The sequence below is a fragment of the Phlebotomus argentipes genome, unplaced genomic scaffold, assembly GCF_947086385.1.
Source record: "Phlebotomus argentipes unplaced genomic scaffold, Phlebotomus argentipes genome assembly contig_15, whole genome shotgun sequence".
NCBI lineage: Eukaryota > Metazoa > Arthropoda > Insecta > Diptera > Psychodidae > Phlebotomus > Phlebotomus argentipes.
The window spans coordinates 13948323-14086135 of record NW_026776181.1 but is presented as its reverse complement, the minus strand read 5'-3'; the positions used below and the strand labels follow the sequence as shown (position 1 = coordinate 14086135).

At 42.7% G+C, this 137813-nt stretch overlaps 9 protein-coding genes across 11 annotated transcripts; 4 read left to right on the top strand and 5 right to left on the bottom strand.

Annotated features, from left to right (window-relative positions):
• Positions 1 to 27899: 27899 nt before the first annotated feature.
• Positions 27900 to 116404, bottom strand: LOC132263250 (transcription factor SOX-1). Its single transcript, XM_059762922.1, has 4 exons — positions 116190 to 116404; positions 88158 to 88264; positions 33938 to 34131; positions 27900 to 31127 (listed from the first exon to the last, which is right to left on the bottom strand). The coding sequence occupies exons 3-4, from the start codon at positions 34126 to 34128 to the stop codon at positions 29636 to 29638; spliced, it is 1683 nt and encodes a 560-aa protein (XP_059618905.1). The 5' UTR covers positions 34129 to 34131; positions 88158 to 88264; positions 116190 to 116404; the 3' UTR covers positions 27900 to 29635.
• On the top strand, positions 96667 to 103265 carry LOC132262088 (uncharacterized). Its single transcript, XM_059761226.1, has 3 exons — positions 96667 to 96832; positions 98858 to 99061; positions 99130 to 103265. The coding sequence occupies exons 2-3, from the start codon at positions 98864 to 98866 to the stop codon at positions 99658 to 99660; spliced, it is 729 nt and encodes a 242-aa protein (XP_059617209.1). The 5' UTR covers positions 96667 to 96832; positions 98858 to 98863; the 3' UTR covers positions 99661 to 103265.
• Positions 116405 to 118297: 1893 nt separating the features above from the next.
• LOC132263245 (tetratricopeptide repeat protein 14 homolog) lies at positions 118298 to 124149 on the bottom strand. Of its 3 annotated transcripts, none has more exons than XM_059762912.1 (13): positions 124033 to 124149; positions 123569 to 123771; positions 122689 to 123026; positions 122527 to 122603; positions 122337 to 122459; positions 122049 to 122260; positions 121080 to 121292; positions 120607 to 121013; positions 120325 to 120537; positions 120104 to 120250; positions 119713 to 120037; positions 119548 to 119643; positions 118298 to 119480 (listed from the first exon to the last, which is right to left on the bottom strand). In XM_059762912.1, exons 3-13 carry the CDS (start codon positions 122981 to 122983, stop codon positions 118481 to 118483), a joined length of 3108 nt encoding a protein of 1035 aa, XP_059618895.1. In that variant the 5' UTR covers positions 122984 to 123026; positions 123569 to 123771; positions 124033 to 124149; the 3' UTR covers positions 118298 to 118480. The 3 variants fall into 3 exon arrangements, with proteins under 3 accessions (XP_059618895.1, XP_059618896.1, XP_059618897.1); XM_059762913.1 differs by having other exon boundaries at positions 120104 to 120235; XM_059762914.1 differs by having other exon boundaries at positions 120104 to 120196; positions 124033 to 124148.
• Positions 124150 to 124217: 68 nt separating this feature from the next.
• LOC132263257 (GTP:AMP phosphotransferase AK3, mitochondrial) lies at positions 124218 to 125221 on the top strand. Its single transcript, XM_059762930.1, has 2 exons — positions 124218 to 124333; positions 124477 to 125221. Exon 2 carries the CDS (start codon positions 124537 to 124539, stop codon positions 125206 to 125208), a length of 672 nt encoding a protein of 223 aa, XP_059618913.1. The 5' UTR covers positions 124218 to 124333; positions 124477 to 124536; the 3' UTR covers positions 125209 to 125221.
• Positions 125222 to 125250: 29 nt separating this feature from the next.
• Positions 125251 to 126686, bottom strand: LOC132263254 (lanC-like protein 3 homolog). Its single transcript, XM_059762927.1, has 2 exons — positions 125902 to 126686; positions 125251 to 125839 (listed from the first exon to the last, which is right to left on the bottom strand). The coding sequence occupies exons 1-2, from the start codon at positions 126674 to 126676 to the stop codon at positions 125388 to 125390; spliced, it is 1227 nt and encodes a 408-aa protein (XP_059618910.1). The 5' UTR covers positions 126677 to 126686; the 3' UTR covers positions 125251 to 125387.
• A 66-nt stretch (positions 126687 to 126752) lies between these two features.
• Positions 126753 to 127905, bottom strand: LOC132263255 (uncharacterized). Its single transcript, XM_059762928.1, has 3 exons — positions 127782 to 127905; positions 127144 to 127715; positions 126753 to 127074 (listed from the first exon to the last, which is right to left on the bottom strand). Exons 2-3 carry the CDS (start codon positions 127660 to 127662, stop codon positions 126829 to 126831), a joined length of 765 nt encoding a protein of 254 aa, XP_059618911.1. The 5' UTR covers positions 127663 to 127715; positions 127782 to 127905; the 3' UTR covers positions 126753 to 126828.
• An 84-nt stretch (positions 127906 to 127989) lies between these two features.
• On the top strand, positions 127990 to 130796 carry LOC132263253 (interferon-related developmental regulator 2). Its single transcript, XM_059762926.1, has 3 exons — positions 127990 to 128408; positions 128724 to 129175; positions 129570 to 130796. The coding sequence occupies exons 1-3, from the start codon at positions 128378 to 128380 to the stop codon at positions 130359 to 130361; spliced, it is 1275 nt and encodes a 424-aa protein (XP_059618909.1). The 5' UTR covers positions 127990 to 128377; the 3' UTR covers positions 130362 to 130796.
• Positions 130778 to 131551, bottom strand: LOC132263258 (phosphomevalonate kinase). The gene is made up of 3 exons (XM_059762931.1): positions 131390 to 131551; positions 131120 to 131319; positions 130778 to 131058 (listed from the first exon to the last, which is right to left on the bottom strand). The coding sequence occupies exons 1-3, from the start codon at positions 131470 to 131472 to the stop codon at positions 130778 to 130780; spliced, it is 564 nt and encodes a 187-aa protein (XP_059618914.1). The 5' UTR covers positions 131473 to 131551.
• Positions 131552 to 131642: 91 nt separating this feature from the next.
• Positions 131643 to 134012, top strand: LOC132263252 (protein transport protein Sec61 subunit alpha). Its single transcript, XM_059762925.1, has 4 exons — positions 131643 to 131769; positions 131993 to 132060; positions 132242 to 133333; positions 133396 to 134012. Exons 1-4 carry the CDS (start codon positions 131763 to 131765, stop codon positions 133657 to 133659), a joined length of 1431 nt encoding a protein of 476 aa, XP_059618908.1. The 5' UTR covers positions 131643 to 131762; the 3' UTR covers positions 133660 to 134012.
• The last annotated feature ends 3801 nt before the right edge of the window (positions 134013 to 137813 follow it).

Genomic DNA, 137813 nt, shown 5'->3' with positions numbered 1-137813 from the left:
AGCAATTTTGACGCTGGCAGCAGGTGATGATGATATAATTTGGGTGAAAAATGAGCATCAGTAATGGATGGTTCGCACATTTATCACTGACGCTCATTCTGTAATTTTTAAATTAACACACCAATGATGCTGTTTTTTTCCCTCTACAATTGCGCGCTCTCCAAGGAATTCAGATTGACTGAGAGTGTGTCCTCTGAGGAATCCCCTAAGGATGTAACCACAAATGTCTTGTGTTGAAAACCAGGAAATTCCCTGACTTGTCAACCACTTTTGAAATTCAACCTCTTGGCCTTCGCGCATGACTGTTCAATGCAAAAAGTCAAGGACCAAGATGCTCAATTAGACAGTCTCGAGAGAGGTAATTAAGAGATCACACAGTGTCAGTCAATAAAATAGCTCAATCAGTGGAAATAAGCTCCTTCTGACATGGTTTTATTCTATTGACAGACACAGTACATCGAAGAAGCTTTGTGGCAGGCATTAGAAGTATCATTTTCTGGAGCAAATGTTTCATCTTCTCCATGCACAATTTCAAAGCAAACTTCCATTAGGAAATTATGCCATCTTTTGCCAATTATTCTGTTCGAATGCCTGCCCAGAAATTGACACTCTGACATGAAGAGGAGAGTGTAATCGATGGTATTCTGAGAAGATTCACATGCCTTTTTTTACCCCCGGTATCCGTCTCAGGAGTTTCCCATGGTGTGTTTTCCGCGCGCAAGTAATTTGTCTAATCAGAAGCCACCGCGGTGGCAGAAGGGGTATAAGAAACAATTAATTACTGTTCACTCCCTCGAGTGCTTGGCGGGTTTGAGAGTCGCTGTGTGTAGGAATCAGTGAGCATAAATTGCAGTGTGGCAGCAATTTCTTCATGGAGACGCGGCAGAGTGTGAAGAAATGCAACGCCATTAGCGGCGCGCGAAAGACGTGCAATTAAATGGGAGGCGGGCGCACTCGCGGTGGATGGTTTTCTCAGGCAGAGCCTCAAGAGTGGTAGCTTGATGACCCACTAATAAATTACAGTAATTATCGGTGTGTGATTGAGTGAATGTGTCTCGTGTGAGATGCACTTTTCTGGCCGATTTTCCCGCCACTGCGCAATGAACAATCGCACTCTTCCATGAGACAGTGAAATTCGCATGTCTTTTTCCAGTCAACTGATTGCACAGGCGAGACAGCGAGACTTTGGGTGACGATCCAGCATAAAGCATGTCATAGCTTAATCATCATTTTAGCATTCTTTGTCTGAGCAATGATACTCTTCACCACATCTTGCCAACCATCCGTATAGAAGTCACAACAAACAATGAAAAAATGATGTCTTCGGACGTCTTTCTTCCTCTTGCGAAATCACGCACACGTGCTTTCCCTCGGGCACAGGGACAAGGCGCACATTATCTCATTGACTTCACTTTGCATTTCCTCTGAGACGAATTATTATTAGTGTAATTTTTCCTCGCAAAGATGCAAAAAACAATTTGGAATTGTATAAAAGCATACAATGTTGCTGGATGGTGTTTTGCGCCTGGAAAAATTCCCTCATTTCGCCATACATAATTCCTCGCAAAAAGCTCTCAAGATGCGAAAATACCATCCACCGAAAATTGCCACTCACGAGACCCAAAGTGACTCCGTGAGTGAGACAAGTATGAATGGGACATGAATATCGCTAATCCCCCATAAATTTTTTGCCGGACTTTCTACCATCTGCGAGCAGGGATTCGCGATTGAATCACCACGAGAGGGAATCATCAAAGTGGAATTAGATCGTAAATGCTCACAAGTCTCTGATGGCCCACCGCGACGTGTGAAGGCGTCTGATGGATCTTTCTCTCTGGTGATCGTAAAGTGCAAAAATTCCAACTTGCTGTTTTTATGGGTGGATTTTCGAGCGCGCACTCGCATTGGGGCCCCATATAATGCGAAAACAGCTGGACACCACTTTAAGTCATTCCTCATCACCCATCACATCCATCCATGTCGCCGTCCGCGCTGGAGACCACTGCAATTAGTTGATAATTCTAATGCCTAATGTCTTTTTTTCCTATATGCTCACTCCCCTGATAAATTGTCTCGCGGGATGGAACTTTAATTTATATGGAGAGCTTTCGACACAAATTGATATCCACGCTTCGAATAAATTAATACCATTTATCGGGAATGCGGTATTAACTCTACTTCTCTCCTCTCGCGCTTCGGTTGTTAAATTAAGACGCGCGGTCGAGCTTAGAGGCTCTTTTTTTGTCCTTTCCACTCAATAAATTTGTCAGTGAAATTGAGAAAAAATCAATCAATGATAAATGACTTGACGATAAGACGGAGAAATATTCACTAGAACCGTGTAACGTGTTTTATGCAAAATCCGTGTAAATTATTTTACATAAAATGATCGTTAAATTTCCGGGATCGAAGAGACATCTTCATCACCTCAGCTTGGACTTCTTCTTCATCTTTCAGCCTCTTTCACTGATAAATAAGGCCACAGCGAGTGTTTCCAAGTTGCCGCAAGTTTAATCACCATCACGGAAGAAAAAAAAAACACCGTGACCTTCTAATGTATTCCGAAAAAATTTATTGGTTTTCCACCCATAAAAATTTGTCATGAGACATTTTGAGGGGAACTATAAATTATTATTAAATTTCACCCATTCCCCCCTGCCGGCGTGTTCAACATCGTGGCAAACATCGGAAAATGCAATTGAATGTGAAATTTCCGCTCGTGCTCCCCAAAATATTATTTGCGCAGCTCAATTTCTCGTGAAGAAAAATCAAGCGGCGAAAGACGGAAAGGCGTTCAGAGAAACATTGGCTGGGTAAAAGCAATTTGAATTTATAAATATGGCAAGAGCCAATTTCATAAATGGCTCAACATGAAGACTCAAATACACTATGAGGAAATCCTCTTGTCCTCCCACCTCTTCCATGCAATCCCGCTCAGCCAACAGCCCTGAGCTTTCAACATCATCATGATGTACCCGGGAAGTAAATGCTGAATAACCATCATGCAAAATGAATGGATGCTGTGAAAGCTACTTAGCAATGCATTTCATATGCAGCCCAGCCGAGGGTGAGGGCGAAGGCCCAAATGTTGGGGCAACACATACTTATAGCCGCTTGTTCGGTGAGTTCGCCTCAAGCGATTTCCTGCTCAAATTCAAAATTCATCCAGCCATGTTTACAAGAGACTGCTCCGTGTGCTTCCACGGGCTTCCATGTGGGTGGAAAATTGTAGGTGGGAGCGACCCAGACTTTCCCATCGCATCATAAAGGTGCAACCTCACCCAGAATATCCATCGCATTCCTGAGAATTTCAAATTAGCTCAAATATTAATTTACATCTCGAGACAATCGTACATTTTTCCCACCTTTGCCATCACTGTCGTCTGCCAAATAGCTAATTCAGACGCGAATCACCACTCTCTCTCGTGTGCAATGTGTTAAAATGCATTTTCTCACATCCCCTGTGACACCCATCATACCTTTTTCGTCATTCTTGTGCAGTCACCCGGAAGACTTTTCACATTTTCCAAGCGAATTCCTCCGCCAACAGAGGAGACTTCTCTCTCTCTCTGTGTTTTTTTTCCCAGCAAATGGCAGATGTTGCGAGAGTGCAAAATAATAGCGCTTCAGCTGAAACACCCACCATTTGATTCCCAGTAATGAATTGCAAGGGATTCGCTTATTTGTCATCTTGAGTGCATTTTACGAGATGAATTTTCATCGCTCTCACGGGACATTCCCTCGTCAACCCTCCGTCATTCCGGCTCTCGCACAAAAGCGCCCTCCGAATGAGTAGTAAAATGCGAAAAATAGCCTTGTTGAATTGCTAAGTAGGGCACATTAAAAATGGCAGTGACGGAGGGTGGAGAGATACGAGCGTAAAACTAATAATTAAAATAGTACAATAAAGTTTTTATTGCTTATCACTCCATTAAATGCGGCAATTGTTTCACCAAAATTGCCAATAAAATGTTTAAATATCTCAACTGTGGTTTTTCCATCTCAAAAGAATTCAGCTTTTCCTCACACGTGCCATTTGGTAGTTTTAGCAATCAATTACTCAAAATAATTTCTAGCAATTCCTTGAAATTTTGAAGAATCGAAAATAATTATTATTTAAGGCGAATTCTGTCATGCCTGCTTCTTAGATCCATTAAGAATTGTTCCCTAAGGTCCCTCTGGTCCTTTTCAATACCACGAGAAGCAGATTTCACTCAGATTTCACACTGTCTGTGATTCACATAGATTTTCTGACTATTAAGCACATGAACTTGTTGGATAGTTCATAAAGTATCCCCACTTGAGATAAAATTGCATACTAATTTAATAGCGCGCGTTGCACCCCAATTTGATGGCTCTATTCACGCGGATTGTGTGTTAATTGTCAAGGCAGATGAGGTGAGACGATGCGGACATGGCGTGAAAAACTCTTCCATTGGCGAGGCCACAAACATTGGCGGGCACAAAAGGCGACAAGATGAACGACACACATTTGTCAACGCTTCAGAGTGATTTTTCATCGTCATTGATGTGTGTGATTAACACCGTGAGGAATTCACGGATGACAGAATGAATCTATAGCGCTCCACCAGACACCACTCATCACCATTCAGCCCATACTCCCCCGGACCTGGCAGACGGACGCAAATGTGGAGTTGTTGGCGGCAATTTCCCCATACGTGTTCGCGCCCAGCGTCATTTTCCTGAGACCCAAAGACATCTTCATTGTTCCGCGCAGCTCATCGCGGATGGACAGAGATCCATGAGACGACCGAGAGTCATCCCAGTGACATGATGGGCGACAGTGAAAAATATGAATTTAAATGAGACGAATTGTGAGATTTATAGCACTGTCGCCTTATTCTCCGCATAGTCCATCATGCACGTGGAGAGTGAGAGATTCTTCAGAGCCGAAAGGAGTGACAGGGAAATTAATTACAATTAGGAAGTCTTAGGGATTCCTCCTGAGAAACCCACAGCATCAACCCAGAGCTCTCAACACTCTGCCAAAGAGTTCTTTTGCTCGAGTTTCCACGCAGCCGCCAAGAGATCAAACTCCATCCGAATGACCAGGAAGAAACAGAGTCATCATGAGTGAATATGTGGAGAAAAAAAAACACTTGGCCATCAAATGCTGATTAAAGGCAACAGAGCTATAATTAAGACACTAATTTGTAATTTTCACAGAGGAAACCATCAACTCTGATCTCGCTGACCACTCTTCATCTGGGCGAGCGAAGAATTACAAATTGATGTCTGAAATGAGTCAATCACAATGATAAATGCAATTTAATTTATTCATGGCGAGCCAGGAATGCTCTTTTTTCACCTTCACACTCTCTTGGCACCGCGCGATCGAGCTCACAAGGAAGATCTATGGTCGTCTTGTTTTTTTTTTTTCTTCACCTCACAACACCCAACTCTACCCTCAATTTTCAGCCGTTCACGGCATCGCCAGTGTTTTTTTTCACCTCAACTGCGGGCAATGGATAAGTGCGACACCAAATTCAACATCAGCACCGACCGCCCATATATCATCAGTTCCAGTTCGGAATGAATTCATTTATCCGGAATTCTATTTGAGCCTCACGTACGAAATTCCTCTTTCGCTCTCTCGAGGATTACTTTAATGAGCACTTTTTGGAGGCTGGGGCTCACCGAGAGACTTGGCTACACCCGGAAAAAATTTCAACGCAATACTTGTGTGTGATTTTTTGCTGCCATCTCCCCTTTGATCGCATTTTTTTCCTCTAGCTCACCTCCTGGCATTGCCGTGTGCTCTTCCCGAGCGGCGCGGATTTGGGCAGAATGCTCAGATGGAAATTAGTCACTCATGCCCGAGCTGAGGTGTGAGTTTTTGAGCAGCCATTTAGACAACTATACGCACACTGCCTTTTTTTCTTGTGCTTCGGCCACCTTTTGCATTGCCCATAGAGAGTCTAATCACTCATAATCACTCAATTAGACATTGCCATATGAGAAGCAATCTTTCTCACTAATTTCTGGGGTGTTGCCACTATATCAAATTAATAAGCGGCAATGTCTTCATCGTCGACTCAAGTTCACGCGGTGCGTGGACAATTTTCTGGCCTTTAGCGTCAAAGGGAAAGGCGCGAGATGGTGTTTGATTAGTTTGGGAGGAATTTTAATATGATGGATAAGTGCATTCTTGGACCGCCAAAAATATGAGCAAGACGCGCGCTCCTCGAAGATTCTGGGCCCATCATCGCGAGAGCTGCGCAATGATGCTGCGGTGAGATGATCATGAATCGACAGAAATGTCAGACAGGTCGAATTCTTCACACGTCAAACTGTGGCATTTCGCTTTAATATAAATATAATTTATATATCCAAGGCTCCGGAGGTATCGCATACAGTCGGCCAACAAAAATGCCGCCTCACCACAGATCCGTCACTCAATTTTTATTATTTATCTCTCCTTCTCCTCGGGAATCATACATCACCGAGATGTGTAGCTCTTGACCATCAGCTCGGCACACCCCATCATCCCCCGCGTGTGTGGTATGCCAGAGGGTGGTATTGAGCCGAGGGATTAATCATAAGTGAGTGAACTTATCGGAAAATTAAGTAAATTCCATCCACTGACAATCCATATCTCTCCAGAGCTCCGGCGCGTATTGAAAATGCATTAGCGTGCCACTTGGTCTCACATCAGCGAAATTCTCTCGCTCTCCCGTTCTTGATGGACTTCCCGTTTCCGTTTCCGGCATGCATCACCCACACAATTGACGACTGATGTCACACTGATAGAAACTCCCCTCGCCTGGATGCCAAAAGACCGTGAAAAATTCCCCGATGCCACAGTCCAGTGATACTGGAAAGCATCACGGGAGAGCCTTTGGCAGTGCGGAGAAATTCTAATGAGAGGCGGTATCGCCCCAAATCCGCGTCCCTCACAGTCGGAAGTCACCCATTTGATTCTGTTTTAATTGCACCTCTCTGTCGGTGTGTTAATTTCCATCGCCAACAAGGAGACAAGACGCTAATAATCACCAGGCAATGGTTGAACAATTAAATCCATTTCTTGATTGTGCGTCTCATCAGGGAGTGATTTAAGACGAAATTGCCATTTTCTTTCCAGAAAGTACGCTCCATTGGACTGGAATTGATCAATGAGGAAATCCGATAATTTACAGAGGGAAAATCTTTCGCCCCGAGGGAACTTCGCCCTCATGGTGGCCCTCAGAACATTGACTATTGACCTGCAACACTATCTTAGGGATCATTATTCAATCTAATTTGTAACCACTCTCCAAATTGTCAGTTTCGGATGTCACAACAAATTTACTCCGTCTCTCTTCACCACAGTGTATCGGTATCAATTTTCAACATCAACACTCCTGGGATACACCAATCGTCCCTCACTTTTTGCCGCCCTCAGCGAACACATGTTTTGTCTTAAGTGACAACTCTCTCTCTCCCCTCGCGCTCGGGCCTCGTGAACATCACATGATGACCGCCGAGACAGATCCATAATTCACCGGGCTGGCTGGGATTTGTGATGAATTGTGATTTCACTGCAATTGCCTCTTTTTCTCGAGATGTGGGCCTGCCGGACACCCTCTGGTTCCGGGTTTCGTCACGCTCGCCATTTGGGACACAGCGTCTCGGCTCGACCCCCGCGGCTCAGGCGCTGGACCCCGTGCTGACTTCCCCGAGTGAGAGAGAGTCGGGATTGGGATTGCGCGGCCGGAATTCATGGGCAGAACTCCATCGTAAAGCATCAAGTGGTGCTGTGGGGGTGGAAACTACACGCGGGAGATCGACATGGTGGCACAGCCATTGTAAATCTTTCACACATCCTCCTCGGAGCACTCTTTCTCTCGCACACCACCACGTGAGATGATGAGCCGAAGCCAGTGTGCGATGGAAATTGGACAAGCAGCCTTCGCGACTCTTGCGAGCACTGCCTTTGGCTGCACGGAATTCCTGGGCAAGGACACACCGAGTGAAATGTGTGTACATAATTGCAATGGTGAGGGAGAGAAGAACGTTAGAGTCGTTCCATGGTGATATTTTTTTTACCAGCGCGCGCGCGTCTCTTAAACTTTATAATATTAATTAATGTGTGGCTGGAGTGTTGGGAGGATTGCGCAAAAGTGCCTGTCATGCAGTGATGAAACAAGAATTATTATTTTGATTACCTTGCTACAAATGTGGCTTCGGCGATGGCCTTTCGTTGCGCCGCCACAAACATCATTTTGTTCCAGCCACTCTTTTTTGGTCATCAAACACATACTTCAAGAGTAATTAGATAGACACTCGTTGGATTTATTGCGACGCTCCATCTTGTTGATCTCCAGCTAGATTGACACCGAGGGGGTGGAGGAGGACTTGAGAGATTTTTTGGAGGCACTCGAGACACTACACTCAATCAGCCTTGCCTCAATCTGCGACTCCTCGCGATGTGACTCAGAAGAAGCTGAGCCTCCACGCTTCTTCTCCCATCGAGAAGGTGATAAGTGTTTTTTGAGAGATGTTTGATAAAAATTCACGCAGTTGACGTCGAAGATCTGGCGAGTGGAAAGTACAAAAATTCACGACATTATAAAATGCACGAGAAAATGCAAGTAATTTAGTCAATATTAATTTGTTAACAGCCTCACTTTTACACACATTCGTGCTAATTGTAAATTACACTTCTCGCGAGACAACATGTTGGGAGAATTTATGGATTTTGCGCACTCATGTCCGCAATATTTACGACTCCTGAGGTCATTTGCAAGCACACCATTTTATGCAACCTCGGGAAATTCCATTGCCACAGAGATCCATCACACTGGGCCGAGACACACGACTATGGTCACACAGATGAAAGGCCCTACGGCGGAGTTTACGGCACATATTCGGAAAAATTCTCGAAAATCCGCATCAGTCGCTAGCCGGTGACCATTTGCTGTCCAAGAATGACCAACATTAGCCTCAATGACGATGAAAACAGCGCTGCGAGTGGATTTATGCCTCCTGCCTCACTTTCATTTGCTAACCTTCACGCCCCGCTCAAAATAAAGATATTACTCTTCTCTGAATAATTGTTTTCAACGGTCACTTTGCACATGACAACTCAACTCGACGGCACATCGGTGCGGCGAGAAAAGAGAGATCTCTCAATTAATTTGTGCTAATTGGAGGAATTTTTGCTTCGTCTCTCTTGCAACAGTTAATAATTTTTGACTAAATTAAATTTAAAGCATTTTTCCATGGCGCGCGAATTTTTTTCTCTCTCCACACTTGCGACACTGGCTTGATAAATGTAAATAACCATTTTTCATTCCACGATAAAATTCGCGATTTTTCCCATCCAGTGAATGCCGAACCCATAAATAATGCCGCCTGTTTGGAGTCATCGATAAAATTCTCGCGACTCAATAAATGGAAATGGAATCCGAGTGAAATATTTAGTGAAATTTATGAGTGGAAATTCAACCTCGCAAACATATTTATAACTCCACAATAGAGTTACATTTCCATTTATGTTACTGCGAAACAAATTAATTGTTTCAAAAGACAATTTTCAGCACAAAATTCATCGATATTCCTGGCAAATTGCTCCTGAATTGACACGCATTGCGAGTGGTTGGAGGAAATGTGTGTGGCGAGAGGATTCTTTTCACCAAGGATTCTTTCCACTGATCGGCATAAATGTGAAACGAATTGTGGAGGAATGCTGAACTAAATTGGGATTTCTAGGCTCCTTTTTTTCCTTACTATCCACCTTCGCAAGGATTACCAATAGATGTGGGACTTGAAACCATGCCGCCAATCAGTCTGGACAATAGAGAATCATTTCCTTTCCCTCAACCTACACACTTTGGCGTCGCTTCTCGGCATTGAGAGATGCGAGAGAGAAATCTCAAATCCACATTTTCCATTTCAAACACCAAATTGAGTTGTATTCTGCTGGAAAGTTGCTTTTTTCTCCCACTCACGAGCCTCACAAAATTAATTTCTTTGCCCTCTATTAGACGCCATCGCAAGAAGGGTGGCTTTTCTACCTATGCAGGCGTTCTTGGAAGCAGAGGAGAGAGAGAGAGTCATATTTGCTGTGGACAGTCAAGTTTTGTGAAATATTGTTGGCAAGTTATGTAAATTTGGACAGGAGGGCAAATGAAATCACCACAATTTCCATCTTGGCAGACAACAAAGCCTGTCACGTGAAATTAGTGATGATTGGATTTGTATTTGGTTATTTGACGATGTGAAATCGAAAGGGTTTGTTGGTTTGTCGGGTGAGGAACAATGAAAAAGTTTGTCTCTCTTATGCATTGAGCAAACATCAGGGAGGAACACGGATGGCGGATGGGGCTCTGGTGGTATTACAAATTTATGTACAATAAACATACACTTCAATCATGCTCTATCTCCTCCATCGCACGAATAATTGTGGGATATCATTGCGTGTTCCCCGTGATTTAATAATGGATAGTTGAGTGGCAAAGTCCTTTGCCGCTCCCTATTCGCATTCACTCTGTTTGTTTCCATATCACAAATATTTATTGACGCTAAATGAACGATAAATAATTTCATTTTGTACACCACTCTGCATTTTGATTGCTTGAGAAAATACGACGAGATGAGCCACAATTGATATGCAGAGTCTCATGGAGAGAGATAATTTTCCTCAATCGCGATCAAAACTGATTAGGATTTCAACTCATGCATTCACATTCTCTTGTAAAATGCGGTAAACTACCCCTCATTAGGCATCCTCCAATTATTTGTCTTCATTGAAATGTAAAAATGCCGAGCGAGAAGCGCACCTTTTGGCTCCCATGTGCGCCTCCTCTACCTGACCGCATCTCTCTCTCATTATTGATACAAAGCTGCCATGAAGTCTACTGAATTCAAAGGTGGCTGATGGAAGAATCCACACCAAGTGGCGGCTTTCTGTTGGCCCCGAGAGCCCGAGAAAAAATGCTGCGCCCGAGAGATGAGAAAAGAAAGAAAACAAGGAGCAAAAATTATTAGAAACATCCTTTTGAGATTGCCGTAAAATTAGGATTTATTATCACAGCGTGTTTTTTTCTCCGTCTCCTTCTGGCTCACCCTCAACCACCTCAATGGCTTCTTTTTTTCCCCGATCACTTCGTCCGGGTGCCCCTAATCGACTAACGAAGGAGCAACACCTCTTGTCAATGAGCCAGAACAATTTATTGTGCATCCATAATTTATGGGCTGAATGAAATTATTGGCAGCTGCGGGGTGCAAATTGTGTTAAATTGGTCTCGAATTTTAATTAATTGTATAAATCTCGCCACGAAGGAGCACTCAGGAGTGACTTAAATGGCAAATTAATGTGCGCACAACACTTTTTCATCCCTCCAATCGCGCCACAGCATCCATTGCGACTCTTCCACAGACTTTTTCCCAGAGCGCGTTGTGGTTTTTTGAAAAAAATACAATTTAGAAATAAGCCCACGACGCCAAAAACAGCTCGAAACATCAATTTTGATTAATAATTCTTCAGGATTTCTCATTAATTTGCCTCTCTGCTCATCTCTTGACGCGTCTTCGGCGAACTTTGTGGGCCTTTTATTGCACTTTAAATACTGGCGGGACACTTCAAATGGGATTTATCACACAATGTTGTGTGTGTTGCTGCTAAGCTAATTGTTACACTGACATCGACAACCCCATCGTGCATAAATTACATGGCAGCTGATTAGATAATGTTGTTTTCGTGTTTTGTTGTTGAGTGATTTCTGATCTTATTTTCTCCTGTTGTTCATCCAGAGGTGGGCTTTGTTCGCCATCCCTCGTTCTCACATCGCCTCTCTTTGACTGACTGCAAACTGCCTGATCTGGGCGTTGAGCTCCTGTATGGCAAACTTCTCTAATATGCACTTTAGGGTCATTTGGATTAGAGTGAGAGAGAAATGATCTCCTCTGAATTCTGAGAAAACAAATTTGAGTTTGCGACTTTTTTACCTCGAATTCCTCAATATTCCACACTGCAAATGTGCGGCCAAGCCTAGAGATTTGTACTTTTTTGTGGTCCATCTCATCTCTCCGTCGAATCTTTAGGCTAAATTCTTGTCACTTTTGGCACTTTTATGGATTAAACGCTAAAGTCTTGCTGCCCTCCTAAGACTCCTTTCTCAGCACGAGAAAAGGCACACAAGCAAATTCATGGAATGGAGACTTCGAGAGAGTGTCTGTATGACTTCACCCTGACACAGGCGACGCATAATTAACTGATCAACCAAATTGAGAACGTGATGAGGTGTGATCCGTGTCGATTCCCAAAATTTATCTCACGTTTTTCCTCAGCAAATCCCAATTCCAAATCCAATGTGCAAATGAATTCTCTCAATTCACAACAGCTTCGTTCACGCATTTCGTGGCTCAAATCGCCATGGTGGATATTTTTGGAGGAACAAAAAGCCCACCTCATTCAATCCTCTTGACGCTCCGATAGCTCTCCATTCAGCGACCACTTCTTCTGCGCGCTCACCCAATCTTGGACACGTCTAGCACGCTATCATAATGCACTGAATCCGAACGCGAGAATCATATCAATGGTGGAGGCAATTGAGAAAAATTGAGAGTACCGGAGGAGTAATTTTATAATTTCCACCTATAACATTACAATGCGAAAATTGTGTGTGTGTGCCTAACGTGTTGGGTTAATAATGTTGAGATGAGTCAGGAGATTTTGTGCGCCGCTCGCGGAAAACTCAATTATTCCAATGAACCAGAACGACACTGGCGAACAAGAACTCGAACTCCTGAACCAAGAGAGCGCGCTCTTTGTTTCAAATGATGCACACAAAAGCCCGTGCACACCCCGCGAGGCGAAATTGTCTCCTGTGCGACACAAATAAGTACTTAATGCACAGCCAGATATTAATATTATGCCTCTGTCTCCCGTTAGTTATGTGAAAATAAATGCTCGAAAAGTGCTCCGGGTGGAAAAAGAATCATTCACCGCGTCATTTGGACACGTGACACGTAATCAATGCACGATGGCTCGGATGGGCTTGAAAAAAAAAGTTACGGCATTCCATTGTTAATTTCACAAACTATTTATTATTGCGACCATACGAGGGAAAAAATATTGCCAGTGAGGTGAATGGCTCCGATGGCCATTTCTGCCCCAAATTTTCATTTTACTCGATACAATTTCCGGAGTGAAACCAAATTTCGCGGCGCGCTGGAAAAAAAAATTCACTGTTCCTTTGTCTCGAAGCCCATGGGTGAAAAATACCAATTTGAAATTGAGGCGAAATCATGTTGGAAAAACAACACTTTCTCGCCCACCTCCCCCATAATCTCCGTATTTTCCACCACATTTCCCCGCACTCAGCCAACACCTGACAGACGACGCCAAGAAATGCGTATTGATTAAATAATGATTATTATTTGAGGTGACTCGACTAAATATTCGGTTTGCCACGCGACATCCCATCATTTATCGCCGCCACCCTCGCACCGGATCACTTTCTTGCCACCTCACCTGGTTCTGGAAGGTGTTTCGCGGCCCAAAGTGCCCCTCGGCAATTTTCTGCATGGCTGTTGTGCTGCGTGAAATCATTAAATCTTGCTGCAAAATTATTTCACGCACACAATCGTTCACCATCGGAGTTTATTGAGAATTTCTGATTTTAATTGGCCAAACTCATCAATATACATTTTGTAGGGAATTATTAAAATGCCATGCAATTACCATCAGCTTAAGTTCTGTGTGTGAATTTTAGCATACAGAGCAGCAGGAATTTATTTTTAAAAAAAATCCTCTCCGGATGTTTGCGAAGCTCTCAAGAAATTATCACAGATATTTTCTGCAGATATGCCTGATTTGTGCCACAGACAATTTACCATGTGCACCATCGGAATTACCGATTCGTTTTGTGCCACAGTGCATTGCTAATTGAATAGCATGAGCACACATTTGCTGTATTCTGGAAAGACTTTCCGCTTCATAAATTTTGCATCGAACCGGAATTAACTGAAAATTGTAGCGAAGGTAATTAATTGAAAATTTTCAATTTTCATCCAATATCCCCCACGCGGTGGCACAATGTAGGCGTGCGGGGAGGCGGAGTGGGGGCAAAAGTTGATTTTCATCGCGAAGAATTTAGATGAGAAAAGGTCGACGGAGGCTCTCTCTGTGTACGCGATGAAATTTATTTATTGCTTGTTTATATACAAAAAATCATCAATCAATTTATTCACCGCATCCCATCGCCATCATTTTGTATTAACACAGAACTCCAATTCCATCAAATGCGCCAGCGCTCATTACACGAGACGTCCGATTAGGAACATCATTAATTTTCCATCTCATCATCATCCCAACGCCCCAGCGTTGCATGATCTTTCGCAGATCGCCTCCAAGAGCAAATCACCCGAAGTGACTCGATGGCTTTCCTAATGACAAACAATTTTCATCCGCACAAGGTTCTCGAGCGCGGCTTTAGCACACGCCACGGACATTTAAATGCCTTTCGCGCCACGCTCTATAAAATGTAAAAAAATACTCTTTTTAATTGCACGCCAGCCGCGCACATTTGCTCCTGTACTCTTTTGCTTTATTGCCGCAATCTCTAGGATGTGCGCCTATTCTTCGCAAAAATTCACGAGGGACACTTTCCAGGGCGAGTAATTGAAAAATTTCTGCGGTTGCCCACTTGCACACGCGTAATTTCAACATTTTTATATGTTTCTCAAGTGGGCGCACAGGGGCTGATGAGTGGCGGGATATGCTGCTCACCACTTCCCAACATGGGTGTTGATGATGCTCGAGTTCACTGTGAAATGGCCGTTGAATAATTATTTCACGACTCTCACATGATGTCGGGGAGGAGATTTCCAGCGAAAAAAATGCCCTCGAGTGGCTTCTCTCTCCTCACGTGCAGTGCTCAAAATAAATCCTCAACGGTCCTCTTCAGCGGCAGCAAGAAAATTCCTTTCCAATTAGCCGTTCATTTTTTGAAAATCATCTCAACAAGAACCTCTTTCTTCCTTTCCAAGCGATGAATTTGCCACACAAGACATGAATTTCAGTTGTGGTTTCCCAGAGAGGCTCGCAATTGAATTCAGTGACATCCCCCGAAGGCATGCATCCTTCAAAAGGACACCGCTGGAAATAGATTTGTAATTGTTATTTCAAGCTAATCCTTTAGATTTCCACTCTCTTCTCTCTCCATCCAGTCAGGCATCTTCAAACAATCCACAATTGCTGATTATTTTCCCATCTGAGCATGCCCTGGAGAAGACACAAAAATTGATCTTGTGGAAGTAATTGAATCAGCCGGGCTTGAAGGAGTGAACACTGGGCGGCCTTTCACATTTCCCAGATCCATGTGAATGTCCCTCGGACTGTGTCGTGTGTGGACATTTGAGAATGAAAGCCACAGCTTCCGATATCACCGGTATTTTGCAATACATTTGCTCGTCGTCACTGTTTTGTTTCCAATTTCATTTACTCCCGAAGGAGACCCTCATCCCGCCACAGAATATGTGCCATGCATTGCATCATGAGACACTTCTTCCCAGTTGTATCGAGTTACACAAATGACAATGCACATAAAGAGATGGCTGCAAATGGGGTGGGAAAGGCAGGACAGTTCTTGAATAGTCGCACTCTCATTTTCTCTTTCTCTCTCTCTGTGTGACAACCAAGAAAAAAGTAGGGTTGAGCCATCACCCTATTCACGATGCCAATTGACATTTGCTTAAATATAGAGCGTCTATAATTGGCAGGAGAGAGAGAAGGTAGAGTTGTATTGATGAAGAGGAATTTGCACGGTCGTCCAAATAATCAAAATTGTGTCACACAAGGCGAGCGAGAGATTAGAAGGGAAGGCTTTCAATTCCCCAATTGACTCTTGTGCCTTCTCGTGATGTCACGCAAAATCCGGCAAATAAATTTTCCTGCCCGAAAATTGCACAGAACTCCAGCTGGAATTAGCGGTATAACTTCCGTGTGGACAGCGAACAGTGGCCTCTTTTCCGGTCAGCGGAAGTATTAATTCGTAATTTCATTAAACAATCTTTTTTCCGCAACCTGTAACTCGTCGCCCCCGTCATTTGCCATCTCTTCGCTTCAACGAGTACCAAATTCACCTCCAGCACTCGCTGACAAGGGGGAGATAATATGGTCAGAAGTGGTGTACAACTCAGTGGGAGTGTTAGGAAGTGGAAGTAAGCAAAAAATTACAATATTCCTTTCCTGAATCTTTCTTTTACTGACAAATTATCCCAATGTCTTGGATTTTCTTTGATTTTTACGTAGAAATAATCATATTACTCGTTTTCTAGGTTATGTAACAAATCAAGAACAGAGTCTAGAACGTCAGTCTTTATGCTATTGGCAGAATAAAGCATTTTCATGCAATAAAAATAGCTTTTGTGAACATTTGATGCCCAAAAACCATTGAAAATTGTGCCTATATCGAACATAACCTCAAAAATATTGATTTGAACTTGAAGATTGATTATTCAGAAAACTTTCTAGACGATTTTGCGTCTGAATCAGCAATTTCAATTTCAGGCAAATCATAATAGTTGATTTGTGATCTAGAAAGCTTCTAAATTTTGAGGTTATGGTCAAAAAGAACGTTAAAAAAATAGTTTTTCACTGGATTCTTACACAAATATCGGATAGAAACTTGAGAGATTTGCTGTAATTTGTGAATTAGTAAGGAAACAGTCGAAAAACTTGAAATTCTGGAAGTGTTTAGGAAGTGGTGTACAGATTAAGAGCACATTATCCTCCCCTTGCTCGTCAACAATCCACGGAGAGCATTTTTTCCCCGCAGTAAGGTGTGTACTGACCAGCAGAGGACAAAAAAAGCCGTTCTCATTTTCCATATACAACATTCACGACAAAAGGTACAAATTATTATAACTCTCAGTATGGAATTGATTTAGATAAGATCTGAAAAAAAAGAATTTAGATGCGAGACCGCAAGTTCAGGCCACACGAGAGGGTGTAGCATTTTTGCAGAGTTGCTGAACAAAGAACTTCAATCACAGACATGATATTAATTGATTGTAAATAGACAATATATTCTCTACAGGTTGCGATGAGGAGACAAAATATTTTTCACCGGAATTCAAACTTCATCAGTGAGTCACCCTATGGCGTGGTGTAGGAAATTTAATTTTGTGCAAAAAGTATTTCAATTTAGATTCTATGCGGGTGGGATCAGCGGTATTTATTTAGCAAAATCCACTCCCGAGAGTGACACTGATTTTTAATCACAGCCACGGACGAGGTGTGGCTGCGATTCATTGAAAAACCACCGCCCAATTTTCCGTAATTTTCCAATTAGTTGTGCATTTCAAGTGCCGCATGTGAGCATGACTTACAGGAAAAAAGTGAAACTACAAGTTTCCTAAAATTATAAATTTTAGAAATCGCGTCGAAAACTGCCACACACGTGATGTACAATCAATTTAGATGTCACACACCTGCGATATGGGGACATTTGGTGGTTTGAGATGAAATCACTGGCTATAAATGACATTTTAATTAAATTCCCCAAATCACAATTTCCAGCGTACAACATAATTATGATGTGTGGCCTGATGAGTGGGCGCCCAGTGCTCAGTGGCGGTGAAACCACCCCTCGAGTGAGGGTGGAAGAGAGCGTGAGGGAGTCAACAAAATTGACTCCATGCGCTTTGGCTGTTAAACAAGGAGGAAGTGTGATAGCATCGCAGTGACACCCCAAATGCACTTTTGGAACCTCACTTCTGGGTCACGGAACCTTTCCTCATTTTTCACCCCTTTCTCCTTCCCGTCTCCGAGAGAAATTGAGTCATTTCTCATAATTATTCAATTCTTGTAGCACGCTGAAAATTTAATATTCCAAATAAAAAATATCGGTGGTGATTTCTCTCCGTGCGGTTGGAATAAAATAATTAATGACCGTAAAAACAGTACAAAACGGAAATCCTTTTCAACCATTAATTCTCTGGTTGGGTGTCTCTCCGCTTCCCCGGCAAGATCGTAAATTTTCCCTGAAAATGTGGAAAAATATGAGCAAGCGCCACCGAACCTCACACCCTGCGGGACCTCCTCAAGTGTGGTCATCTGGAGAAGGAGGAGCTCAGCCACCGTAATCGTGGCTGAATGAAAAATTATTAAAATAATAATGGCACAAGTGTTGGGGAGTGTGAGGATATCATGAGCATACAAAAAAATTGATTGCGTGCCAACAAGCAATTTCGTGTTAAGCCAAACTGTCGTGAAAATTCCGCCACCTCGATGGAGGCAAGACTGAGGGGTGGCTCAGGAACCCCCGTAATTAGATCTCCGACCCACAAATGACATTTTCCCATTGTTTCAGCGTCCCTCCGCTCACCCGGCGTGGCGGTGAAAAATGCTTTCCCACGATTCCGATATGGCGTAAAAAAAAATCATCAAACGAATACCTCACCAAGGGTGTATCGCCCCTTGGTCGTGTCTTGGAACACATATTAGGTTTGTTTTACGAGATTTCGATCGCGGCAGGAATTGAATTAATTTGATTACACGTCCTTGCCGTGGTCAGAAGGGGAGAAACAGAGGAAATGCTTCATATTGCGTGGAATCAGAGGCGTGAGAGTCAGATCGGCGTCAACAATTGGGAACTGCATGAGGTTTTTCTTCTTCGCGCTGTGACATTTTTCCTCAACTCTTAAACTGTTTGGTGTAAATTTGGGAAGAGAATCTTATAAAGCAATTTATATTCTTCGGATTGACACTCTTGAGTGGCCCATAAAAAGTTCCCAAAGACACACAGAAAAAAGGCGCGCATTGAGCAATATTGCTAAACCCCCTGAGATTGTTTAGTTTCTCAATGTCTGTCCCTCACTCTTGCCCAACATAATCATGCGTGGATTTAGTGGCAAACAAGAGCACACGGAGTTGATTGAATGAAAAGGGTCTCTGGGAGGAGATTTGAGTCGTGAAAAATTGCACTGTGCGCGGCGTTTTGTGGGAGAGGCGAAATCGATTGGCGAAAAAAGTCGTCAATTGGCATCGGAGGATGTGAAATCCATTTGGCCTGCTTGAAACAGAGCGTCGCATATCAAAAGTGAAGCATGAAGGCTGGGTGAGAAAACCGCCACCGAGTGGAAGTTTTTCGCGGGGCACTTCGCCCATCAAATGCTCGCCGCCGCGGAGCGCTTGCACACCTGGGCTGAGCAACAGCGTGAGCTGGTAGGAGAGCATGTTCCATGGCGCGATACCGTGAGATGGGGAGAGATATCGAGGAGAGAGAGAGCATTGAGTTACCGGATCGAATGCGTATCTGAGTCGTGGAGGCCGGAAATTTGAATGGTTGTGTATCACGTATCGTTTGGCCGCTTGTTGGTTGGCTGCTCGTTGGCGTTCATTACATAGCCATGTAAGTATGTGTCGCCCGTGGAGCACATAAGGTATTCGGCGCGCGGTAAATTATAGGCGCAGTAATCACGACATTAACTGATGTTTTGGGCTCTGCCTTGATTATATACCTCCGATGATGACAATGATTTTGGCGCAAAGATGCAGGAAGATCGAAATGGGTGGAACGGTCAGAACTCCATCAATTCCTCCATCGGCACACAAATTGTGTGTGCGTCTCGCCCGGATTGCAGTGGAAGTGGCATCCAGCGAGTAATGAATGTCCCGAGATTGACAGAATAATTAATTGCTGGGCAAAACCGGAACCGGAAATATTAACGTCTCTGTGGAGCACGGACGGAATAGATAGAATTCTGATGAACGACAATTATCGGAGTAGATGCCCATATAGCTACACAATGTGCCTCATGGGAGGACAGCTGAATTGGATGGGGCGGTGTGGGAGGCTAGAAGGAGATTATGCAATCTCAGAGTGACGCAAGTGATTGGATTTGAGAGCGCGCGGGGAAAAAGCGGCGGATCGCATCGGCAGAACATTTATTACAATTACCCATTTGGCAGTTGGAGTGCTGCAATTTTTTCGGACAATATTATGCAATTATGGGTGACCGGAGAGATCACGCGGCATCGCTGAAAAAGAGGTCCATTGCCACACAACTAGAAATGCCACACTTTCGCCTAAAGTGTGTTTGCATGAATGGAACAAATTCCTCGGTGCGGGCTTCAAGTTGAACCCTCACTCTTCACTTATTTCCTCTGCAATGTGCACAAAATGCTTCCATATGCACACAGTATGGCCAGGACCCTGTGTTGTGGTGTGCAAATAATAACCTGGAAGCTAGCACTAATTTTTAATTAATTTAGCCGTAATTTTCTACAATATCGTTATTGTTTCCAAGATTTCTTAAGATCAAAGAGGTGTAAATCACTGCAGACGGGATTCAGATATTTAGAACTCAAGATTTAATGTAGTTATCCCACTAAATATTGCTAAAATATCATATTTGTCACAATAACAGGGATTTTCTTTTAATAAAAATAAAATATCCTAATTTCCCTTGATTCCTCAGATAATTACTGAGAATTTTAAAGTATCCACACCTGGTCTGGGACATCCCGTGCTCATGCATCGCATTAATAAACTCGCTTAACTATCGTAATACTGAATTTGCTCGCTGTCGCTCCTGGGCCTCAATGACACCTGGCAAGGGCCTCGTCGGAAGAGGGATGAAAGTGCCATAAATTCAATGCAGTTGGGGGTTGGTAATTTCGTACCCGAACCCATAAAGCAGAGAGAAAAAAAATCACTACAAATCTCATCAGCTGCTCTCGCTCTCCTCCCGACAATTTCCCGGCGACGTCGTCCTCACCCATATCCTAGATTGCAGCGGAGGGTTCAACGCATCGTGGAGTTGAATGGGTATGTACATAGCGTGCATGGCCTCTGAAGGCAACCCTAATGAAACATTTTCAGCGATCGCTTCTTCAAAATCATCCTCACCGTCTGACTGCAGCAATTTTTCATTTTATCCCACTCTGATTGCGACTCACTCGTCAATTCAAATCGAAGGCATATATGCGTGAGTATAGCGAAATGGAATAAATTACAATTAAAATTGATTACCTCATAAATCTGACCATCGGCAATCGTGATTAAAACAGATGCCGCCGCTGAGATAGAGACACCTCTCCTTTTCTACATAACTCTATAAGCATTTATTTGACCTTTCGATGAATTCTCCGAACCCCGGGATTCACCACGGGAATTGACAAATTTCTCAGCTCTCTCTCTGATCAACATCAGAGATAGAAACTGATATGTTTTCCAGAGGAAATCAACCCCCGGCCGAATCAATGATACCAGCGCGCGCTTGCCATTTGATATGCGAAGAAATGTCAGAGGGTATGAATTTCCCTCCGATGAGGTGGCGGGAATCGATATATTTGAATGTCTCGGTCCGATTAGAGGGCAATAATTTCCCAATGTGCTTCTGCGATGTGATATCAATCAGGTATTTTACCATTCAACACACAGCCAACCACAATATGTGGCTCTGTATTGCTGTAATTATGAATCGATATCCATTTGGAGACATAATTGAGGCCATAAAATTATAGATAGCCCCACGATGATGATTCTCGATAATATGCACAAGCTATGTGTTTGAAATCACATTTACACTGCCAGAGGACCTTTTAAAGCCCAACAAATGCACAATGGAATTAAAGCTGCGCTCGCCGTGAATTTCCCAGGAATCTGTAAGGGATGGGAACAAGGGAAGGATTCTACTTAAAATTTAATTTTAGAACTCTGTCAATTCCAGTATTTCATCGTCATTTTGCCTCTCTGGCCTGGTTGGAAATAAAGTTGCGGTGTATTTTTCTCAAATTCTCTCTCTATCTCTGTTTCCGAGAACTCAACAATATACCTTTATCGCTTTGGCCCAAAATATCTCATGTATATGCCGAGATGTGTTCACCGAAAAGGATATAAAATGCACAAATCCGATGCACAGCTTCTCTCTCGCAATCATACCGAGAGATTTATTATCCCGACCGACTTTAAAAATGCCTCGCAACACAGCATAGAAGCTCAACCAGGAAGAAACATTCCAAAATCCCCGGCCAAAAGAGAATGTCTCAAGTTACTGGGCCAGCTTTACAGGTAGATTGAGAAATTGATGTTGCAAAGATAGTCAAGTGATAAGAGTTTCTCACCAACTAGACAAATCGGCGCTTCTCGGGAAATGCGAACCGGAGAGGGAGAGAGGAAAAAATGGGTGAATAGCACAAACCAAATGGTCGAGATTTTGAGAAAAAGCAAGAAAGGAATCTATTAATGCACACACGGGGCGTCCCCAAAGTGTCTAACCAGGTCGATTTTGTCTCTCTCCACTCCGCAACGGCCGTCACGGGAGACGTGTGAGAAGGAAAAACAGAGGAGAAACCATCCCTTGAGAGTGCATCGGAATGCGGAATGCATATTTCATCTGGGTGTCAAATGATTTTTGGACCAAAAATTTTCTGAGACGAGAGGAAAAAAAATCGCCGCTGGAGTTTACCTAAAAATGCATAAATCGCCCTTTTTCGGTGTTCTTTGGAATAGAAGAAAACACATAAATTATTTGCTCAATGGAATTTGGGTGTAGAATTTCATATATTGAAAAATGTCACCTCATGTCCAAGTGATGGATTCTTCTGCGTTGCCTATTTTTCACCTCACTTCTTCCCATTGCAACTCTCCTCTTGTGCTGCCCTTCCTATTCACTCAGCCTCAAGACGAGCATTGTATCCCACAAAATAAGTAACGAGTCATTGCGGGTTCATTAAAATCTTCTTACACTGCATCGCGCTGAAGACTTCATTGGACCAAAATTGCTCTTCTCGCCTCTCCTCTCGACACAAATTTACATAAACTAATAGTGAAACGAAACGAAAAGCTATACAAATTCCGCATCAGAAAAACATTTGACTTTTTTCCCCCCACATTTAACACTTTTCCAATTTCTCAGAGACAAATTGTACAATGAAAGACACTTTTTTGCGGAAATAATGTTGCAAAATAACTCAATTTTCGGTGGAATTGTTGCTATTCAATCAGAGAAATAAATCACTTCCGGAGAATTGCTCAAAGGCACACAATTGAACGAAAGACATCATTGGGTGATAAGCGACGAACTCGCTATTCTCAACTCCAAATCATCTGTGATTTCCGTAGAGTGCTTTAAGAGTAGATTCTCAAGTGTTATTCCAGGGTCGCTTGGCAACTTCACATGATGAGATTCCAATAGTTCCAAATGCAAACGATTTACGACTTGAGCCACACCTGCCATCCAAATTAAATATTAAATATTCCAGCCACAAGAGATTTCCACTGTGCATCGCATGGAAAGATCGTCTACTGCGCCAGATAGAGTAGCGTTTTTTTGTCATCTGAATAATTAAGCTAACGTGCGTCATAATATAATTTTCATATTTTTATGACAGAATTATGCCTTCGATGCCGCTCCAAATCCCAAGAAAAATGTCCATGGAGGAATGCCGAGTGCCCCCTAAATTTAACGATATGATTCCATATCATAAATATAAATTTAGTAATTAATAACAGATTAATTGGGGGTATATGACAATCTGCATGCGCGTGATGGCGTAGAAGTTGGTCATAGTGTGCATTAAAAATTGATAAATACATGTGTAATTTTAATCCCCATCTGGAAAGTTGATGTCCCAATCAGTCTCTGTCGTGTTGATTCCATCTTCTTCCTCTTCAATTTCACCTCAATCAATAATCCCCGCCATCAGATGAAATTAGGATATTTTTTCCTCACTCAACTTAATTAATTTTATATGACAGCCTCATCTGCAGGAGGAGAAATATATAATGCTAAAGAGAATTCTCTATGATAGTGGACTGATGGAAATGACCACAAATTCCAATTCTGATTATCATAAATTTCTAATCATTTTCACATTTCTTCGCAACATGTCTCAGCGCGATTTTGGCAAGAATTGCTTTCTTTTATGGCAACCACAAGCGATAGAAGTGTTCGCGCGACGCCAACGTTTGTCTCTCATTATAATTAAATCAATTTTTCAATAATACAAACACATTCATTTGAAATTCACATTTAATTTACAGTTCTGGCGGCAAAAACAAAAAACATTTCTGCCTTGATGCTCGACTGAAAAAAACAACACAGCACAATTTCAGCTCGTTGTTTTCTAATGCACTCGAGTAATGTGAAATTTTTTAAAGTGGCAGAATTTTGCTCACATGAATGTGAAATTATGTTAATAACACGATTATTGTAGTGCACTTGGCTATATATGTATTTTTTCTCTCCTTTCGTCCCATTGCGTTCGGCTCTTTTTTTTTCCTCCAACATTTTCATCTACGCGTCACTCTTGCATTTGTGGGAGTTCCACTTGGACAAAATGATATTCACAAAATGAGTAATTATCGAAGCGTAACTTTTCACGACTACAATACAGTTTGTAGAGCAACTTGGCGAGTAATTATGCACTTGAATGTTCAAACAATCACCTTCGTGCATAATTTGAATTAATGCCAAATCACTGGGGGTGATTGCTCTGCCACTCTTCATCCCCCGCGAGAAGCTCTAACCAATCGCGTTGCACACACTGATCGAGGTTCTTTGATAAATTTTGGAAAAAGGGTGAACGGAAAATCTCCGTCTCGCCCATGGATTGAAATTAATTTGTCCCAAACGAATCGCTCTGAGGCGATTAAATCTCAATCAATTATGTGGTTAAGTCTTCACAATCATAACAATCACTCAGCAGAGTCGATATGAAATGAGCTGCATTGTTGACTGAATAGGAACATCAATGCGCTCAGTTGAGTGTTCTCTGGAGTTGCGGAAGGGTTAAGAGACTTTCGCCTGCACTCAATTAATGTCACTGAGATTTTGAGACATTGTGGATGGCGAAGAGGGTGGGAAACACTGGGGATTTGCGTGTCCAAACAAAGCAATAAATATGGTCCGGGATTTGCAACATGGTGGTCCTCTTCAAGGGGGAGATAATACAGTTAGAAGTGGTGTACAGCTCATCAGAGGTACTTAAGAAGTGAAAGCGTTCAAAAGTTTACAGTATTCAATTCCTGAGTACTTATTTTACTGACAAATTAACCCAATTCTTTAGATTTCCTTCGATTTTCACGCAGAATCAATAATCCAAATCTTTTTTCTAGGTTATGTAGTGAATCTCAGACATATTCAGTGAATAATCCGCATTCTAGCACATGAATTGTGCTAATCCTCGGCAGAATTAGGCATTTACATGCAATAAACATAGTGCTTTTCTGAACCTTTGATGCTAAGAAACACCGCAAATTGTAATGAACTCAAACATAACCTCTAAAATACTGATTTAAACTTGAAAAATGTTTATTTAAAAAGCTTTTTAGACAATTTTGACCCTGAATCTGCCTGAATCTGATCATTTTGTGATCTAGAAAGCTTTGAAATGGAGTTTTTCAAGATCTCTTAGTTATATTTTGAGGTTATGGTCGGCAGAAGGTGCCCAAAAATGCGTTTTTAAGTAAATTATTACAGAAATATCGGATGAAAATAGTCTATAAACTTCAAGCTCTAGAAATGTCAGGCAAATTTGGAAGTATTTGAAAGTGATGTACAGATTAAGGGCATATTATCTCCCCCTTGGTTCTCTTCTATTTGGCTGGACAAAAGGAGCAAACAGGAAGGTTTATATTGAAGTGGTAAGAGAGTTGAGAGATTTCTCAAGAGGGATGATTCCATGGTGTGAAAAGACACGCGACTTTATGACTACGACAGAATGCGTCAATTTCTTCAATTATCCCCATTTGTGGATGCGCGCGCGATTCTCATGGCGCGAGAGCGAATCTCTTGGCCAGCAAAAGCCCAAGTGGACGCAGCCAAGAGGCCCCAGACAGCCTAACACGATGTTGCTAATTTTAATCTCTATTTATATACGAATTTAAACGTCACCTCTTAACATTAACACATGCTTTTTATGCTTGATAATAAATAAATTTAGCGCGTTGCCCGCAGCAGAAAAGTCACACAATGTGTAAATTGGAAGGCTAAAGGGGGAGAGATTTAAAGTGTGCGCCACGGCATAATATCTTTGACTTAATGTTTCACATTGAGTATAAATTGCTCCCACGCTTTGATTGTGCGCTCCGTTCGAGATTCGCAGCGGCATTTCGCGGGCAACACTCTGTCTTTCTCCGCATTCGCAAGATAGAAGTGTACATATGGATTTTTTGTCCTCTTGTTCACATTGTAAATAAAATTTATATTGCCATGTTTATTGCAGTCACTTTTAATTCCGCATCCACAGTGGCCGCGGAGCCGGAGAGTCAAGTTATGGGCTGGCAAAAGAGGCATAAGAAATGACAATTTCGGTGAATTATGGTATTGACTTCTGTCTTTCTTCGTGAGTATAATGAAATGAAATTGTCACACACACTTTGAGCTAAAAAACATCACCGATCAATTGATGTCACAATGAGGATGCATTAATTGAGCATATGCGAAATCCCGCGTTGAAACTCTCTGTCAGCAAAATCATACACTCAACATAGAGAGAGACTGAGGAGATCATCCAATAAGCAGAAATTGCAGGAACTTAGAGGCGGCGTCTGGCAAGAAGTCGTGAATGAAGTTGATGAGAAGGCAGTGGGGCGGAATATGTTGATTTGAGGAGAAGAAATCAAACAGTGCTTGCGTGTGTTTATTCCATCTGTTCGGCGACTTCATTGAGAAATGGTAACACTTGGCTGAGCATCTCAAAAATACTTGATTTGACACCGAAATGCCATTCATGTCTCCTGGATGGCATGGAACACACCTCATTAGTGACTCCATGGAGCGCTTCCAACGAGGTCTATGGAGAAAAAGACGACACACACACACACACCATCCGCGATGAAATTCTCTCCCCGAAAAACACGGAGAAACGGAAAGAATTCACGCGCGGCGTGAATTGAGAAAGTGTTGTTTCTCGCGCCCATCGGAAAAACTTGTAAGTATATGGCCGGAGATATTATCATCAGTGCTGGGCATAGTGAAAAAGATTGGCGATAAAAAAGCAACAAAGAAGAAACTAAACGCCGAGCAAACAAATGAGGTTCTAGCTGAAAAAATAGACTCGCACGCTCAAATGTGTGCACACAAGACACACTCACACAATTGAGTAATGACTCAATAATGGGGAGAAAAGAAGTCAATCTCCCCGTGAGCAATTAATTGCCTCATTGGCTAATTGTGTGAGAGCGTATGGACATTCTGAAGGAGCTGCATCATCTGCAACTTTCGCGAAACTCTCCCGAAAGGCCGCGCAGCAACTGCACTGCTTGCAAAATTATTGCAATGCAATTGATTTTAATTGGCAATTATTTGCAATGACTCGATATTGAATGCACCACTCACACAAGTACCTCTCGTGATCAAATTACAACGCAAATTGACCACGAGCATTAATCCAAATTTCACTCAATAAATCGCGCGCGCTCTAAAGAGAGAAATGTAGGGCTAGAGAGAATGAAAGATCTCAGGCATTTAATTGATGTCTTTTATATTTGCAGTTGAAGAGTTTACTGATTCTGTCAATTTATATTACTCACTAACATTATTTTTTTTCCTTATTTATATCCTCTCCTCTCTCTCTCTCACTCTCCCTATCAGCATCAATAGTAATTACACTGAAGTTTTTCCGATTTTATCTCCATTTTTCTATCATATTTTCTTCTCCAGTAATTTTGTACACAGTTTCATCAGCTATATAGTATGTCTCTCGTACATCCTTTTTTTCTTTCTATAATTAATGTAATCACTATAAGAGTTGTTAAAGTGGAAAATAAGAAGTTCTCATTTTGTTTTATTCTTTTTTTCTCTTCAGTAAAAATTTCATTACTATTCCTTAAATAGATAAAATTGAGTGATACCATATTATTTGAATTTATCTGTATATATGCAGTGATTTTCTTTTATTGTTATTTACTTGCTTGCTCCTTTTTTTTAACTTCTCTCTCTCTCACTTCTCCTATATAGAATTCTTCACAAATATACCTACATAAAATTTTTCTTTAATAATTATACTTACAATAATTATTACGTTTTCACTCTATTCTCTTAATCCATCTCTCAATAAAATAAATCAATGATTTCCTTTTGCGCGATCTTCCTTCACTGCTATAGTTAAATTAATATTTACAGAAATATCCTTGCCTTTTCTGCTGTTGTTTGTTGTTTTTTTGTGCATCATTTCAGAACATAAAAAATACATTCAAGTGCTTCTAAATAAGCACAAATATTGATTGAAAATGTATATAATTCATCCGATTTTAAATTGATAAAAAGAGATTTTTTTTTGTCCATATATAATTATATTCCCAACAGTATCATCAGCAATATTTTCTTTTCATCATCAATATTTACAACATAATTAAAGAGTGGAATATCCTTTGAATATTAATTAAGCTATATAACTTTTTGGTGTTGAATATCCATGGTTGAAATTCGAAATGTATTCGCAAATATATGTTTTATAAAAACATATGTGGTGGCGTTTTTGTGTAATATCATACATAAATTTTAACCAAAATTAATATTTTCAATAAATTTAAATAATAATAATTAGTCTTGGAATCCAATTAGGAGGATTTTTGCGAGTGTGGATAATTGATATTCCGCAAATTGTTTCTGGGAAATGCGTGTTTGCTCTTTTTTTGTCAGTGGTATTGAGTGAGAACTTTTTGATGTTCCAAATTCTATTATACATCAGTTATTGTTAATTGTATATCTACACGATTTTCATTATATACTGAGTTTTATGCTCTACCTATTTTGTAATATAATAACTCTTATATACAACCATGTAAAATGAAAAATGGCATTTCCGTGAGGAACAGAGAGACACTCTAATTTTTGGGAAAATTTTGCGCTTTTTTTTCTCCTGTGACATATATAAATAAAACGCCCCAATAGGAAATTTTCAGAATGAAATCACAGATGAAGTCATGATTGAGAGATATGTGAGGAAAATGTATGGATGGAAGTATAATATAAAGATATTTATTCACCTTCTGAGTGAGAAGTTCCATTGCTGACCAGAAGATACAACAACTCTCTGTGTGCCCCAATTCTCTCTCTCGGAATTTTCCCCCGAAAATGCCATCACTCATTGTATAAACTGTCCACATATTTCATTATTAAATTACGCAAGTAATAATATTACCATCTATGGGTGAAAATTAGTAAATTCAGAAATTCATTGTCTCTATAACTTATACTCCAATGAGATTTATCATCTCTTTATCATTCTTTCTATGGGAAAAAAAAGTATTTTTTGCAACTTTTTTTTTATATATACTTCAAAAGTTCATCTATCGATCAATGCTTTTAAATACACGATTTGATTCCATCACTGAAGACTCTCAGGCCAACCCCATGTCTTCGGGGCAAACAATTCTCCTCGAATGTCACAGACAGAACTTCCCGACGGGATTTCCTGGAGTCTCCTTTTGTTAGTCATATTTTAACGATACGGGAAACATTTCCTACTTTGGAGGAAATTTGCATGGTGAAATATTGACACAAGACATCTTCCTCATGTCTCGAGCGCCTGGCAGCGGTTCCTCCTCACTTGGCGGAGAGTGTCACCCTCCTGCATGGCGGATGCTGCTGATTATAAGGACGAGATGTCCATCAGAGAGTTGTCCTGATGGATGTGATGGTGGTGGCGATAGAGCAGGCTCGTGGCCTGGTCTCACATGTGCGCCAGCGGAGCCATCGTCCGCAGCGATTGCTGCTGGTGCTGCTGCTGCGTCTGCAAGTCCGGCGACACGCTGTTGTGCTGATACATGAGACTCCGCTGGTGCTCCACCGCGGCCGTGGTCATCGGGTCCTGCGAGATGCCGTACATCGTCATGAGATTCGTGATCTCCGGCTGATAGTCACTGGAGCGCTTCATCAGGTTGTTGTTGCCGGCACTCTGGGCCGCCGAGTGGAGTGGTCCCGGAGACACTGGTTCCGATTTGATGCTCGTGTCACTCGGACTGTGGCTTTGGCATGACATTTGGGAGCCGGGCTGCGTCATTCCGCCGTACGGCGAGCCCGGCTGCTGCTGCGACAGCCCGCTGTAGGGACTCCCTGGCTGCTGCACCGAGTTCCCGCTGCCACCGCCCGACTGATAGGGACTCGTCTGCCCACCGGACACCGTGCCGTACATTCCGTACGCCCCCGAGCCCATGTAGTTGATGTTGCTGGCCGCGGCGTTGTGCATCTGGGCCATGTCGTATCGGTGGTAATTGCTCATGTAGGCATTGTGCTGGGCAGATTGGTAGGCCGTCGGGTCGTGCATCATGTACCCATTGGGCATGTACCCGTTCGGTGGCATCTGATACATGTCCCTGTTCGCGACGGCGGCCTGCTGCACCGCCGAGATGGTCGACGTGTTGCGAATTGCACTGGGATCGCTCGTCTGCAGCAGTGATCCTACACCCAGCGGGTACTTCTCCTTGTTCTTCGTCAGCGTCTTTGTTTTCCTGCGTGGTCGGTACTTGTAATCGGGATGCTCCTTCATGTGCACCGCCCGCAGTCGCTTCGCCTCGTCAATGAACGGCCTCTTCTCAGACTCCGAGAGGTCCTTCCACTGCGCCCCCAGCCTCTTAGAGATCTCCGAGTTGTGCATCTTCGGATTGTCCGATGCCATCTTGCGCCTCTGGCCGCGCGACCACACCATAAACGCATTCATGGGGCGCTTCACGCGATCAACATTCTGATTCTTACTTGATGTGTTGTTATTGTTGTTGCTCGTGGACAGGCCGCCGTGCGGATGGCCGGTGGTCTGGCCAGTGGCGGAAATGTGATGCCCGCCACTCATCGGGTTCGTCTGCTGCGGCGGCTGCTGCTGCTGACTCGGATGGGACGCACTGGGACTCAGCCCGGACGTCTGCTGCTGCCCATGAAGGGGCGACGAGTGGGCATTGTGGCTTCCCTGGTGCTGCTGATGGCTGCCCATCAGCCCCGCGCCCGCGGTGTTGTTGTGCTGCGACGCCATGTGCGCCATGTGGGGCTGATGCGAGATCTGCGACTGGGCGAGCTGAGACTGGCCCAGGTTCATCATGCTCAGCGGCCCCAGGGATCCATATGGCGAGCCACCGTGCGAATGCAACGATGATGGGTGATGCGGGGGCATTGTGGCATGCAGAATTCCCCCCTTCATGTCAGCCTCCATCGTCAGCATGTCGTCGGTATCCCTGATAGAAAACAGTTTGGTGTAGTTTCTTGTATCCCAGCAGCACACGCAAGATTTTTGGTTGTTAGTCGCTTCCTCTTCACAGAATCCACCACACGCTATTGCTCCAGCCTCCAGGCCTGTGTCTCAATTGTCACAGCGGAGATGATTAAACATTTAGTTAACACTTGCATGCACTCGTGGTCTTAAATCATCATCAAACATTCCCATTACATGTAATGCACAGTTCGCCTCTGCCTGTCCCAATTACTGATCCCTATCGCACGTAACCACTCAATTGCTATTATTGCGCTAGTTATTATTGTTTGTCAATATACAGTACGTAGTTATGATCAAATGTCCGCACACTGGAGAACAACACAGTTTAAAGAGTGCCACATTAGGGGGAGGGTTGGACAAACACCATCAGCAATCGCGCGTCACAACAGAATTCGCACCCACGAGACGATTGCTGGCGAGAGAGCCCTTAAAACAAATAAATGTCTTGCAATCACACCCGCAACACAGCACACGCTAGAGACATGTGATCATAGGAGTGGTCTCCCGTCACACCACAGCAAGGCAGACTCTGAGGCTCGCTCACTGCGGCAAGCATTAAGTTAAGAAGAACAGAAGTGATGCGCGCCCTAAAACTTGATGGATGCGATGAAGAACAATAAGTCCACCAGTGGACACACTATTAACACATCTGAAGGTTACAGCAGTTACGGATTGAATGGAGGCCTAACGCGAGACCATCCGTAAAATACCTCCACACACTTTGGACTTGAGCACCTTTCTGTCTCCGCTGCGAAAACCTGTTCGAGGTGAGTTCGGGCGAAAAAAGCGAGAGACCGGAGAAGCGCGACGGACCAACACACACGTCTACTCTTGTTGCCTGTACAGCACTACTTCTGCTGCTGTGACCATGTCGGCATCAACTTCTTCGCACCCAAACTAACTTGTACACACAACACCAACCCAACCCCCTCCACCATCATTGGCAATCAGGCAAAGCTGGTTAGCAAGACACAAAGGGACGCCTGCTCATGTATTCGGCGACCAATTGCTGACGCAGTTCTCAGCGCATGTTCCCTCAAGATCTGGGCGGAGCGAGATCCCCTCTTCGCGCTCAACTCATGTACGAATGCCCAACGCCGCATCACCGCCACGGGCTTTTCGCCCGGCGTTGCCACATTTCCCGCGCCGTGTGAGCTTTCACTTCCACGCCACGGGCCTCTCGATGGCACGTAAATCACTCACAAGGAGTCGTCTACCTATGCCTAGCCGTACACCGCGTGCGTATCCCAACTACTTACAGGGGAATCATATTTATATCAGCAGGCATTACCTCATGTATTACTACCACCGCTTACAGGCTTGTGTGTCAGTGTTTTCTCATCCATCTCACCCGTGATTTATGTACTTTGTCACCCTGTACAGCACACATCCCCAGAAAAACTACCCACCCTTGCCGACAGCGCCTGTAGTGGTGCTAAATAAGGGTTACCACGCTGCGCATAGTGGCAGTCCATCTCTCAGAGCTCCCTTGAAAAAAAAAGCCAAGCGCGACGTGAAAAAAAATCTCCCATCCTGCCAAATAGGGGTGAATATCAAATCAACTGATTTACTTTCGCGTCTCTGATGGCATTCAAGTATTTCCATCCGCGCTGCCGTTTGTAGTTTCGCCATGACTTGAAGGTCTCCAGACCGCGTCAAGTCTTCCATCTTTCTATACAACCCCTCTCACTCTCTCCCCCCTCTCACTCTCTTGAGAGGCACTACAAAAGGATTAAGCCTTGCACTGGCAGCGCTCTGTATGAGTAATAATCGCGAAAATTGATTTTATTAAAGCACGCACATACACACTTTAATCCACACCTAATTATTTTCCACGCGCATTGTAAAGATCATATTTTTCCCCGGAGGTCATTAGATGCTTTTTACAAAGCAGCAAAAAATACATTCCAATTGCAATATTCACCGGGACTAATTAACTCCTGAGGGAAGTTGGATTTACAAATGAGCCAACCATACAAAACATGCCACAATTTTGCAGAAATTATAACGAGATGGCATAAGACAAAAAAATATATTCCTGAACAAATTCGTTATTCGGTAATTTTATCAACTGCACACTCTCTCTCTCTCTATCTCTGTCTCGTGTTGCATGATCAAATGTACAAAGACAACACGTCAGCCAGCTTTTAATCAAGTGAGAGAAAAAAAGAGTGAAAAAACTCTATTAAACTTTCATGATTTTGTTGACATACGAGACCACAAAAGGAATTTGTTTGAAAATGCATTTGTTGATATTCATGATTTACTTGTTGATATTGAGAGAGAGAGAGAAAAAAAGAGGAGAAAAATCTCTCACATGATTCATTCGTGCTTAAAGAATTACAAGAAAAGAAATCAAAATATTACAATAATATAAAAGTGTTCTCTCGAGACACACAAACCATGAGCGAATGAGAGAGGGAGACGGGAAAAAAAGAATTCAATTCCATTGAGCTCAAGGTAAAATAAGAGGCCGCTGTTGATGTGTGGAGTGTTTGTGGGGATCGGAGAGAAATGGGATGAAAGAAAGTGGAATATTTCCTTTGTCTCCTCGGCTCAGACATAAATTTGAGGCAATCAACACTCCCGCCATTGCGATGAGACATTTTATATTATTATTATTATTATTATTAGGATCAATTCCCCAGCATCGCATGAACTCGTGGAATTGTCGATGCGAGAAGCTCAAAATCCCACCAACATCAAGTTAGTAAATCACTCGCAATTATCACTCTTCTGCACGGTGTAATTTAATCACTATTAGTCACTAACCTCCTCTTATCTTGATCCTCCTGATCGCATCCTGTCTCATCGGTGGAATTCACAGTTCCTGGCTGATTGGTGTTGCTCATGAGCTGCAGGAAGTACGACGCCGCGTAGGAGTTCCACGGGAACACCGAGACCGATGGATTTTCCAGCACCGCCTTGAGGATCAAGCCCTCCTGTTGCTTATTCTCACTCATTGGCTGCAAAGAAACCCAGCAAAACGCCAAGAGTTAGCTAATTCGCACAGTGTTTGGAAGACACTCAAATACCCGGCAATTGAATATGATCCTCTCTGATAAAGAATTCAATCACGACTGAAGGGAAAGTGTAAATTTGCCATCCATCGGAAGACTTTCGGCTGAACTAACAGGTTTCACTGTTACTCATTCCGCTAGGCGAAGTTGCTGTTTTTTTGCCATTTGCCTTGTGATGGACAAAGTTCAGCAAGCCTTATCAAATCACTCCTCAGTCTCGGCTCGAGAGGGAAAATTAGTAAATTGCCAGAGCATTCGACATTATGAGGCGTGGGTGAATTAAAGTTTCGAGAGAGGCTGACTCGAACATATGGGCGATATCGAAACTTGACAATGCTGAATGGAAATGAAGCTGGAGAAACTCACTCCCCAAAGTATTTCCCGGAATATATACACAAGAATGACCTTGACACAGTGACACTTTGATTGAATTTCTAAAGCACACCGATAAAGCTCATTGAACTCTTTTTCACACCATCCCAGTGGGAAATTGTCATCATTGCCACCGAGCATAAAAGCCTCGCTCTCACTCTCTCTGTTGTCGTTCTTTCTCTACTTGCCACCATAGCCCCTGAATGGCTCTATGAAAAGTTCTATTTGTACACATCATGCTAAATCGTCACAAAAAGAATCAACAATCCCCCCATTGAAGTGCTCCGGCGAGAGAGAGCGCAGCACAAGAGCGAGAGCGAGAGCAACAGCACTGAATTTGTATTGAATTGTGGCTGTTTATTCTCTGGCGGAGCTCGGATGGCGCGGCTTTTGGGAGTTACACCGCCATCCATTGATTTTTTTTCACCATTCGGTGGCTGGAGGACGCCCTTTGATGACGCACAATGGCCCGCAATGTAGCAAGAGGCGCGAAGAAATGCCCCATTGACTCCCATTGTTGACACATTCTCATGGTCAACAATTTCTCCACACAGACTCAGCCATCAATTGATTCTCGAAGGGAGACAGACATTTTCCCCGACGCGGGAAATTTTTGCCGATGATGGCACATTTTTTTCTGCAAAGACAAACACGTCGTTGAACTTCCGGCGGAAGCTTGCGACTTTTCCTGCTCTCTCTCTCTCTCTCTCTAGCACTCACCCACACTCTCGAGACACGCGACCGAAGCATCCCCCAAATCATCAATAGAGTGCACTACATTTGATTTTTCTGCATCATCAACTTCTGCACGCCTCAGTCATTTTGAGCCCCTTCCGTTGCGCCAATGCATACAAATCGATTGACCATTTCGTCACATTTCCACCCACGCGAGGAGACAAAAAAGAAATCCTCTTGTCCATTTGCGACGCCGCATGGTGAAATGCAATGAATTTCCTCGAGTTTATTTATAGTGGAGTTTCACGTCACGAGTGCGATTTATGGCATGAGTGAAATTAATGGAGAAGTTTCAAGTTTTGCGCGACAGAGAAGAAGCAACTCCATTCTGCCACTGGAGGATTTTATTATATTACATTTCTCTGGCAGAAATTTAATTCATACATTTCACCCCTCCTCGGAAGGGAGGAAAAGTTGGCTGGCGCTTTCGAGAAATATCCTGAAGGCGATGGTCAATCTAAACTGGTGGAAACCGGACACTGACTTGGCGTGCCAACTTCTCGTTTCCTCCCAGTGACATTCCTTCTGACATTTCTGTTACGGCGCGTCCTTCCATGCATGATATCCCATTTCACACGAACCCTGTCCAGTTGCCCACCCACCCCACAGGCAAACCACCCTCGGAAATGCAATCACCCCAAAGAATTCCATCAGCGCTGCAATTTCTTACGGGTGTGAAAATTTTTACACTTTCACTGATTAATCGACATGAAATTAGGAAGAGAAATTTCTCAACAAATATCAAATATTTCAAGATTTCTCGCTGAGGTCGTAAAAGGCAAAACTCCCCGAGTTTTATGCCATTTTCTAATGTGTCACACTCATCGAGCGATGCTCATATTGGCGATATGAATTCCTAGTAATAATTTTATGGGAGTCGCAAAAACTCTTCATTTCGTTCCTCAGCTCGCCACAAATTTATGTCAGTGCACACCTCAGCCATAACGCGATCTTCATAGTCTCTGGATGGAGACGATGGCGAGGCGAAGAGGGGAGAGAGCGCGTCTTAATTGCAGCATTTCCAAGACAATTCTTCAAGATGTCGGGATGGCACAGAGAGAAATAGTGAGTCCTGAAATTTGATAATTTCACAGATGAACAGGAAGAGGCAGCAATAAAAAGTGACATTTCTCCTCCTCAGATAGCCCAGATTGAGAAGATTTTCGCAATCTCTGTAAATTATCAGAAATAGAGGAAATTTAATCCGAAGAGGATTTCTCTTCTGATGCAACTGAGTATCAACTTTCAGTCTCATTTTTTTCTATGTGATTCTCCTCTCAAATAGCATTTTGAGAAGCAATTATAAGTCTCAAAAACCTTGCAAGTGGTTTTTTTTATTATCTCGCAAAAGAAACCACAATTTTTCCTCACAATTATGCTTTCTACAATATTGCGTCTTCTGTTTACCCTTAAAAAATTCATTTCTCGAGAAGGGCGAAACCCACCCTTTGAGGAGCTCTGAATTCCTGGCCTCGCACGCCAAATGAAATTTCCTCAAATGTCACTTTAAGGCGCTGGCAACGTCGGTTGGTGGCTGTTTGAAATATTAGAAGTGTTTTCCTCTCGTGTGGCCATCAGAATAATCATCATTCGTGGCCTCATTACATTGCTCAAGAGATGAGGGTTGTGAGAGTTTAGATTTCCTCTCCATAGCCATAATTGTACTCTTGCAGCAAAATTGCTTTGTGCCCTCGGCGGGCGAGTGGAAAAAAAAATCCCAACCACCAACACTCTGATGAGATTTCACACATTTCCCATACCCGAATATGCATTACGTATATTTTTCCAGTGGCATAGAGGAGAGAGAAAAAAAGAGAGCAAGAGAGGAGCGTAGAAGAAAGACCCAATGTCACTGAGGGCGCGGATTTTGAGATTTTCCACGAATATTAAATTTTTCATGACTCGAGCATTTGCATGTAAATGTTATTCTTGGAGAAAAATGCTAAAATATGTCCAACTTGTGTATCTCTGGGCGAAATTTCCATCTCGCAACAATGAGTCGGTGGATGGGTCGCCGGAGTGGAGAGGCCACGAGGGGGCTAATAAATAATACATTGAGCGCCGCATATTGCTGCCAACAGTGGATCCACAACGATGGCCTGATTCATGCTGCACAGGATACCGGTGGTAGACCAGAATTTCTCCAGTTCACCTCCTCTCAGCTCAGATCCAATTCAATTTCCCAGAGTTTCCACTGCGCTATATACTGTGGATATTTTTGCAGTGCTTCGCCTTTGGGTAAATTCCACGAGCGGAGTATCTCATGAGTTAAATTGCGAGAGCTGCCAAGGGGGAGATGATATGCCTTAAATTTGTACACTTCCAAGTTTGCCTGCCATTTCCAGAACTTGAATCTTTCAGACTGTGAAATTCTTGAGTTTTCATCACATATTTCTGCAAGAATTCATTTAAAAACACTCTTTTGGACATCTTTCCTGACCATAACCTCAAAATATTACCAAGAGATCTTCAAAAACATCGTTTGGAAGCTTTTTAGATCACAGAATCATCAAATAACGTACAGAAAATTTTTCTAAATGAACATTTTCTTAGTTCACATGATTCTTTTTGAGGTTATGTTTGATTTTCTGACGTGTTTCTTGGCATAAAGATGTTTATTACATGAAAATGTTTAATTCTACCAATGGTTTACGACCTCTGCGACTTCAGCATAAGAACTAAGATAAGAACTGATGTGTTTCAATAACAATTCTTCACTAAATCTGTCCTTGATTCATTACATAACTTAGAAAAAAACTATTTTGTGATTGTTTCAAGCGCAAAAATCAAAGAAAATCCAAATAAAAGCACTCAGGTAAGGAATATTGCAGGTTTTAGAACACTTTCACTTCCCAAGACTTTCATTGAGCTGTACACCACTTCTGACATATATTATCTCCCCCTTGAAACTTACGAAGGAAAGAGGTGTGGAGGAGGAGAGATCTACCCGCTCCTTCGCACAATAACAAGTCTCGAATGTCAGAAAGTCAATTAAAAGTAATTTCCGCTGATAAGACCATCTTTCTCTCTCCCTGCGCCGCCGAAAATGACTTTAAGCTCCGACTGGTGAGAGAGAGTGAAAGATCAGCGAATTCTGGGTATAGAATTCTCACACTCCGCGCCCATTCTCACCCAGGGCACAGTCGGAGTGCAGTGAAATCGCTGATTCTTTAATTCCTCACCCGACGACGCCGAAGCATTGTGTGAGTTCGCCATTATAATTGGTGCTGAATGGAATCTGTGGCGAATAATTGGTAAATTGATAGCAATTTCGATTTAGTTTCATTGCTGGTGTGGCATGACTTGATTCTCTAATCCGCTAAAATTACATTTGATTGACCGGCGACAGAGTCGACAGAGGTCCTTTATGCGCTACATCTACTTAGGATGCCCTCCGCACACAAATAATCGCCACCGGTAATTAAATCGGCGACACCCACTAATAAATCACAATTATTCTCGCCATTTTGCACTGTCGCTCCAGCAGAGGAGAACGCCATTGGCCGCAGCGCTTCGTGGTCCACATCGGCGATGCTGCAAGGCATTTTCACAGGGCAACTGTGAGCGCAGGAAAAAAATGTCTCAAGTCGCTCTCTCACTCTAATCACCGAGCTTAGGATTTCTCGGACACACACACATCACGTCACACATGAGATGTGCTACCAGAATTCTCAGTATTTTGAGAGCGAGGCAGAGTAATCTCAACACTCGAGGCTTTGTGATCCACCCGACCAGGTGTTCATGCCGCAGCATATCCTTCAGGTATTTTTTCCTGCTTCATCCCTCCTGCCTATTCTCCTCCGCATTTCAATTTATCAACGCACTCAAGCCCAACATCAAAGTGATGCAGAAATGCGGTTGAAAATTCTAGGATTTTTTGAAACGATACATAAAACGTGAATATTTCCCGAAAGTCTCTCCCCGACATAATTTACGATCATTTATGACACGGCATGTGACACAATTCCTTCAGAATCCCTCCTCGTGTGCGGAATAAATATAAATAAATTTTAATAGCAATTCCTTCCATCGTAAAATGTCACGCAGCATCGAATTATTTGGCTCCGCAATAAAAATCCCAGGTGAGATGTCGGTCATATCTCAGGTTGCAAGCTGTGCGAAATTCAAGTTAGGCGAACAGCAGGAAGGAAGAGTGATTGACATGCTCAGTCAGTGGTTGGATTACCGTGGATTGGAACAGGAAACCGAATAATCACAGCCCAGCAGAAGGAAGTTACTTATGCTATAAAGATTTCTTTTCTCACCATCAAACTAAGAATATGTCATTAAGACTTCTGACATTTAAATCTCAATTCCCAACTGATATAAAGTTCATTTAATTTTCACGCACTCTCACAATTTGACGAATTAATGCAAGTCAGTGAATTGTCCATTGTCAAATGGTTACAATAAGATGAATTTTCGGGACATTTCCTCCTCATGTCACTTCGTGGTCTTTCCATTTTATAATAGAGCAATTTATCTCTAAAGAGAAGACATAGTCAAAAACTCGTCTCTCACCTTTGTGACAAGGTGATTTGTACTTTACCAGAGGTTTAACGTCCCTCATTGACGAAATTCACTCTCATTCTCTCTCCAAGGCGTCCTCAAGTGAGCAGAGAGAGAGAGAGACAAGTTCGAGCAATACCAAAAGCGACACTTCAGAATAAAGAAATAATAATAATGGCAAATAAATGGTGAAAGAAGAATAAAATGCGTTGAATAAAAGGAGCATTTAGATTCACCTGATTTTCTGCCCTTTTGCATGCACACACACTCCCATTTCTGGTGTATCAAAAAAGACGAGGTAGAAATGTTTTGGCGCATACAAAAGGAAATGTGTATAAAAGCGAATTAGCAGGAGATTCAACAATGGCAAAATCAATGAAAGTTTTTCTGCTAAATAGAAAGAAAGAAAAAAAAACACCGTCACAATAACGATTGAGTATTAGTTATTGGTGGGGAATTATAGAGTCAAAAAAGGAAGAGAAGGAGGAGGAAAAAATTGCAGTGACTTTTTTCCTCCGCACAACTCTCATCTTATTTCACCAAATATAATGTATTCTTTAGTGTACTGGCAACCAGTAACAATAAGTGGAAGCCACAGGTTGTATTGTCATAAGCTTTTGAATTAATGCTTTTTGTTAGATTCACACATAGGGAGTGTGCAGGGAAGAGTGGCGTCATTGATAAATAGCGCATGCAACACCTAAAACCTACAGGTTCCACATTTATTCACACACCACACTCATTACCATTCCGTGTAATATTACTGATATTTTTTTTGCAAACAAACACACCGCGAATTGCACACATTTCATTGTATGGAATATCATTAAGCGTGGATTTTGATCTGGCAATTGTCATTAGGATGGAATTAAGCCATCGAGTCAATTTACCTTCTTCACTACATACAATGTTACACGTGAATTTCCTAGCTCTGATGGTTTGAGGAATTAAATTTCTACTCGTAAATTGCAATAAAACAATTTCTGGTGGAACAATAAAAAGGTATAAAATTCGACCTTCTTCGCTATCACACCTCACAAAACTCTGGGCGATAGAAATTTCAATTAATTCGGATAAAATATCCAACGCTCATATATTTGCCAAGGGGAGCATAATATGGCTGAAATCTGTACACCACTTTCTGACACTTTTAATTTTTATACAATATTTGATGATTTTCTGCTTTAAATTGTACTTGTCGATATTTCATTCTCAATTACAATCTTTATAGGTTAAAATTTGGTGTTGTAAAGTGAAAATTTGAGGTTATGTTTGATTTATTCCTTTTTAGCTTTCACAATCCCGATTTTTATTGAGTGCAGAAACACAATTCTATATTATTAAATGAAAACCATTTCGTTTTCATTGAAAAATATCATATTTCAAACTCTTTATCATTTTTAATAGTTCACATAACCTAGAAAATGTATGACAAAACGACGAACTGGATAAGAATTGAGTCACAAATCGTATGGAAAAATTAACCTACCAAAATCACGAATTTTAGACGCAAGAATTTCCACTTTTCAATGTCATTCAGTCTCAAATCAGGCACATAACCTAGAAAATTATGTCAAAATTGCGACTTGGATAAAAATTAATGTCTTTGAGTAAAATAATCAAGAGAAAATGAAAGCTATAAGCGAAATATTGCATAAATTGAAGAACTTCCACTTCCCACTACTTCTACGGATCCGTACACCACTTCTGACCATATTATCTCCCCCTTGATATTTGCAGGCAAAACATATTGGGAAGAGATGCTGCCACATGCGATAGGAATCTTAACGACTTGAGCTTTTATTGATCCAGTAGCATAATATAGAGTTGTAAAATATCTCTCCAATCCAATCACAGACAACAAACTCCCATATTCCCGCAGTTTGCCCCATTCGGCCGGTGGTCCCGGGAATTATGTATTTTTATAATGTTCAATAAAAGCGTGCTGTAACGACACACACGTTCTCGCGTCTGCACTTCTCGAGGCGGATTTCTATGAAATTTCTATGTTGAATCTCCACAGTGATTAACCCTCCTTTTTTGCCACTTTCAACCATATAAAGAAGTACTGGCCTTATCCAGACACTCTTCCAAATGTGAATCACTTTTATGGCCCGGAGCGATCCTCGTGAAGGGAAGAAACTCATTCGATCGCGATCGTAAATCAATCGCGCAGAAATAAAAGCTCCTATTTGAGGAGATTATTAAAACGTGAGTCGAGAGGAAATATTAGAGAATCCTAGGCATTGCTCTTCTTCATGGTCTGCGTGTTGATTTATTGTGCAAAATGCGTAACCTCTGAGGGACACCATTAGGTGAAAGTGCAGTCAGAGAAAACTATTCATAAATCACAGAAGTTAACATCTCTGGCGTCCTTAAGGATTCCACGACAAAACGATTTCTCTCACAGTTTCGCCATGTGTCTTAACTGGAACACCACGGAGAGCGAGAGGGTAAATATTTTTAACCTTCGGGGCGAATTTAAGTGATGAAAATACAACCAATCTTCGTCACATTAACATGATAATCTCACGCAATAAAATATATCCAATAATTTCAGTCTCTCTCGGTAATTCTTATTTATTTATGCCTTGTTGTGGTGGCAGAAAAAAAGAGCCGAGAATCTTCTACGTCTCGGATGGCACATCAAATTTCAATTACGCACGGTACATTAACGGAATGATAAATAAAGCATTAAGGAACTGGAAACACCTCGGTCATAAATTATGGCGAAATTGCAAGCGAGTATTTGGTAATAATTTTATTTATATTATTCACTCTGAGAGAGGGTTGGTTTTTTGGCTTCGCGGATTGATTCGCTCTTTCTTCGCTGGTCTTTTGTGTTTCCTACACGACACTTTTACGGACCAGACTTGCGAGATTCAGAACAAAGACTTGTGCTCTTCTCAGTGCCGTTTAACCCATTGATCTGCGGTAAATTTGCTTTCAAGAAATTTCTCTTCATGAGCATCACATCGGTAATGATTTGAATTTGCTTCCAGTTGAGCAATCCTCGGACAATTTGAACGTTATTACTCGTCTGAAGAGGAAATGTGTGCGTGCACACATGATGACTGGGCATGGAAAAGTGTCGCATGAATGTCGATCTAGGGTGAGTCTCAAGTGTTCACGGGTATTAAGAGTATCACTTCGCCTTCTCCCGCATTGGCAGTGCTGGCGAAGAGCGATAGAAGACGAGTGTAAGTAACACAGTAGTTGTACCAAGTGGTATTTCACTCTCTCTCGGTACAACGCCATCAACTTCAGTGGCGTATCGAATGGATGGTCCTTGTGCACGCATTCAACGGCCAGGAGAGTGGCGAGGACAGGAGAGAGGTTCTTCATCTTGCCAACAAGCACTCATCCAGCGTGTACCTCAGTGGTTAGAATTTAGCAACACTCCAGAAGGAAGGAAAACTCCACAGCCGGCATTGGTTTTTACAAGGGGTTCTCATCATCCACCTCTCGTGGAAATGGGTCCAACAGCACGAGTAATTATTCTTGAATCCCTCCCTTCGTCGAGGCGCTCAAGAACTCGAATAACCCGTTTCAACAATCCCTCCCATGTCTCAGTTGGGGTGAAAAAAAAATTTATTTCGCATTAAAGAACATCAAGATGACGAACCCTTCTCTTCTCATCGCGCTCTCGCCGTTTCTTCCTTCATCTCGGCATTCAATTAATCGCACAGAACTGCGTCGCTGCTCATTCTCAATTAATTATTGGCCATCATGTCAAAATATTGAGGCACATTCAGGCCATATCTTCAGAGGAAAGTCAACCCCGTCTGATTCTGCAACTCCACTATTTCTCCATAAACTCATTCTGAAGGCGAAAGGCGTAATTGATCTGTACGTACAATGTTGCAGAGGGAAGAAGGGTGAGCAGAATTCCACCAAGGACTTCTCAAAAAACTGAGTAAATCCCAATTTTCACGGCAAAATCAAATGCTCTGCACCGCAGAGAGGAAAAGGTACTGAGCTATACTGAGAAATCCTCCAACATGATTAATTACTTCTTCACCGATGCAGCCATGCAGTCTACCTTTTTCGGTGATTTCATTTATTTTTTTCCTCAACTCCCCAGCAATCCTCCTTCCTTGACATCTCCTCCGGGTGTGTTGCTTTTTTCTTCTTGGAAATCAATACCCGCTGTGAGGAGTTGTTGCCATTAAAGAAATATGGTTTTTCGTTCAAGGAATTTCACATTTATCCAGTCATCTTGCCCACTAAAATTCCCTGCACAAAGAGTTTTTATAGCAGTCACACACTTTTGAGGAAATATATAGATATGTGTATCTGAGGCTGGGCGAGAAAAAAGAACTATCAATTTGTGGGCGGTAAGCCTGGACCATCGCATGTGATTGATGGGAAATTAATTAGATTTTCTTATTAATCATGCCAGAGACGACTCTCCCATTGAGGTATGCCAGGGGGTTTGTACAATGTCTTAAAATTGAAAGGGGGTTCGCAGGGGATGAATTTGTAATTTCTCAGACAGAAGGACAGACAAAAGGACGTGTGATTTCGTCCTAAAGCAATTTCTTATGACAATTTCATGGGAAATACATGTCAAATCAAGGCATTAATACTAACTTTCACTTGTTTGTTTGCGTCGAAATTTAATTTCATCGCCTCCCATTCCACCACCTCAACTCTTCACGCAATCAAGTCTCATACATCCCACATCCCAAAGGGATATCCTGCAATCGTCAAGTCAACAATTGACTGAATTCCTCGAAGGCAGTGCTCAGGCGAAAAATTAGTTGTAATTGCGTTGAGTCGTGATTGTATTACTCGGGAAAATTCTCACACAGCCTTCGCCCCATGTGCAATATTGCGTTAGCATATGCGTGCACAGAAGCAGGACCCCGACCCTGAGGAGGAGATGTGAGGAAAATTCCCGCCTGGTGGCTTGCGGAATCTCGAAACGGCAGCAGTGGCAACAGCAGGAGGAATTATTTATTACTCAGCATCCAATGAATGGTAAATTTTGTGTGAATCGGGACCGAGGAGGGCGTTACATGTCAATCAAGCGTACATTGTGTGCCTCACTCTGCGTTAATAATAAAGGAGTTCGAACTAGCATGGCATCGGGCACTCTTGGAGAACGGAGGCACCCAGAGAAAGCCCAATATATCGGGGGCATTTGCACGCTCTGTGGCGAAAGAGAATTGGGAGCTGCTGAGGCGAGAGTCTCCGTGAATGCAGGCCCGAGATACCAGGAGCTTTGGCGATGGTGGAAGTGCCTCTGCCATTATTCCATGTTTCACGTACATTACACATATGCAGAATAAAATAACAATGATGCCTGCTGGGGAGGAATATGGTGGATGAAAGGCTGGCTGTGCATGAGAGATGGATGGAAATATCGAATTTCCATCGGTGTAATTAAATATTGATTGCGACGTGTATGACGAGAGGTCCATCGAGGGACAAAGACGTGTGTAATTGCACGATCCTCCCTGCTCTCCGGTCGCCTCCTCTCACAAATGTGGGGTAATTAGTATGCTGTCCACAGCTGATGTCTGGGCAATCACAAGGTAGCTGATTGTCTCACAAGAAATGTTCGTGAAGACATTTCCCTCGTGCTCTGCAATTTATGCACCATCGGCCGAAGAACAATTGGAAGGAAGTTGAAGGCAATATTTTTCTTCCTCTCTAATTCACATTTCTCCAAATTGCATTTCTGAATTTTAATTAATCCACACACACACACACGGAAAAACACTGCGTGCTCCAAATTCTCTCCTCCTCCTTCGGCATCACAAAACTTCATCTTGCAGCAAAATAATACCGCCGCACTCTGCTCATCTACCTCTGCGGAGTTCTATCCAACAATAATTGAGAACAATGTCGAGTGTAGATGAGAGCAAAAAATCATAACAAACACGGAGAAAAAAAAATCTCATTCAATTCCACGAATCCTTCAGCGTCCCATTATTGCATCCAATTCATCTTGAGTTTCACAAAGTATCCTGTATCCCTTCCTGCCGTCTCCCTTTCGCTCTCTCGCTCTCTCTGTCACTCTCGGCCCAGGTAGAGGCTTTTGTGTGGGATACAAATCTCCTGAAGGATGTGCGTTGCTGACTGTGAAATCGCTCGATCGTGGGAGAGAGCATGATTGCGGAGATTTCCCTTGTGGAGGCTGAGAAAAAGATTTGCAGACATGCGGAGACAATTGAGGAAATCTCAAATTTGTCGCCGATGAGTGGGTTGGACCCATTCACAGATGCCTCGTGAGCCCACGTGAGGAATGTGTGATTAGGCAAGATGGGAGGATTTCGACGAAGACACACCGAATGGCGCGCGGAACCTTGGCTGTGCATCTTTCACGGACGAATCATCTCAACCATCTCAATAGAACGAAATCGTGGCTGTCAGAATGATAAATCGCGGTATTTTCATCACTCAGTCCACGGCCGAGAGGAGTGAGTGTCAGCAGCAGCAGAAAAGTGGAGGCAGCCAGCAGCGGAAGCCTTAAGAGTAAGGGATCATTAGCGGCATTCCTCAGTCATATTAAATATCATTCTGCCGACCACAGTGATAAATGGCGTATCGGCAGGAATATTAATGCACATTCCGCGCAAAGAGAAGAATTAAATTGTTAACAACGAGCTCATTTTGTCCCGTTGGGACTCATATATATACACACAGCAATTGATCTACGAGGCGAGAAGAGGAGCGGAAAAAGCTCACAAGGGACCCTCCGAAGGTATTTCCTGGACATATCGTCGGATTCAGCGGGTAGATTTGTCACTGTCACAAATCGCTACGTTATCCCAATATGATTCCACCATCCATAAATTATTAATTGCGCCCAGTTGAGCTGCGTTCTAAAGCTTCTGGGTGTGAAAAAAGAGATTTTTCTCTTAATTTTTCATTCAAGCGCGAATCGGTCTTAAGAAATTCATCAGCAACGCGTCCATCATCAATCAATCAATGAATTTCCGTCAAAATTCCACCTTCAGACGCGCGCGTTTCCCCTCTTTGTGCACACCTTCCATCGCCTCCTGGATGCCATGAACAAATCTCTTGTACTTCGAGAAATTGTGAAAGGATTGAAATATTTGGCGAATGTATTTAAATCTCTGGCAAATTGTAAATTAAAATTCCAATTGCGATGCTCGCCATGCAGAAGGCAATTGCGCACAATATTGTCTCTCATCGCATGTAGGAAAGAATATTGTGCACAAGAGTGTGAGTGTGTGAAAAATCCGACTTTGGATAGATATTAAATTCACCACGGGAGGCGGTTTTAATCTTGAAACCTACTTCGGGAATCAATTCCGCCACTCCAGGGCGATGGAGAGAGAGAGAGTGGAAAAAAAGGAGAGAAAAACCCCGTCACAAATGCGAAACTGGCATAATCTCGCCTCATTTCTCCGCACTCACAAGCGTATTAATACCGGCTCGAGTCCTTCTCCTCAGGGCGACCCTCCTCCCGTATATCCACCCTGTGCCATAGTTCTAATCAATGCAACGACAATCATCCGCCGAGACTGTGGAACGCAACAGGATGTACATCTGAGGGGCGTTTTGTGTGCGAGTAATCTCACTTTGATTACGTAATTCCATGCATCCTTCCCCATTGAACAGGGCCAGGCCAGAGAGACAGAATCCCATGCTATTCATCCGGGGTCCTTTTCCACCCTCCCGGCGACTCTGGCCTCACACACCACCACTCCACATCCCGACGTCCTGGCGTTGTCATCGTGGCTGATATGATTGAGTTTTTATCCATGCGACCCCGTACAATATTTTTCTGCTCTCTGACTCCGCAGCATTTGGTGGTTGCGCCGCTCACGAGAGCTCTGCTTGTGCGAATGATGATGAGAAATAATAATCTAAACTCCCCAGCAACCTCCCACCCATTGTGGCTAAACGTTCTTTTATTTTAATCTCATGTTCATAACACATTGCAGCTTTCACGACACTGCACACACTCTTCACAATAATAGGAGGTATTTAATTCCCGGACACTCATATTCAGCGCATATGGCATATTTTGCTAAATACAGGAATCTGCAGGAGGGGCGCAACAGCGGTAGAAATCGCCATTCAGCTGGGCAAAAATACATAACACCGCGATAAAAGTTGTTTTATGCAACACACTCTAATTTACTCTATTAGTCCAGCCTAAAAATGAATGGCAATGTGATAATGAGTGGAAAAGGGTCAGAGTTTTCGTGTTGTGCACAAATTTATGATTATTGCCCAGCATTGAGAGGTATTCCTATCACATTGACTTGAATAAGAACGATTGTGATTTGTGGATTGCTTGAAAGAACGACAAATTTTCATACTTTCGTGAATGTGAAATTAAATACTCGTTCAACTGAATCGTCATTTAGGAATAGTTTTCATTCTTCTCCATGTTTGTTCACTCCCTTTGTAGAGACCCACGAAAAAAAAAACCCTAAGCGATATGTGTGGGGTGGCTTTTTGACGAAAAGCATTGAAAGCGAAAATACGAATATATGCGCGCCTTTGTCTTGCCACCGTGTCAGAAAAGTCAATTTGTTTAAGTACCCTAAAGCATTTCGAGTGCTTTTCCCATCTTTCCATTGCGTTTTTTTTGTTTCTCTGTACATTTCACCATGAACAAAACGGGAGGAATGATACTTCCGGGCTGATGGAATTAATTTGCTTAGCATATCGCTGTCTCACAGTGGCTGGCGGGTCAGCATGCTGACAATGTATTCAATCAAATTACATTCAATTTATCTATTAACCGCTACTTGATATGGGCGACAGCCTCAATATCTTTCTCGGTCATATTTCTTCAAATTATATTCGAGTGTCTCAAAGCTCATTTTGTCACTTAAGGACCGGAGAGTAAATATTCTCTTCCCACCACATTTCCAAGGCGCTAAAGTGTCTCTCGAAGTGGTGTTTTTTTCTCTGCCTTGGGTGTAAGATATCCACCATCAATTGGATGATATGGTGGATGGCTAAAATAATGAAGGGAAGCGCATGCGTTTTCTTCCGCCTCCCCCAAGGGAAATACTTTCATTCTCCCCTTCCTTCGAAATTTGCCTTCATGCACAAACCTATAGAGTGAAATATGTACATAGGAGAGACATGTATCCATCCCCCAAGTTGGAGTGACGTTCCATTTCACTGATTTTGCAACAGAGGAATGAATTTGAAATTCGGTTTGATTGGATGGGACATAATCCGTTTATCGAACTTCCAACACGGCTGGACTCGGGCGACATGGAGGGATGCGATTGTGTCATCAGGGGATTACAGGAAATGCTGCGTGTCGATTAAAAGCTCCCAAACACCTCACACTATCGCACACACCCGATCATTTCTGCCGCAATAATTAGTGTGAAATGGCAATAGAAAGTAGAGTAAACACTTTTGATTAATTCTCGCATTGACAGCCATTATCAATAACCAAAAATCCCCGCGCCTTTGTTGTGCCCAAACAACAACAACTCGCCAAATGTTGAGCCCCAGAGAGTCAAAAGTGAATTTCCATTCTTTAATGCAGAATTGTTTGTTCAACTGTTGGGCATTCTTCACGCATGAAAATTCGCGCGCGCGCCCCCAAAAGCATTCAATGCGAAATCGTGCGCTTTTCTAGGTGCCACGAACGCATTTCCCTCCCAAAATAGTCATATCAGTTGAACACGTACAACAAGCGAGCCAAAAGTGGAGAAATAATAGAATTTCAAAACACACAGCATATTGATGCAATCATCTAATCTCATTTTCTCCACTGAATCCCCGGGCAAAATGAGTCCACCTAATTCCAATCTACAGCGAATTATAAAGGCAAATTCAGCGAGAATTCCGAATTAGTGACTCTCCTTGCTTCACCCTCCGGCACATGAGGGTGGAAAATTCGATGAACAAGTAGTTTATGATGGATATTGCGCGCGCTCTCGACTCCTTTTTTTTCCCACCCCATCATGAACTCACATTCTCGCGCTCGTTCTCTCACACTGTGCCGAATATGGTGAAAATGCACAAAGGGAATCTGAGACAACAAATCAGGGCTGAACTGCATATGCAGCCGAAAACCATTGGGTGGTTGAAATGTAATTTGGAGCACACTTTACTGATGATTTGATTTAATAATGAATAAAGTGGTGGCATATGCTTGCTGCTGGTTTTCTCGTACACCAATCACCCCCTTTTGCACAATCAAATCAAGAACTGGCACTAGAGGGTGCTCAAATGGGCTGCACAATCTCATTTGCGAGCGGACAAATATTTTCCTATTGGATTCATTAACCTCTTTGCATTGCATCATTTCACGTCCACGGATTTAACTTCACCCCACAGCACAATGTGAGTGTCGCAAGTGAAACTATTTCAAGTGTTTCACGTGTGAGAAAATAGCTACACTTGCCTCTGTTTTGCAATGTGATAAGATTCCAGCTCTCAGAATGACCCACATTTCTTGTATTTTTTGCGCACAGCGAAAACGCAACGCACGATTTTGTTCCACAACAGCCAGAAAATCGCATTGAGATCAGAAGCCAATTAAATTTGGCGATCGATTGGAAATGTACAGGTAATTCCACGGTAATTTATTTTATTTCATACCCGCCCAAACTCACTTTGACACGGTGTGGGAGGCAAGGGCATGCGATCCGAGCCCGAAAAAAGACCCGCACACACATTGAGCTTGATGCAAGGGGAAGATAATATGCCCTAAATCTGTACACCACTTCCAAACTCTTTTAAATTTGCCTGACAATTTCAGAACATGAAATTTGTAGTCTGTTTTCACATTAATTCCCAAATTATAATGAATCTCTTGTGGTTTCATTCGATATTTCTATAAAAATCGACTTAAAACCGCTGTTTTTGAACATCTTATCTGATCATAACCTCAAAAATATAATTAGGAGATCACAAAAACATCTCTTATGATTAGTCAATGATCTTAAAATTACTGATTCACAGTCAAAATTGGCCAGAAAGATGTCTAATTGAATATTTTTCAAGTCCAAATGACTTTTTTGAGGTTATGTTCAATTTTAGCACAATTTTCACTATTTCTTGGAATCAAAAGATCAAAAAAGCACTGTTAAATGCTTCATTCTGCCAAGAACCAGTACAATTTATATGCTAGAATGCGAATTATTCACTAAATCTGTCCTTAATTCGTTACATAACCTAGAAAAAGATTATTACGTTTGTTTCTGCGTGAAAATTGAAGGAAATTAAGAGATTCTGGAAGATTAGTCAGTAAAAGAAACAATTAGGAATGGAATATTGTAGGTTTTTCAACACTTCCACTTCTCAGACACTTCTGCTGAGTTGTACACCACTTTTGACTGTATTATGCTCCGCCTTGGCGTGATGTTAAGAGCGCGGTTGCGGAGGAAAAAAGCGACTCCTCACCGTGACGCTTCACTTCTGACGCGCGCGGTGCTGATACATAAAATTTATTTTATGACACCTCGCGCAGTGGAAATTTATTACGATGAAAGTGATTCGACAATTCTTGCGGCGATTGCTGAAATTTTTCACCACACATATTGGGAGTCTCGAAAAATTTTCAAGTCACCTGCACCACACAGTGCGAGACGATAAGATGGCACGCGGGCGTGGCGAGGGTGTTAAATTTAATGATGCGTGATTTATTGAAATTCCCAATTACCAATCGCACAGAAAAATCGCAATAAGCCACAAGTCGGGCGAGAGTAATCCGACGCGATCGCATAAATCAATCTCTCTCCGAAATTTTGATCTCGTGCACGCATTTCCTCTTGGGGGGCGGCAAATTCTCAAATTTCAATTTGATACCCATTAATCTATTCAATGTGACCATGTTTCTTGCTATCGAAATTGTGTTAAATCACTTTGGGGATAGCCTTAGTCGTTTGTCATCAAAAGTTGAGGTTGAAAGGATCGGCCTCAATACACCCTTCGCTCCTCCTTCCAAGATGTGCAGTTCTCAACTCGTCACAAAGTAATACATCTTAATCCTCTCACTGGGAGAAACTGCCCCTCACCAGCGCACCCCCTTTCGCCTTTGATGCCACAATACCAAGAACGAAGGACAGGGAGAGAGAGAGAGAGAGAGAGTGATGTGAGTGAAACTGTTTGTCAATTCATTAAGAGCTTTAAAGTTGGCATCTTGGGTGTTGTTACAATTTAAGTTTTGTTGCTAAGAAACGTTGCCATGGCAGTCACATCAATTTATTCGTCTCGGAAAGGCAAAAGTTGTGGTTCTTCGGGATGTGGGTGCGTGTGCCAGGGGTGAAAATTCTCCAGAAAATTTTACACAATTATTATTAATCATCTCTGAGATTAAGCATTTAGTCTTGGAAGCTTTTGAGGCGCTTTTCTTGCATGAATCTCCATCGCCATGTACAACCCCTTTTGGTCTCGCCGTCTTGTCGTTTGTGCCAAATAAATAACCTCCATAGCGACTCTCCCACCCTCACCCCTCACCCTCTCTGCCTTCACTCCCCAGGGACTCTACTAAATTTCATGGTGGCCCCAAAACCCATCCGTAGATATCCTCGCCCAAACACACACAGCCAAGGGAACCACAGATGATAAGCATTTGTGCTGATTCGCTCGCAGTGAACTGAGCTTTTTGCGGAAAAACTTGGAATGTGCCCAAGAAGATTTCAGGACTACTTCACAAGAAAGTGCTTTGTTTAGACAACAGATACATCGTCTATATTGGCAACAAATGCTAAATTATATTGCATCACCGTTCTAAGCATTACTGCAAGATATATGCGTTCTTCTCTATCCAATTTTCCCTTCTGCTGGCGCAAATATTGTCGTGCAAACACAGAAGTGAGCTGGGATATTGCAGGCCACAAGATCCTGGCAAGGGCGAGAAAATATATGAACCTCAGAATGAGAATTTTATGAGACGAGGAGAGGAAGCAATGAGGAGGAGCTGTGGCCAAAGTTATATTCTCATAGCGTCTCGCAAGAGGAAGTACTTTGTGCGGTCGGAAGACCAAGTAGCGAGAAGGAGACTAATTCTAACCCTAATAGCGTTCCAGAGGCCTCCTCTTGTGCCCAGTGGGAGGACTCCATAAGACGCCCAAGAGTAGATTGGTGTAAGATTAATGAGCGGATTATTCAATTACCACAAGGCCACATGCGTCTTTGTTTCCTCCTTCGTCTCCTTCTCACCCTAAGACGGTCGCCTCTTCCTTCTAGGGCCAGGAAAATTTGCGGCCCTCTGGGTTGATGATGAGCTGTGCGCCATGGAAAATGGATGTCATAGATTTTCTCTCTCTCCCCCCCACATCGCAAAAGTGCTTCCGGCAATTCAATGTTGACTTCCAATTCAATCCTCCTTGCATAAAATTAATTTAAATCCATCACTCTCACACATATTTTAATTGAGTCTCTCTTGGGTGTCCACATCGCCACCCCTGCACGTGACTCCGCGTCCCAGAAAATCCTCCATCCGCCCGAATCTCTCCTCCTTGCGCATAAACACTGTGGCATTTCTCCCAAAACGCGGATGGCGTGTCGCATTAATCATCAGCACCACAATTCCATCCTCTGCCTGTGTGGCATTTCGAGGCTCTCTCTCTCTCTCACTCTAGGATATCACCATAAATGTCTGTTAACCCTTGTCACAGTCAAAGAGCTTTATTCCCGTGCCAAAAACAATTTTTCTCCAACCGCCTCAGAAGTGTTCCCACGTGAATTTGCACTTGAATATAATCACACGTGCCTGCCAAATATTGCGCGAATTTCCCAGACTTCACAGTCAAAAAGTGGCACAAAAAAAAACACCTCTGTGTGACTGAAAGAAGAACCTTTTTGGATATTTCAAATTGAAGAGTTTTTCCTAAGTTCTTCCCCATGTTTGTGATGACCAAAAATGTGTTTGCTGGGTGGAAATGGTCTGGATATAGAAGGGTATCTGAAGATGAAGAGAGTGCAGCGGTGCTTTGAATATTGATTTGTCATTAAGATATATCCAGCTCTCATCGAAAATCTCAAGTGATGGGATTGAAGTGAAGCCACCCACTCACATCAGCTATTCATATCTCCACGTCCTTATCCACATGTCCAAAAAACAAACTCATTTTCTTCTTGTCCTCCAGCGCCATCATCGTATTGGCAAGCACAGCAGCAGCAGAATTGAATGCAGAGTGAGAGGAGAGATTGGGAGTAGATTCGGTCTGTCAAAACAAGTCTCTAAAGTACGTATGTTGTGATTCTTATCTGTCAGGATCTACTTGAGAATAAATTGAAATAGGAATGAGCCTTCATTACCGTCTGATGTGTGTGTATGTGTGTTTTCCCTCTCTGTCTCACCGTCCATGTTTGCCCAGCATCAAAAACGCCGAGGGAACGAGAGTGAAGGAAGACGAAAGTAATTTCGTTCTTTTTCCCCTTTTACAATATCACTTTGATTACATGTTAATTAAAAGACTGGGAAAAGTTATTGTCACTCTCTGGCAATCTTCCTCAAGCCTCCGTTTCCAACGTTGTAATTAACATGATGACTTTTTTGCCTCTGTTCTTCGCTCGAAAGCTTCCACATTTCGGATTTTTCATTGAAAATCACGCAATTGATTTGATTGTGGGTGGCGCACAATAATAACTTTTACACTATCATTAGAGATTGCTTGTGAATAAAATTCTCTCAATTATACTATGAGGAATAAATACAAAGTCATTAAAATTCACAATCATCCCGAAAGCTTTATTTTATCCATCCCAGAGTGAAAAAGCTTCATGTGCACCGCCGTAAAAGAGGGAACATGAAATATTCTACATGGGATTTTTAGTATTTGTCATGCGCGCATAACATCCCGTCCCATCGTGAATTCAACCCTCATCAAGCGTTATGAATTTTAATTTTGCATTTCATTTCATCGACCCAGAGCCAGCGACGACACAGCAGGATGACTACCATGCGGTTCTCAGAAGAGGGTGTGCTGGAGATTGCTCTGTGAATTTGCTAAATCCACTGCAAACCACAAACTATCAATCATAGAGCCCCTGTCTCGGACCATCAACAGCATCAGGAATTTTATTGAAATTTCCCTATAATTACTCTCAAGTGAAATGGAAAGGGGGCGACTGGGAAAATCACAGGGGATGGCAGATATGCAGGAGGGATTGTGAGGAAAACCCCTTCCCTTCTCCAGTCCAAATTGAGGTCTCCAGTTTGCTGACATCAATCTTGTCCGCACAATAAATAGTCCCACTTTTCGTCAACTCAATGTAATTATTCCGATATTTGCATACCCCATAAATACATGACGAAGGAGACACATCGAAGGAGAAAGTTTACGTCAAGTTTTCGGAGGTTTCACAAACTTTTCCACCCACTTGTTCCCACCCTCTCTGCCTCCAGAGGAAACCTTGAGTGTGTATGCTTAAGTTTTGCATGTAATAAGGGAACTTCTTAGCCAAAAGTTTTCACTTGTTGGAAAGCGTTGGCCATGGCGAAAAACTTCTCGATGCCAAAGACATGCCATCATTTATAATTTTCCACGATGAAAGAGAGAATGCGTCACGAGGACATTCTTCTTTTTCATACATATAATTTTTCAACCCCTTAAATTTTCCTAATTACACAATTAATTGCATGGCGAACAATATAAGGAAATTTTCCACCACGCATGATGGCAGGAGAGAATAAAATTAATTACACATAGTAATTCATCTTAATTATAATGTCTCTCCTGAGCAATTATTCAAAATTCGCCCGACACGAGAGCGCTTAGAAATAATAGAAGTCTCAAGTCCTTTGCGAGACCGCACGAGAATTTTCCTCTGAATTTCTGAGGCAACAAATTATGGGATAAGAATAATTCTAGAGGAAAATCACACCGTATTTTTCCTGCATTATTTATAATAAAAAGTGTGAGAGATTGTGTTAAATAAAACTCCTGAAGAACCTCTTCAGCTTTTTCACCACATTATTCTATTTATTGTTTTCATGTGCAGTAATGTGTGAAGAAATTAATGCAGAGAATGGAGGAAAAAAAGAAGGGAATGAATTATAATAAGAATAAGCAGAAGGTGGAATATAAATGGAAAAAATTAATGTCACTTTTTTCTACTTCTACAATTCAACCCAATAGAACATTATTAAGCCCATAGAGGAAGACAAAAGCTCTCTCGCGTCAGCACTTTGGCTTCACAAAAGGTGCGGTTGCAATTTAAGGCGAAGCATGAAAGGAAAAAGATTTGCAAAATTTAATATTCAATTCAAATTTCACCAAACTAATCAATGTTTTTCAACTGTTTCGCATTCAAATTTAATTAATACAGAGTTCCTCGCACGCGAGATGGCAGTGAATTTGTGGGCAGACTAAGAAATCTGAGCTACTTCTCTGCCATTCACGATAGAATGGGATAATGATTCGGCTTCACTCAAAAGCTCCGCACATTGCGCTCTTGAGTTCCGGCACTTCTTGTCGGCTTTTTCATCATCGTCATCATCATTGCCGCCATGAGAAGCGCCGCGGCAAACTCTTTTCCAATAAGCCAAACTTTCCACCCAACTCGCTCCTTGGCGCAAATTCCATTTCTGCCCGGCTGCTTCTCATTTTTTGTCCCGAAATCGCTACATCATCTCTCTCCTGCATCCCATACCAATCACTCGAGAGCGACAAGTAAAAGCTCACAGCTTCGCCTTTCTTTCCGTGTGGCACACACACAATGAGGAAACCCACTCGCAGTTTGCCAACTTTCGCGTGCGACAAGAACTACCCTTGGCACCTCCTCAGCCATCCTTCACCATTTCAAGAGAAGTTGCCCTGGCGATGGAGTCTCATCACGAGTTACACTCTTCTAAAATATACACGCCACACAAACTTTCTTAATGATTTATGGCAATATACCGAAACTTTGTCTTTTCTTTTCCCACACGATTTTCCCTCTTCAAATGGAAATTTCAATAAACACGAAACGAGAGAAAGAGAAATGTAAATAACTTTTCAACGTGCCTCACTCAATAATAAATATCTCTGCGCGCCACCCAGAAGGGGAAATTAAAATCAACACTCTTCATCCCCATCAGCTTGGATACATAAAATTAATTATTAATAATCTCCACCGGCAAATGAGGAAAGAAAAAAAAAAGTCCGAGCAAGAGAGTTTCTCGCGTCGAAGCCATTTCTCATCCACCTCGTGAAACCGCGCCCTTCTCTCCCCGCGACGAAAAGGGCTTCTGGGTGGCTGAGAAAGCTCTTAAACTTTTCGTAATTGAAATTCAAATGTGTCAATGCGCTGAGATTGAGGTGGGACGCTCGGTGGAAACTTTTAAAATCCCCCAGAGAGTGTTTTTCCATGATAAAATGATTTTTAGCTTCTCCACCCCACAGGATTTGCGGTATAGACAACCAGCACACCATTATGTGTGCTTCTTGCATAGTTTTCCGCCTGATAATCGTTTTCTGTGAGCACGAGCGGGTGCTCAAGTGGATTTCACTGGAAATCCATTGAAGATTTTAATTACAATTTTAAGGATTATTTATGGATTTTTTTGCTTCTTCTTCTTCAGCAGTCGCATCACGGGATGGAAAAGCTCATTTCTTCAATGGCGTCACTTGGAGGGCTTCAGTGGGAGAGAGAGGAAATTACTTGGACTACTTTAGAGTCACATGTTGGAAATTAAATTTGAAGAGAAATCAGGTGAAGGTGATGTTACCCTGGAAAGACCAGCTCGTTTCAATGAGGACAAGGAACACACATAGTGATTCCCTTCCATTTTCATCACGTATGATTTTCAGGGCAAGATATTTTGGCAAAACATTCTATAAGAATTCTTTTTGGATTTTGTTGAAACAAAATAGATGAAATCGATTGAGTTCAGGGAAAATATGGAGTTCTTAACGTCTAATCATCATTTTACTTAAAGCTGTTTTCCCTGTTCTTTTTCTAATCTTCTGACTGAGGTAAAGGAACGTATGCCCTCGAAGCACCTTGTTCGCCCAGAGACCATACAAAAATTATCTTTTTCTGCACAACTGTCACACATATTTCCTTTGAAGGATCCCTCACAGAGACCGTTTTCAGCCCGAGGAGTCATCAAGTGAAGCTGTAGAAAATTTGATTGATTCTTTCCTGCCTTCATCTCCATCCCATGAAGCATCACAGCGAGAGGACAAGAAGGAGCAAAACGAATTAAATCTGTCCCACACGGAGCCATCCGAGAGGGCGAAGGAGGAAGAAAAAAAGATGCGGAATTCATCTAATCGGTGCCATTGTTTGGTAATCTCCTTACAACTCGTCGGCATATTATCAAAAAAGATAAGGTCTTGGTCGTTCTCTGGGGGTGAGTCCCTCCAACCCCTCTCGAGGGGCACCAGATTTCAATTTATATGCGCCGTTTTATTCCACTCTCTCATCATTTCTTTATCCATTCCTCCAACTCCGCCAACTCCACTTCTCATGGGCGAAAAAAGGGACACTCAAGTGTCCCATACACAGCACTTTTTTTCTCTCCATCCAAATGATGATGAGAATGGCAACTCTTTTGCTCACCCAATTCACTTTACTCAATTGATCCTTTCCGCCTCGCACAAACGACTCAAAATTTCATACAAAACACAGTGAGTCAGAAGGAGAAAAAATCCGCATTTTGTCGGATACATTTTGTGAATAGCATTTCGATGGTATCTCTCTTTGAGATGTGTATTTATTTAGCGAAATGCAAAAACGATAAGCCGTCCACGATTTTCATGGGTGAAAGGAGATCGAAGGATTGTATTTTTCTATTCCCTCTGTGTGATTTAGTGGCGGGTATTTAACAGACACAAATGTATTTTGAACATAAATTACCGCGATTGGTCATTTCTTTTCCTCTCGGCATTAATCGCTCTGTATTCATGTCCTGTATAGAGTTATTTATATTGCGAGCTTTTCGGACATCAACAGAGGACGTCGACAGGAAGTGAAATTAAGCAGTTGAATCGAAAAAGCACTCACCATCGACAAAGAGGGAAATGCTCTCTCGAGCGATGGAAGGCACAAGGGTCGCCATTTTCGAATATTCCCGCTCCCCCAACCAGAGACTTTTCCATCCTCCAACCCCCCTCGTGCCACATATAGCAACGCCAGGACGAAGAAAACCATCATCGGCGTGGACGAGCCGAAGGAGATGAAGCGACGTGAGACGCTGCTCGTGATGTGTCGAGGCTTCCCTCTGTTGGTATGGCAATCTCCTCTCACTCCAGCAGCATAAAAGTCGGGAGAGATAAATAGGAATTCAGGGAGACTCAAGTTTTGGCCCCATGGCATCAGCCCTAAGAATCGAGGGGTGCGGGCATTGAAATGAGATAAGATATAGCGACAAGTACAAACGAAGACAACCCAGTTTTACCGGATGAGATGGTCGCCCAGGACAAATTTTTTAAGTGTCCCACACCAGAGTTGAGAATTTTCTTCATCAATCCCCGAAGGAGGGTGTGGACCGCTACCCTCTTCGCTTTTTTCTTCCCTCATTCTTTCCATTATCCTCCGCGTCTTCTCAGTTTCCCCGGTGCGTGTCCTTTTTTAATTAGCCCAAAACTTCCAACTCACTTCCTCTCGCGACTTTTTATTTCCCAATGGAAATTTTTTTTCTCTGCCTCACCATTGGCCTTTGTTTCCCTTATTCCGCGGAGGAGGTACTCAAACAAATGAGGATGCAGTTTGTGAATGTGTTTCGGGGAGGAAAGGTATTGGAAATTCACACTCAAAATTTCACAATATATCGCGCAACAATGTGTGGCACTTCAATTTCCAATTTGATAATTTATAATTGAAAATTTGCCACGTGAACCCGTGGCAAAAGGTTCTTTTCACTTTTTTATGTATCGTGTCGCCATGGGTGAAAAATTTAATCAAAAGTGTAACAATATCACCAAATAATGACTGTGCCAAAATAAAACACGTGCAATTTAGCAGAAGCATTCTTGCCACATTCACCACCATAATTGCATTGGTAATGAAAAACTTTACCCCGAAAAGCCCTCAATGAAAAATCAAACACCCACCATGCTTCTGCACTCAAGTGTAATGGTTTCATGCAGTTTTTTTTCACTCCCCTGGTTCAGCCTGTTTTCTCTGAGTTAAGAACAAACAAAATACTCCACTCTTCCGGAGATTCCGCCTCTGGGTTAGCATTGGGCTCCAATGAATGTAAGTATTCGGTATGTATTCAGTGGATTTGAGGGTGGGTTTGCGATACAATCACTCTGAGAACATGCACTTGACAACTGTTACTGTTTGCGTGGACACATCCTTCGCTTTCAGTTCTATTCAAATGGAATTCACTCTCTTTCACCCGGCTTCTGCCACCATCAGACCACTGACAGCCACTCCAAGGAGCCGAGCGTATCCATTTCACACAATGCACAATTCCACTGAATATGTGCCACACGATGGCGACGATTGCCCACTCTTGAGCAGCCGTTCTTCAATGCAAAATGGCCCTGAATCGGAGGACAAAGCAGCGAGAAGACCAATTTTTGCAATTTGCAAATTGAGCAGGCTGCAATAAATAAAGATGTTGAAGTAAGGAGTTCAATCAATCATTTAGTGGCGAATCTACTTTCCTCCTCTGCACTTCTATTCAAAGGGGAGGATAATATGTCTTAAATCTGTACACCACTTCCGAACACTTCCAGAACTTGAAATTCCATCCGATATTTATATAAGATTCCACTTAAAATCACTTTTTTGGGCGTCTTTTCTGACCATAACCTCAAAATATCACAAAGAGATCTTTAAAGACTCTGTTTGGAAGCTTTCTCAATCACAAAATCATATATTATGGTTTGTCAATGAACTCAAAATTGTCCAGAAAGTTTTCAAAATAAACAATCTTCAAGTTCAAATCAATATGCTTGAGATTATGTTCGACATGAACACAATTTGTAATGTTTTTTGGCATCAAAAGTTCAGAATAGTAACATTTATTGCATGTAAATGCTAAATTAAAGAAAAAAATTAAAGAATTGTTCTGCTAGAATACGAACAATTTCGATAAATCTATTTTTGATTCGTTAGATAACCTAGAAAATCATTATTACGTTTATTTGGAACAGTTTTGTGAGTTAAAGGAACACTCAAGACAGGAATATTGTAAGCTTTTGAACACTTTCACTGATCTGTACACCACTTCAGACTACATTATCTCCCCCTTGCTTCTACCCCTTTGTGTCCATATGTGTTCCACACAGCTCTGATGTCGTCTCTGAGATTTGCATTTATTTCCACGAGACCTGCAATCAAGTCAAGTCACCCCCATGCAACATTGCTGTTAGAAACACGGTAACAATTTAGGCATTCGCCTCTTGCTGGCAAAAATCCACCCCCACACTGATGTGGGGTATCGCAAACTTTAATCTCAATGATTTGTGTACGCGACTCCTCCTCTGCGTCTATCTCAGCGTGTTAACTCCTCTCTCTAACTTGGGAATGTCTCCTCGTTGTGTGCCTCATGTTTTGTCCCCCGCGCACAGAAAACAAAGCCAATTCCAGTTCACAACCCCTTTTTGCATCCAACAACCATTCTCACATGGGCTACACCCAGAAATTTCTCATTCACACCAGATTTATTTTTATCACTATTTTATCTCACACTAAACATACAGTCGAGACCCGGGCGAAAGCGTCCGGACATAAATAAAACATTTTATAAATTCAAATGAAACGTATGTAGTGCCGAAATGCACAGCACTTTCTGGCACACTGGAAAATTTAACCCCTGCGGAATTATTTTCCCTCATTTCCCATATTTTCCCATTCATTGCGAGCTTGCCAAGCGGGAGATGTAAGATTACATAATCAAATTAAAAAAAAATCTCACTATCGCGAAGGGTTTAATTTTATGATGTGGAAATCATTTCGTAATCAATCTGTTTCTCCTGGGATAAATCATTTATGTATTTCGAGAAGGGATTTGCCTATGATACGTTCCATATGTTCACTATTTGAGGAGAGTCGGCATTAATCCTCAGACGAGGGGAAATTTATGCGTTTATCTTGATTGTGGTTTATTTTCACGAGATTTAAATCCAATCAAAATATCTGTCAATCTGCGATATGGGAGAAGAAATGTGATGGTTTTCAGTAGGAAAGCGCAATTGATCTTGAACTAATGGAAAATTGAGTCTAAATGTCCGTTAAGCACATTAGGAAGACACTCGAATTCCATTCATCACATTAGTTATTTATCGAGTGAGAATCACAATACACCCTTATGGCAATTCCTGCAAGAATCACTCGCACTAATCACATTATAATGCCTCCCTTTGTCATCCAAAAATATTCCCACACTGTAAATTTCTTTTTCCACCCATTTTTTCTCGTCCTCTTGGCCATCGTGTCAATCATGAAAATTCTCAATGAATTCCACAATACCCAGAAAAATAACATGTGACATTAATATTCATGTGGGCTTTTCAATTGCATTTCCATGTGAAATGCCCGTGAAGCGCATTAAAGCCGAGTCGGATAGAGCATTTTGTGACTTTTCCTTAAATTATTCCACCAGGCACACAAACTTGAGTTGCGGACAGGAGAATACCGGGCGTCTCCATCGCATTTCTCCGCAAACACAAATGTGAGAATTCAATGTGCCGAAGAGCGCAGAAAGTTTCCGTGAAATTTTGCAAATGTTTAGAGCGATGCGATTTACAGAGGACTTTTCCACTGAAACCTTCTAAATTTCCCCACACTTTCGCAGTGACCTGAAAGCTTGCACGGCGGAGGAAGCGAGAATATCTGAAAGTGGTATATAGCGAGATACATGTTTGTGTTAACTCTTCACCACCCACATGGCTCGCCACCCACTGCCACCCTCCCAGCGATGGACTCGCTGGGGTCGATCGATAAAGGTCACGTGGTCAGGCGAGCTGAACCAATGGCAGCCGTAGATTCAGGTGTGGCCAATAAAATAACTATGTACACCCAGAGTTACTTGATAGCACGAGAAATCTTCCAGCGATTCGCACTCATATTTCTTATGGCTTAAGTGAAATTTATTTACCATCGCATGACTTTAATTCAATACACATTTCTTTTGGGGTTTCTAAGGAGAATTCTCAACTTTTTCTCCCTCTTCGCGAATTCAGGGGGTGAAGAACAAGCAGCAAACGAAAATTATATTCCAATCTTTTCATCTAATGACTCAGAAAAATGGCTGTTGTTGTTAAACGACGCTCTCGCTCTCTCTCGTTCTCACTGAACAGCAGCTCATCATCAACACCCGTGAAGCAAAAAGTTCAGAAGAACAACCGGAGAATTTCACTGGGAGGAAAAAATTCGATGAGCCAGAAGAAAAAATCCACCCCTGATGTCTATAAAACCGCGATTTTGCCCCTCTTTGAGCGCTTTAATGCTTGCAAATCATTGCCGGATATAATGTAATAGGAGAGCGCCAGCGAAAATGCACACTATCGTCGGGATTGTGCGAATGATGAGGTGCCAAGGAAGAGGCGGAGGAGAGTTTTTTTCCCGCATTTCTGGGCGGCAAAAATTGCAGGCAGAAGAAAACACAGCAAATCGAATGGAAAATTCGCGTTCGTCGAATGAGAGAATGAAAGTGAGAGTGAATGAATATCGGAAATAATAAAATGCCGCTGTTGAGAAAATAAGGATACACGCGGTGGAGTAAATAGGGTGAATTTAATGACAATATTTCTTATGCGAAGTGAAAGGGAAAAAAATATTGAGCCATTGGGAAAGTCATTTAGCTTTTATTATTAAGGTTATTAGCATTATTTTCCGTAGGGTTGACGATATATTGGAAATATACAAGCTCTCGTGCTGTGCAAGGGAGAAAATTGCCCAATTTCCGGAATCAATGCAAATTATTCAAATTATTTCCCACATTATAAATAAAGTGCCAAAGCCAGAGCATCTCGCGGGAGAAGAAGAAGAAGATGAGAGGAAAAACTTAGAGCCTAAGCTCTGCAGCTTCTTGTAACCCACTCGAATGGTAAATGCCTCAGTTTGTAGCGAGGGTTTCCCTTTTCGCTCGTGTCAGAATTTATGTACAAAACACCTTATGTACGCGTGCATATTATATGTTTGCATGAGTGGATGTTGTTTGGGGGAGACGCGCATATTTTCCAACAGCCCTGACTCGCCCCATCCGCCTAATCCAGCTTATCGTTCAAGTAATTTCGTCTGCCTTTCAGGCGCACACACACCCCGCGTGCGGATGTCAACAGGAGAATATCCCATGATGGAGGCCATCGCATTGATCGGCCGATGAGGCGAGAAATGCCTCGGCCTAAATCAATCAATACGTATATTTCTCCAGAATAGGCTCCATCAGGGAGATGGATAGGCGCATAAGTAAGAAAGAATTTCGCCAGGCTTCGTTATAGAGAGAGGCCAAAAGAAATCTGTAGTGCCAAATTTGGATATTGCCACATAAAAAGGAAACCGCCCACCCTGAAAACCCTCATTTCTCACCCACCACGGCACATCCCCTTGGCAGCCGGGAAATTTTCGCATTGGGGTGGCTTGAGCGTTCAGTTTCCAACTGGATATTGTCGCTGTGTGTTTGTTGCCTAACAACCAATCACGAATTAGAACAAAAGGACACAGTCGAAGGATACTTTAGGTGACTGACGAGAGTGAATGATATGCTGTGGAGAATGTTGGCATTTTACACGCTGAGTTGCCTTCTATCCTGCTTGAAAATCTTCCAATTTACTTTTACTGATCTTATCGACCTCTCTCACTCTCTCTCTCTCTTTCTCCCACTCTCTCTCATCCGCCTAGAGATTCCCACTCGACTTGTGTGTTGGTTGCAAAATATTCCGCTGTGCGCGAGTGTATTGGTAGGAAAATGGGGAAGAGACTCTCCAGCACGCAGACACAGATTTTCCTCCGCATCCATGAAGGCGAGAGGGAGAGAAAATTCGTGCACGAAACGCCATATTTCAGAGAAAACCCATATAGTTTTGGGGGATGCGTGTTGCTGTGAAGTGGCGAGATTATCTCTTCATGACAGGAAATGAAATGTTTCCGCGATTTTGGCTAATTGTTATTAACAATATCATCCAAAGTATTGTACATACAGCAAATTTATGACTCTCTACTAGTTGCATGTTGTCGTATTTTGCTTGAAAAATTCCATTAAAGACCAAACACAAGTCGCTGTACCTGTTCAATAACATCGATTACACTTTTTTGCCTCGCCTCTTCACTCGCTTTTCCTATTTATGGATTTCACGAGAGGGCAAAAAGTGGTGAAAAAAGCGAAAAAACTCTCGAATACGATCGCATGGTGGAGTGACGGTGGAATAAATGTTTAAAATATCCAATATTTTTTCCCCGAGACGCTGACACAATGGATGTAAACAGAGCTCCAAAGCACCTTGACTCGGACATGGGATTTGGGGGCAAAGTTTCGAGAATATCTTCAGGTGATGCTGAACATGGACGGATGTTTACTCATACAGAATGCATGACCACTGCGCAGAAATGTACTCAACCCAACCACACAGACTCTCTCTCTGCCATGTACGTATGGCAAATATCTGCTGTTGAAAGGCCACCCCATGAGCGCCAGGACACTTTCATATACTTCCCCTCCTCCTTCCACGTTTCCTGCCATTCACGCAAAATTACAAGCGGCTACAAAATTATGGGATCCATCCATAGAGCTTTGCGAGTAACATCAGTAAAAAATATCATTAAAAATTCAATTTCGATTTCGTCCTCTGCCAGCAAAAATGTTGACATACTATATATACAACCAGAGGGTGAGAGAGAGAGAAAGCGTCATGAAGTAGATCAATATGCTAAATTCAAACATTTGCATTAACTTAAAACATTTTCAAGCTAAATATATTTTTTTCGGGCATTGAAAAGAATGATGGGGAAAATAGAATTATATTCCTCTACCTTTGCCGCAAATCAACTTATCAGACTTTTCAAATTATGAATTATACATATAATTTTGCGTGTTGTATAAAATATGCACGTCGGCTGTACAACTTACACACCATGCGGGTAAATTCAATTTTAACAGTCAATTTAATTTTTTATTTGCATTGCAAACTCATAATTTATGAATGGATGTCGACTACCCGTCTATTTGAGTGCGTACACACGATATCTGTGTACTTGATGAAGTGCAAATAGACTTTTGTTGATGTTATGCTTTGGAATTTTTGAGAGGGCTCGTGAACGTCGACTCCAAGGGGTTTACACGCATAATTAATTTGACATTGTTATTGGCAAATATTGATTTCACCGCTTTCACCGTCATGCAAACATTTCCCAAGACACACGATGGAAATAGACAGAATTTCATATCTCACTTTCCATCACACCAAATAGCCACGTCATCGGAAAATATTGAAGATCCCATTTCGGGATTAGACGAGCGACAGACGTCCCTCATCGGGATTATCTCTAGACAGAGAGGCGCACTTTCTCCAAAATTCCCTGCAATGACAATTTTCACCCCCCACAAAGACATCATCGCAGCATCACAGACACGCGGCTTGAGGTTGCACGGAAATCAAATGCAGAAAAGTGGAGAGAGTGAGTGAGTGAGTGAAATAAGTGATATCATCTTTAATATATCGTATTTAACTTTGGCTCCTCGTTAATGGAACGTGTGCCGTGGCCAAATTTGATATTATCGCCGCCAGAATCTCTCCATGTGCCTGTCAATCAAACTTCCCTGATTTATATTCTATTTCCAGCGTCGTCAACTGGAAAGCATTTTCACTGCGAACACCGCACATAATCAAAACCACGCGCCCACCCACTGTCATTCGAGGATATTAAATAATGTATACATAGAAAACCGCACATTGAGTGCGAAGGAGGAGAGAAAAATCACAACAATTTTCCCAAAAGAAGGATATTAGAAAACAAAACCTCCATCTGCCTTTCCCACCCTCTCTCTTCCTCCCCCTTTGACGCGATGCCACGTCAACATATCATTTTTGCCATTTCAGCCTCAATGCACACCTTCATGCTTCATTTCACCGGTGTTCTCTTACACTCTCGAAATTCCATCCTCACCACACTTTCCCAGAGATGATCTCTCTCTCCAGGGGGAGGCGGCGGAATTGCCCAACTCCGACCAGGCATCAATTGTCTTATCCGTTTTGCGGCATATTTGTGAACCTTCTGGAAATACTTTCTCATGATCACGAGCAATCTCGTGGAAAATTTAATAAAACCCAATGAGATTTCCCCCAACAGGATATGCGAGATGAGAGAAAAGGGAGAAAAAATCCCTCGTCAGAGGAGATTTAAAATTATCCAACAGTTTTAATTTCATTTGGATTTTCTCTCTGTGTTTATCTTCAATCCAAATGTGAGACTTGCGAAGTGAAAGGGTGAAAAAATTAACACTTTTCACTGAGTCTGGGTTCATAGAGTGATTTACCTGCTTCTCTGTGATTTATTTTACAAATAGAAAATAAACAGCATTGAGAGGAGAAATGTAGAACCGACCATACTTGAAAAGTGTCAATCATTATTATACCATGTCACAGTGAATGCTGAGCGAATTCGCATGAATCATTCTGGAATGTTGCATTCCCTTTGCTATACTTTTGTGGAGAATTCACAGATTCGAATGAATAAACTTTCTAAAATCGCGTGAGGTTCAATGATAAATGATTAACTGATGTATTTAAATGGAGTTTGTGTTTTCTCTTAGCTCTTGACGTCAAATGGCACAGGTTTGTCTTAATTCTGTAGCGTCAAAAGAGGGGGGGAAATGAGCCCTACTTCTAATCATTAAGGGTTCACACCTTCAGGTTTTATTTACTTCCACACAGAGAAAATCATACCGTCAAAAGAACATACTCCATGTGTTGGTTTTTTATGGACATCGTGGCATTAGAAATAGAGTTTTAAGAGTAAATTTACATTTTTCATGTACCCCCATGACCAGGTGACAAATTCATACTTCATTTTCTTCCATACATCTTCGAAGAAGAATTTCCTGAGCATAATAACAAATCTCCTTTGTTACCTTCACGTTTCTCATATATTCCACATATCGTCTGCCTCATTTATATTCACCGAAAAAAGATCATCATCTCGAAATGCGTAATTATTCAAAAGTCGCACTGTGCATGGTACATGGAGGCTAAAGAGCGTCAAGCAACTACTGACACGCAACAGAGCCACTTCCTCCCACCCAGTCTGTGTCACACATCGCATATATCGCAATGAGCGTGCATAAATTACCACAATTTATGGGAATTTCAACATTTTATTTACAAATTCATTGCCTCCAACCCTCCAGTCGCGCACATATTTTGTGAGAATCCTCATTTCATATCTCTCCGTGTCGCGCGAAAAGGGAAATAGGAAAGTTTTTCTCTCTCTCGATGGCGAATAGAGTCAAATACCATGTGATTACGCGGTACATTTTGCAATTTTGGGCATTTGCATGGGCGAAAACAAGTCAAGGAAGTGCCGCTCCTGTGACATATCTATTGCATTTGAATTGTGACAATTTTCTATGAATAAATTTGTTTGTGCATTATTGCCATCTCGGCAGAATTCAGCACATGGGCATTATTGATTGCTAGATAGCCTCGTCCAACTCTGGGCATTTTATCGCCACACTGACGTCATTTCCGGCAAATCAGATTTACGATGAGCACATCCAGAGATTGTGCCAGAGTACGCCCAACACCAATATCCTGCTCGGAGGTCATTTTGGCGGCTAATAGCCATCCGGTTTGTGTCCATTTTATTGTTGTATTATACAGACGGGAAGTGGAAATGCCCGGCAATTCCAAGAAATGCCAAAATTCATATAAAATCCACCCATTATACATTCAACCATATTTATATTTCTACCCTCTGCATTGCACACTATCTTTCCCTCCCTTGCAGAAAGGACATTTGAGGACCTTCCGTTCGCGTATTGATCAATTTGATGAATATTCTCCGCAGATGGACTCCGTGAGGAGTGAGAGAGACTTGAAATGACAAAGAAACATGTTGAGATGAAGCCAGTAAGAAGAAGAAAAAAAAAGATGGACAGATGAAGGTGAATTCGAGGTATTTGTAATCCCTCGAAGAAAGACTCTATGAAGTATCATCATTAATTTAAATTAAAAAATAATTACTCCACCTTAGCATTCATTAGACTTGAAGTAAACACCAACGCAAAGCATCTCTGGTAAACAGCATGAAAAGTACCATCATTTGGCATAGTGAAGGCGAAAGAAATCAAGTTGATCCATTCTGTGGATTCCCCGAAATTCACTCTTCGCCATACACAAAAGCCCACAATTCGATCAGCTTAAGTAGAGACTTTAAGAAATTGAAAATAGAGATAAATCTTTAATAATACCAAATATTTCTACACAATTTGCCCATTGACTGATGGTATCTCCATCAAGTTGTTCACTCAGCTCTGCCTCTTTGACTTCCTCAGTTGCTGAAATATGTAACAATCGATTGTGGTGTCTATTGATTGTTCTATTGACGGATATTGTCGCAAAATTCAATTCAAGCCAACAATGGCACAATAGGGGCACACCAGTTGAATCAGCAACAATATAATTTTTCTTTTGATCCACCATCAGTTGTGGCACAACAAAACTTTACGGCAACTTATGCTCTGCGCCTCTGATATTCTCCAGTGGCGTCTTTTCTGCATAACTCTCTCTTTCACTCTCCTCAAATTCCCCAAACATTTCAGCCTCAAAACATTTTCTATTATTCCGTGATAATAGACGCGCTGCCACTGCTTCATTCATACTGAAAAATTTTGAGTATATTTACATTGAGATTCAAAGCTCTCTCTCTCTCTCTCACTCAATCTATCTTTCATTCATGCCATATTTTTGCCCATGTGAATAGCTTGAAAATTCAATAGACAGACTCTAATATTGTCAATGTCAAGTATGATCGAACCATGAAGTATTCAATGAACCCTCCAGTAATTCAATGACACCAATTAAATGATATGCCAAGTGCTTCTAAACTCACATATAGTTGCACCTTGAGATCATTATTCCCATCTCTAGATTGTCCATTTCCTACGAATGCTGACACGGAATATTTCTTGCTTCTTGAGACAATTTTCCAGTGATCCGTCTGGAGAAGGAGAAAATGCCGAAATTGCGATAGAAACTAGTTCTTTTGCCCAACGAAAATAATCTCATTTATCACGGTCGAATAATTACGAAAATAGCCCGTGAAATTGTGGCAGAAGAGTGAAAGGAAGATGCTGAGGAGGACTAAGCAGAAAATTTTCTAGACCACCTTTTTGCTCCTTTCCTCACTCCTTGGACTCTATCTCTGGCTGCAGGGCTGTTTGTCCAGTTCTGAGCCGGTTTCCTCGCACGAATTAATTCGATTCTGAGGAGCAGCAGACGGAATGATGCTCAGGAGCAGCACAGGATGGTGCAGATATGAGGTGAGAAAAGAGCGGCGATGGTCCATTTCTTGCACGGTATTTCCTCGCGACTCTGTCGTAACAGAAATTTTATATGTCCTATTAGGGAGGGTGAGGCGAATAACCGAAGGGTAGTTAAAATTTATATGAAGTGCACACTGTATTCAGTTCACACGATATAAAATTCCACGCTGTGATTTTTATAACGAGATTCGCGCGCGTTTTACCGCGGCCACGGTATTTTTTTTAACGGGGTAAATATGTCTTCCAGAGAAGAACGAATGTTAACAACCCCGAACAAGGAATAGAGAGAAAGAGAAGTCCTTTTTATTTGCCTATGACAAAACGATGATATCTCGCTAGTTTAAAGTAGATGACATTTTTGGGTACAGTTGACCAGTTTAAGGATACAAGTAATTTATATTGTCATATTGCGATTATTTATAGGATGCCGCATTTTGGGGTCACTTGCCCTCTCTCACTCTCAGCTCACGCTGTTGAAAATATACATTCCATAAATTATCAACGTCCATTCGGGTAATAATTCAGCGAATCTCCCAGGAGATGCGAGTTAATGCATTAAATGGCAGTGAAAGCATCAGACTCCCAAGAGTTTGATGTAAATTTCCTCACGGTGACACTAAAATTTAAAGGGGAAAAAGGTATATCAACCCTATAAATCACTAGCAATTTCAGCCAGACGCGCTGAATGCTCCCAAAGACGTTATAGTTTTCTAAGATAGGAAAATATGCATCGCGTGGTTTTGAAGACAAACCATAAATAATATTAACCGGAAAGTTATCACAAAACCCAGCTAAAAAACAAATATTGGAATTTATATGTTAAAAGCTTAGTATTCACTGAGAAAGTCACATGAATTTACTCTTGTTTTTATTGCAATTTAATACTTTCGGAACCACCCAGAAATTTTTAAAAGGGTGCAACTCTCGTCCCGGCGCTGCAATAAATTCCCAAACTTGTGATGTCTGTGCATGAGTTTAGAGTTTGTGGTGCGAAAAGGGCAATTGTGTCGTAAATTACATTTTCTAATATATAACACATAAATTTCATTGTTTATAATTTCAACTCATAATTTATGCGACAAATTTATTATTTTTCATCGGTCTGTCGCTGATGCGAATGAGAAGCTCACTCGTCGTTTTCCCTCATTATGCCATTGTTTGGTGAGTGAGAAAGTGAGCAGAGGGAGAAGTGGAATTAATCCCCTTTGCAAAAAGGAGATAAATATGTAGTAAAATCAGAAAATATTTCACACACCCTCGCATCACAATTTTATGCTATTCCGCGATATGACTCTGACTGAGACGAAGTGATGAGCACAAGAGGAAGTTTAATGTCCAAGGTTGTTGAGCATGTTCTGCCTTTCTTTGGTGGCGAATCGACAGGAGTTCTGCGCCTGCAGCCAAATCACCTTGACACATCAACTCATCTGTTGGAAAGTATTGAATAAAACAGAAGAGAAAATGCAGAGTGGAACGCGAAATGTGGATGGAGATGGAGAAAATATTTATGTTCGCGACATTACACATTCGTATTATTTATTATAATATGGAAATTCTGGAAAATTTTGCACAATAAAATATCTCGCCCGTTTTCCCATAAACAATAGGGGATCATTTTGTGCTCACAAGTACACAACTTATTCTCCATCGTCATCATCATTTCGGATGAGTGTGTTCATTAGTGCGAAACGAGCGAGAATCCATACGGTGGAATCTCTGGTGGAGACATATCGAGACAATGGCCTCTGTTTTTCCAAGCAATCAACTAATGAGGTGCGTCTCACCCATCCTGTCCTACAAATCCTTCACCAATCCAGCAGACATGCAGGAGATGCAGCGCTGACAGAGACTCTCACGTCAATTCATCACAGTCCTCTGACCACACCTTGCATTTCCTGCACGCTGTGGCAATTGTTTGGCGAAAAATCTGCGCAGGAGGTATTTTTTTTCCACAGTCCAGAATCTGTGTCAATGCATTAAAAGCACCGGATAGTTTGCCCAAAAGAGGACCAACCCGCACCCCTAGAATCCCAATCAGAAAAAAAACTGCTCATGGCATGTCAACATTTTTTACATCTTGCATTTTTCACGGAGCCATGAATGTTTGATCGTAATTTGTAGTGAGCGTATCCAATGGCCCACTCATGTTTATGGGTTTCATGCTGAATGTAATGCCATAAGTGCCCTGGCAAAGAGAATCCCGTGCAAAAGTAATAAATGGTTTTTGTCCTCACACAAGCAATCTCTCCCCCTTGCCACGCCGACATTGTATGCGGCGAAGGCTTTTTTCATGCCTCCTCTTCAGCTACATGATGTGTTTTTTCGGCCTCATCATCGTCACGATGATGAATAATGTGATTAGAAAAGAATCCCGGATGGCAGACAAAGTGCAGCTGCAGAAAAATCACACAATCATCGCTCGCGCGTTCGAATTACTCAATTTGTGAAATGCAAGAGAAATTGTCGCGCAATTAGGCTTCGCAGAGAAAAAAAAGGGGTGAAAGTGACAAAGATTTATATGATGCATTCATTGAGGATGTGAAAAAAAGAAGCAAAGCCTGTTCCACAGTCAACAACTTTGGTCATTCGAGCACGCGATGCTCAAGTGCCCACCATCTTCAGTAACTTTGGTGAGGAGCTTTGGCGCTGCGAATAGAGGCGCACAACACAGAGGTGGTGACGAGATACAAGTGCAAAATGGCAAACATCCCCAATATCACCCTCACACACACGCACACACAGTGGCCATGTACACAAGTCTGAACAAAGAGCCAAGTGGTGGTGGTGAATTTGCGCAAACTCAAACAACACTTCAACTATGTGTACATGGGGTTGATCTCATGAATCCACCCCAAAAATTTGGCACTCAACCTCGCTCTTCAGCCACATTTCCATTCTCGAGCGCGCTTTTTTCTTCCGCCAGCACTATGTTTTCCGCCAAATTAGCCCAAAATCGCGAATTAAGGCTTTCAATTTCTGAAACTCGATGAATTGAGAAAGATTGGAGAATGTGCACTCGTCAGTTGGGACACGAAGTCCTGTTTAGATGTATTTGAAAGTCCAGGATATTCAGAAATGGATACATAAACTCATCAAGATAATCCCTGAGAAAAAGTGCGTAAATCAATCACATGCAAGTATCGCATGAGAGTGACATTTCCGCGCTTCATAACAGGAAGCGTCATTGTCCCCTCGACTGGCGATGGCGGGGGTGGGCCACCCTAGGACGTAATGTAATACCAGAGCAGACACTTTGACTCGATGCACAGCAGGATGACAGCGACTGGGATGCTCCTCTGTGTTTTATGACATGACATGCTGTCTCTATCGTGGCCGCAATTGAATTTTTCACAACTCCGATGAACTGCGGAGAGACAGGCGAACAGGAGCGATAACCACTTCAATTAGGTAACTGCATCCACACTTGTTAATCTCACATCGGCCCTCAAATGCTATCGATCGTGCGGGTGGGAAAATCGATTTCGCGCTCCCTCCGGATGGTCTGGCGCATCATCATCATCATCATCTCCCCACAAGGAGGGCATCCTTCCGAGGCTGCACATGTCTATAAATATATAAACTCTCTCTCCCTCTCTCTCTCCCTTGGCGGTATGTACCGAAAATATTATATAAATATATACATATTATACGTGAAACTCAGCCATTGTTATCGCTCGTCCATTGTTGCAAGAGCACCCCCTAAACGGAAGTTGGCCACGAATACTCTTGCCTCACCATCCAACTCCAATATTTTCCACTCAAACGTTACTTCACATGTAGAATGCAGACTCTCTCCTCGGGACTACATAGGGAGACTCCTATGTGCAGCCCTCTCACCGGAGATGCCCCGAGAAGACGTGAGAATAGGGGATTCAGACACTCTGGGGCAGGAGCTCAATGTCGGACGGATATAAAGTATAAAGTGTTGTTTTCCAAATCCCATAACTTCACACATAGAGTATTAAAGTTATGCTTCCAATGAAGACACACTTTTGCGACTGTTCAGATTACACTTATTGACTATTGATTCACGCGCAGGCACAGAAGAAAAAGAAAATCAGACAAAACTCATTAAAAAGTGGTGAATTTGAGCAGAGAAATTCTCCAGCAGACGATATAAAAGAACGGTGCGAGACACATGGGGTTGTGAATTGAAAAGCAACCCCAAACATGCGAATTGTTCCGAAAGGGAAATCTCAACAAAATAATAATTAAGCCGATTTTCATCTTTGTAATGAAAGAACACAGAAGAGAGCTCTATATGGCGCCATAATTGGGGGGCATTAGCGCTCTGTGTGAGGGCTCAACGTTCGATACACTTTTCCCATATGTTGGGCACACAAAACCCCACTTTTGACTTTTATGGAGTCCTTGTTTATTCGGCGCGCATTGGTTAAACAACAAAGGCACCCATTCCCGCCCACAATGCGGGTAGAATGATGTGTATTTTAATGAGTTTTCAACTCCATCAAAGCACTTTTCTCGTGTTGACGACACCAACAGCAAATCGCAGGGACTTTCCCAGCACGAGCGGCACCTTTAAGCATCCCTCTCTCTTCCAATGTCCGAGCAAATGTGTTGGTTATAAGTAAAGAAATTCGACTTTACCCAATGTCATTGACATGGATGTTTGGTGAGCTTGAGAATGTCCCCAAACTCCCGAGTCGCACTATTGAAGGATATTTTGTTGCTGAGAAATTCCACAACTTTCGAGCACTTATCCTTTTCACCCTCACCACTTCGCATTCGCCCAGCATCTTGAGTCCTTGCATGCACTCCTCTCACTTCTTATATTTTTTTTCACTCCACACCGCAAACTCTCGTTCACCCATTCACCGGTCTCTCCACCCATCCTAAATCTCGCCTCCAAACATCTCCCCGATTTAACGTGTCGAAAAGTGATTCATGATCGAAAATTACGTTCATGCACATAAGAAGCGAAAAGCAATTTTCATTCGTTTTACCCCCAAAACAGCTTTTATGGATTGACTTGACGGTCGTCTTCGTTCACCAATAAAAGCTCCTCTCCTCAAGACTCAGCAGCTTTCGTGTGTGTATATGTGGAATTCTTTGTGGTTGACACTGGTCGAAAAGTGATTTTTCCTCATCTTTTATTTTCCCTCATGCGGACTTATTCTCCTCTCCCAACTTTTTCCACTTGCCACAAGTCCTTCAAATCTCGCAGCCTTCACTTGAGTGATTCCCTCCACCACAGAGACAATATGTCGTAAAACACAAGTCAAATTGGCTGAAGATTCAATTTTCTCGTCAAATTGAGAGGAGAAAGAGAAGTTTTATTTGCTGAGGATTTTTATTTCTTGGCTTGAAACATTTTAAAAAACGTAGAAAGTGTTTGCAAATCAAAGAGATTTGTGAGAGAGTTTGGGGTGTTTACTGATGAGAAGCCCTAGAATCATCATGTGCATAAATTCGAGTCTCAAACACCGAGAATCCTCTCAATCGTCGTCTGGCTTGCGATGTAGCGCCGCACAAGACACAGTTTGAAGCGCATATAAACCACTTCTGGACCAGATTAGTCTCATCCCGCCTCGTGATCACCCCAAATTGCCACCCACTCTCGCAGTCTCACATGACATCAAGGCGTGTTTAGGGTGAGGAAGAGAGTGGTAACCGCAGGATTAAGACTACCTAAGCTCCTCTGATTGCCGACAATAATTCCATGCGTGTACATACATATGTGGCTTTTCCCGATTTTTTCATGCACACACTCATGTGAAACATAAAAAATTGCCGAAGAGGTGCAGAAGAAGAGAGGGAATCAGAGATTTATTGGGATTGTTTGATTATTTCCATGTGGTGAGGAGAACCCCTCTTGCACATTGTGAGTCCCTTCTCCCTCCCACTCGACAACCTTCGCGATTAAGCAACCCCTTAAGCCGGGATCATAGCGCATCGACTGTCTGGAGAGTTGTTAATTTGTTCAACCACACAATTTGCATTGCATCCATATTTTCACTTCAATTGCTAACACGCACTGTCAAGTGGACTGAATGTGTAGCCATGGTGAATAGTACAGCGTCCTAGAAGATATATCAGACCCAGACATGTCCTTATACGCGAAATATGGAAGGATTTCTCCACATTCTCCATTTATGCACTTTTCCCTACAATTTCTCCCCTTCCTCGTGTGTTTTCGCAAGAAAAATCCACTCAAACGAATGAGAGACAGAGAAAAGTGAAAAAAGCAAAGCCCTTGGCGGAGAAAATCGCAAAACGACGACGGAAGGAACTCCAAACCAGAAAATTATATGTGCATGTATCTGTCTCGTGTGCTGGCATATCGGATGAAAAATAATTTTCGGTATAATCATCTTTTGAATCTCTTGATGGTTTCCGAGGGAATTTCTCCTTTTGCCTCATTAGCGACCAAAATTCAAGTTGTTATGTTGTGTGCAGAAAAAAAACACAGAGAATCGCACAAACAGCGGCTAAAGTGTGCTGTATCCTTTGCGAATGTCTCTTCTTTGGTGTACATCACCATTAAATTTGTGCTTTTCGCGCTGGAAAATATAATTGTCAAGTATTTTTTTCCTCGAAATTGAATTCTCCGCAATCCCACATAAAACCAAAATACTCTCTGCAGCCAGCAGGTCAATTGATATGGCCACAATTAAACTAATTAAGTCACACTCGGAATTGAATTAAATTCCTTGGGTTTATTGACAACAAAAGGTGTTCACGAATTGAATTGTGTGCCGTGCAGAGCAACAAATGGCTGTTTTTCTCGATCATCGCCACAAAGGAGTCCCGGTGTGACTCCCCAAAGTCGTCGAGTCAAAAGGAATTTCAATGTTTCGTCAATTGCTTTCTATGGGAAAGTCACAAATTAAGACGCCACCGCACGCGAGAAAGGCAGCTGCGATGAAGGTGTGGACGGGGTTCGCCATTCATTTGATGCGACAATGATGAAACGATGACATCCACCCATTGGCACTATCAGCAACCTTCCGTCTCATTACACCGCGCACAGACACGATGACGATGATGGAGTAAAAGATCCCTGCAACTGGCGACGTACACTTAATCATTTATTTAAGATAATGAAGTGATTTTTCCTGGATGAGAAAACATCCCGCATAGCATATTTTTAATCATGTGCCTCCATCCCTGGCCACTGCGCATCAAATCAAATGATCACCCGAAACACATTGGCAGGGCATTTAAAGCACAGCCATTGAGTAAATTTTTAGACATGTCTTTACGCCTCATCGTCTGAAAGGCCACAAGAACAATCTCTGAATGGACTGGCGGCACGATTCCCCATTGAAACACCTTTCACGACGGTTTTTTCTCTCTCCGCAACCATCTCAAGTGATAATCGGGATCAATGTGTGTTCTTTTTCTAATCGTCAATCACACCATAAGGTCCATGATCTTCAGCGCTATATAAATTCCACTCGATTGACCATATTACTGGGAGAGAATGCAGTGAATAGGAAGGCGTCTCAATTGATCGCAGCAGGAAGGGAATTATGTATGAATTACTCACTTTGGAGTCAAATTATCTCATCATCGAATTACCCAGTGAAGATCCCAAATGAAATACCCTTTCTTTGCAACATCACAAATACACTACATAGGCATCGAGCATCCCTTTAAGAACTTTATGTGCGTGCCAATCGATGCGAATTTCCTCATGTGTTTTATCAGCCTTTCACGTTTTCGAGATTATTTAGGGATGCGAGCCAGAGCGGAAGCTCGTAAAAAAGACTTGTGTGCCATCCAAAGACATGCTCATGTAGGCGGAAGACCATTTTCGGCCATACTTCTCTATCACCAATTTACACATGATTAATTTCAGGATATATTTTCACTCCAAAAACTCATCGCAATCCCAGTTAAGAAATTCCCATTTTGGATTTTGCCAAAAATTTCACCCACAGCCGAAAATTTCTCAAAATTAATTCCTCCACCCAGAAACTGCCCTCTTTTCATCCATCATCAAGTCAATCCTGCCATGGGCGAGTCAGAGGGTGACGTATGAACTTGAACTGTGTGATGCAATGAATGGATGACGGTTGATGCTGCGTGGATCGAACGTTGGCCCCGACTTTGTGCATTTGCGTTGTGCGACGCAGTGAGGCGGGTGAACCACCGCCACCCCCTGGAGTGCCTCAATAATGCAAATTTACATACCCTACGTACCCCCGGCTATTTGGTGCCGATGCGAGTGCAGCCCTGAAGGGCAGGAGAGCGAAGATTGAACGACGTTCGCACACCCTGACGATTAAAATAATCAATGACGGCAATATGAATCCGATAATCGATTATTAATGCTTACTTGAGTTCGGCGAAGGGGTGGAGTTCAGCCGCAGCGCGACATTGAGAGAATACTTCTAATACACCTAATTAAAAGCGTTTGCCCACAAAAAAAAACAAAATGTTCAGCATGAGAAACATTTCTAGAGAAATTCCTTTCGACCTTTTTTTCCAGTGACTCAAGAGGGAACATTTTAGCCTGAGAAACATCTAATGCTCTCTACCTGAGCAGCAGTGAACCGTTTTGGTTTATCTCAACCAGAAGTAATGCAATAATTTTTACCTTTTCTCTCTCTCTCTCTCGCTCACTCGCCAAATCCTCACTCCGTCCAAGGGAGAAATACACCCCTGAGTGCTTGGCCTGAATTGAATTGCCATGGCAGAGAAGAGGTAGATTGTGGGTGGACACGGTGGCTCTCTTCTGTCCATTGAAATTGCCAAACCTCCTCGTTTGGACCACTTCAAAATTTAGACTCAATTATGTAATGACCATCGGATCCGGCTACTGTTTATGAACTCTCAAGTTCCCAGTGGCTACGAGGGTTGTTTGCTTGTTTGTGCAATCCCTCGTGCCTTAGCATGAGAAAACCTCACCACCTCTTCTCTATCCAGTGGCAAACAATAGAAGAGGTATAATTACGTTGGACAAATGTTTTGCTACAACTACTCGCTATTTCGACCAGAGCAATTCAGCGGTTGTGCTGCATTTCCTATCAAATACTCCCCATTTTATATGCAAGCTAAATAGTGAATTCGGTAAATTCTAGCAAGAAGTGATCTTGCTCTGCAGAAAAGTGTAAATAAATTAGCGATTAAGCTCTGCACGTGGCTAAAATTGAAAAGTGAGTACATACACTCGTCATTCTGCATAATATTTTACGGAAAACCGTAACATTTCAATAAACCCATTCAAACATACACGGTTAAAAAGTAGAGAGAATAAAATAAATAAATCATCGAAACATTATAAAGATTTATTTCATTTTCCTTATTTAAAATATCCGTAAAATTCCCCAAAATCTTATATTAATTTCTTGTTCAACTTCTCTTTAGATAACTTCTTTTAGAGTGTACGGAATTCCCCGAAATGCTTTGCCCCTTGCGATGTCACCACCCTTTTCGCCATCGAGTGCAACGTGTCCGATATGGCTATGTGCATTGAACTCCGCAGAGCACATTATAAATTGAGAAACGAATTATGTGATGATGATGTGGATAATAACAGACATTGAGGAGTGGGACGGACATGCGGAGAGAGAGAGCGTCGTGCGCTAGTCACGTGTCCCTAATCTAATGCAGTGACAATGTCAATGATTTTCATAGCGGGAAGAACTCAGCCCACTTTCCCCTACACACTCTTATCACTTATTTTTGCAAGCATATGTTTAGTAACAATTTAATGAGAGAAATTGATTGAATTGCTGACGTGAATGCAGCCCAAGGAGCGCCTCTCTTCCCCATTTCGCCTCTCTCTCTCTCTAATGAATAGAAAATCGTGTCACGTTTCTGGATAAAAGCTTTCACTGTGAATATTTTTAAAAGCCCATCTCGCGTGGCACGTGGAGAGGGAAGTGGGCGGACAGGGAAGTGTGCCAAGAAATCATTTCAAATATATATATGCATATATGGAGACCTGTTTATTTAATTACGCGAATTCATTCAATCCCACCCAACTTGCTATGCGCGAAGTCCCATCTCACACACGCGCTGCCACGAAGAATGTGGAAAAAATATAACACTGCACCTATTCTCGGAGCCATTTCACTCAATTTGTGTGAATTGGTCTTCGAATTTTCCATCGAGTCTCATTCAATTGCGCCACTTAGAGCCAACCATCCAAACAGTGGCGCGCACGAGGGGGTTTTTCAATATAATTTTGGAACCCTTGCCACCCCCAACAATTCAATACACGTCCCTCTCTCGCTCCGTTCGCCCAGTATGTGAGTGTTTTAGCCGCCTCCAGCGCCGTCATCATCCCGACATTCTGGCGGGAACATGCTCCATTCGATTGGATACGTGCATGGCATAATGGATCAATGTTATTCACCACTCTCTCTTCCCTTGCCGGGTTCTCGATAAACACAGCCTCTGGCAGCCAATATATCCACAAAATGAGCACACACACACACACACGCTTCTTCACCCGCGTTCTGGCGACTCCTTTTGTCAACGCCACGCTTTTGGCAATATATAGCAAACACCTCCTCATCTAAGAGGGACCCCCACAGTGGAAACTCTTCCCCAAAAACCATCACGCTAAACAACATCACCAGCTTTATGACAATACAGCACTCAATTATACGCGACTGCAAATGACAGATTTCCTCTTCCATTTGTGACAATTCTTCCGCTAATACGCATCCCTATGGCACTTTTAAAACAATATTGACGCAAGACTAAAGCGATAGTGTGTCTCTTCCTCTCCAATTGTATTGGTATGCAGTATTGAGAGAAAGCCAGTGAACCCCCTCTTGTTATTCAATACAATAGAATAAATAACGCAGCAATTTACCACTTTAAAAATCCATCGCGATTTCACTCTCATCCTCCCGGGGTCTGTTTGTTGTTTGAGAAGAAATTGTGTGGAAGAAAAATATATCCTTCTAATGGCGGACGTCAATGTCACAGAAATACACCCATTACATGATTTTAATTGGCGATTGTGTCCTTTCAAAATAGCCTTCCACGAAAGCCACCACGTGAGGTCCACTGCGAATAAAATCTCTCGCCCCATCGCACAGAAGTGATATGAATCCACCCACGCAGAGTGAGAGAGAGAGAGAGTACTTCATCCCATAATGTGAGGCATTTTTCCCCATTTTTATGGGGGCCACCTTTGCATATATCGCATGTACATGTCCCCGAAGATGGCTTCCTCTCCCTTTTTGCGTTGACTTCGGAAGTCATTTCCCATAAAAAATTGCCTCGTTTAAGGTGAAACCATCGCCACAGGGGAAGGACTTGTGTACAGCTTGTATGATTCGTCTCCTTGCTTTTTTTTGGCGGCTGAGTGCGGGAAAAGCTACAATGTAAACGATAAGATTCTCATAAAAATTGTGGCATAAGCATTTGGTGCGCGGGAGGGATGACGGACGGACGCGTAAGTGAAATCTCACCCTTGAATATGTGCAGTAATTTATATTTTCAGGAAATATGGGACAAGGTGGAGTGTCTTCGGATGGATTTTCCGGATTTGTTGCCATACATAATGCACGACTTTTGGAGGGGTGAAAAATATTGCCACAATTTGCTCCAAGCGACTAACATCCTCTGCCTCACTTCGCTGACTTTCCAGCGACAACTTTATACTCGAATTTCCATTAAGTGAAACACATGTCGTATTCACACGCACAATCTGCAAAACATTCCCTACAAGAGCGCCTTTCTCACCGCATATTGATTATTATTATATATCTGTAATCTTGCTACCTTCGGAGCTTTTGCAGAAAAAGCCATGCTCAGTTCAATGAATCATCATTTGAATCAAGATTTAATGAAATTCGAGGAATAAATTGACGACGTCGTGGGAGGGCATAATCATGCCAATTAAATGTGATCATTTGAGAAATTTAAGCATCCCCATAATTGTGTTAATTTAGATGCGAAGAGGGAGTCATAAAAAGATATTATCCATTACATCGCTAATATTGCATCACCCTCTCCTCTGGCTGGAATAAAAAATAATCACACACCCTTATTTTTCTTTAATTCCATCCACTTCGTCCTCGAGGGACCATCACATCCGTGGGGCACATTTTAAAGTGTCGACGATAAAAGTGCCAATATACGATCCCTAAAACCATCTCCGTGAGCCAAGGGACAGAATCACCGTCCTATCTTCTGAGATTGAAACTTTTTTTCACTGCAAGATTTCACGATGCAGTGAAGGAAGGAGGGCGAAGTGTAATCTAGATAGAGAATGTAACTTCCACAATGTCATGCTTGACACTTTCAATTTCAACATTATTTCATTTCCCATAATATGTTATACTGGGAATTTTTCATTCGCAATCGCAGTGTTGCGAAATTGAAAATCCAGATTCATAAACAGATTCTATTGAAGGCGCCAAGGAAAGAAATTTCTGATCTCCCAGCATTACATATGAGAAATCCACCCCTCAATAGATTTTCTGTGTGGCACCAAAAAGTGGCAGCCAATCATCTTGACTGTATCCATTTTTGTATTTGCTCCTCCACATATATGAAAGGCGCGAGAAAATTAGGTTTTGAGATTTACCACAAGAAGTAATCCACTCCCTGCTGGCTTGTCGCAGCGACAGATTTTCCCGCACTCTTCTTGGAATTTCCCACAAGCAATCCCCGCGCCAAAGCCAAAATGGTTTGAAGTCACTCAGATAAGGCGTCAAATGCACACTCTCTCGCCTCTTTGCCCTCTACCTTTCCTCCTGTGACGCTTCGCGGAAATAGGCAACAAAATCATTCACATTCGTAAATGGGCATATATTGTGAAGTAAAGAGATTATGATCCAATTTTCCCTTTTGCCAATCATTTGCAAGGAGTCCACACGCAGTGGGGAGAAAAGCTCATCTGCCAAACATCCTCAGAGTCTCCTCTCTCCTCCTGCGTACACGCCATAAGATTAACTTTTCACGATGAATGGCAAAGGAGATTCTTATACTTGGAGAGACGCTCATGAAATTCACCCTTTCCTCCCTCAAACCATTCACTCAATTATGCATAAATCAGACAGTTATTCCCACACGCCGAACACCCTAGACGAGACCACAGCATAAATTTGGTGCAAGAAAATATATTGGGAGCCGAAAAAGGGGGTGGAACAATAATAAAACGTGAATTTGACACGACATTTTCATAAATACATTGCACCACAGCAAAATGTCGGGGTGGAATGTGAGTATTTATTTGTTTGTCCGACCAACCCCCAAAAACATCCTCTCACACCACCGACAACTCAAATGATGGTCCTTCGACGTCGGATATTTGAGTGGCAGCGACGCCGAAGCAGCACATTTTCTGCACCCTTCAACTGCATTTTATCCACAACACCGCACATATTTATTGTTGTTGGCTGAAATTATTGCTTTTAATCAGCATGAGTTATAAATAAACATTTTTTTAATGTTTTCCACCACTGTAAAAAAAAAGTAATTTGAAATGAAGCTATCTTTTGGGATTTTTTTCACCCTCAGACAGAAAATGCTGTAATTCATTATGCGAAGAAAAAGAAATTAATTTTGCAATAAATCATAAAACCACACGACAATCTCTTGCACCCTCCTTCAACTTGTCTACTTCGTCGTACTCACATGTTGGCGAATGAGGCAAAAAGTGTGATTTCGCACAATAAAATACATCTCGACGACATTCACAATGCAAAATAATGGAATAATGGAAAAAGAAACGCACTTGAAGGAAATCAGGAGCTTCTGAAGCGCGCTTGTTCTCACCTCTTGTCACAGCTTTAATTGGTTCTGGCATAACACCTGCTCACAGTAGACTCCGGGCGGTACATTTGCTAATTGGGTCCTCATGTGTATGTGTGGTCTTGAAAAGCGCGATGCCGCCTAGAAACCCCTTCTTTTGCCACCCTCCATCCACATCGCATCCATCCCGTGTGTAATTAAGGAGTAATCTAAGTAATTTACCACTCTTTTAATTAAAAGTCTCCAAGAGAGAGTGATGATTGTGGTCTCGTTAGAGTCACAAGAGCTCTGTGACACTCTCATGTGAATTCCACCATGCTTCGGAGCCCTTCAAGACATTCAATTTTTCATCGCGCACATATTCACGTCTTGTGTAGAATAAATATTTTCATCTTTCAGTTCGCCTTCTCTGCCTATGTCACACCGTCAAAAATTTCCAATAATCGTCAAATCGATTTGTCGATTTGACACCCTCAATTCTTCACCACGAATCCTCAATACAGAATTGATATTTTCCGCCTTTCCTCCTCCACCCCACGCGCGTCACACAAATCCTTTTGCACTTTTCACCTGAGCCAAATAAATCAACGACACCAGGTGAAATGTCATCACGCACTGAAACCCTCCTTATAATGCTTACGCAGCGCGAAATAGTATTTTTATGCTGCAAGAATAGGTGAATAATAGTGAAAAAATCACCTCCTCGACATAATGGATAGAAAAATTTCTTCGGGAAACTCTCAATGTGTCGATATTGTATCAGTGTTTTATCTGCACAATTCACATCCTCGACACAGAGTCCTGAAAGTGCATAGAAGGAGGTCAAAAGATGACGATTCACGCGATCTAATTGTGAATGTTGCAAAGTGATGCTGAATGGCAAGATAATGGACCAATTGGTCCTCTCGCACCACCCCTTTTTCCCCCGATCCTCTTTTGTGGAATCCCGAAGGGAGAGAGAGGAAAAAAGTGAGAAAAAGCCATACAAATGTGCCTGAAGCGTGTGTTTATTCACAGATTCACGTCATTCACGTGGATTAGAGAGGAGAGTTGGAGGAAAAGTGAATCTCTGGCGAACGACAGAGTTTCCCATTGAGGAAACCCATGTCGTGCCATCCATAAGCCATAATACACCGGATGGTGAACATTTAGAGAGCGCGAAAGATGGTGATGATGCAGCAAAATTCATCCTCTGATTCATATCGAGAGACTGGAATGTATATATCCAAAAAGCTCTCCATCTCCCTTCAACCCCAAATACACCCCTATATATATGCACAGCTTTTTCATGCGACAAACGCTCATGCGATTCCTCTTCCATGTCCTCAGCAGAGTTTGTGTATGTGTACAAAATTTCTCAGAGCACTTGAGGCACAATGGGAGGAAAACATATGACTTTAAGTGTTTTGGCGCTCTCCCCACACACACATTCACCCCCGCCAGCAGACAAACATGACTCTTTCACGCGGAATCACCGGGAAATACTCTATGAAAATCAACCCTATTATCCACACTCATGAGCAACACACCTTTTCGCGCCTCCACGCTCAATTTTCACTCCAACACTTTCGCAATTTCGTGAGACTCGAAAATGCCCCGCTCTCCCTTATTTTCGCTGTCTTTCTCACACTCGCTAAACTCCAACCGTCGTCGCACAACTGGAAGTGATTAATTGACGCCTATTTAGTTCTTATATAAATCTCCCATAAAATCCCATCCCCTCTGGATGGGATCACTTTGTAGGAGTTCATTGCGATTAATGAGAAGGGAAAGGTGTCGAATTTATGGTGGAAATTTATGTGAAACCATCCGAAAATTGTCCAGGGAATTTCACACATCAAACTCTAGTCATTAATTTCTGCATACTTTCAATACAATGCCCAGCGATGGTGAATTATAGAAAAGAATCACCCTCTCTTCCTCCGTGATTCATAAGGACATTAATTTGTCGATGTCTAATGCGTATAAACACACTCACATGACGGCACACAATGAACTGCCTCTTTTGGGTGAGTCGGAAACTCTCAAGTAAATCATCGAAACACACTTCCGATTCATTAGACTAATGGCAGTGGCAACTGAAGGAATCTCATCTATCTCCAGTGCATTAAATTACAAACCATTTTCACATTATAGCAATCTTTGAGGGGGCGGGATTTTTTTGGGGTGTGGATTTAATCAAGTGAATTAAAGAAATTATTTACTCTCCACTTTAATCCACACAAGCAGAATCATCTCCACATTTCGACAAAATGAATTTCGATGTCCATCGCAATGAAAGCTTTTAAGAGCTTTCGCTATCTCAATATACAGTGCTATCTGCGAGGCGAAAGAAGTGTGTACGTCGGAAGAAGACTTGTATGGCATCAAAAAGATTCATTTATTGGATACTGAAGGATTCTGGGACTGACCATTAAGAGGAAGCAATCCGCAATGAATCTAAATACTCAACCATCAGCACAACCACACCAGTCATGACGTCGTCGTCGCCAGCCATAAAGCTTCTCGTCTTTTTTGCCTTTCCCACCCGCTCTCCCTCTCTCCCTCCCGCTCTCTCTCTCTCTCAGCTCTTCGGCGAATTTGCCATCGTGAGCACATAATGAAAAGAGTCCACCCACTCCGAAATCCACCCACTGAAGATTTTATGTACGAGTGTGTGCATGACAACGGAGAAAAGCTCCACATATAGCCACCCTATTTCCCACCCGACAACCCTGTTCGCCACCCAATTTCACGTACCCTAAATCCCGCCACTCATTGGAGGGCACACAAATGGGATAACTTTGTTTGAATTACGTTTCCAATTTCAAAAGAAACACTAACGTAAATTTTCCTCATACGGATCCCTTTTTCTCCATCTAACTCAAGTCCAGTGAAATAGACATTAAAGAATGACGTCAAGGTGATTCGACACTCTCCTTGCGACATGTGATTGAAAATTAGGAAAGTAGCAGAATTGTTAAGTTTAAATTATTAGAATTAGAGTCAGTTTCTATCTGAATTTTCAAAAAATACAATTATCGTCTAAGAAAACAGACATATCTTCTAAACACCTTGCTCAGCGGGAAAAGACAAACTTGAGTAAGGCTTTGTTTAATGAAATATTTCACTTAACTTTGCAATAAAGTTTCCACAGCTTCACGAGCATCGCCATGAGATTCGTCAAGAAATCAATTAATAATGGATAAGACTGGAAAGTATAATAAAAGTTTCTTTTCTATTAAAATTCACTCCTTTAAGCAGTGGCTTAATTCTTCAGTAGAGAAATTGCAGCATTTTATGTGAAGCTGAAGAAATCCTGCAAAGAGTGAATTTCAGCGTGGCTCCATAGAATCTGGACTGCGAAGAGTGGGTTGTAGTGCTATTTTCGGTTTTTGGACTCTGGGCGGCAATAAAAGGAATTTATTGCCACCAAAAATGGGATTTTAGCAAGTCGGGGACTTTTATTGGTGGTTGTGTGTCTTCCTTAAGAAGTTCCCACTGTCAACCGTAAGGAATTCTATCGCTCAGCCATTTTTTTGCTCGTCAACACATCTCTGAAAAGTCATTTTTTCTCAAGAGTCATAATCACTGAAAAATTCCTCACAACGTCCAAATTGTCAATCAGAAAGAGCGTTTAACGGGGAGGCGAAGAAACGCCTCGCTCGAGACCCACAATTATCGTTTTGTCATGAGCTCACAAATTGGTTCTTGTGATAATTGAATTAATTGCCAAATGATTATCATTTCGGTAGCCACTCGAAGTCAGACATTACACAAGTTGTGAATCAGGTGGCTGCGGAGGCCACAATATTATTCCTCCAACTCATCTCATCTTGTCATCGTGCGGCCAGTGAGCAAAACCATGACCTTACCGTGTTAAATTAGTGGCCATAATTATTGTCAATTACATTAAATCGATTCTTTTCTCTGCACCTTGACTGACATCAAACTGTCATGGTGAGGAAATTATTGGAAAGGATGTTATGTAGAAATTCCAGGAAGTTACAAACTTGCTCCAACAGTGGATAAAATCACTATAATTGAGGCCACATCTCTCGCTTGCCACAGAATGAGCGTCTCTAAAATGAATTTTCATCATTTTTAATGAATTGTGATTAATTTTTTTTCGCCCTCCATCCTCCGCTCTGATGTCGCAAGCTGACAGAAAAATGTTGTTCTCCTCCCTCTCTCTCTCTCTCGCTCTGCCCACGTCGATCAGGAGGATGGCCAGAGGAGATGGTGAAGATTCGAGTTTCGTTTTCTTCATAAAAATAATTCCCAGACACTTCGACGCCCAATATCTTCCCATCTACCGAATGTGAGCCAATCTAAGCCCACGATATTCACACAGACTTACCCTTTCTACTGTCAGAAACTTGCACCTCAGGCTCTATATCCAAAGACGACAAGAGGACACGAATTGAGCCCTGATTGCGGGTGGTTCCAGAGATGTTGTGGGAAAATCTGCAAATAAAAATAACAATATGCTAAATCCCATTTTTTGTCACAAATCATTTCAAACATTTTGCCATTGGACTGCACAAAGGAGTAACCCTTCGAGCGTACTTTCTGAGGATTTCACCGGGAGAAATGCATGCACTTAAAATACCTCGCCAGCGTAAGAAGCCAAGTAATGCAATTTTCCCTAAAGGTGTTTATGGTGAAGAGGGTAGAATCCATTCAATGTGAAATTTCAGGGATATCGAGTGGAAATTTCTGCTCCCAAGACACATTTTACGCTCAAACTGCTGGATTATAAATATGATAAATATTCTAAAGTACAATTTTATGACTATTCACGCTCTCTCTGTATGTGTGCAGAGGCAAAGATGGTCAGTGATAGTGTTAAATGGCTGTGATATTGATCTTCTTGTGCATGAGTCGATGAGTCTTCGCGGCAAATAACAATTCCAATCAACAATGAGCGATAAATGGAAGAAGAGCATCGCATCTAATTGTCGGAATCAATTATAAAACTCCGCACTGTCAGTTTCGACTGGAGAATTGACACGTTTTATGTGTGAAGTGAAAGATATGAAATGGACTCGCGCGCGAAGACTCGAGGCCATCAACACCATATAGAAGAGATCCACTGCATGGCGGGACCGACAAAAAAGGTTCTACAACCATTTTAATTGTTGAATGGCAATTGTGGGCTCCAAGACAGGCAATTGGGCAAGCTCTCTCTCTCTCTCCCTGTCCATCGCGCACCATTTCCTCACCATTTCACGTTATCATTTCCATTATAGTCATGTTCACGTTTCCTATCGTCAATTATTCACACACCACACAACCTGTGATGTGGTTAATGCCAAAAGAACCGCGCGCTACATTTTTTCATGCCGCCTCAATCATCTTCACGAGGGTCCGAGGCACACACGATGAAACGGCTGATCTCGCCATGGAGATAAAGTCCAGAAATAGTTTTGTTGATTGATCAATTTGTTATTTCCATCTCTCTTCGAGCAATTCTCCCAAAATGAATTGTTTGTGTTTGTGGGTGTCAGTGAATTTCCCACTCACGCGTTTCCTCGTCAATCAACCTCTAACTCCGTTTCCGATGGGCATTTTTCGGGGAATCAGGAGAGAGAGAGAAAAAAAATGCACGCCGAAGTGAATGTCATTGCCAGTCGTTCCTTGAGAGAATTTACGAGTTGAAGATCCTGCGGCATGAGCGCGCGAAACAAAAGGAAGCTGTGCTGTGGTTGGTTTCGATTTCAGATGAACCATCATTCATCCAACAGCACGAGAGGGCGAGAGAGAGAGGGAGAGACGCTGAGGCAGCAAAAAAAAATCCGAGTCCAGGTGCAAATCCCTGAAGAGATGAAAAGAAAAGCGCGCATCGGGAGAAGTTCCATCTCTCTGCCTCGAAAAATGCCCATGACGAGGGGGTGTCATGTCACGTGGATTTCTCCTATTCACAACACACCATCAGGACAGATTTTTTCTCCCTCACCTCACCCTCATCTGCCTTCGGAGAAGTTTCCGTGCGACACACAAAAAATACCGATGATAAATTTGCAGTTTGGACATATTTTTTTCTTCTTCAGAAAGCCAGAGAGAGAGAGAGAGAGTGGAAAAAATATCCTTCATCAGAAATCTCACACGTACAAAAAGGTGTTCCATCAATAAAAATATTTCTTTAGGATCCTCCCTTCTTATGCTCCCTTATCGCATTGTCCAATCTTATAAGGTGACATAAAGTGGATTTACTGGTCTCGTGCCACATCTCTTGCATAAATATTTAATTAAAATGTCACTCTGCTAAATATTTTCCTTACAATACCGCACACAGTGGACAATAGAGGAGTGACTTCTTATCCTTCCTTGCACCTCTTCACGACTGTGCAAGCATGGATGTGGACAAATCAATAGTGTAAACACTGGTGGACCTTACGCAGAAGGATAAACATGCTCCTGCAGAAGCTAACGTAAGAAAATTCCATAGAATTCCATTGAAAGAGTTTGCATACACACCATGAAATACCAATTAGAGAGAAGCGCATGCACTCTATTCGTTAATTTGCTAACAAACTGAAGAGAAAATTCACGCACTAACACCTCTGAAGAGCCATCGCTTCTTGTCACATCTTCCCAAGTGAAAAGTGCCCCTTTTTATGCCATTCCATATTGCAAATTAGTAGCAATGCTGAGCAAAACATAGGCTGTCATGAAAATCCTCTGTCCAAGTGGCGTACAGAACAAACAAAATGCCTCTCTTTGAGCCCCAACTAGAGACTGTGTAATGTTTTTTTTCTGCAATTCACGCCCATCATGGGTGGGAAATTCGCGAAAAAAGAGTTCAAATGGGAAAAATAGGAACAAAAGGTGGAGTATTTGTGGCACAAATTCCCATCAGAGATTCCTTTTTTGTGCACAGAACACAAGAGACACTTCAAACGTGTTACTACGTATGTTGTAAATTAACTGGCGCGTAAAAAAATCATCTGTTAACTCTCTATGGTGCACTCAATGGCGCCCACACCCACTCGCCCTAAATGGAAGACAGATCCCGAGAGATGCGAGCTAAATGTGGCGGGTGCAAGTGTTAAAATTGCTGTCTAGAATCTTCTTCCTCTCTCACACTCTTTGTCTCTGGCACATCAAAGAACACTCACGAAGTGAATTTCACTCTGTATTAGCTCAAGGTTGGCTACATCCCAATGACTAAAAGGCTCCCCTTCTTTGTGCACCGCCACGCAAAGGGGGATCCAAACCAGGAGGGATGCAGTGTTCCTAAACATCAGCACACATAGCCACGCATATGCTGGAAAGCCAGAACGCAGCTTCCCGATGGATTAATCTCTCACCGTGGCATCAAAGAAATTGTCACCATCGCGTGGCAAATTAATTACCCGATCAAACTCTAAGACTTCACTCCCGATGATAAGATCAAATTGCCAACCAATAATCATCTCATCAAGGTATTAAATGGAAAAAACTAGATTACGTTCGAGCATTCAAAAGGTTTCCCCAAAGAAAATATGGGACAGAAAATTTCTCCATCCCAAGAATTTAATTAGAATCTTTCTCTTTCTTCGCACGCAAAAAATAACATTTTATTATTTAATTTCCCATCCACAGCATTGCATTGAAGTACGGGCGTTGTTGACTTCTTCCGCAAATTAATATTTACCCAATTTAATTGGCCCTTCAGCAGCACATTTCCCAAAAATACTATTAAGCCACCTTGCTTCCGCCCCTTGAAAATCCACCCAACATGTATTAACTTATGCTTAAACTAACATTCTCGGCTTTTCGACACTATGCCGCCCCTCTCTTTTCCACCCCCTCGCACTGTGGGCATGGCAAATTCACCCTCTCATAGTTGTATGCCTCACTTGTACGGCTTTCCATCATCTTCACACATGTATTCACGCATACTCGTGAAAATTTCCATTTCAACCACCCCCACCTCTCGATCGCACAGGGTTTCCCGGCACACAACACTCCCAGAGCCCATATCCACCCCCTTTTGCGGCGCACAGGAAACACCATGGAGAATTGAGTTAAAATTCGCAAATAGCGGATATGGCTGCAGGGTTGAAAGTGTAATAAGGGTGAATAAATAGAATTTATGTACCCAATAAGAAATCCCTGTTGTTTGTACTCCACCGTGAGCCCACACCTTTTGCCACATGCGACACATTAAATTGCTATAGTTTCATCACAAGTGTTTGTCTTGGACAAATTTCATTTTCCACTCACGCAAATAATTTCACAAGCATAAATCCACACGAGCTCGCAATTAAATAGCATCACCGATGAATTGCAGACAAGTTTGTGGTATTTAAAATGGAACAACCGTATTTGTACCTTTATTATTGGCATCTCGAAGGCAGAGATGACAATAACCCTTTTGCCATTTTAATGAGCTTTTCTCTGACAAATTCAATTTGTCATAGAACAACATTAGTAATTATTCTCAAAATATCGACACAACTGTGAAGTCAATCAAGGGTAGTTTATTGAGAAGCAGAAGACGACACAATTTGCCCAGGTAAACAATGTCCTAGCTGGGCCATTGCAATTTGTACAAGACACATTTTCGAACTTATGCAAGCCTCTGGAGTGAAGAAACTTCCCATCTGATAAGGAGTCCTGCTGACTGTTGCGTTTCATCTTCATTGCAGACTGCGAAAAGGCAAGATGCAATTATTCACTCTTCCAAACTCCTCATTTTCTGCCTCTTCGACACCTTCGGCAACAGTTGGTGGACTTTTGTGACAAATTTTCCTGTGTCATCCCATCAAGATGCCCAAAATTTGGTAATCTTGATTAAAAACGCCTCCGCTTCGCATTTCAGTCCAGTTGGAATTTCCCAATTCTTCTGCCAAATTCAATGTATTCCTCGCACACCATCGCCGAGAAGCGCTCTTTCCCCGTGGACTATCTGAGCAATAATAAATTACAAGGTGCGGGCATGGAAAGAGCATAAATAGTTTAAATAAAAATAAATTCCTCTGCTTGCGAAACTTCCGAGCGCACGATGGTGGAAAAGCGAAATGCTGATAACAGTGAAAAGCGCCTTTGTTTCCAACCCAGCACGAGTCCCTCCGCCCACCCAAAAGCGCCCCCCACCCCGCCGTCCCGTGCACTGTTGCACTTTTGTCGATGAAAGTTGGACGGCCAGTGCGGAAAACTTTCAAATAAATTAAAGGTGGAAACTTTCTTTTCGATTTTCCCCGTGCAAATTAATCTTCTTGTATATCCCGCACCCCGACTTCGTCCTGGCATTCTCCTTCAATCTCTGCGACTCGGCGGTTGGCTGCTTTTGTGGGCGTGAGGGTGGAAAAGCCAATTCATTATATGACCAACATATTTTCTTTCACTATACATATTCCTTTTCCTCAACATGTTTTTGCTCTCTGCCCAGCTATTTTGAGAGCGACTTTTTTTTCCACGCCGCACATTATTTCACCCACCATTTTGCGCACTTTCTGACTTTCAATGAATCCTCCTCAGAGAGCCAAAGTATATTCACTTTCAGTTGCTATGAATTTGATAAATGACGAAGAGCCCAGAGAGACAAGAGGACACATGAGAAAAATTAATTTCCCTTCGAGGAAAGTGTGCGGAGATTAGGACATTCTCTCCCTCTCTCTCTCTCTCTGTGCTCCTGAAGACATTTAATTCTGTTGCAAATGCGATGCGAGTGAGAAATTGAGGACAGATCTCCTTTGACCAGAATAAGGGATGTCTTTCACGAGGAGAAACACCTTTTGTAACCTCTCTGGCGCGTCCCAACAAAGGAATTGCCAGGCATAAATTCTTTCCATCCATTTCTCTGACACTTCAAATGTACCAATGCAATTACCGTTTGTCCCTCTTCGCAGCCATCCTCCATATCGTCTCCTATTTGGGACTTTTTGACTCTCGGCGAGCGGCAAAATGAACATTGTGACTCCTCAATGAATAGATTTTTCCTCAATGCAGCACAATCACGAGTGGCAGTGAATGGGCGAGGGTGAGAGGAAGATACCCAGCGATTGCAGGTAATGACGATGATGGTCCAAAAATGTGTATTCCATAATAGATACACAAAATCCTCCATACATATATATATATGTGTGCATTTATGAGGGTAATTTATTGTCAATGATCGTCATTGTTGGGTCACCAGCGCGCGCTCTCTCTCCTCATTTGCAGCAGCATTCAGCCAACAATTACATTTATGCGCCTCCCAGCATGTATAAATAAATAAATAAATGATGCAAAATTAGAGTGGAGAATATCTGTCGTAATTCAAACACATTCCTCGTCGCGCATTTGCCTTTGCCACCCCCGGCACTGCTGGCGCGCAAAATTACAAATTCATGACGGATAAATTCTTGGTGTGCCATTAACATCGTTACACATTAATTTTACGCCATCCGAATATCGATCAATCAACTTCAAATCTCGCCTCGCACTTTCTCAATATATCGCCGACATCGAGCAGAGAGAGAAATAGAGAGTGCTTGAGGAGAATCTGGGGGCGGAATTGGGCAAAAAAAAATTCACCCAAGAAAAACAACAAGCGCCAAAACACCCACACTAAACATCCCAAGAAGGTCTCTCACGCTAGAAATCCACCGTTTTTCAAATCCCTGTGAAATGTGCGAACCGAAAATAAACGTCTATTTTGGAGTTTAGAAAGAAAAATTCCCACTTTTCGCACTCTTGCATAAAATTATAATTCTCCTGTTTACGCCCAACATTCTTGACTACAAATACAAGAGACATTTCCATTCACAAGAGTGTAAGAAAAAAATAAAGAAAACTCGAGATTTCTCAAGTCTTTCTGTTTCATCGCCCATGAAAGCCCTCAGAGGATTTCCCTCCAGCGCAAAGCTCTGTCACTGCAGCAACTTTAAGTGCATGGATTGAAAATTAAATTCCAACATAGCTCTTCCCCTGCGCTCTTCGCGTCCTTCGCGATGGAGTTGGAAACGCGCAGTCCTTTTCCCAAAATTCCGGGATGTTCCACTTGGACGTGTCCCCCAAAAGTGTCCGGCAAAGGAGAGAAAGTGGCTCCAGAAGCCGGATGGTGTCGTGCCTCACTTCGTTCGTCGACGTTCTGCCATTGCCCTGTCGTGATAGGCCCCAGCGGCACGCATGCTCGTGGCTGAACGCGCAAGCTTTCACGAAAGTCCAACACTGGAAGCTGCGTCGCCCCATCAAGCGAGAGAGAGGGAGACAGAGAGGGAGATGGAGATGGAAATCCGTCCAATTTCCACTCGAGACTTGTGTGACAGAATTTGGATTCTGACCTCTTTAGCATTGAGGAAAGACGTGAAAACTATACATATTTTTCATCGTACGCTACAAACGCCATAAACTAATAAAATCTCTTTGAAGTTGCGGCGCAGGCTATATCAATCACCCATAATAGCACAAGATCTTCCCTGTCAACTAATGAGCGGATTAGGGTGAAATGAGCACTAATACTCTCACTCTAATGGCACAATTGATTAAATTAAAAGTACATTTCACCCAATGATGAATTATTCCGATTGCCTCGTGCGTGGATTTGTCCCACAAGACATCCAGAGGGTGTGCAATGAGATGGGAAAGCGGAAGAAAAATCCTCTAAAGCATGTGGTTGTGGCAGAATTTCCGCCCCTAATTCGATTAAATCTGCGATAAAATGATAGAAATTGACGAGGATTTGTGTGTGGTGGCGCGTGGGAAATCAAACATTTGCCAAATGTCCAGGCAAGGAGAAGACGAGCGAGAGAACATTACAACAAAATCACTCCTTCTCACTCACTATTAAATCCTTTCCGTATGCCTAATTTCCCTTCTCTCCACCCTCGCAAAGTTCTCTCGCGTTTTCAGAATCAAAATCGCCGGAATTCGATCTCTCTGTGCTCTCGCAATAGGGACAATCCGTCCAATTTCTCTCACATCTCGTTGATAACATGAGAAATTGATTCCGACACGTAAAAATATGATTATGAAATATTATAAATTAGTCTCAAGCACGCAAAGATTCTCTCCTTTCCACACTTTCCCTCCCTCGGCGCAAGCAACACAATCTCGCCTTTCCCAAATTAATTGTGTGGAATTAATGTGCGTGGAAAATTAATTAACTCTTATAGAATCGTCGTGCATAGAAGGAGAGCGAGAGAGAGAGGAAAAAAGTATGTATGTAAGAAATACACTCACAAATCTTTTATCGTTAGACTAAATTTATCCCAAAGCAGAAGGGAAAAAGGATATACCCAGAGGAAAATCTTAATTAAATTTTTAAAGCACAGCCAACACCAGCAGAAAAGAAACTTTCATGTGTACATAAGAAACTTCCCATTCAACACATTGGAAAAAGTTACCCAATCAGAGGAATACTTTCATTTGATTACTTTTTGCCATCAACTTCCTCTTCTGCCAGGATTGACAGACTTCTCCTCCCTTAAATTGTTGGGGTTCTTGTGCTGCTCAAGCACAGAAACAAAAAAAAACTCACATTTTCCAGTATTAAAGCTGAGTTTCCATTAATGCCAATCAAAAAAATCCAAAGTGAGAAAGAAATATTTAACATTCATAAAATAGGAGGATATTTTGTTCGGAAAATGTGTTAAGCAAGTTTGGCATTATATGTAATTTAAAGCTCTCTGCTTTACCATCATCCAAAAACACTTGTTATATAACGTGTTATAACTGTTAGGACACACGTGTCTCTGCTAAACGATGAGATTCATCGAGTAATCGAAAGCTCTGCCAATTCCGAGTGTCTTTGCTGGCAAATGCGCACGTTGCGCACCAAATGGTTCAATTTCTCGCCCCGAAAGCTCTTTCTGTACTAAAAGCTCAACATTGCAGAGGTCGCTGCAGGACACAAGACGCCCTCTGCGGACAGTAGCCGCGAAGCATCGACTCAGTGACAGCTGCTATTTGCTGTGCGCTTTTAGTCCCCAATAATTTCACCAAGTCTTGGCAAGGAAAATTCATCTCTCCCGTAAAATACAAGTGAAATTAATGGGGTATTAAGGTCGGAATATCTCTTGCAAGTGTCTGATCAGTGAACGCTCACACTCTACTCCTGCCCAGGTAATTCTACACACTATTTTCCCAAGCATTTCTATCACCTGTGCAGCAGAGGAAAAAAAAAGAGGCAGAGATGAGGAGAAAGAGATTTTCTGCCACTCCAATGGATCACTGTGATTTTAATTAGAAGCGCGGTGAGAGAGCGAGAATTGTGTGGTGTGGAAGCGCTCTCGTGATTCGTGAAGGAGGAAAAAACACACGCAATTCACCCTGTGTCGTGATTGAGGGGAATATTGGGGAAATAATCACGGGTGAGTGTGAAGAAATCCCTTGAGTTTGCACGTGCAGAACGACGCCACCAGATTTATTCCTCGTCAGCCCAGCCGCCATGGGAGGATTTTTGCCGCAATTTCCTCACCGAAGTGTGCGCGGGGAAAATGAGTAACTGTGAGGCCACAATTGGACGCATTTTTCGCGGTCGAAATGCCCAGAAATCACGTAGTCAGAGTGCGTAAATTTTCACCTATCTCTCTCGCATTCAACACACCGCGCCTCTCCTCATATTAGCACACATCATCGCGATCGTGTGTGATCAAGGAATGGGCTGGAGAGTAAGTGAATAAGTGACCGTAATATGTTTGCGAAGAGGGAGAGAGAGTGAGAGAGAGGGACTCAGGTGAAGATGCTCTTCACCTTTCTTCCTCCTTCCCCCCAACGTGCGCTCTCCAAACACACAAAATATGCAATCGATCGAAATGAGATCATTCTAGCAATCACGCAACGCGCCATTTTGTGTTGCCCTCTTCACACAATAATCCTCATGCGACGGTGGATTTTGCGATTCATGCAATCATCTTCTCTCCACCTTACGCTCTACCCGGCTATACATATGCAGCGAAGAGGCGATATGTGAATGAAGAAGAATTACTTAACTTCAAATCGTGCACGAGGGCCGATTTATTATCTAAAAAATTCATACTTTATTGAATATCATAATTATTCCTCTTTGGCGTGGAAAAAAATGAACATTTTCATTGCTCGCCACACACAAACACACAGGCGCAAACAAATAATTTCCCGTCAACCACCTGATAAGCCGACAAAATATGAAATCCCACTTGATTATCTCGGAAAAAACGGAGCACGAAAAAGCCATCAGATGATAAAAACACACATGAAATTAATAAGATTAAGGTGACTCTCAAGTTTGCTGGGGAGGGGAGAGAAACACAAACCACGCGCGTCTCACTCAAAATTCATAACATATAATATTCCCATTCGTTTCTACACACAATTTCCACATAACAATCATTTTCAAGTCCAAGTCCAACACCTTCATATAATATAATAGTGATTATTTCACAGGAAGATGCACTGTATTGCGGTGCGAAGCGAACGGAGAGAGAGAGAGAATATATACAGCGAGTTTGGTGTATTGAACGCGCGCGACATGCACAGTTATTCCTCATTTTTACGATTATTACATTTTACGCTCGATGGTGATCACGAAAGTGGGAGAGAGACATTGCGATTGGAGGTGGGCACGAGAGGAAGCGCAACAGTTGAAGAGAGATGTACAACAAGTGAATGATCAAGAGGGAATAGAAGATTCATCAATGCATTTAATTATCTCACCTTCTTGGCAAGTTTCTTGGTCAGAAGGCCAAGAAAAGGAGTAGAAAAGAATGATGTAAACCTCTTTTCTCATCCTCATGATTGCGCGCAAAGGCTATTGACCTACACTCTAAGCCACACACATTTTGTACCTCTCTAGAGTTGGAAATTTCCCCGAAAATCCGCAATGAACAACTCTCACTGTACGCCGTGCTAATAAGCAAAACATATCATAAATTTATCACCGCCAGTGTGTTGGGAAAATAGCGACTGATAGGCGGCAAAACGGTGTTCTTGAGGCGCTTATCGCGGCCATGTATGGATAAGTTTTGACCATAAAATTTTGGTGTGTCATCAGAAAATGTTCGTTTTTTGATCAATTGTGAAATTACACACAGTTTCCCAACACAGCGATAAGACCTAGATTGTGTGCCTATGTTAAACAGTGTGTCGATCGCATGTTTGCTCTTCCAGATCATCATGGCTCTCAATATCGCACTGCCTCTGTCCGTGGACGAGTTCATGGATCAGCTGGACATTCTCTCCTCCACCATGTCGCCGGTGGCGGCCAACATGGGGGGAATGGATTGCAGAGATCGAGACCAGATGAAGCTGCTCATTTCGCCCATATCGAGTGAATCGAGTGGAGTGAGTTCAATGGGATCTGATGAAATCAAGGTGAGTTTATTTGGGTGCAATTGTCAAATTGCGCAGCATTAACAATATTTCTATTATTGTGTAAGCAGAAATCTCCAGAGAAACATACGTACCAAGACTGCAAAATAATGTACGGAGGACGCAATATAATTGACATGGGCTCAAATTTGACGAATGGATCATTTAAGATTCGTTACACCGAGTTGCCTGAAAATAACTTTTCGATGTTCCTCATGAATCGCTCTCAGTACCACCGTTTGGGCGCTCATGGGTGGATTCAAGAGTACACATTAATACGCTGCAGTTGCTGCGGCCTCATGATACCTGATCAACCAGAACTCGTGCCAACTCCTGGACCAAATTCAATCTGTCGCGCCATAATTGCCGCCCAAGCTAAGATAACGGGCAGTAACACACCCAATAATACCATTAATGTCAACAACAACGATTCACGCATTTACTACGCCAGCAACAACAACAATAACAACAACAACGGCAGTGCAATGTCGAACGGACACAACGCCATCATTCGCAATGGCTACTCGTATCGGCCAATGTATGCCCAGAGTGCCAACAACAGCATCAAGAACTACGGCTACAACTGCCAGGCAATCATCTGAGCGACAGGAAGCAGGACGAGAGAAGGTCTGTTAACCCCTTTAATATTAAGACACACAGCGAAGGGAGATGAGCAGAATTGACTGATTAGCCGTGGATGGGAAAGACGCGTGATTTGACAGGGAGGCTTTTGTGCGTTGAAGCGCAGAACGAATTTGATATGTCTCAAGAAAGTCCTTTTCTCCCCCCTCCATTTCGTTCTTCCTCTCATTCATTATTCTGTTTTTTTTTACTCAAACTTTTGTGTGGGCAGGAAGACAAGTTGTGACAAAATCCTTATAGATTTATATATTTAGCCAATTGTGCGCTGTTCAAATTGTACTTTCTCACTTCCCCTCGTCCCAACCCCCCATTTGATTAGGGGGAGGGATGGAGGAAGAAGCTTGATAGAAGAGAAACCCCACACAAAAATAAACACGCACTTGAAAGCATCTCCAAACGCACACACAGAGTGCCACCTGTTACTCGGGTAATATTTTTGTTACGTTGCAAAAGATTAAAGTAATTTAACTATTATTTAATTATTATTATCGATTGATTGCCTTCACCACCTCCGTTGTGCTTATACTGTGTTCCTATTAGATAATATTTATTGTATTTTTAATCTAACCTCAGATGCTCAGTTGCGTCTCTTGCGTCAATTGCACATTATTATTATTATAATTTTGGGCTGTTACGGTTGGAGAAGTAAAAAAAAATACAAACATTGCATCCCCAATTGTAATAGTAAATTAAGAGAGAGAATATTGTCATTTTGTTTGTGGACACCTTCTAAATAATTGTGTTGATATTACAATCAGAAAGTGAGCAGAAAAAGAGAAACAAATATTTTAGTGAGACATTGTTCTGATTAAAGGTTTCACACAGACATTAAATAAATGATAGTAGTTTTAAGGAAAAAAGTGAAAAATTGCAAAATCAACAAGACACAAGAGCAGATGTTATTTTAATTATTGTAATTGTACAGAGAGAGAAAAAATGCAAGAATTATAAAGTTCAGGTATTGAGAAAAAGAACAATCATGGTCATAAGCTCTTAAACTACAACTCAAATAAACTATAAAAACCACTTTTACACCAAAAATTTCACCTTATTATTATTGTTTTTGTCTAACCATTCGAGCGTAAGACGGTTAGAAGGGATTTGATGAAATATGCAAAAGGGATTTAGAGAGAATACTTTTAAAAAAGAAGACCTACTTCATGGATACTCGAAATACAATCACGCTTACAATTGTTTTTATTCATTGATTTATATTTTTATTTGTAGACGTTAAAACAAACATAATTCCCATCTTTTATTTGTAGTTATAATGTTTAGTCAATTATGTATATATACAAAAAGAAGAAAATGTTCATTCGCATGCCTACACAAGACACAGAGAGAAGAGAAGAAATTGAACGATTGATAAAGTGAGAAATTATCTCTGAAATTCTATCGGAAAGTATTTTGATGTGGGGAAAAGTTGTAAGAGAAGCAGAAATATCAATTTGACTATTGTGAAGATGATTATATTATTAGACGTGTAAGGAGACAAAACGTGGCAATTTTACTATATGATAATATACAGTTATTCTAAAGAGAGAGAGAGAGAGAGAAAAAGCGGAAGATATAAGATTTAAAGATAATCCAAACTTGTTGTGAAATTTGTGCTTATAGTTTAATTATGATATAACATTTTACAAAATAGTACGATAGCAATGAGTGAAAATTTATCTTTTAAGATAAGAACCATACAGTTTTAAAGTAAAATTAATGAAAAAATAGGGAAAGAGCGGAAAAGAGAGTCTAAAAAGGGAAAAAAAAACCATGTGAAAGATTTTTTGAAACTAATGCTTCCGTCAAAACTATGCATAATCAGAGATTGATGAGAGATATTTGGATCAAAAGAGTCTATTTTGTTGATAAATTGAATATTTTTATCACTTTCTGTGTGCATTAAGAATTCGAAGAGAAAGCTAAAACAAATGGGTTAACCAAATGACATGAATATTCTTATGATTATGATGGTGAAAATGGAGAAATTCTATGTGAAAAAAAAATATTTTTCTGTTGAGCATTACACATGGCAATGTTTGCTTATGCTGTTGTTTTTCAAAATGTTTAGAAAGAAAGAGAGAGAAAAAAACCACCAACGCATTGAAGAGCTTAATTTAATCACAATAGTGAAGGATAAGAAATTACTTTTAATTGCCAATGTTTTCTTATATTTGTTAGTCATTTAAACGAGTGTGTTTATCAATGATGTGTTAACCTTAAGAGATTGCATAAAATCTATTCATAATAGAAGTGAAGGAGTTTCACGGAAATCATGTGTGTGAATAGAGAAAAAGCAATGATCACAAGAGAAGGTGAATATCAATTGATATTAATAGCGCTTTAAACACTGACGATGTATCGACTATTTAATATCTGAAGGGAAAAACAACAATATTTGTGTAATGTAATATCATAGTTTAAGTGAAGAGTGTAGAATAAGTGAATGTAGTTGGTAATATATATTTCTTGTGGAGAAGAACCACTCCAGCTAAGTGGAGAAAAACAGACCCAAACCAAGGCCCTACAATTAGAGGAAAATAACGAGGGAGGGAAAATGAGGAAAGTGGAAAAACACGAAGCAAAGATAAATCTAGCAATAGGTCACTCATTTCCGTCTTTTTTTTTACTAACTTCACCCACAAACACACAAAACCTCGAAGTTATAATCTAAGCTGTTTTACACGAATTTCTTCCACTTTTTTTTGTCTTGTTAATGTTCCAATGCCAGAAACATAATAACCATAGTTCATAGTTTTTCTTTCTTCTCTCCGTATAGACGGAACAAGAGAGGAAGAAAAGATGATTCTAGAATTTTAATGAAGATTTATTATGAAGATGAAAGTTGCAAGAGAAGAAAAAAACTCTTTGAAATCGTCCAAAAAAAATTGTGTATAAGTAACATTTGCAGAGAAAAAAGAAACATTAGTGATTCCTTTGATGTTTTCCAGATACAACAAAAAAAATATGAGATTTCTGTCGTGTATTTATACGTGAAAAAAAATAGTTAATAATTGGGATTTTTGATGAATATGTCAAGTAAAATTGAAAGATTTCTTTTTTCTATTCATTGTATGTTGCATAAAATAGTACAAACGTGTGCCTTAATTTGTAAAAGTGAGAATTATTGAGTGCGCGAGTTCTTTATTGAAGCATCGCGCAGGAACAATTGGAAAGAAATTGTCGAAAAAGCAAAATTTTATAGAGAGAAAATACATGCATAAGTAGATTTTCTCTATAGTTAATCATGAATAGTCACATTTTTTTTTCTTCTGGCAAAATATTTAAGCAGATTTATATATGCATTAAAGGGAGGATTAAAGAAAAGAACCAATAGATGATATGACTAAGAAAATGAAGCTCTACTAAAGCAGATAATTTCAACAATCGAAAAGAAAAGCATAAACTATGAAATAATTATTGATTCAACTATCTCAATAGCAGCAGTATGATGGAACTATTTAATCGTCTTGAATGAAATATGAAATCTATGTATTTTAAGTATATAAATTTGAGACTGTTTTTTCCAATGTGATAAATTACTGTAATGTAATAAATATTTTTGAAAAATTCCACAAACTCTTCTTTATTGTTCGCCAAGAGCGCGCGCAAGAGAGAAGAGAGAGAGAGAGTGAAAACGTGTGAAGCATTTTGGTCCAATTACAAACAATTTGTGCCTATCCATGTGAATTTTCTCTCGGTGAGAAGTGAGATTTTCCGGTACATCCTATTCTCCGACTTTCCATTGTGGCGCTGGGTGTATTTAAACCGCAAGAAATCACTCACTTCTGCGGGGCGGAGAAGTGCCGAGGGCTGATTGGGTAGTTTTCAGAAATTTCCTCTTCATTACATGTATGTACATATATGATATCCAGCACAAGAGCCAACACTCGCGCGCGAGAGAGAGAGAGAGAATCTCTGGATGTATTGTTTAATGTGCATTATTACTAAATGGGAACTTCATCCCTCATCATTCCTTCATTTGCCACCCTCCCCCAAAATGTATTCAATCCATATAGTCGCAATATTCAACCCCTTTCCCTCATCTTTCAGCACAGCGAGTTCACACACATTCATAATATTGAAACTGTAAAGCGAATAGCTTTTGTTTTACATTGTTTAGTGATTCCATTATTTGACTTCTTTTGTCTCTTTGGACAGATATTAAAAACCTTTGTGTGATACACGTTCAAGCAGCAACAAAAGCTCTCACCACATACAACGGAGCGCCCCAGAGAAAGGGGTGCTTTTCGGGGGGGTGGGCGCGATGGCGTGAGGACGACGCGGCCGAAATGTGGGGCGAAAGGGATGGAAGTGCATAGATAAAAATACTCTTTTTTCTGTGTATGAAATATATGAGCAAAATAATAGGCCACACACACACACGCGCGCGCGTCAACATCTCTGGTGAATATTTATAGAGGGATGCTGAGTGACAAGCACTGAAGGACAATTAACTACTGGCCAACAACTCACGGGAAGAGTGAAGCCCCATGAAGTTGATCTGGAGAGTGAAATTGCCCAGCATGTCACAATGGATGATGCAAAAAATATTTATTCGTGCATAAATCATAGTGCTAATAATTGTTCTTCAATACAAAAGAAAGTAGTCACGAGAAGGGCCAATTCATCAGCAATTCTTTCACTGCATGCACAAAATAGAATATATATGGGGAAAAAAATCATCCCTTGCTGGGGAGAAATGGTGAATTGTCGAACAAGTATCGTATTGTTCGGTATTCCCATAAACATGCACTTAAAATATATAAATTTAGTGTGACAACAAAAACAAGCGCACATAAATCACTGCGTATAATAATAATAATCAACTATTTTCATTGCTAAAATTACCAACACGTGAGATATAAAGAGAAATATTTATTCACAGTCAAAGTGGCGATAATAGTGATAAACATAAATATTGTACAATTTTATCACTTTTACAGGCACTGTTTCAAAAACAAGGACAATCAGTGTTTCAATGTTTTGACTGCAGAGAGAAATTAGATGTAGAAATCAATAAAATCGAATCATTCCTTAATTATATTATAATAATATCTTCGCTTCTTTGACTTTTATCCACACGGGGAGCTTTTGTGCACATAAATAGACTGTACAATTGTTAATCAATGTAGTGTAATTGGTGATATTTCTGGTCAATTCGACTCAATCGCCCATTGTTCACAATCTATTCATACAAATGCATGTCTCTCTGTGTTGCCCACCACCCCCACTTCAACCGCAGTACAACAATATTCATCACACGCGAAATTATCCATCCGAAACCACCCAAAAAAGCACTGCTCACCCACCCTTGTGCACCTATTATTGTTTAGTAAATCGCATAGCGCAATAATTAATAATTAACTATATTCACTCTATTATCCTCGTGTTTTATAATTTAATAGAACAATGAAGATAATGTCGATCAAATTAATTTTAATTAAATTTAATAAATTATCTCACGTTGTTAAGCACAAACAATTGATAAATGCAAATCCGCAGTACATTTCACCATAGGAACTCCGCATACTCATAGAAATTATATTGTTGGTTCAATGATTCTGCAAAATTCACCCTCTCAAAGAGTCATCCAGAATGTTGGCTTTTGTACAAAATTTATCCTTTCAAGTGTTGTCGAGTGTCAGCAAAAACATTTTCAAAGAAGAAAATCTGCATTAGCATGTTGAGCGATTGGAAATAATAATAAAGTGTAGAGAAATTCATGAATGGAAACCAATATTTCAAATAACTCCAACACTATGTTGACTATGTTGCACAAGCAGCGGCCTTCTCTCATGCATTTTCCCGCCACTTATTCACAGATTCACACCCCCCACTAACATAAGTCAAAATTGTACCAAAAGTAGTGAGTATCCGAATGCACAACAAAAGCCCAACTCTCCATGAATGTTGCACACAAATCAGTGTTCAGCATCTCCATACATCAAAACCCATCAACAATATGAGAATTTCCCTCCCATAAGTTTAGTATTTATGTGCTGTGCATCCTTGTAATTCCCTTTTCTCTCATCCTCATCGCACATTGCAAATACTCACTCTACGAAATTGAAAGGGATATTTTCCAATGGGGAACTTAGTTTGATATGAATAGCAATTAACAGGATATTTCTAAACACATCACATCGATGAATTTTCACACCCCTTTTGCAATTATCCTTTGATTGTGTTGTCATAATTGAACATGCTTCTTCCCAACAACCAATTTTATTCAACGCAGAATTCTCCACTGCACACCATTCAAAACTTACTGTATTTCCCATAAGAGTTTTGTGCCGAAGAGCAGGAGAAAAGGAGGGAAACTTTAGTGCAGGCGGAAGAGGAAAATTCTCTTATTACCACATATCCTTTCATACATCCTGCGACAATTGTTTATGAATAAACATACAACAATATGCATCAGTAATTGCCAACACTGGTTCATAGAAAATTCCAAACTGTATCCCAAATACTATAGTGAAGATTGCTTAGCCAGATGAAATTGCGAGCTTCAAAACATGGTCCTTCACACTTTTCGTCCAGGCGTTCGAATAACAAACAAAAAAGCATCAGCCGAGAGGGCGAAATGGCGCGGGAAGTGAAGAGAGATATATAGGAGAAGACAATGAGACAAGGGAACTTACATACTTATGGTCGTTGGATGAATTCCACGCGGGGTGAAATGGAACATCTCACAGAAACGAATAAAAGAGCCACATTGCATTATTGTCTGACAATTGTTCTGTCTATTGTTTCATTCCTTTTGTGCAATTGTGTATTCACGAGCCAACCCCCTTAGTTCACACCCAGCGTTCACTTTTAGTGGAAACAATCACTCTCTCTCTCACGCGCTCTTTCCACCCTGCAACCACACGAAGAGCCCACGATGGCTGAGGGGCGAAAAGCTCCACACTGTGACTTCACCAGAGAGGGAGAGAGAAGAAGATCCACTCGGCGAATTGGAAGTGGACAACCACAGAAAAATACCTCCAAATGAACCGCACACACTTTGGATACACTGCGCGCAGTCGATGAATCAACATGTGTTCTCATCCTTCGAAAGGAGCTCAATGCTTCTGTATTCTCTAGGCCAGGGAGGAGGAAAAAAGAAGAAGTGTAGCACATCTTCCTCCCTTCCTGTGCCAGGCATTACCGGTGATTTCCTCGAGATTGACACATCAATGAGAGACATCACGCAAACTTTTCACTACAACAATGTGGTGATTGTCCGCGGTGGAATGATTCTTAGAAGAATTTCACCATTTACCCCAGAGTAGCAGCCTAGAGGTGGTAGTAAAAAAAGGGGCTGGAGTGAGTCTTCAAGTCCTCCCATTTCCACACTCGCCTTCTAAGGCCCTGCGCTCTTTGAAAACGCAACAATGGTGCCTGCTTTTTGAATAGAAGAAACTAGACAATGGAGAGAAAAGCACCAAACTCAAAGGCCCACCTTTCTTCGAACTCCCTCCCACGCGACGACACCCCTCGTCTCGTCCCCGCATTTCACATACAGATATTTCAAAAAGTGTGAAAAGAACGAGTGTCTTTGTATTTTTAAAGCCCTCAAACCACCCTCACTAAATGTATCAACCGACCTGGAGCTTCTTCCATAAGACAGAGACTGGACACCATCAAAGTGTATTGCAAACATTCGCAAGAAAATATCCACTATAAGTAATTTGAAAAGTGATAATGTGGCATTTAGTTGGAATACATAATATTTTAGTAGCTTTATCATATTCTCTCCCCTTTGCTTGCCACCGAATTCGGAAGAATTTGGCGAAATAAAAGAGACAAGCAGGGAAAACTTGGTATTTTCTCTGTATTACTTCACAATACAGCATACACAATAGAGGGGGAAACTTTACTTTGAGCACAACACATTAGAAGGGTGTCGAGAGAGAGGTAGAGACCCTCTACTTTGGAAAAAAAGGAGTGAGTGGGTTGCGATTGTATTCTTCTCGTGAAAACTCTTTCACCTTTTCCCTCTCGCGCACTGGTTGGCAATTCACCCAAAAACCATTTTCACCATCAACAATTGTAAGCTCTCTCTCTCTCTCGCTCTCTCTTTCGCTTCGCAACCACAATCAACACGCGATTCTGTCGCCGGCATATTGGAACAATCATTCCATGCCTATTGTATGTTGTACTGGCGCACAAAAGAAAAGGGGGAGAGAAAGGAGCTTTTCTTCCAGTCGTCTCGCATTTTAGATACTGTGTCATGTGTATTAAGATGTCAAGAACTATTGGTTTTCCCCCAGCCACTCACTGAGTGCGAAAATGCCAGCTAAAAGGGAGGAAAATTTCAATGCGTGAACCCACCCTGGATGGATCCATCACACAATGACCTACAGAAATTCCTCCCCAAACTCCAAAACTCACCCTCCTCCACATATCTCACATGCACCGATCAAATGAAGAGGATAAATTCGATAAATAACAATGAGGAATTGCAAGAATCTGCACCGCATTTCACCTACTTTTCCGGATTGCCTCCGGCCCAGAGGGGAGGGAGGGGGAGTTTAGGAAAATGCAGCACAACTGCACAAAATGCTAAAGACCTTTCATTCTCGTGAGAACATGCAGTGCATGGTGAAAGAGATACTCAAAGTGTGCATACAAGAGAGCTTCTGTAAATCCAACGACAATTCATCACACTCACAATGTATACCAGAGAAAACTCTTTTCGGTGCTATTCAACAATGCTAAACAGCAAAATGCAAGAGTTGCACACATCCTCCGGCTTTCTCATGAGCAAAAATGTATACAGTTGGCAGTCAAAAATAATAAAAGCTGCCACACATGCATATACACAAGCGCACGAAAAGCTCGCGAAAAGTGGTTGTTCAGCCAAACAATGGGAGATGAGCAGAACAAATGTTTTCATTTTGAGGCTTTTGAGGATAGAAACCCAATTGTTTTTACATATATAATCTAACCAGAGAAAAGCTCTGGCACGACGGATTTTCCCCCCGATGAAATAACGCTCAGTGACAAGAGGATTGAATATTGGATACTTTTAGCAAATTTATAATTACCATTGAGAGTGAAATGTGTATTTTATGAAGTCAATAAAGTGATTAGCAGAAAATTCACAATGACTCAAATATCAGTGACAATTTCCCATGATGGAGACAAGCGAGAAGAAAGAAGATAATCTGTGTTTTGTTGATAAACAAAAGGGTTCTTCCGGGAAACCTCTTGGCATTTGAAACATGGAGGATTTTCCGACAAGAGTCTCCTTTCACAACTATAAAGTCATTTTTAGTTTGCTCAACAATAATAATTTGCACAAGAGAGAGAATACACACCCACCCACCCTCTGGTCCATGAGCTTTTCTTGCATGTGAAACTTATTTGACAGTATCACACAGCTTTTTTTTTCCTTGCATCGCGCGCCCAGCAACTTTTCTGTCTTCCTCATTCTTTCTTTCTTGTCCCTTTGTTGGGCTCTCTGTATCACCAAAACAATGTCCGAGTGGATTTTGTGTTCGTTTCAGATTTACTTCTTTGTCCTGCCACACTGTATTTTTTCTTGTTTACCTCGCGCGCTTTTGCACACTCGCACAAACATTGCGAAAAGAGAGCTTTTTCCTCCTCTTTACATAACATTTTCTCTCTGGTATGAAAGCACAACAATGCGACAACCATACAATGTTACCCATCATTACTTCCCATTGTAATCGTCCAGTGGACAGTCAAGGAGGATGGAAAAAAATCGCCAGAGCTTTTCTGCACGAGGAAAAATAGAGTATTTGAAGTTGAGACATAACATCAATAACCAACACGTGAGGAATGTATTCACAAGGCGATTCCGGACTCTCTGGGAGGTTTAGCACAATGGCAAAATATACAAACATGGGGGTGAAGAAGAGGGGTGGCAAGGAGACAGGGAAGTGTGTCAGCCGCGATGCGAGGAAGAGTCTTTCTACTTCGCTTCCTTGCATCTTCTCAAAGAGAATCCACCAGAGTGTGGAATTTATTTATTTTATTAGGGGATTTTCACACAATCTCATCATAGGCCAAACTTCATGGGTGTTTTGGAAGAGCGTGGAAGAGAGTGGGTGGAAAAGGAGAGTGTATTTTTGCTCGTACGCCCAGAGGATATACAATGGCAGAGGAAAATCCATTGAATACACTTTTATGTTCTGGTCGATCCTCACCCTCCACGGCCACACCAATATTGCTCTCTCTCTTCCAATCTTGTGTACATGTTCTTTATATCAATTCTTCATATTGAATCCTTATAATGTCCTTCTGTCACCTTCACACCCTCTAACCCACTCCTTCAGCCCATCTCCGGCCCTCTCGCCCGGCTAAACCTACATATACGTAAACATTTTCATTCGATCGACGCATCACCAGGGAGATGTGATGAATGGATAAGGAACTATGGCAAACACACATCAACAGAATTTCATATTTTCTCCGTCCTTTCGCCATGCCATCTATTTTCCCTGGACGCTTTTTTTTAAGAGTCTCTGTGCGATGCCAGAGCAGAAGGAGAAATTGTGGAAGGTTTTATTGGGAGATTGAAGGATTATATGGAGCTGAAGTGAGGACAGAAGCCTCATGCATGATGGGAGCAAATCCACTATAGGTGAAAAGGTGATTTTATTGTTGTTTAAAATCTTTAAAACCCATTTCCCCACTCCCTCCATTACGATTTTATTATTTTCCGCCAACATTCTTCACCATCCGCTCTCGCAGAGTCCTGATTTATAGGGGAGAATCGAGCTTTTTCGCCAAAGATTCGCCAAAATCATCAATATAACACGGCAAAGTTGCTCTGTTTTCCCCTATTGTGCATAGATAATGCCACGATTCTTTCATCCATTAATCCTGACCACGAGAGGATCATGCATTTTCCAATTCATTTGCTCGCCTCCCCAAATATCCCAACGCATCGAAAGCTTTCAATGGCATTTCTTGATTTGACGAAAGAATATAATCTATGTGACGTCCATCTGATGCATTGGGAGAATTTGAAAGAGGTGCGCATGAAAAAGCTCTGAACATCAAAAGCCACCGATCGCAATTTTCGTCATGGCCAGCAAAATCATTTGTGTTTCACCTCAATGCTTTTTGCATTATACAAACTCCCTCTTTCTCTGTTCGTCCTTCTCAGGGATGAATGAATGGGCGACGAATTGAATACCAGGAAATGAAAGATGGAACGCAAATTCATAGACACTCTCTCACTCTCTCTCTCTTCTCAATTCCCTGAAGATTCACTAGTTCTGGAGGCAACGGTGCAAAAAAAGAGTTTGTGAATTTCCAACACACAAACTACCAATTCACATTGGAAGCTTCAATTTCAAAATAGTCAAAGCTGTGCACAAATAAAATGTAGCACACACACACACACACAAGACATTCATGCGGGGTGAGTTGCTATAAATTGTGAGAAAAGAGTGACTGGCTGGAGGGATGGCGAGAGTGATATTCTGGGTAGACAGAGCTCAACTTCCAACATAAAGCCACCTATATTTGCCATTCGAAATTAACGCTATTCATACAGATTTTCAAAAGACAGTATTGTGGCAACAATTTAGCTCTTATTCACAACATTTTCAAAGCTCCCGTTTTAGTTCCACGTTGCTCTCTGCGCCAGGCATCCTGGGCTTTTCGGGCTTGCGAGCGTTGCTCTGCCACAGTGCCAACAACAGCGCACGCTACACTCCTTTTCACACCCCCACACTCGCGGCCAAATAATAATATTTTATTCTCTGACTATGCGGAAGGGAGAATTGAGAGCTGTAGAGGCCCTCAATCATCCTTTAATTTTCTATATATGCGGAAGAGAGAAATATGCCGCCTTTTTATTGCCTCGCACAGCCACGCAAAAAGTCAACCTGCGAAGGGGCGAGAGAGAGAGACATGAAGATTTCAGATGAAGATCCCAGCGAGAGACAATGGCCAGAGATATGGGAAACAGTGGAAAGATCCACCCACATGTACATTAGCTTTTGAGCTTAAGAAAGTCTCATCATTGTCTCCCAGAGAGCACCCGAATGGACAATTGAAATACCTTCTCCGACACTCCAGATGCTCAGTGGAGGCTCTATTATGCATACCACATAATAGAGGGAATTACACTACAAAGACAATTGACTTCATTGTCTTTATTGTACACTGACCCACTCCTCTTATCATTCCCCCAGACCATGGAGCCGGGCTGTGGGGCGCAGTGACAAGAAAGTGGATAAGATCGCTTTTCAAACTGATTACAATTGAATGACCACCCCATTCACTTCCCATTCATTCACACGAGCTGGCCAAATAGGGGGTGAAACTCCCTTCGCCAGCACTATTGGCAGATTTTCATTTCCTCCCTGCAACTCCATGACCATCGTCTGATAGCACAAAGTGATAATGACACTGACCTTTGGCGCGTAGACGAAAATCATTCCATGCATTTCGCTGCATAGAATTGAATACAACGAATTAACCATGTATTTGTTAGCTTGAACTTGTGCTAATCATCCATCCAGAGTTTGTATCTCCCCGGAAGTCTATTTCATTGGCAAAATCTCATCTTCATTTCCCCCCGAACGCTTTTATTGATGAGGATTTAATTAAGTCACCGCTTTAGAATTGAAACATCATCAGCGATAAGTCGCTGAAATTTGATATAATGGCCCTAGAAACCACCCTTTCGCACTTGCACAACCCCCATCATCGCCTTCTCAATTGGATTTTCCTGGCAAGGGTGCATTCTTCCCACCCTCATTCCCATCGGCACGCCTTCGCCACCCCTTTCCCAACCACACATGAATAAATTATGATGATATTTTCCATACTGTGCAGCGGGTATTGAATAGGTGGTGTGCATGCTCCAAGAGATGCTCATCGATTCCGGAACACAAGTGAAATATAAATCAGGCGATGGGATGAACCATCCCTCGGCGTTGCGAGACACGTGCATTCCCCGTGGTAGAAAGTGACTCAATTTATTCCTATTTAAAATCATGAAACCATCATCCACGCAGCGGGATCGGCAACCGCCCAGTGATACGCCACGACAATGGGTGGAAAAATCACCGGGTGGAAATTAGGGGGTGGCGTGGCCGGCATCGCATTGAGTTAAATTGTGCTCGAGGTGATATTTCGCAACTTTTAAGCAACATGCGAATTAAGGAAACCACCGTGATTGTCAATTAAGGGGTTGTGTCGACTCGCTCGTGTGGTTTTTCCATCACCACCCCCGGAAAAGTGGGCCATGCGAGAGAGATGGAGAGAGAAAAAAATGCCGAGGAGGCGCAAAAAAGAGTCACCCACAGAGAGAATTTGAGACTGGGAATCGTGTGGGGAGTGGAAACGGGCTTGAATAGGAGAGACCTCGAGAGCTACACACAAAGTTTGAATTCGCAATTCAATGAAATTCGCTCGCTTGAGTTCAATACAATGAGAAAATGATTACGATCTATTCCTTTTCCACCATCAAGAACACACCATCTCATTCTCTGGCTCCTTCAGAAAATCCTCTCCTCCACAACCCCCCAAGCCACCACCCCCGAAAGGCGCCCATTCGCAGTGTGGCATTGCATAGAAAGTTGTATGACAAACCGTGTCTTCTTCAACATTTTCCACTTCTTTTGTGCGACCAAGACACTGCGACTCATGGCTTTTCACTTCGCTTATAGTTGAATGTATTTTCTAATTTTTCTCCTTTCCCGGCATTTCTTCCCTCTTTTTTCCTTTTGGCTATTGCACTCAGAACTTCCTCTGATTGACTATTCTCTCCCCTCCTTCCGTCGATACCCTCGCATTTTTTCCGCCACGCTTGAGGAGAAGTGGACAAATATTTGATAAAATGCGTGAAAAGGATGTATTAAATGTCAGCGGAATTGTTCATTTCGTCCTATGATATCAATTTTCCAAGGATGAGTGCATCATTGAGGGTGAATCTCGAAAGGGGAGTTTGTGTGTAAAATTAAGCCTCGACCATCAAATGTAGTTATGAGATCCACTAAGATGAAACTTTGATGCTGGCTTATACAATTTTCATCCCATGCAGAGCATACGGAGAGAGTAATTCACCATATTTAGCATAGAAATTAGTCAAAGGGATCTGAAAACAATCATACCTCGCACTCCCCCGAATGCCGGCACGTTGTCAAAAGAGTGGATGTTGTTCAATCGATGAGATGGCTGAGGATCAAACAGCTCTCAAAGTGCTCTATATATGTACATATCTGCTTCCCATCCATTGGGGGGAAACAATGAGTTGACTGATAACGCGTTCATTCAATAATTATTATAGATTTTAAACAGGAAAACTTTTCCATGTTGCCAGAGAGCTCGACAGAGGCGGGGAAAGAGTGAAAAGCTCACATAATGCGCCATTATATCCTTTGTGTGGTAGTTTTCAATGTGCGGGATTTTCGGTTAGAAAAGGATTTATTCATCCCCAATTCCTCAAGCCGTCCTGCTAGAGTCACTTTTCCCCATCTTTCTTCTCTCTCTCCCCCTCTATTATGCCGGCACTGTCGACATGGTGGGAAAATTTCCCTGGGCGCTGGTCTGGGGGCGGCGGCGGCTCTTTCATAATCGCCTGACATGCCTCCCGCCGCTCCCGTGCACAGACCACAATGAGACCCCCGATATGATGGTCGTTGTCGTCAATTCAATTAGAACATATCAGAGAAAACAATTAACAAAGATGAATTCGTTATAAACAAGAGAAGCGACCGCTTTTGTGCTGGGAGAAAGAGCATAAATGAGTCTCACTCTCTGTCTTCCTTTTTCTCAAGTTCCACCCCATCGTCCACCCCCCAGTCGGAGCACGGGGGATGGGAGGACGGTGGAAATGTGTGATTTCGCATACTTTCACTCCCACATTCCCTCCGCCCCATTCACCAGTCGTCTCACTGCTCCACAGAACATCTATTCAGGGAAAACTATGCTCTATTCAATTACAGCTATTATGAGTGAGTTGGAGAATCACCCCCCAAAGACATGCCTAAATTGACCATCAGGCATAAATACGCCGAGACAGAGTCCCACAAAAGGTCCCACTGTCTCATTATTCTATCATTCAGCAAACAATTCAATGGGGTTTTAGAGGGACGCAAAATGATAAAATGTGTGTCTGGCGAGGCAACTTCAAAACCACCCCCACACACACACGCAGAGCCTCTTCCTCCCCCATCAGTGCAGATTTTGTCGAGATTGAGAGCACTTTTGGACTCAAGTGAGGACATCCAAATTGACGCTAATCAAACAAATCCCTTCTGTATAAATAAATTTTTGTACAAAATTTTTCACGGGCATTTGCACATTACAAGAACACTCGTGGTTGTCCTCGAGAGCTTTTGCACACTCCTTTCGCTCATTGTTGTGTGTCTGTGATGTGACAGAGAGTTGTAATCACACGCCCTCATGTTGGTTTGAGCATCTCATTAGCCACAGTGGACAATTGATTGTGGCGTCGAAAGCGGATGTTTGCACGCAAGGATCTTGCGGAGATCGTCCTGGACAGATTGCTTGAGGTGATCACTTGATAAGCGAACGAGCGATTGAATCTCAACCGCCACGATTATCCAATCCATCAGATCAATTGCATGAGGTGTAAAGTTACCCTTCACGCCCTTCACCCAATTCGTTCTCGCGTGATTTTCCACAATTCACCTCGAGATTAGTGATATTGTGTAGTTCTTTTTACACTTCCTCAATGGTGGTAAATTAAAAAATAATAATTGCCGCTGAGCACTGGGATTGTGAATGTGAGATCAGGTGTAGGTGAAGAGTTTGATCAGATACTTTTTTGCCTCTGGGCTCCTTTTCATCACCCATCCATCCATTGAGCTCGCCATACGTAGTGAAATATTTCAAATAGCATTTATTAATAATGCCACATTGTTGATGGCAATCAACAATGAGTGAATGCCGTCTGTTGTATGGCCAGAGTTATCTCTCGTCCTCTCTTTTGCCTGTTATTATGCCAACACATAAAACCTTCACGTTTAGTGCTAGGCGGACAATAAAAATCTATTCAACGCCAAACTTTTGAATAGCAATTGATAACATTTTCATAATAATACACATTTTGTTATTATACTTTATAACAACACATTCACACACACACACACACGGTGAAGCGCGAAAAATATGATATTTGCGCGCTCTCCTTCGTTGTCACATTCATCATAAACAATGCATACCTTCCTTTTGGGCTCTTCTGTTCTCCAGCACCATCATCTTTTGCCTCGAGAGAAGCACAGAGAGAATTTTTGTGCTTCAACCACTCTTTTCTGCGACTCCGAAGGAAGACCTCAATTCTGCTATCATCTCCCCACTCTTGCCCGCACACAATTTTTCATTGTGGACAAAAAGACATGAATAAAATTCATTTCACTCAATGAAATTCTCCCATACAAAATCACAATTCACAATTATCCCTGCCACGAGCTTTTGTGCCATTCAAATTCGTCATTAGGCAAATTGTTGGGCGGGAGTTTTTGCATATTTGGGGAGATTTTCCTATACAACATACCTGGCGGTGTGCTATCCAACCGACGAATGCGGAATAATCCACTGATTTTTCTAATCCTCTGGCGGCACATCACAACAGCGCAAAACACTAACTCTTCGCCCTCATCCAGGAAATGGCACAGAATTTCCACACCACTGACTGATCATCACTTGCATCGCCACGTGCCACGCGCGTCGCGACAGTCATCCTTCGCAGATGGCGAATTGATCTTCACGGCACCAGCACGGGGGACAAACTGAGCGTGCAGAGCTGGGCCGCCGTTTGGCGCCTCCGGAAGGCGCATCGCGGATGGCGGGGAAGCAGGTTCACTTGAGAACACTGTGCGCGCGCACTCTATTCACATCCATCGAGGGCACAGTGTTTGTGGCCAGAGAGCGAGAGAGCGAGCTCTGAAATATCCCGCCAGAATTGATAGTGAATACAATTCACGCACACACAAGAGTGGTTAAATATCATAATTCTCTCTCTTCATCATCATTTTCAATTCAACGTATTCACCCAACTTTACAATAAAACACAATTCACAGTGTGACGAGAAAGAAATTGCCTCCTGAATGGACGACGAGAGTTTGGGTGTCTGTGAGGGTGGTTTTTCGCCTCTCGACTTTTCACATCATCGCGTTTCTATTGCTCTTTAGCATTTTTTTTTTCGAAAAATGCCCTCAAATCACCCCCCGAGAATCCACACTGATCGCGCGCAAACTGTTGCCTCGGGCATTTTTTTTTCTCTTGTCGTAAGTTGGCAGTGGATAATTTTTTGCGTAATCTCTTAATTTCATCAGCGCTTCCTTGCAATTTCAACGTGTGCCTTTTACAAAAAGGAAATATAGCATAAAACAGTCCTGCAGTGGCACAATAAAAAGAGAAGATTCTCCACCAACAACTGGAGCTCTTTGCCACATCGTGTGGCGATGGTATCTCCACGAGCAAACCCAACTGTGCTGCATTGGGTATTAAGTTTAAAAGTTGAGCTTGGAGCCACGCTCTCTTCTTCTCTTTCTTGTTCCGTTGAGTTCTTTTGAATTGGAAAATGCTTTGCTTCACTTTTCCTTTGTTTTCGCTCCTTTTGCCTCCTCACAAATATAATTCTGACGAGGCAGATTCACTATTGTGTGGCTCACACACACTCCATCATTGCTTTTCTCCATGTCATTCCTGGGTGTGATTACACTACACTGCGATAATTCCAGGCTGAGGAAATGTGTCTCTTCTCCTGCTCTCATTCACTCTCTCGGGACTGCCGAATGATCGTCATCTCGAGATTTTTGGCATTTTATTTGCCTCGTGATATCAACTCCCCTTTTGTCTGCACACACAGAAGACTTTAAAGATGAGCGCTTCATGGCACATTTCTGGGTGGTGTCGTTGGAGCTGACTCTTCATCTTCCTACCCATTCACTCATTGTTTTGTCGTCATCAACACAGCATCATTGTCCAAACGAAGCCACTCGACATCTCTCACTCAGCCGGCCAAGCTAGACAATAAAGCTCCGCTCTCTTGCATCTACAAGACACCATCGTCTACGCACCCAAACAATCCACTCTCGTCACCCATTGTTGATATTGTCACATTATTATTACTACAATTGCCAGCGAGATAGAGGATGTTTGCGACTCTTCGACTGTGGGGATGGAAAGTAGCGGCGTTGATTCTTCTGGGACTCTCTCGCATCGCCGCAACCAATTTTCCCAATTGACAGAAACAACGGCGAAATTCCTAGGCGTCACTTTGGCTATCCTATCGTCACTCATCTCTTCTGTCTCTCTCTCCGCTCCAAAGTGTTACGTCTCTGACGCTTGTCTTAGCCATTGTGTGCAGTCTGAAAAGTGCCATGGAGAGAACAAAACAGCTCGTCGCAACGCAAAACCCACCGCATTCACTCGACTCTCTGTTGTTTGGCCGCACAGTTGAAAATACAATGGATTTTATACATTTTCCCTCAGCTATGACAATCAATTATTTGTCTCTCTATCCCTTCTGTGCCACTCTATCCCCCGCCTCCCCCTCGGCCAGACAAGAGGAAAACTCTGTCAATGCACGAGTGCAGTGGCCAGAGATCATCGATTTTGCACCTGAAATGTTCTGCCATTCTCACAAACAAACACCATTATTAGCCTTTTTCCAAGTCACTCAAGAATATTTATTTCACTCGTGAATCCATTTTTCATCCAGTTAACTAGAGAATCCATTATGCCAATTCCTCAATGACTTTCAGGGTGGTTAATTGCAGAAGATAATAAAAACCATACGACATGTATAGTATGAAATATAGATCAAAAAGGAAGTTCGCTCACTTGTCCTCCGCCATTGACACCGAAGTGCTCACATCATCGGCCGGCGTCTTGCTCTTCTCCCCCACTTTGGGCGGCGTGCCACTCCTGCGATACTCCTTCGACGACCTCTTTGCGAAGCGATCCCTCTGCCTGTCCTCGTAATCGCTGTTCCTGTCAAAGCTGCCATCCCGATCGAAGCGCCGATCCCTGTGATCATCTCGACCACGCGGCACATATCGCGGATTGCCGCGACCCCTCGGCCTGAACGGACGATCCCTGCCGCGACCGCGGAAGTCTCTCGTGTCGCGGAAGTTGTTGCCGCCACGTCCGCGATATCCTCCGCGCGGATTGAAGCGCGTCTTGTAGAAAGATCCGCGATCGCGATCGTATCCGTGACCTCCGCGGAAGTTTCTCTTCTCAAATCTGTGGCGATCGAGACTGCGCGAGCGTGAGCGACTGTAGGACTTGCTGTGACTGCGATATGAGCGAGATCTGGAGGATCTGGAGCGACTGTATCGCCTCTTGCCATAACTCAGCGAACGCGATCGACGCCTCGGTGGTGTGCGTGATCTCGAGTGACTCGAGCTGCTGCGTTTCCTGCTCTTCGAGCGACTGCGACTCTTCCGCTGAAACGGCGCCGGACCTTTGGGCGACATGCGATCAGTTGTTGCCAGACGGAAGCTGCCAAACTTATCCAACACCACAGGTGTATTCTTAGCCGATGTCTTTGACGTGTCGTACTTCTTTTGCCCATGCGGACTCGAGCGGCGTCTCTTGTCGTCATCGCGTGACTTGTAGAATGAGCCAGACGAAGAGGCCGACGGTGGTGGTTGACCCAGATTGTTGTCCTCCGGGTCGGAATCCTCAGAATCACCCATGAAGGGATGTTGCTTCGGCAGAGGTCCCTTCGATGTGGACGGCTTCACGTCCTTCTTCTGATCCTTGTTGAAAATCATCTTCCATTTGCCCTCCGGATAATCCTTCTCTGGCGTCTGTCGCTTCATCTTCCCCTTTGAACTGTGATAATGAAGAATAATCAGACAAATTCCCCTTCAAGACAGTCTTTTCAAGTTCGTCTACTCACTCTTCATCCATTTTCGAATCACCCTCCGACGCTTTCCCGTAAATTGAGGTCAACTTGGATCCCAACTCGTCCAGCACCGGCAACTTCTCAAAGATCCTACCGCGAAAAAAGAGACACATTTCAAAAAACCCACTCGCCAATTCCACAATCACACACTATTCATACTTGAGAGCTTCACGGAGTTTCTTATTCTCCAACTCATCCAGCTCAATCTTGTCCTTCTTCGTGGTCTTCTTCTTCTGATCCTTCTCCTTGCGCTTCTTGCGACTCTCCTTCTTCGACTTCTTCCCATCCTTCTTCTTCTTCTTGCGCGTCTTCTCCTCCAGCAACTTCCTCTCCTTGCGATACTTGGACGCCTCCTCGACAAACTTCCTCACCTTCTCCTCGTAGTTGTCCTCATCGCGCGTCATCTCCAGAAACTGACGCACCTTCATCTCGTACTCATCAACAACGGGCGGCGGTGGCGGAGCCTGCGGCACAGCATCATTTCCTAGGATAAGATTGATTTGTATTTGATAGTTGATCGAATTATTTGGCTTCCAGTTATATCACTCACTCATCATTGCCATCCTCTTGCTCAGCGGCGACATCGACTTCTCGCGCTTCTTCTTCGAGCCCTTCTTCTTCTTGCCATGGGACTCATCTGAACCTGGATGAGGAGGGGTATGTGTTTCGTTACATTTTATCCCTCCACAAAAAGCATCTTTCTAAAATATCACTTCATCAACCTAAAACAGCAGTGAGAATAGTGTAAAAGGAATCACTGGGAAAACTTACCAGATGACGTCGATGATTCGCTATCGCTTGATGAATCACTGTCAGATTCACTACTCTCACTCGAATCACTGCTGGATCCACTCGATGAACTGTACTTCTTGCTGGTCTTGCTCTTTGGCTTCTTCTTCTTCGACTTCTTGTCCTTCTTCGAGCTTCCGCCCAGCACATCGTCCAATTTCCTCTCGCCCATCGTCTTGGTGTTGAAATTCAGTGCTACAAAAAAGAGCGATATTTTTTCATTCTCTGAAGCATATATTCTGAGAGAGAGAAAGAAAAACTCACCAGGAAGTTCCAATTCTCCTGGCTCAAACAGCATCGACGGCTTCTGGGATCGATTCTTGAGATACTCCAGAGAATTGATAGCCTCTTCGTGGTGTGGAATGATAACAAGACAGTCCTGATAGGCCTTCCTCGCCTCCTCCACCTTATTCTCCTCCTCGTAGCTGCGACCGAGGGCCACTAAAGTCTCTCCCATGTACTTCCGAGCATTCGCATGGCTTGGATTCAGCTTCAGAGCCGTCTCGAAGTCATCCACTGCCTTCTTGAAGGACCCACTGTTGGCGTACAGAGCTCCGCGCGCCACCAATCCCTCCACATTGCGCGGATCGATGTTGAGAGCTTTGTTCAAGCACTGAAATGCCTCCGAATGCCGCCCAACCTTGAAGTGTTCTATTCCTTCGGCGACAGATCTATTTTGAAGGAGACAGACACAATTGGCATTTAATGGCACTCATGGGCATAAATAAATCACTCACCGAAATGCCCACTTGCTGGCCTGCACCTGACGCAACTCATTGGAATACTCCTGCTGCGGGAATCTTCCGCGCAGACTTGACATTATTGTGTAGTGTTCGTGTGGCGATAAGCCAACACTTTCGAACAGATACTCCTCACAGAAGGGATTATTGAACGTTGTCGAAGACTGCAACACTTCCTCAAAGCTCTGACCCTTCTTTTCCGCTGTCAACCTACGATATTTCGCGGTGGAAAATCGAATGGGAGAGAAGAAAAGAAACAAAACAAATGTGTCTTTTAGCATTTTTCAAGAACATAAACAACATTATTTTACACAACACAAATGCCATTTAATCATTTACAAATCAGCGGATTGTATGCTTTTTTTGTAATCCTTTTTGAATACCTGGAAGCAACTCTACTCATTAGTCAATCTAATATCTTTCGCACTTTGCTTCAGTTTCTCTGTCAGTCTTTCTCTCAGAGTATCTCTCTCTCTCTCATCTAGATCTTTTTGTCAGGACGATTGAAATTCGCATTTCATATTCTGTTTATATATTCTGCTAATAAAGGTTTCCCATATTATATGGTTTTTTTTTTGGTCATAAAAATATTCAATTTGGATTCGAAATATTTATCCAAATTTGCTCTGTTCATATAAATTGAACTGAAAAGAAAAGAACATACTTTTATTTCATGGTTTACATTTTATTCTTATTTCAGTATCCACCAAACATTTTTTTCTTCGATTATATTATGCTCATTTTTAAGCCATCATTTGGTCACATTTCTTTTTTTTTATATCTCATTCTCTCTTTTTGTCTTGTAGCAACAATGTGATAAAAACAGGTATTTTGGGGGGAATTGTTATTTAGGGTGGAGGGAAAAAAACAGTAAGTCCAATAAAATGTGTACAGAAGAGAGAAAAGTGAGGATATTTTCTTTTTTTTCCTTTTGAACTTGTCATGAATTTTATTGGAAAAACTTACTTGTAGAAGTCAGGAAAAGTTTCTGGACTAACAACACCTGTCGTGTACTGTTTGTCACCAATTGTGTGCGTGTTTCCCTTCATTTCGCACACCAATTTCTCCGTATCCGGCGTCACTTCTTGCACCTCACAGCAAACCACATTTCCACTTGCCAAGGCTCGATTTACAGTCTTCTTATCAGCCGAATAGGTGTTTGAGTACGGCAAATAAGCCTGAAGAGAGAGTCAGAAAAACACCGTGTAAGAAACATATCTGGGCTTCTAGATGATTCTCAGCACTCAATCGTACCTTGATTGTTAAGTCTTGGACGAATCTGTTTCGAGATCCCGCCGTGCAGGCAACTTTGAGGATATATCCCGGCGCAGACTTGTTCATAATAGTCGCAAAGACCAAATCTCCCGGTTGAATGTTCTGCAGATTCATCAAATCAGTGAATATTTCAACAATCTGCGTCTTCTCTTGCACATGCAATACTCACATTATAAAAGTGCTTTGTCCTTCCGCTTTTGTCTAATGGCAGGAACGTCTCGAGGAGCGGAATTTGCTTGGAAGCATCTGCAATACGTCCACAGTGATTGTCTTGTCGAATTTTTTAATACATGTTGAGAGATATTTGTGTTCTTTTTTTTGCAAACATCACCTTTTATCAAATCATCGTCGTCAAGCGAAATCGTGGCATTGCTCTCGATGAGACCTTCACTGAAGAGTTGCGGTGCATTTTTCGATATGAACTGATGTAATTTCAAACGCTTCGCGCGATCTTGAAATGTGAGATTCTTCTGGCGCGACTGATAAACGGAATAGTCGAGATTTTGCACGCCCCATTTTGCCAAATCACTCTCACCACGTTCGCCCTCCCAAATCTTCTGGAGCGGCAATCCGTGGTAGTTGAGAGACTTCTCAATCAACTTGGACGACAATGGCTCACTGTCCATTATCACTTGTGCTCCGTGTGGGAAATCAATTGGGAAAGAATGTCTAAAAGTACAGAGAAAGCAGTTGAATATCCAGGCATGTTCGTTACAGCAAATGTGACAGAAAATCAATTAATTACATGGTGTTGTGAATAATCAAGCATCCTTTTTACTCTGACGCTAACAATTGTAATGAAAAGAACACATTCAGACCTTGAAAGTCCTGAAATAAGAACCTTCATGATGCCAGAATCAGGTTTAATGTGCTTCAATTTGTCCTTTTTGGATTAGAGGTCAAATATTTCACCCCTTGCAATAGCTAATCTCAAAAAATAGTCACGGTTTTCTAAAGAGAAAAGCCAAAATCAAACATATTCATGCCAGAAGCAGATTAGTAAAGCAGAAGAGTAATTTCTTCAATGCTTAGCAAGGCTAATTTGTCTCTGAGATGGAATTTTCTTACACTGGAGAATGTTTGAGTATAATTCTTCATTTCATTCAAAATGTTAAAATTGTAGTCAGAAAATAAAAGGTGCGTCACTATTCGCAACACTGTGCTGTGCATATTTGTCAAATGACTAGCAAAAATTACAAAATATTACTCACTTTGTGCGAAGCTTCTCAATATTCAATTAATTCGCGAATCAATCCATTCTGCGTGCACTTTTCATAAACTTTTCAATGCTCTAATTTTTTTTTCTCTAATCTCCGGGATCTTTTTTTACCAAACAAAATACACGCTTTTCAGCGGACACAAGAGTGAGTGAACGCCGGTGATCTCTCTGCGGAAAACGCTTTCCTGTACGCCACTAGAAACATAAGTGATACTTTCAAAAGAAGCCTGCCACAGTATCTTCTCTTTGGTGGTGTTATTCAGCTGCAAAACCAATAGTAATACACAAAAGAGAAAGTTTTTTCTCAAATCACGATGCCTTTTGAGACTCTCTCTTGGTCTCTGCGAACCAGGCGACAAATGGCAAGATGGCGACCTTGCTCGTTTTCAATGCATTTTTCAGCTATTCAGACAATTAGGAGCACATAAATTTCATGTTAGAACATAGCATGTGTACCTGATTTATCGGGTTGTGATATTGCAAAGTCCGGCGAAGCTGGTTTTTTCACGCAAAAATGTGATTTCTCCTGGCGATGAAAAACATTCGCATTTCCACTTTATCACCACTTTCACTTTGACAGCGGCAATTTCACCACTGTCGGAAGCCATTGCAGTGGTGAATAAACCCATTGTTTTGTTTACATCCCACTTGTGGGCTTTTCAATTAATTTTCAATTGCATTTACTTGATGGATCTCACTCAAGCCCTTTCCATTTTCCAACTGAATCTCCTTCTCTGATCGCCACTGCACTTTTCTGGTGAGTCGCTTGCTGAATATGACTTCTGCAAGAGTGTTGAAATCAGCTAAAATGCTTATCTGAAATTCGATGCTTGGACGCGGAACTACAAACATAGGGCAATAGAACTATATCTGTGTCTGTATTGATACGATTAATTGCAGCTCGGAATTAACTTTGGACTCTAGTTCAACGGGAGTGTGCCTCAGGCGAGCAGTGCTGAAATGTCAAAGGTTTTCCGTATGCTGATTATGGGCGCTCCGGCGTCCGGAAAGGGCACCATTTCGGGGCGGATCGTGAAGAGGTTCAACTTCCAGCACATCTCCAGTGGGGATTTGCTGCGACTGAACATGGACAAGAAGACTGAACTGGGCGTGAAGGCGGCCAAGTATGTGAATGCTGGCCAGCTGGTGCCGGACGACCTGATAATCTCCTGCGTGGTGGACAAGCTGAACACCGAGACGGCTTCCCGGGTGCTTCTGGACGGATTCCCGCGGACACTCCCGCAGGCGGAGAAGCTGGCCACTGTGCTGCCGCTGGAGGCTGTCGTGAATCTCAATGTGCCGTACGAGGTGATCATCGAGCGCGCCAAGAGTCGCTGGATCCACCTGCCGAGCGGACGAGTGTACAACATCGGCTTCAATGAGCCCAAGGTGCCCTTCAAGGATGACGTGACGGGAGAGGATCTGGTGCAGCGACCAGACGACCATCCGGACGCCGTGAAGAAGCGCCTCGAGATCTACGACGGCATCACGAAGCCCGTGCTGGAATACTACAAGGCGCAGGGCATTATTGTGGAGTTCTGGGGGAAGACCAGCGATGCCATTTGGCCCAACGTGGAGCAATTTCTTGCCAAGAGCCTCAATGAGGCGGAGACACAGCAGAAAGCCATCTGAAAGGCATTCGAGAGTGCGCACAACCTATTCTTAATTTAGCACTTACATTTTGCAACATTTTATTTTATTGAATTTCATGGGAAGAGAATTTCAATGTGTTTTTCACACAATTGGGTATCGGGATCAAGTGTGGGTGAGAAAGAGTTACAAAAGACATTGGAGAAATGCAGTATTTTTGCTCAATAAACTTCCATGAAGGGAAATGCCGCCTTTTCCGGCTCTAGGAGATCCGCCAGGAAGCAAACAGTGCCCGCCACACCTTCGTAGAGACTGAAGGGACGATCAGGAATGCGAGCTTTTATCCTGAACTCCGGATCGCAGAGGAAATCCATGAATTTGCTGGCGCGATAGAGGTACAGGGGATTCTTGGTGATTTGGTGCAGCAGCAGAAAGACGTACGCATTGCCAGCAACTCCGTGGCAAATGCCAGGACCCTTGAGAAGAAGTCCCTTCTTCCACACCAAATCAGCCGCCAGCTTGAGGGAATTCAAGTATTTCTCATCGCGAAAGACAAGGTAGGCTTTGGCCAGTAGATAGACAGCTCCGGGCGCACCGTGACACCAGTGAACCAGGCGTTTCTCTCTGGTGCTGTCCATGGTGATGGGAAAGTTTCCTTCGGCGTCTTGTAGAGCTGAAATGCAAAGAAAACGATTGTTAAGAGGCCTTGGCGGGGTTTTAGCCGAAAATTTCTACCCAGGAATCCATCAATTGAGCCCTTAATCAGGTCCAGATGCTTGGGAGATCCGTCAGCGAACCATGGCGAGTTCAGGAGCATGTGGTAGATGGCACAGACCCCGTGGGCTGCGCCCAGGTACTCGCTGTCATGGTACTCATACATCAAGGGCAGGAGGGAACGTTTCCGGTGGCTGTACTGCACTCCGCTCTGCACCATTGACTCGCATATCTCGAGGATTTGGTCTGCCGTGAAGGGAGACTGCGGAAGAGTCCTCTGCAGCCAGTAGACACCGCTCAGGAAGCCCGCTCTGCCCACTAGCACTTCATCGGAGCCGTACTTGTTGAAGTTGATGGGCTTGCACGCCCCAAAGCCGGCCGAGAAGCACTCCAGATCTTTCTGACATTGACCCTGGTCGCCCAGTTCCTGTGAAATGACTGCTGAGACTGCGTAGATGCCGGCATTGCCGCAGAGAAATGCGCACCTCTCGTCAGATCTCTTGGCGAAATGGCGAGCGTTTCCGCGGGCTCTCTCTATGTACTTCTGGGCATGGGCCAGGGCGCCGGGAAACTTGTCTCGCAGCACCGGAGACTTGTGAATGCGGTAGAACATGTAAGCGATTCCGGCATTGCCCACGTACAAATCTCCGCGGAGATCATGGTTGGGGTTGTTGGTGTTGGCCAGAATCACCCCCACATATTCGTCCACGAGTCCGCACACGCGATTCACATTCACCTGCACCGGGACGGAGGCGTCGAAGTCAGGGAACTTGTTGGGAAAGTATCGCGACGGCATTGTTTTGATGTTGCGTGATATTTGTTTACTCTCTTCACCTTTACCCGGTCGTCCCGGTTCCTCAATCGGAAAGCGCTTATTTGCTCAGTACGGGCGGCTTTATTTGTATTCCATATTCAACAGGGCATTCAAGGATCTCTAGAGCTAAATTCTTACATCGAGGAATTGATCTTCCTGAGGCGAGCCTGTCGACTGTGATGTCTGTTGTGAGCGGCTCCCACTTCAATCTTGATATTCTTAGCAAACTCTGTCTCCGCCAAGTTCGAGGCGTCCTTCCACACCTGTATGAATCTGCATTCTCTGAGCGGGTGTTTCTTGTGCACGCCAGTGTAGTTGTATTCCATGATCAGGTTGTCGTCCATTATGTCCTTCAGCTCTGCATTCTGCACGAAATTCACCTGCGAAATGCCAAACAGGAGTTCAGTTTAATTGAATCACACACACACTCTTAGATCTAATGTCCTTACAAAGGCTGCCTCAAAGTCAGCATCGTCCAGCATATCGTCGAAGTCCTTCACCTCCTGGAAACTCTTCATGGGCAGGAGTTTGGTCACAATTGACGAGTTCGTGACAACGACAGGCCCGGAGGAGTTCCTTATCCACTTCTCGATGTTTGTGATCCTCTTCTCCATGTTCAGCAGCAGCATGTAGATGTCATTGAGGGAGGCATTGTCTGTCGCACCGCCTGGTCTGGGTCTCTTCCTCTTCAGCACAATGCGAATCTCATCGTCGGAGTCTGCATCTCCCTTGGCTCCAGTCCGTGCATCTCCCTGGATCTCGTACTGGTTATCCACGCTCACTTCAAATGCATCCAAATCCACCTTCTTCTCCTGATCGCACTCCTCCACGACCATCTCCTCCTCGATTATCTGCTCCGAGAGCGGATCGCCTTGGCTCTCGCTGTGCTCAATTGTCTGCTGCAGGAGGTCGATATAATTGGTATAATTCAAATTCTCCCGTTTCACCACTTTCCGCTGGGAACTCATGATGAATAAATGGTTCCTGATGGACTTCGCGTACCATAAAAGTCTCCTTATGCCTACAACCAAAACAAGCTCTGCTGAACAACCCACAAGCGACATGAACATGCGTGAGGGATGCTTACCAACTCGGAAACACCGTTAGCGCGTTTTGGCGAGGGAAATCCCGCAGAATTGGGCTGTATTTGCGAGAAAATGCGAAATAACACAAACCTCACCCAGCAGACGGCATCAAGTGTCAAACCGAAGCTGTGCTCGGACATGCATGCGCCACAGCGCCCTCTGCGGCGCAGCACTGTCATGCCAGTGCGCACGTCAATGCCACACTATTTCTCTCCATTTTTTGGATGCCACTCGGTGTAAAATGGTAAATTGTGTGAAAAAAGGTATCTCCCATGATTATCGCGGTCAATTTGCAGCTGGTGTTGATATAAAGAGTGTGCTTTTACAAGTGAACAGACATTCGATAGCGAAATCTTCTTGATTGTAGCCACAGAGCTGAGTGAAAACTTGAGCTCCTCTTCTATCAGTCCAATTCTAGGCGCCATATAACAAAAGTCTCTCGTGAGAAGAGTTTTTTTTTTGAGTGAAAAATTTTTAGTTTTAGTTTACTCTCTCCCCCCTGTTAAGTCTTTGTTTTTCCCGGGGATACTTGTTGTGTGTACCACTGGCGTGGTGCTGTGCAATTTGTGACGCCAGAAGGAGACTCAACAAAGGAATCATGCCGAAGAATAAGTCCAAGCGAGGGAAAGGTGAGTTTTCCCCAAATGTACTTTCACTGCTGCCTGTCTCGCTATTTATCGATTTTTCCGCACGTGGTGTGCACACCACAATGGGAAGCACTTTCCCCCCGGAAAATCCATGCTGCGTGGCAGCGCTGGGCCTTATCAGGGCCCGTCGCGCCAGACAGCTCCCGTCATGGCCATCACGGCGTGACCTTGTGACTCGATTTGGCTTAGGCCCCCGCGTGACGTCACTCACGTGCTGCGAATCGGGTTTCACGGAGCGGCGCTGGCGGGGGCGGAGCGGGATGAGTCACGGTATTTCATAACAATGCGCGCTTCCAGGTCGCCTTGTGGAGCTCCACTCGGACGATGAGTCGATCAATGACAATGCCAGCATCATCAGCATGCAGTCGGACGAGTGCGGCGGGAGTCTGGAGGACGCGCCCGAGGATGTGGGCAGCGTGGCGGAGCGCTACGAGGAGAAGTTCATGATGGCGCTGGAGAATTGCTCGGAGAAGTCCATCCAGACGCGCGTCACGGCCCTGCAGTCGGCCAGCGAGATTCTCATGCTGCGCTTCATGCCCGACACCGTGGATGACCGCAAGATGACCCTCATCGACATCATCGACAAGAGCCTGAGGCGGGGCAAGGGCGCGGAGCAGGCGAACGCCGCCAAAATGGCTCCGCTGCTCAGTATCCAGCTGGCTGGGGACGATCTGATCCCGAAGGGCCTCAATCAGACGCTCATTGTCACCGCCCAGGACAATTCTGTGTCCTACGAGGCGCGCGCGAAGGTGAGTCACGCGGCGTTTAGCGAAGTTGTGCAATTATCGGGCATTTCACAATGCATGGAAATGCTCGCGCGCATTGTGGAAGAAAGTGGGAGAAGAAGAAGAGTGGAAAGAGATGACACGAGACGGAAGTCAACCAATTTTCAACTATTGCGAAATGATGTGGAAAATCACCGAATAGTTAAAGAAAATCTTTAAAAGAGCAATTTTAAAGCTACATTTTTGTCTGCCAAATTGTTTGTTTTTTCTGTGATCAAATTGCTATTAACAAATTTGCTCAGGTGATTTTCATTCTCTCCCACATAAAATTCTGTCTCTTACACTCTTCGATTTGCTTCGATTTGTCGCTCAGCCAAGAGAGAGAGCTTGAAAAAAATGAAATTTTCTGTATTTTCAGTGCTGCAGCGCCCTGGGATTGATAAATTTCCTGAGCGAGGACAATATTGGGGACATCTTGAGTCACATGAAGAACTTCGAGTCGATCTTCTGCGGCAGCTTTCTGAAGGGCGACAACACACCCAGCTCCGCGTCCGCCGAAGCTGCGGCGCTCCACAGTGCCGCACTCGGGGCGTGGAGTCTCCTGCTGACGCTCCTGCCGCCGGGCGACTTCGTGTCGTTCATGAAGGAGCGCACGCTGCTGCCGTCGCTGCCGAATCTGATGGGGATGCTGCGGTCACCGCACTTGGAGGTGCGCATGGCGGCCGGCGAGGCGATCGCGCTGGCGCTGGAGTGCGGCCGGGTGCACGATGAGGAGTTCATGGATGAGCATCTGCCGGAGTTGATTGAGATGACGAAGCAGCTGGCGACGGACTCGAACAAGTTCAGGGCGAAGCGCGACAGGAAGACGCAGAGGGCGACTTTCAGAGATGTGCTGCGCTACATTGAGGAGGAGGTGTCGCCGGAGATCAACGTGAAGTTCGGCAAGGAGACGCTGGTGCTGAACACATGGTCGATTCATCATCAGTACACGGCCGTGTGCACGGCCATTGGCTCGGGCATCACGATTCACCTGGCGGAGAATGACTTCCTGCGCGATGTGCTGCAGCTGGGCGAGAAGATCATCACAATTGGCGGCGTGGCGACGAAGCAGAGCAAGCTGGAGAAGCATCTGATCAATGCGGCGGCATTCAAGGCGCGCACAATCTCCAGGAGCAAGCATCGCGACAAGAGATCGGCCGTGATCAATTGATGGGACGCCCAATTTGTAGGCCCAAAATTCGTTTGACTCTCACTTTCTACTTTAGACTCAAAACTTGATACTTTCATTTTTCTGGTTCTCTTCGCTCTCCCTCGGCCGCTCCACTGCCTCACAATGATGATGATGGGCGATGGGAGGGGAAGCTCGATTTGTTTTTAGCTTGATTGAACGATTAAATTTTGTTTGTGAATATATTGATGAAAAAAAGGTGTAGTTGAAAGAATATTACTTTATTTCCTACATATACCAAAATATACATTAACCGTAGATATGTAACAATATATAAATAATAATATGAATTGGGTATGCTTAGGAATTTGTTGATATAAATAGCGTGTAAAAAAATTTGAAGAAAACATTTTGGAAAGAACCTAAATACCTGAGACGAAATAGGTGAATAAACTTAATCAAATATCGGCAACCAGATTCAGGCATGGTTTCAATAGGTCCTCAGGACTCTTGCCCTCCTGATCGTTGTCTATGACGATGTCCCACTCCTCCACGTCGTCCAGATTGCACTCGGATTCCGCGTCATCCACTCCAGGCTGGAAAATCCAGCCTCGCTTGGATCTCGTGGCGTCTGAACACGAAACTTTGATCCTCTGAATCTTTCCTGCGTGATTTTCCGAGAACCAGCGCAGATCAGTTTTCCTCCGGATGTCGCTGACAATACAAATGGGTTTCTGGACTGCAGAGGAAATGAGAAAATGTGTTAAACCCCGGAATTCTATGCATCTTGATATTCTCACCTTTTTCCATTGCTTTTCTGCAAAAAATCCCATAATCTTTTGACCTCTGATCTTCACTCCATTCTATCATCTTTTTCCTGTGCAACTCCTTGTACGGACCATCGCTGAGAAGTTCAGTCAAGCTGAGATTCTGCTCTTTGGCCCAGAAAGCCTTTATGGGTTCGGAAATCCTGGCAATTTCGCACTTATCAGTGCCCAAACTGGAGGAAAATCAGGAGAAAACATCGAGAGAAATTCATCAGCACAGCATAAATTCCTTGAAACACTCACATTTTGAGCAGGTGTTCAGTGAGAAAGTCCTTCCCACTCTTTCTCTTCCCGCTGAAGAGCAAAATCGCCCTCGGATTCTCCATGTAGTGCAAAAATTCTTATCAGAAAATGCTTGCGAAGCAAAATAAACAAAAAGTTGGCAATCGCGAAACTCGTCTAAAGGTGTGCGAGTGTTTCGCGGCTCGTCCGCGCCACGTGGTGGCGCTGCCGAGAGGGTGATTGCAACGCTCCCGGCGGTGTGGTGTTGAAGCAGGGCCACGTAGCTCAGCGTGTCAAAATTTCTTCCGACAAGAGTTCACAAACAGTCGTGCGTTGGTGTAGTTTCTCCAGCGGATTTCTCGTGTTTTAGTGTAATTTCCAACGGACCGCCACCATGGGGAGTAAGTATGGGGGGCGCTGAAGGGGAGGCTGTAGCAGGATTCCTGGGATTAGGCGTAAATTCATGGAAATTTCCATGGAAAATCGCGAGTGTGAGATTTCTCCTAAATTTTGCTTACGTATACACACAAGATGGGCCATTTACCGTAATCCCAGGAATCCCAGGGTCTTCTGCGGGGTGAAAATACATTCCCGGATGAGGTACTAACTCTGGGCTCCTTTCAGTTAAATTCCTGGAGGTGATAAAACCCTTCTGCAGCATATTACCTGAGATCGCTAAGCCAGAGAGAAAGGTGAGTCCTTCCGGACAATCGGCGCGGATTTGTCAGGATCCCTGCTCATCCCTGAGTCCCGAGGATGAGGGGTTTTGAGTTTGGGTGGGGGGAAAGGGTGCCTCGTCACCTCATCATGTGTCACATTTCCCGGCCACTTTCTAACCTCATTTTCTCTCTTTTCTCTCTTCCTGACTCGCAGATCCAGTTCCGGGAAAAGGTGCTATGGACTGCCATAACACTCTTCATCTTTCTGGTGTGCTGCCAGATTCCCCTGTTCGGCATCATGAGCTCCGACTCGGCGGATCCCTTCTACTGGATCCGTGTCATCCTGGCGTCCAATCGTGGCACACTGATGGAATTGGGCATCTCACCGATCGTCACATCTGGTCTGATCATGCAGCTGCTGGCTGGCGCGAAGATCATCGAGGTGGGTGACACGCCGAAGGACAGGGCGCTCTTCAACGGTGCCCAGAAGCTGTTCGGCATGGTGATCACCGTGGGCCAGGCGATCGTGTACGTGATGACGGGCATGTATGGCGAGCCATCGGAGATTGGAGCCGGCGTTTGTCTGCTCATCATCATTCAGCTGTTCGTGGCGGGCCTGATTGTGCTGCTGCTGGACGAGCTGCTGCAGAAGGGATACGGCCTGGGGTCGGGAATCTCTCTGTTTATCGCCACGAATATCTGCGAGACGATCGTGTGGAAGGCCTTCTCGCCGACCACCGTGAACACGGGCCGCGGCACGGAGTTCGAGGGCGCTGTCATTGCGCTGTTCCACCTGTTGGCCACGCGTCAGGACAAAGTGCGCGCTCTCCGCGAGGCGTTCTACCGCCAAAATCTGCCCAATCTCATGAACCTGCTCGCCACGGTTCTCGTCTTCGCCATCGTGATCTACTTCCAGGGCTTCAGAGTGGATCTGCCCATCAAGTCGGCGCGCTATCGAGGGCAGTACAGCAGTTACCCTATCAAACTCTTCTACACTTCCAACATACCAATCATCCTGCAGTCGGCCCTCGTGTCCAATCTCTACGTGATCTCACAGATGCTGGCCGTGAAGTTCCACGGCAACTTCCTCGTGAACCTGCTGGGCGTGTGGGCGGACGTCGGCGGCGGCGGCCCGGCGCGCTCTTATCCTATAGGCGGCTTATGTTACTACCTATCACCGCCGGAGAATGTTGGTCACATTCTCACAGATCCCATCCACGCGCTCCTCTACATCGTCTTCATGCTGGGCTCGTGCGCTTTCTTCTCCAAGACATGGATCGACGTCTCTGGCAGCTCAGCCAAGGACGTGAGTGCCGATCTATAGAGCTGTTGGTGGAACACTGCTCACGCACTTATGTGTCTTTCCAGGTGGCGAAGCAGCTGAAGGAGCAGCAGATGGTGATGCGAGGACACCGAGACCACTCGATGATCCACGAGCTGAATCGCTACATCCCCACGGCGGCCGCCTTCGGTGGTCTGTGCATTGGGGCGCTGTCTGTGCTGGCTGACTTCCTGGGCGCCATTGGCTCGGGCACGGGAATCCTCCTCGCCGTGACAATCATCTACCAGTACTTTGAGATTTTCGTGAAGGAGCAGTCCGAGATGGGTGGCATGAGTACGCTCCTGTTCTAAGAGGCGAGGCGGTCCTCCGCATGCGGGATTGGATAGTAATACAAGGAAAACAAAAAGACTTGCTCCCGGGTGGCAATTAAATTGAATAAGAGAAATTACAATGAAAAGGATTTCACTCTCTTGCGAGCGGACAAACAGCGGAATGGGCGCAGATTGATGTAGTTGGCAAAAGGATAAAAAAAACAAACAAACAAACAGAATGCTGGAGGAGTAATTGTTAACTACATTTCATTTTTACTTACAACTCATGCAGACATTAAGCATTAATTTAATGTTAACTTGAAGAAAGATATTCTCTTATTTAAATTCCGTGTAAAGATCAATACAAAATAAGATTTATATTTCACCTGAAACTATTTTATTCCTCAGGCTCATTCCAAAGGATCGATTGCATTTGCATTGCATGGGCGAAGAGTGAATGTATTTTTGGAAATGCTTATTTAATTCTGGGAATATTAAATTTCTTAACATGTGGAGTCGTTCCAGTTGCTCGATTTCACTGAATTTTTGGGTTTTGTTGGTGAATCACAAGTGTGAATCATGGCTGAAGAGTGTTGCAATCTTCCAAGGTAAGTGTCTTGAGCTGCAATACATTAAGGCGGACATGAGATGTAATGATGATGGAGAAAGTCAATAGATGAATGTAAGTTTACTAAATTTGCACCATCACAGTTTTTCGCTCAAGAATAAGGCAATAAATAAATTGTAAAATTTCTCTGTTTCTCACAATAACCTGCTTTATCTATCGTAAAAAATTTTATCTGATTTGCACACTTACGCGACTTCAAAGAAGTAACTTTGAAGGTTATAACTCTACTTAATATACCAAGTTTTTCCAACGTGCAGAAACACTATAAAAGTTGGAAAATATCGTGACTGCATCGTTGAGAAGAAATGCGAATTTGATTAAATTATTTGTATTGAAATTTCAGAGCAACGTTCAGTGTGCAGAAAGCATATTCTGTTCGAGATGCAGCAGAATTTATTTTCGTGTTCCTATTGGAAGTTTGCGCATCTGGACGAGTGATTCCTGTGAGCTCGCTCTCCTCTTTTTGCCACTTGGAGGATGTGCACTTGAACTTAAGGCATGTTGCTGTGAAATATTTCTGGGGAACAATATCGATATCTCGTGCCAGGGGCTGAATAGGAGCGAGGAGAGCCAGAGGGAAGGCCGAGGAGGAGGGCCAGAAACGAGCATGAGTATCGCATGTTGAGCAGAGAATGTGCTCGTAAAAAGGCTCCCCAGAACAGGCAATCGACATGGGAGAGATTGGGCGCAATTCCCCCTCTGCGGAGCATAAAATAAACTTTTTGCATAGAATCTCTCGATGGGTGAAGGGTATTGAAAGTCACCCTCTCTCGAACCGCCCAAGATGAGTTGTGCTCTATGCGAATTGGTGTGAATTTTCCTGGGCGGCGAAGTCATTTTACAAACACCCCCCGGAATGTTATTATATCCAATCTGACCACTTGTTCGGATGCTTGGCCGGGGAGCTTTCTGTACGGTGTGTGATGAATAACAAAGGGCAGCGAAGAGTGCAGCCGCTGGGCTTTAGATTGCAGTTTTAAAGGCTTCGTGCTCACGTTTCAAAGGGGCGAAGCCACTAAATGTCGTGCCTTTGTTGGTCCATCTCGGGCACTCATCCAAGATGAGAGGGATCAACAGTGTTGTCGCTAGTGGGGAAGACAAAACTGTTGAGCTTTCACATTCAGCTTCCGACTCAGCTTTCGCCTTTTGTTATATCAATTCAGATATTCGTGTTGCTTTTGCTGCTTCCACTTCACATTCTCCTCAAAGCTTGGAGAGTCCTTTAAATTTTTTATCAGCGCACAAGGGTAAGTTTTCATTGTCAATCCAATTGAAGTGCTATTAGTCATACAAATGATGTGAAACAATGGCATTATTGACGTGAAAGACGCGAAAATGATCCTGAAGTGTAAAAAGACGAAACTCAGATCTCTGAACAATGTCTTAATCTATATAAAAATTTGCCAAAAGTCTAACAGATGCTGTTTTCCCTGGGATTATTGCTGGAAATAATTGGAATCAGCACTAAAATAATTATTCTTGGAACATTTCGTGAGTAATCTTTCATCCTAAAATGGATTGTGTGTGGAAAAGATTGCATTTCCTGGAAATTCATACAACTATCAAGGTATTGAGTGAAAAAATTCTTGAGAAACATGCTACATTAAAGTCTTTTCATGCCTTCCAGCCACCCGATTTCCACCCTGTGATTCTTTTCACTTTGGCAGCATTTGTGCTTCTCTCATTTCTCCAAGTGAATGGATGGTGAAGACAATGCTGGGGGAAACGCCTGTCACGGCGGAGATGGGGAAGACAGAGAGGGACAGAGGGTGAGAGAGAGACTGAATGATGAAAATGGAGTCTGAGGTGGAGGAATAATTTCCATTTTCATTGTTATGAAACTTCCGCAATGGCAAAAGTGGCTTTCAGTGAGCTGTGATTTCATCCTTAGGCGCGCGCATTTCACATTTTATCTCCAGCAAATACAGGAGAAGGACATGTCTGCTTGTGTGATGTTCAAGGGGAGGTTAGCAAGGAAATAGAGTACACTATCTTTTAATTAAAACCAAGACGTCTAATCGCACAACCAGTCATATAATCTCACTGCAGTGGAACGGCAAGTAAAAAGTACATTTTCCACACTCAGCTCTCTTCCTTTCTGCACCACTTCAACTCATAATTAAATGCATTAAATATTAGTATAATAACTGCAGAGTAGATGTGACATTTTTTGACTACCTTTCATGTTCTGAAATGTGGCTAAAATGTGAGTAAAATGTGCGGCGTGTGTAATGAAATTTTATGCACAAATATCTCAAGGCACATAATCTTGTCATTTAATAAATGTAGATTTTCAAAAGATAATATTTTATTTAGTCTGTACATAATATTTTCAACCAAATAATATAATCTGCCTCTTGGTGATATTTTTCCTCATTTGCTTGTGTGCAGAGCCTCTGTTTTCCTACCCCTTCCGCCAGCCCCATCGACGGGGTGTGGGCGCGCGAATGGGGGTTTTGTGCTCCGACAACCTTTTCGCTGTGGGAAAAACCGCCACTGTGTGTGTGTGTGTGCGTAGTGCCGTGGAATCCCTTTCGTCTGAAGGTATTACACGCAAAATTTTCCTCTCAGCGGCACCCCACGCATCCTTGGGCAAGAGTGAAAAAGTTTTTTGGCGCCTGGCGGACGAGAAAGTGAAAAACCCCCAGCGCGCGAGGATGGCGCAAATATCACGCGCTCCCCAGAGGAGAGAGAAAAAAGCTGAATACTGATAAACTTAATATTTTTCTTGTGTGGGCCAACACGGGACACTCCGTTCCCCTAACTTGTGGGGATGATTTTCTCTCTGTCTGTTCAATAAACTTTCATTGGTCGCACCATCAGATTAGGCAATGTCTGGGCGGTTGGTGAGATTGTTTTCTTGCGTCTCTTCGCAGCTCCCCAATTTTACTCGCTGATGTGCAAGAGCATTTGGGACGAGCTTTACATTTTTTTCCCTCGCCCCCGATACGGTATTCATAAATCCTTCACGTGCTCAAACCTCCTACGCAGTGACAATTTAAGGTTTCGAAAGGATTGGCAGATAGGCGGAGAAAGCCACTTTGAGCGATAATCTGAATTTCAAGCATCCAAGCTCGATTTTTTTTTGAATATTCAAAAACCTTCTTGGGTGTGAAATTTTGCAGGAAATATTCTCTCTAAATGATTACACGGCTAAATGTCTCTCATTTCATGATTTATTGCAGAATATCAGCTCTCATAAATATTCGCAAGGATAGAAGCAATTGAACGAAATGTTTGCCGAAGAACGCTGATGGCGGAAAAAAAGTCTGCTTGGTAGAGATTTTTTCTGGGTATGAGGAGTGGAATTAAAACTTCATTAGCTATGATGCTAGGGCTCGATTAGAAAATTGATGTGGACGGCAAAAGCGGCAGATCTACCCCCAAAATTTTCATCTATACATGCTAATGTTGGCCTGACAATTTAATACACCACGAATGAATTTTAATCCTCCCAACCCCATGACTGGAAAGTGTATCCTAGAGCGTGTCATTTAGTGGTTATGCGGGGTGAAAAGGCCTTTTTTTCTCTCGGCTTGTCGCGAGGCATTACGCTGCAAAATAT

Excerpts from the sequence above, each read along its gene's own strand:
- LOC132263250 (XM_059762922.1), bottom strand. The coding sequence starts at position 34,128 with ATGAGTGAGAATAAGCAACAGGAGGGCTTGATCCTCAAGGCGGTGCTG. Across the intron at positions 31,128-33,937 it reads GAGGATCAAGATAAGAGGAG|GGATACCGACGACATGCTGA; the intron begins GTTAGTGACTAA and ends GTTTTCTATCAG.
- LOC132262088 (XM_059761226.1), top strand. The coding sequence starts at position 98,864 with ATGGCTCTCAATATCGCACTGCCTCTGTCCGTGGACGAGTTCATGGAT. Across the intron at positions 99,062-99,129 it reads TGGGATCTGATGAAATCAAG|AAATCTCCAGAGAAACATAC; the intron begins GTGAGTTTATTT and ends TTGTGTAAGCAG.
- LOC132263245 (XM_059762912.1), bottom strand. The coding sequence starts at position 122,983 with ATGGACAGTGAGCCATTGTCGTCCAAGTTGATTGAGAAGTCTCTCAAC. Across the intron at positions 120,251-120,324 it reads CGAATCATCGACGTCATCTG|ATGCTTTTTGTGGAGGGATA; the intron begins GTAAGTTTTCCC and ends TATTTTAGAAAG. Across the intron at positions 119,481-119,547 it reads GATTCGAAAATGGATGAAGA|TTCAAAGGGGAAGATGAAGC; the intron begins GTGAGTAGACGA and ends TCATTATCACAG.
- LOC132263257 (XM_059762930.1), top strand. The coding sequence starts at position 124,537 with ATGTCAAAGGTTTTCCGTATGCTGATTATGGGCGCTCCGGCGTCCGGA.
- LOC132263254 (XM_059762927.1), bottom strand. The coding sequence starts at position 126,676 with ATGCCGTCGCGATACTTTCCCAACAAGTTCCCTGACTTCGACGCCTCC. Across the intron at positions 125,840-125,901 it reads CTCAATTGATGGATTCCTGG|CTCTACAAGACGCCGAAGGA; the intron begins GTAGAAATTTTC and ends TTTGCATTTCAG.
- LOC132263255 (XM_059762928.1), bottom strand. The coding sequence starts at position 127,662 with ATGAGTTCCCAGCGGAAAGTGGTGAAACGGGAGAATTTGAATTATACC. Across the intron at positions 127,075-127,143 it reads CTGACTTTGAGGCAGCCTTT|GTGAATTTCGTGCAGAATGC; the intron begins GTAAGGACATTA and ends GGCATTTCGCAG.
- LOC132263253 (XM_059762926.1), top strand. The coding sequence starts at position 128,378 with ATGCCGAAGAATAAGTCCAAGCGAGGGAAAG. Across the intron at positions 128,409-128,723 it reads TAAGTCCAAGCGAGGGAAAG|GTCGCCTTGTGGAGCTCCAC; the intron begins GTGAGTTTTCCC and ends GCGCGCTTCCAG. Across the intron at positions 129,176-129,569 it reads CCTACGAGGCGCGCGCGAAG|TGCTGCAGCGCCCTGGGATT; the intron begins GTGAGTCACGCG and ends CTGTATTTTCAG.
- LOC132263258 (XM_059762931.1), bottom strand. The coding sequence starts at position 131,472 with ATGGAGAATCCGAGGGCGATTTTGCTCTTCAGCGGGAAGAGAAAGAGT. Across the intron at positions 131,320-131,389 it reads ACTGAACACCTGCTCAAAAT|TTTGGGCACTGATAAGTGCG; the intron begins GTGAGTGTTTCA and ends ATTTTCCTCCAG. Across the intron at positions 131,059-131,119 it reads CAGAAAAGCAATGGAAAAAG|TCCAGAAACCCATTTGTATT; the intron begins GTGAGAATATCA and ends TTTCCTCTGCAG.
- LOC132263252 (XM_059762925.1), top strand. Across the intron at positions 132,061-132,241 it reads TCGCTAAGCCAGAGAGAAAG|ATCCAGTTCCGGGAAAAGGT; the intron begins GTGAGTCCTTCC and ends CCTGACTCGCAG. Across the intron at positions 133,334-133,395 it reads CTGGCAGCTCAGCCAAGGAC|GTGGCGAAGCAGCTGAAGGA; the intron begins GTGAGTGCCGAT and ends GTGTCTTTCCAG.